The following is a 131,068-nucleotide window of genomic DNA, read 5'->3' on the forward strand; positions in this document are numbered from 1 at the left end:
GTAAAGTAAAACCTTTTTAAATGTATAAAACAACATCTTTCTGCCTAGTGATAGAAGCCTGTAGTCCCAACCAATCAACAGTCTGAGGCAGGAGGATTGCAAGTTCAAGACCTGACTGGATATCAGAATAAGTTCAGGACCAAACTGAGTAACTTAGAGAGACCTGGTTCGAAATAAATAAATAAAATAAAATAAAAAAAGAGGTTAGGGAAGTTCACAGTGGTAGAGCACTTGCTTTGTCTGCATGAGGTTCTGGGTCCAAACCCCCTTGCTACCAACATAATGCTTTTACATTTCTCCATAATTAGTTATGACTGAAACAGCCATGCTGAGGGCACGATACTAGCTGGGAAGAGAACTCTTAATACCAAATTCCATGCTAATGTTTGTAAGAATCAGGTCGCTCGTTCATCCAAATGGAAATGAAGGATGTAATCTTTTTTTCTATTAATCTCTTAACAGAATCTTGCTGCTGAGAAAACATATAATAACCTAGACATCACGGTGACCCAGGCCCTGCAGCACCGCTCACAGTATTTTGAGGGTGTGGTGAAGTGCAATAAGCTGGAAACACTGGAGACCATCGTGGACAGGATAGTAAGAGCCGAGGTGAGCGACCCCAGCCCAGCACACACATGGATGGCCTGGGAGGTCGAGAGACAGCCCTGGGGAGCAGGCCATGGCTTCTGCGGGATAAGAGTGGGCTCATGGCCATTCTGAACTCCAGCACAGTGCTTGGCACACGGTCACGAAGGCGTACTGAGTTGAGTTGAATTTGGTGAATTTTTGTGAGTGCAGATACTTTCAGAGTATAAAAAATGTGCACTTGAGAAAACAAAAGTGGCCCCAGACGCTTTCAGTAAATACATCCTGTCAGAGTATCTGAAGTCAAAGCAGAAATGAATAATGTTACTTTAACAAAGTGAATGATAATAAGGTGAAGTGAAACGTGTCTGTGTGTGTGCGTGTGTGTGTGCATGTGTGTGTGCATGCGTGTGTGTGTGTGTGCGTGTGTGTTTGCACGTGCACCCACATATGTGAGAGTCAGATCTCTCCTTCCCCCTTTATGTGGGTTCTGGGGACTGAACACCAATCATCCGGCTTACATGGCATACACTCTACCCCAAGCCATCTCACCAGCCACAGACAAAACTTTTCAAAGTTAAGTTCCTTTCTCTGTCCTCTCTGTCCTCTCTGTCCCTGAGTGAAGTGAGTAGTAAACTGTAGGGCCTCCCCAGCCCGAGCAGCCACCCCAACACTGCCTGGACTTCGATGCTTGTACAGTGTTCCCAGGAAGGAAAAGAGGTCACTGTGGTGTATCATCCACCTTCTCATTCCCACAACCATTCCTTTCTTCTCAGACAGGGCTAGGAGTGGCATCCAGTGTGCCCTTGTCCCCTCCTGTCCCTTGTCCTCCAATGTCATACTCAAGGACTGAAGGATACAGTTCTGTTACTTCCAGAACATTCCCTACTAAATAAAGTGCACTCCCAGTGACAAGGTCTTTTTCAATATTAAAAATGCAGGTGCGTGCACTAAGACAAAGCACCTAATTAGTTCAGAGGCAACCATGACTTCCACAGTGAAAGCTAGCTGCTGGTCGTGCACTGCATGTGTGCTGAAGTCATACACTGCATATGTGCTGCTGAAGTCGTGCACTGCATGTGTGCTGAAGTCGTTCACTGCATGTGTGCTGCTGAAGTCATGTACTGCATGTGTGCTGCTGAAGTCGTGCACTGCATGTGTGCTGCTGAAGTCGTGCACTGCATGTGTACTGAAGTCGTGCACTGCATGTGTGCTGAAGTCGTGCACTGCATGTGTGCTGAAGTCGTGCACTGCATGTGTGCTGAAGTCACGTACTGCATATTTGCTGCTGAAGTCGTGCACTACATGTGTGCTGCTGAAGTCACGTACTGCATGTGTGCTGAAGTCACGTACTGCATGTGTGCTGCTGAAGTCGTGCACTGCATGTTTGCTGAACGTGCACTGCATGTGTGCTGCTGAAGTCACGTACTGCATGTGTGCTGCTGAAGTCACGTACTGCATGTGTGCTGCTGAAGTCACGTACTGCATGTTTGCTGCTGAAGTCGCGTACTGCATGTGTGCTGCTGAAGTCGCGTACTGCATGTGTGCTGCTGAAGTCACACACTGCATGTGTGCTGCTGAAGTCGTGCACTGCATGTGTGCTGCTCTAGTCACATCTGCATGTGTGCTGCTGAAGTCACGTACTGGCATGTGCTGTGAAGTCGTACATTGCATCAAGAACCATTGCTGCCAGAACGAGCCCCATGTAGTCCAGCCTCTGTCCTATCGCGCCCAGTGTCTAGAGTCCAGCTGCCATCCCACAGAGGCCAGCCTCCATGTGGCATCTGAGTTCATCCCTCAGCGTCTCCCTCCCCAGCTGTTGTCATTGCTCTTTAGCACAGTATTTTAATGGTAAATCTTATTTTCTAGGAGGTTCTAACATACTTGGGAATGTACCCTGATGTCTCATGAATGTCCTTAGAATCATATGCCCTCCATAGGTCAGAAGCAGGACTAGGAAAGGTGTCGTCCCTCCCTGTGATGGCAGTGGAATGAGATCTGTGATGGAATCCATCATGAGAATTACAGATCGCTTTGTAGGAGAGTGTTCATGTTGAAAACCATTAGCGGTGTGTTGCCATGAGAAAAGGCCAATTGCTGGGTCCAGTAATACCAACACTCTTGTGTGCTGTGGTGGAGGACCATGGACATCTGTGGTTTGAAAGAAGCCGTGAAGGGAAATAAGGATGTAACTAAGTTGTTTTCTCACGTTACATGTCTCAACTCTGTCTGCCACTAAAATTCCTTTACCAGATGACTCCTCCCAGAGCCAGGGTGCGTGTGTCACTATCAGCCTGTTTGACAAGAAGATGACTTTTGTTTGTTTTGTTTTGCTTTTATCGAGACAGGGTTTCTCTGTAGCTTTGGAGCCTGTCCTGGAAACTAGCTCTTGTAGACCAGGCTGGCCTTGAACTCACAGAGAGCCTGTCTACAGAGTGAGTTCTAGGACAACCAAGGCTACACAGACAAACCCTGTGTCGGGGGATGGAAAAAAAGTTGGACAGTTTAAAAAAAAAAAAACTTGACATCAACCTCTGGCCTCCATGTATACCTGCATGGGCAAGTGTGACACACACACACACACACACACGGTAAGCTCACACCTGGGCTTTTCTCTCTGCAGGTCCATCGGCTGGTGGTAGTGAATGAAGCAGATAGTATTGTGGGTATTATCTCCCTGTCAGACATCCTGCAAGCCCTGATCCTCACACCAGCAGGTAAAAATGAAGATTTCGGGCCAGCACAGTATCCCATGAGTTTAATCCTGGTACTCTGGAAGCAGAGACAGGCGGATCTCTGAGCTCGAGGCCAGCTGGTCTACATAGTGAGCTCTAGGCCAACTAGGGTTACTAAAAAAACCCTGTCTCAGTAAGGTGGGTGGGTAGATAGGTAAGTAGGTAGATAGATTTTTCTTTTCTAAGACAAGGTTTCTCTGTGTAGCTTTGGAGCCTGTCCTGGAACTTGCTCTGTAGGTCAAGCTAGCCTTAAACTCACAGAGCTCCACCTGCCTCTGCCTCCCAAGTCCTGGAATTAAAGGCATGTGCCACGACTTCCTGGCAGATAGATTTATTTCTATCCAAGATTTCCAGGACAGGCGCTGAGGTGTTGAAGACACCCTGCCCCCATGTCCCACACAGCAGGGTTTTGTGTACAGACCGTTTTGGCTTTACTTTTCATGCTTGAAGTTAATGTTCTGCTTGGGTTAGCAAAGTTTCTAGAAAGCACACAGAGGTGCAGGGGTGGACGGCACAGAGCTGGCCATGTGTTTATGGTAAGAGGTGGCCTGATGAGACCTTAAAACACTGCCACATCCTTCCTTCACATTCTCTTTGCCTCCCCTACCCCACCTCTCCAGCCCCATCATGGAAACCAACTAGCTTTTTTCCCACAGGATCACAGACCCTGACAGACAGACAGACAGACAGACAGACAGACAGACAGACAGGACAATAGGTGGCACATAATTTGAACTCCAGCAGTTAATAATTTATGTGCCCACTGTGGTATTGCTTTTCTTTAAAAGCAGTTTTTTTTTTTTTCAGAAACCAATCTCAGCTAAAGCTAGCTTCTGTAATTAGTCTGTTCCCTAAAACTACCCACCATAAGAGTCCCCAGCAACTGTTGCAGTCCTGCCTGACTCTGCAGATGCAAAAGCCACAGAGCCAGCCACAGTAAAGAGTTACCTTTCAGGGATCTTGGCCAGCAGCATGCAGAACTTCTGAGAGATGTTTGTGTGGGGCCCCATCCCCCACCCCCACGTGCTGAATCCGGAACACACATCTGTAGACAGGCCTCTTGTAGTCATTTTTACACTGATTGGCTGAAGTTCACAGTGACATTCACAATCCTGAACAACCAGGCATCAGGTGTCTGTTTTCTGTTGATGCTATCAACCTGTCTTAGTTACCTTTCTATTACTGTGAAGATACCAGGACCGAAGCAACTTACAAGGAAGGAGTTTGGTGGGGCTTACAGTTTCAGAGGGCGAGTCTACGACCATCATGGTGTGGACCGTGAAGGCAGGCAAGCATGGGAACGGAAAGTGGTTGAGATCCCACATATGATCTACAAACGGGCAGAGAGAGTGCTAACTGGGGCGGTGGGGGAGGGAGGAAGAATGACATAGCATTTTGCCCACCCCAACTGACACACCTCCTTCAACAAGGCTACACCTCTTACTCCTTCCCAAACAGTTCCACCAACTGGGGTCCATTTTCATCCAAACCACCACAGCTCAAAGTTGGAAATAACCTAGTATCTTTCAAAAGATGGTAGGTAACGGTTCATTGGGGGAAATGTTCTAATGTCTAGAGCAGAGCTCCCATGGAACTCGGGATGCTCACTTTTGCAAGGTAACTAGCATGCTTACAGGTCAGGATAGTGGTGCTATACATGGAAACTGAGAGGCCAAGTCCCAGTCACCCCATCTATGTGCATGGGTGTCAGGGTGTCAGATCCCCTGGAACTGGAGTTACAGTCAGGAGCTGCCACGTGCTGGATCCTCTGAAAGAGCAGCCAGTGTTCTTAACCTCTGAACTGTCTCTACAGTCCGGTCTGCCTGTCTTTAGCTGTAGAATGAGCTGTCTCTACAGCCTGTCTCCCTCCTGATGTGCCAAGAGGTGCAACCACAACATACATGCAAATACAGGCATTCTGCCCACAGTGAGCAGCGCAGCTGGATGCTTACAGGATGCTCCTTCAGGGAAGGGCAGCCACTGTGACAAAAGCAACTTAGCAGACGTGGCCACAGCCACTCTAATATGGATACTTGCTCAATACAGTAACATATTCTCTTTCTCAAAGTCTTAGCAGCAGCAGTAGTGGAACTCACACTTCAGATGAGTCTTTGTTGCATTTGCACCCACCAGGAAGCAATCTGACAGTAAGAGCTACAGTTTGTAGCTTCTTCTTCTAATCTATTGTTAACCTCTTTCCAAAGTTACATATGTAGCCTGACACAGAAGGTACAGGTGGATCCCAGCCCTCTGAAGGCAGAGGCCAGACTGAGCTACATAGCAAGAGCCCTGCCTCAGAAAACCAAGACCTGGAGATGGTTCAGAGGTGAAGAGTACCGGCTGCTCTTCCAGAGAATCTGGGTTTGATTCCCAGCACCCACATGGCAGCTCACAGTTGTCTACAATGCTAGTCCCAGAGAATCTGACACCCTCTCTGGCCCCCTTGCACATTTCACAGACGTGGTATAGAGATATGCATTAGGCAAAGAGCCCATACACAAAAAATTTTTTAAACTTAATTTTGAAAAAGAGGCCAGATGTAAGCTAGGGAGGTGCTGTAGGTAGTGCGGTAGCTGTGCCTGCCATCCCGTGGGAAACCAGCAGGGGCCAGTAGCTGCTGTACACAGCTCTCCTAGATGCGTTATGTTTTTATATATAAGTATGGAGACTGAAATGACTGCCTATTTATTTTTAGTTTTTTAGCTAGGGAATGTGACATTTACAATGTCAAGATGTGATAAAGATCAGAGCCCACGTGATGGTGGGAGGGGGTGGGGCTCTTGTGGCTACCCAGTCCTCCCACCTCTGGCCGTCCTTAGCCACTGGGCGGGATCGACTCTGCAGAGAGCCCTGCCCAGAGCCTGAGCTTGGAACCTCCTCTTTCCATCTCCCAGCAGGTGCCAAACAGAAGGAGCCGGAGGCTGAATGACCGCTGCGAATGTAGGCACCCTCAAAGGAGAACTTGAACAAAGTCTCGGGGGCCCGTTTTGCCTCATGAACACTGGCTGCAATAGAAGAAAATAAATGGCTAAGAATGTATATCAGGGTTTGGCGATGGGTATTTTTCCAGGGATTTGTAAGCATAGGAAAAGATTCGGGCTTGGCGTTCAAAGGCTGTCCTCAGACCCCCGGCCGAGGGATTTCCAATGCTGTCTGTCATTAAAGTGCACTGTGTCCTGAAATTAGTACTACTTTTCATTTCAAAGAAGTCACTGGGATGGAACGGGTGACCGAAAGTGAGTGAACGGCACGTCCAGATCACGGTGCCTTATGTCCAAACACGCAATATGTCACTGCTGCTGCCGCAGGCCCCAAAGTGCTGCCGAAGAGACCCACAGCCCGAATGTGAACATCTTCAAACCGTTTACCCAACCTCTTGCTTTTCGCTCGGTTTGTGGAAAAGTTGTAATTTTAATATAGGCAACTGAAAACTCCAGTGATGGTTCTGAGTGCTTGTCCTGGCCTGGCCGCCGTGCCAGCGAGGCTGGCTTGGCAACACCGTCCTATTTAGTTTTACTTTCGTGCAGTTTTTTTACGCATCTCTTGGTGAATGGACTTCACCAAACCTACGAATAAAATCTCAATTGTTCTCTTAAATGGCAAATCTCTCATGACTTTAGTTTGGATCTGGAAAGGTTATGCCTTCCAAAACAGCCACTGTTGGGTTTTTAAATGTTTATGGAAACGGGCCGTGGTCACAGGAAGGAAGTGCTGGAAGACGTCTGTTTTTTTTATTGTGTGTTGAAATGTAAACTCATGATGTTTGTGTGACCGCAGACAAGATGCTTGTAACTTTTATTGTGACACATAAAACAGTATTGTCATGCAATTAAAGGGAAACAATGTTCCCTCATGTCAGTGCTCTGAAAATGTTGACTGTGTGTGTGTGTGTGTGTGTGTGTGTGTGTGTGTGTGTGTGTGCACGCATGTGCATATATGAGCAGAGTTTGGTGGTTTGCTTTTTGGGAGTTTTCTTTTTCCCAGATTGAAAATTAAAATAAATCCTACCTACCAGTTTGCTAAAGTTCTTTAAAATTCTATGTATTTGAGCATGTTCCAATTAAGATTCTACATGGAAAGCAAAAAAAGAAAAAAGAAAGAAAATATTTTACATGGAGTTTCCCACTTACATTTCTTCTCAAATAAGAAAAGTACGTGAATTGTCTTCTCCTTTTTAGCCACCACCAGAAAAGAACTTTAAAAGGTTTAGTTCATTAATGCCATTATTAAATATAAACATTTGTTTGAGTTTGTTTTTGAGGAAGAGTTTGTGTAGCCCTGGCTATCCTGGAACTCAGTAAACCAGGCTGGCCTCCAGCTCAGAGATCCACCTGCCCCTGCCTCCTGAGTGCTAGGATGAAAGACGCGTGGCCACACCCAGCTTTAAAAACATATTTTTAGTTAGGGGTTGTCACACCAGAAGCTGGAGAGGTGGCTCAGGTTAAGAACACTGTCCGTTCTTACAGAAAGCCTGGGTTCTGTTCCCAGAACAAACATGGTGGCTTGCGACCATTTGTAACTCGCGCTCCCAGGAATCCAACACCCTCTTCTGAGCTCTGCGGGTATTGCATATCTCTGGCACACATGTAGACCAAACACTCGTAAGATAAAAACAAGTCTCCTGTTACATAAGCCAGGAATGGCAGCAGACCCGTCTTAAAAAAGGATTGCCACGCAGGTGTGTGTGTGTGTGTGTGTGTGTGTGTACATATACATGGGTGCACTGTGTTGTACAGGAGGTGTCAATTTATTCCCTATTGGCCAAATAAATGACAAGCACACACATAGCCTCTCTGGAAACAGTGGTAGCTTAATACTTGAAAGAAGGCAACAAAGTGGCCAGGTGGTGGTAGCGCATACTTTTAATCCTAGCACTCAGGAGGCAGAGGCAGGCAGATCTCTGTGAGTTTGAGGCCAGCCTGGTCTACAAGAGCTAGTTTCAGGATAGGCTCTAAAGCTACAGAGAAACCCTGTCTCGAAAAACCAAAAAGAAAAAAAAAGGGAAAGAAAAGGAAAGAAAGCAACAAAGCATCATAGGCTACTAACCAGTCCTAAAACTCAAGTCTCTCCCTGAGCACACCTGCCATATGCTCACCCAATCCTTTCATGTGGTGCCCGGCCCTGGGCCCATCAGCAAACAAGCCCACTAGGTGGGGGCATCTGAGTGACACCACCCCACATCACTTTTCCTGAAGTGCTTTCACAGGGAATACGATAACCCACATTTGTCCCTACTTGCCAATGTCAAGAAGTCACCTGACCCCCTCCAGTAAGACACATCACAAAGCACCAGTTCCAACCATTTGTCACCTTCCCAGTTTCAGGGCCTTCCCCACCACCACCCCCTCCCCCACCCCACTACCCCGCCATGCTCAGTACATCTGCTCTGGAATGACTTGGACGTGAACGCGAGTCCTCAGGCATAAACACTCTTTTTCTGAGCACGCACTCATGTAGACCCCAGATGGGCTGGTTCATAGATTGTTTGCTAGAAGTTTTCTCCTAAGCCTCTAGCTTCTCTCTCCCTTGATACTTGCCAGGCTCTGCTGCCACCCCTGAGGTTGGCACGGGACTGTTCTTTCCCCTATGTCCAGCCCTGGGCTGGGCAACACAGGGCCAAGGACACTTCATAAGAGCAGCTTCCTCCCAGGCCTCTCCTGTGCTGTGGCCCCCAGGCCTCCATTGCTCTTGACACTTTGCTCAGGACTCGCCCCAGGAGCTGCTCCTGCAAAGGTACGTGAGAAGAGTTTCTAGAAGTGTCTCAGCCAGCAGAAAAGGGCAAGAGGCTAAGGGAGTGAGGCCTTCTCGGCCTCAGACCTCTGCTAGCTAATGGCTCTATGAATCCAACCTGGAAGCAATTTAAAGTTGTTTGAGACAGGCTAGTGGGTAGCCCAGGCTGACCTATAAAACTCATTACGTAGCTCAAGATAACTGAACTCCTGGTCCTCCAGGCTGTAACTCCTGAGTGCTGGGATAAGAGGCGGGTGCCACCACACCCAGTGCATGCAGAAGTGGGGACTGAACCCAGAGCTCGGTATGTTCTCTGCTACCACAAGCCAGCCTCTCTCTCCCCCCTCTCTCCCCCCTCTCCCTCTCCCTCTCTCTTTCTCTCTTTCAGTGCTGGGGCCAAGCCCAAGGCTTCACACACACTAGGCAGCCCCTCTCCCACCAAGCTACACCCCATCTTTGTATGAAGTCTGCCCTCGCATGACATCTTTCTTGCGCAGCATGTTAATGGCTTGGTCGAGTTCACAGCATCCTGTCCTACATGGCTGTAGAGGGTTGAACTGCCTCCCCAAAGGGACTCTCTGATATCCTTGTGCCTGACTTACCTGGCAACGTTGACCTGATTTAGAAACTGGGTCTTTGTGGAGGTATCGAGTTAAGATGATGTCATTAGGTTGGCACTAATCCAATAACACTGGTGTCCTTATTGTAAGAGGGAAATCTGGACACTGACAACACAGAGAAGGCTTGTGGTGACGTCAGCAGAGAACAGAGTGACGCAGCCATGTACCCAGAAAAGTCAGACTCTCGGCAGTGCCAGGAGCTTGGAAGACAGAATGAGCCATCCTCGGGAGTCTGCAGATGCTGGATTCAGATTGCAGCCTCTCTCTAGCCCGGCTTGTGGTACAGCATTCCAGCAGCCCAGTCTCCCTTTGCAGCCTAGCTAGCTGTTTTTCTGCAAAGTTGACATGTATGCTCACCTTTTCTTTAGGATGGGCGGCATTAAATAAAATTAAAACCCAAATCCTAGAAACATAGAAACACCTATGAGTCAGAAAAGGGCACTTTGACGCTGAATAACGGCCGGGGAATTCTTTTTCCTACTCCCGGGAGCCATCATCTCCATGGGAATGCATTCCATACTGGGTACCAGTGGAAACCATCATCTCCCTGGGAGTGCGTACCATTCTGGGTACTGGTGGATGCCATCATCTCCCTGGGAGTGTGTACCATTCTGGGTACCAGTGAATGCCATCATTTCCCTGGGAGTATGTACTATCCTGGGTACCAGTGGATGCCATCATCTCCCTGGGAGTGCTCACTATACTGGGTCTCTGTAGAGGAAAAAATATTCCATGTTGAGAGTAGAACTTAAGTATCCATTGAGTTTATTCATCATAAAGAATTTATCAAGAAAACAAGCCAATCTTTTGGGGGGTTGAGATAGGGTTTTTCTGAAGTTTTTGGAGCCCGCCTCCTGGAACTAGCTCTTGTAGACCAGGTTGGCCTTGAACTCACAGAGATCTGCCTGCCTCTGCCTCCCGAGTGCTGGAATTAAAGGCGTGCACCACCACCGCCCAGCTAAGCCAATTCCATCTTCAGGCAAAAACAACAAAAAAACGAATGATCCCACAGGGACGCTAGAGGTTTGTGCTGTCAAAACCTCTTTCTGCTTCCTGGGCTGACCTCAGAAGGTCACAGACACACAGTCCACACGCAACAACGCTCTGGCAGATTATTCCTCTGGGTTTGGTTTCCAGGTCTGTCCAATAGGCTTAATGAGGCCTCCTCCTAAGAGGAAGTAGGAAGTGTATATGAAACAAGGTAAGCAAAAAGTCCTATGGTGGGAGAAATGAAGAGACAGCCCCTGAATCCCATCCAACTTGGGCTTACAAGCCAGGAGAGCAGGTGAAACAGCTGCCATTCGTGGCTTTTCATGGCCAACTTTAATTTTTAAAGGAAAAGGAAGGAAGACCTCACTCAGGTCAAACATAGTCAAATCTGTCATGTTTTATGAACCATAAAATAAAAATCAAACTTGAATCTGCTCAAGCCACTAAGACATAATGCTAGAAAAAGCAGAAACAGAAGCCCAACCAAGGAGAGGGTGTGCTGGCTAGTTTTGTGTCAACTTGTTACAACCTGAAAGGAGGGAGCCTCAGTTGAGGAAATGCCTCTGTAGGATAGGGCTGTAAGGCATTTTCTCACTTAGTGATCAATGGCAGAGGGCCCAGCCCATTGTGAGTGATACCATCTCTGGGTTGCTGGTCCTGGGTTCTATAAGAAACCAGGCTGAGCAAGCCATGATGAGCAAGCCAGTAAACAGCACCCTCCATGGCCTCTGCATCAGCTCCTGCCTTCAGGGTCCTGCTCTGTTTAAGTTCCTGTCCTGACTTCTTCAGTGATGAACTGTGCTGTGGAAGTTTAAGCCAAATAAATGTGTTTTTGATCATAGCGTTTTATCACAGCAATGGTGACTCTTAGACAGAGGCGATAGGCCAACCTCCACACAACCCATACTCCTCGGCAAAGTAAAAGACAGCCAAAAGAGGGAGAGGGGATGATGAGACTCCATTAGTCAAATTCAATGTGGGACCATTAAAATGATTTGATAACTCAGAGATGCTGACTGGATGTTGACATTAAGGAAGTATATAGAGGATTCTCATAATCCTGATAATATGAATAAAGTTTGGTTCAAAAAATGAAAGTGTTAGCCGGGCGGTGGTGGCACACGCCTTTAATCCCAGCACTCGGGAGGCAGAGGCAGGAGGATCTCTGAGTTCGAGGCCAGCCTGGTCTACAAGAGCTAGTCCAGGACAGGCTCTAGAAACTACAGAGAAACCCTGTCTCGAAAAAAAGAAATGAAAGTGTTCATCTGCTAGGGCTATGAACAATAGCCCCCAACTTGTGAATTTTGTTTGTTTTTTACTTTCTTGTGGGACGAAACCTCCATGGTTCAGTAGGCAAAGGTACCTTCTGCAGCCTGACCACCTTAGTTTTTTTTGTTTGTTTGTTTGTTTTTTTGTTTTTCGAGACAGGGTTTCTCTGTGGCTTTGGAGATGACCACCTTAGTTTTGATCGCCAGGACCCAAATGGCAGAAGGAGAAAACTGGATCCTGCAAGTTGTCTCTTAACCTCCACCCAGGCACATGCAAAACACATACACGCACACACACACACACACACACACACACACACACACTAAATAATAAGATGTCATTTTGAAAAATACATTCAACAGGTGTTGGGGCACATGCCTTTAATCTCAGCGCTTGGGAGGCAGAGGAAAGTGGATCTCTATGAGTCCAAGGCCATCTGGATCTAATAGAGTTTCAAGCTAACCAGGGCTACACAGTGAGACTCTGTCTCAAAAGGAAAACAAGCTGTGGGGATTTGAACAAGAGTGCCCGCCTTAGGCTCATATATTTGAAATTGGGGAGTGGCACTACTTAAGAAAGATTGGGAGATGTGACCTTGTTGGAAGAAGTGTGTCGCTGGGGGTGGACTTTGAGGTTTCAAAAGCCCAAGCCAGGGACAGTGACTCCCTTCCTGTTACCTGCTGATCAGGATATAGAACTCTCATCTACTTTTCCCGTACCATGTCTGCCTGCATGCGGTCATGTTTCCCACGGTGATGATAATGGATTAACCCTCTGAAACTATAAGCAAGTCCCAATTAAATGCTTTCTTTTGTAAGAGTTGCCATGGTCAGAGGGTCTCTTCACAGCAATAAAACACAGACTAAGACACAAGTCATACCCTCGCAGTACAAATGAAGCTTACAGTTATGAATCTAGATCTTTCCCAGGCTAATGATCTGAGATGTGATTCTTTCTGGAAGATTCTTCCTAGGCAGCTCTAGTCAGCCACTCAATCGCCAGGGGAAACAGCCAACACCACAGCGTGCTACATGCTGAGCCAGGCTGTACTAGGAATATTTGATTGGATTTGTTCACTCACGGGCCCTTCCTTCACAACGAATTGGTTGTGAGTGTCTGTGCTGCAGTTTTTACCAAAGAAGAAACAAGATGCTTGGGCTGCTTTGTAGTCTCTCAAGAGGATGCACTGGCATGCAGCTAATGTCCTAGTTACTCAAGAGGCTGAGGCAGGAGAATTGTTTTTAAGCCTGGAGATGAGAGGCCAGCCCAGTGAACCTGTTTCAAAACAAAAAGAAAGTAAAAAGAGAACCCTAGAGGATTACGGAAAGGTAGGACTGAGGACACAGACTTCAAAAGGTCGCCTTGCCCTTGGTCCATCATTCTAGGTGCCAAGACTGCCTTTCCAAAAATATAATATTGCTATTTATTTATTCTTTAAGAATTTCAGCCTGGTGGTGGTGGCACACACCTTTAATCCTAGCACTCAGGAGGCAGAAACAAGCAGATCTCTGAGTTTGAGGCCAGCCTGGTCTACAGAGTGAGTTGCAGGATAGCCAGAGCTACACAGAGAAACCCTGTCTCAAAAAGCAAAAGAAAAAAGAATGTTGTGTTATGTATTTTGATCATATCTACCCCTTCGTTCATCCTCTTAACACCTCCAAGATCCTTCCTACTCCTTTCCAAATTTGTGTCCTTTTTTTAAGAACCTCCCAAGTCCAGTTTGTGCTGTCTGTATCCTGATGGATACTGAGTCAGCCGCTGGAGCACAGTGGGCCTACAAGGCCCACACCCTCTTAGGATGCCTTTAAAATGCTTCAACCCCCCCCCCCAATAAATTACAAAAATTAAAAACCTTACCAAAGTAAATGTTTTACTTTTCTTACAAAATGGGCTATATTTAAGATCTGTCTGATTTTAAAAGCATAGGTGAGAGCTAAAGATAGACACTTGCGGTTCTTCACGTGACAACAGAGATTTGTTAGCCAGTATCTGGAAATATATTTTTCACTAGAAATAGAGTATAGGGGAAGTTGGGCCTTCAAATATAACCACTATGTAGATTTCTGACTTTTTAAGATGTATCTATGTGATGTACGCATGCGTACCCACATAGGTGCTCCCTGTGCAGGTGTGTGTGGACACCGGAGGCTGACATTGGGGTGTCTTCCTCCATCACTTCTCCACCTTCCATTTGGCCCCCTGCCCACTATTTCAACTATTCTGGGGTTTCAAACACACACCACCACACCTGGCTTTTATGTGGGGATCCACACTTCCACAGCAAGCATTTTCCCAGCTGAGCCATCTTCTAAGTCCAGATTTCTAACACCTTGATGACTACTGATGAATGACGTCATAATAGCACTGATAAGTGTATACCAGAGAGTTCTGTTTAGTCTGCAGTAGCTGACTATGTTCTTAAGTGAACAAGCAGGCAAGCAAATCAAGGTAGTTTCCTGATGTGGGAAGGTCTTCTGTTTGAGTTGATTTCATTGGTTAATAAAGAAACTGCCTGGCTCATTTGATAGGCCGGCTCTTAGGTGGGTGGAGTAGACAGAACAGAATGCTGGGAAGTTAGTCAGACCTCCGTGCCTCTCCTGAGGGAGACAGACGCGATGAAGCTCCAGCCCAAGATGGACGTACACTAGAATCTTCCCGGTAAAGCACCACTTTGTGGTGCTACACAGATTATTAGATATGGGTTAATCAAGATGTGAGTAAGAGGCTGGAACTAATGGGCCAGGCAGTGTTTAAATGAATGCAGTTTGTGTGTTGTTATTTTGGGGCATAAGCTAGCCAGTGGCCGGGAGCAGGGCGGGATGAAAAGCAGGCCTGCCCGCAGCCCCTCACTACAGTTTCCTTTGGAGGGGTGAACTTGTTTCTAAAGAGCACAATGCACACTTTCTCCTCTTTGAAAATTATCTTAAAGAATGTTCCGTTCCTCTGTGAAATTAACACTGGGTCCAAGGATACTTTGTCAGAAAGTGGAGTGACCGCAGGGTGTGTCAGCAGCCTCCAACCCCTGCAGGCCTCGAACTTCAGGGACAGACATGGTCATGAGGGAAATCTCCAGCTATCATCTTATATGTCCCCAGGACCCTGCTCATGCCCCACTGACCCAGAGGAGATGCTTGTACACTGAAGAACAGAATACAAAATGCTACAACCACCAAGGAATTAAAAAGGAGAAAAAATAGTCTAAAAATTAAAAATTAAAAAAAAACAAATCCCCTCATACCAAGTTCAATATCAAACAACTGTCTCCTTTCTATAATGTGTATGTATGTATGTTGTGCATACATATGTGTGTGCCAATTCCCATGTGTATGTGGGTATGGGTGTGTGGAGACCCTGGACTGAATGAGGTCAGGAATTCTCTTCAGTGGTCCTCCACCTTATTCTTGACTGAGGCAGATTCTTGAAATTAAACCCACAGCTGAGGTCCACATCCAGCATTGTACATAACCCATAATCCAAATACTTGAGAGGTAAAGGCAGAAGGATCGGGTCAACATCAGCCTTGGTTCTACAGTAAGTTCTAGGCTAGCCTAGTCTTAATGAGACTCTGTTTCAAAACAAAACAAAAGCCAAATCTATCACTGTGTTTGACTATTAATACTAAAGCCAATATAGTGGCACACACCTATAATCCCAATACTCCGGAAACTGAGCCCAACCAAGGATCGCAAATTCAGGACAGACCTCAGCTTCAACCCCAGTGAGAGCCCGACTCAATGACAACAAACCCTGTACTATTGGCATTTTTTCTGCCTCTGTAATTTCAGCTCTCCCCCCCCCCACCCCTTCAACTTTCCTGGAGACTGTCCTATCCCCGCGTCTACTTCTTAAAAAGGTTGCCAAGCTCATTAACATTCAAACCCGAGGCTCGGAAGTTCCTTCTCAGTGTGCTGTCAACTTTGGCTTCCCGCAGTCATTTGTAGCTTCATTCAGATCTAAGTATCTTTAATTCCAATTCCCTTTATGATTTCGGCATGAATTATGTAGGAAGATAGTTCCTGTTTCCTACAAGCCAGGCCTACTCATCCTGTGTTTGTTATTGATTTCTGACTTAATTGCATATGGTGTAAGAGTGCGGTCAATGGCAGAAACTCTTGGCAATCTGTCGAAGCCTGCTTCCTAGCCCAGGATAATGTCAATTTTCATACATTTTTAATATCTACTTGGCTAAGCGCCATCACTTGTTGAGTATGGTGCTCTCTACATGGCCGTTAGACAAGTTTGGTTTTGTGTTGTCTTTACTGTCCAAGTCTTCTGTATCCCTATCAATTTTTTAAACACCATTCAATCAGTTACCATGAGAAAGAATTAGGATAGCCTATGTGGCTGCAATTTCTCTTTGAGGTCCTTTTGTTTAACTTATTTTGTATAAATAGGACCAATATAACCCTCATATATATGGCTTGGCTATTTAAAGTTCTTTTCTATCAACCAGAGGCTCCTAAAGATATGTGGTGCAGGTTGGGGGCATAGCTCAATGGCAAAGAGCTTGTCTGGCATTCACAAGACCCTGGGTTTGCTTCCCACAAAAGAGCATTGAGAATACCTGGAGAGAATTCTGTTCGGTTTTTTTTTCTGTTGTTGTTGTGGTTTTTTGTTTGTTTGTTTGTTTGTTTTTTGTTTGTTTATGAGGCAGAGTCTATCCCAGACTAACCTCAAACTTCATATACAATCAAGCGTAGTCACCTTTGACTTCTGTTTCCTGCCTCCACTTCTCAAATCAGCCATGACACTCAACTCATGAGGTCCTGGAGATGGAAGCCAGGACTTTCTCCTTGCCAGTCAAGCGCTCACCCATCCGGTGTTGTTCTGACAGTGTATCACAGCACGCTTTGTGCATAGTAGACTTTCCAATACTCTCAGCTTCGTGCTTGTGAAACTCTCCCTCAAAATAAAAAATCTGGTGACCAGATATGGAGTGGGGGAGTTTGTGAGCAGGCCTGCTCCCACCACCTCATTCTGATTCTGTATTCTGACTGTCTCAACTCAAGCCAACTGCCTCCCAACACCAGGCCTGAAGCTTACACAACCGTGGATGCGAGGGAGGGCAGAAAGGGAGAACCCAGAAATACTGGGGTCTGTTCAACTCCCATCAATCACATTTCCTGCTGGTGCCTGGAGTTTTCAACTCCCAGAACAAAAATGTAACTTTTGAGAGGATGCAGGGTTAGGTAGGAAGGAACCTGGCACATTCATAGACGGGCTCATCCGGGACTGAGTGAACAGGGGCAAGTAACCGGAAACACGGAAATGAATTCTTTCCATTATCCCTATCTTGGAATGCTTCTGCACACTCCCATGGGTCGCTGGGCTACTTTGGTTCTTTTTGGCATCTACGGATACCGCTAAGAAGTAGGCTCAGCTCAAGGCTTCCTGGGTTTCCACCCAGTGATTCACACAGCAGGCAGCATGTGTGCACCAAGAGCGGCACCCGGGGAATCAGGAGTAAACTGAGTATTCCTCAGAGATGATCTAATCACACTGGGAATATCTGTCTCACTCACAGAATCATCATAATCCAACAGTGTCGAAGGCCAGTCCCCTAGCAAGCTCACTCTCCCCAGGCCAGGCATGGTATCTGGCTCAAGTTTTCTAGAAATGGCCTTTATTAGGAAAGGGGCTGAACTCTTCAGCAAGTGGAAAGTGGCTGCAATTCTTGTGACAGAGTCTAGTGACTGGTTGTGTCATATGGAGGCATGTTCTTTAACTCTCAGCTTTCAAGCCCATGTGGGTAGGTGTTATGCAGTGGGCAGCGGGACCACAAGGAGCAGCAAGTCCCAGGCAGGGAGCCCTGTGTCAAGGGAAGAGACCTTGGCAAGGCAGACCCAGCAGGTAAGAGACAGGAGGATAGGCTCGTCATGCAGAGTGAGGTTGGATACTTCTTTAGCAGGTATGGAAGGGAAGGGAAAAGGGGAGGAGGGGAAAGGGGGAAGAGGGGAGGGAGGGAGGAGAGAGAGAGAGAGAGAGAGAGAGAGAGAGAGAGAGAGAGAGAGAGAGAGAGAGAGAGAGGGGGAGGCAGAAGCTGCCTCTTCAGGAAAGATGGAAAGGGAAGAACTCAGGCTAGAAGCTGAAGATCAGCTTGCCTCAGCAGACAGAGGAGGGAGGGAGTGGGGCTTGTCTCTTAAAGGGACAGGACAAACCATTACAGTCCCATCTCTCTTTTATAATAAAAAAGGCGGGAGTTTAGGCACAACAGGTTGAAGGAATTGGGACAGCTGATTCTCAAGACTGCTTCCTGCGTATTTGTGGGCATTTGGGGGGAATCTGAGAAAGCTGGGTGCTGGTCACATCCTGGGGTAGCTGGTCTCTTTGTTTCTGTCTGGTGTTTGTGGTATGGGAATGTCTGGTGTCTCTTACACCTGTTTAAGGTACTGGCAAAACAGAGGACAAAGTTAAGTTTAGGAAAAAAAATTTTAGGACCAGGGAATTGAGAGGGGTGTATCTGACCTGTTTAAGGTGGATCCTTTAATTCAGCTCCCTGAAACTCACAAGAATTTTTGGGTTTATGAAAACATAAGTTTTAAACAGTAGCATATTTATATCAGAATGACTGTGACAGATATTTTTGCACAATAAAAATTATTTTTAAGACTATGGAAGGCAGCGTGAGAGAGAAATTTGATAGCATACACTTGTCCTCACATCTTTATATCTGTATTTTGCTGAAATTTGTTTAGTGATGTTGTCCTTTTAAATGACAAAACCTCTCAGCTGTCAAACTGCATCAGAGATCTTTGAGAAGAATAAAATTTTACTTGAGTTACTGATTAAAAAACAACAGAGAACTGACTTGGTTGGCACCTAGAGCTAGCTACTCCTCAAGGTCCTCCATCGTCACTGAGGGTCCTATTTGCCTTTTGCTGTTTAGTGCAGGGCCTGCTAGGCTCCAGAAGATCGTGTGGGCTAAGAAATCTGTAGGAAGACAGGCCTACCTTGACCTGAGCAGCTAGGCTGTCGATTCCAGTGATTTTGGTCCACCTCTGGAGATCTTCAGTTTAGATAAAAGGCAGTTTTTCCCAGTGGTCAGCACTTGGCAGTTGAAGCAAATTGCAGATGGATGTTGTTTTGTGCCCATTTGTCTTCTGTCTTCTTTGGAGGAAATAGAGTCCTGCTGCTAGGAGCCAACCTGTCTCTTTTTGTTATGAAAAAGTCTTTTAATAATTAAATATTTAAAGGCCATACATATTCCCCAGATCTCTGAGCTGATGAGGGCTGTCTACCGGGTATAGATGAGTTATAACTGCAGTACAGAATCTGCCTGGAGAGCTGGGTCTGATCTTGACTGTACTGGCTCTCAACAGGTAAAACAGGTATGTTGGATTAAACATAAAGTATTTTTGTAAGAGACTTAAATGTACATACCAGTTTAAAACATGAAACTTATTTGCTTCGTTAGTCTGGAATGAGATACAATGAACAGGCAATTATAACATCTAACAGTAAACATAGGTGTATTTAAGTTATATGTATGCACACACACAGTGAACAGGAATTGGGCAAAGTGGATGCTTTTGGTGGGCCCTACCAAAGGCATGCCACTGTGCAAAACACACATGTAACAGAGTCAGCACCAGGGAATTTAGAGACAAAAACATAAGTAAACTAGGGACCAAGCAGGGTATACCTCAGTAAAGATGGCGGGACTTGGTCACCTGACCTGGCTCACAGTCAAGATGGCAGTGAAGTCACCTGTTGTATGGAAAAGCCACGGTTTTGTTTTGTTTTGTTTTTTGAGCTGTGGGAGTTTTAACAAGAGAGACCTAGAGGCATGATCCACCCTGTCGCCAGGCCACCACACCACCAGCCGTGGCAGGGAGCAAAAGCTGGAATTGAAAACAGCCGCCTTATGGATCCAACCAATCTTGTCTTTTTTACAGGCAGGTGGCTGATAGTTTGAGGGTTTATACCATAACTGAAAATGTGAAAACGCCATCAGAGGGCTTATAGAAGAGCATCCTCTCTCTACAGGCGGGGTGTTGAAGCCTGACCAGGCTCTGGTCTGGATGACTCAGAAGCCAGAGGCTAGAGACCGCCCCAAGCAGTCTCTCTCACAGCAGGGATCACTGATAAGTGGTCCAAAAGAAAAGAAAAAGAAAAATCTGAGGGACCCTGGGCCCCAAATCGAATGCTCCACGCAGCATGTGCAGTGCTAACACGGGAGGACCAACCCTGGGTTGTCCCGTTACATTTTTAGCTACAAAAAGCAACCAGAGATGAATGTCAGCAAAGGGCTTAACCGTAGCTGTGAAAACTGTGGTTGGGGGCTGGAAGGGGAAAACTCACCACTGAAGCCGCTGGTATGCATAGAGGTCAGCGTTCAGGCAGATAGAATGCAGAGCTGTTGTAAAGAAACCTATAGGGGGCTGGAGAGATTGCTCAGAGGTTAAGAGCACTGCCTGCTCTTCCAAAGGTCCTGAGTTCAATTCCCAGCAACCACATGGTGGCTCACAACCATCTGTAATGGGGTCTGGTGCCCTCTTCTGGCCTGCAGGTATACACACAGACAGAACATTGTATGCATAATAAATATTTTTTAAAAAAAGAAAGAAAAAAGAAACCTATAGGCTCAGATATTTCAAGGCTTAGTCACCAGGGAGTGGAACAGTTTGATAGGATCAGAAGGATTAGGAGGCGTAGCTTACTGAAAGAAGTGTGTCACTGGGGGTGGGTCTTGAGATTTCAAAGGCGCGTTCCCTCATGTGTTCCCCACCCACACATGCCCCCCCCCCGTCTCTGCCTGCAAATCATGTTATAAAGCTCTCAGCTACTTCTACAGCATTTGCCTGTATGCTACCATGTTCCCCACCATGATGACCATGAACTAACCCTCAAACTGTAAGCAAATCCCATTTAAATGCTTTCTTTTTTGTTTTGTTTTGTTTTGTTTTTCAAGATAGGGTTTTTCTGTAGCTTTGGAGCCTGTCCTACCTCTTTTTTTTTTTTTTTTTTTTTTTTTTTTTTTTTTTTTTTTTTGAGACAGAGTTTCTCTGTGGCTTTGGAGCCTGTCCTGGAACTAGCTCTTGTAGACCAGGCTGGTCTCGAACTCACAGAGATCCATCTGCCTCTGCCTCCCGAGTGCTGGGATTAAAGGTGTGCGCCACCACCGCCCGGCCCTGTCCTACCTCTTGTAGGCCAGGTTGGCCTCGAACTCACAGAGATCTGCCTGCCTCTGCCTCCTGAGTGCTGGGATTAAAGGTGTGCGCCACCACCGCCCAGAGTTACCTTGGCTATGGTGTCTCTTCACATCACTAGAAAAGTGACCAAGACACCTGCCACACGGACATAGCCTCTGAAAGGAAGAACCATCAATCACACAGCATGTCTGCCCTGTTCTGGGGTCTTCCTAGGACAGCAGCAGGTGGCCAGTATATCCCATAATTTCACTCCTCCTCAACCCATTGCATGGCCCCCATGGGCACTGTTTCTATGGCAGGGCCACTGCCACCTCCTGACTTCTGTGCTTCTGGGTGTCCCCCTCCCGCCCTGCCTCCACGGCTGACTGTTCCCACCCACCATTCCATTTCTCTGCAAGTCTGGACCGACTGAGCCAACACAGCTCACATGTTGGAGCGGAGCTGAGTAGGTCACAGGTCAGTTTAGAAATTGGCTGTCCTTATGGGGTGTGGTGACACAATGCTCAATTCCTAGCACTCTGGAAGCAGAGGCAGAAGGTCACCATAAATTCCAAACAAGCGTAGGCTACATAGTGAATACCAGACTTCCCCAGCCTATATAGGGAAGTCATTTCTCTCTCTCTCTCTCTCTCTCTCTATATATATATATATATATATATATATATATATATATATATGTGTGTGTGTGTGTGTGTGTGTGTGTGTGTGTGTGTGTGTGTGTGCATAAATATATATATGTATAAATATATATGTGCACACATACACATGTAAAGAAATTGACTGTTATTAGGTCAGAAACCATCTCTGATACAATCAGCTGTAGGACAGAACTACAGGGAGATAGTACACAGAACCAGACAAATTACAGAGAGAAGCCACCAGAAGGGACCCATGGACCTGAAAAAAATTAGTAATCAAAGGGCAGGGATGTAGATCAGTTGGTAGAATGCTTAGCTAACATACACAAATTCCTAGGTTGGATCCCAGCACCATATAAAACCAGCTGTGTGCTGAGGAAGTAAGACACTCAGAAGTTCAAGGACATTGAATTTGAGGCCACTTGAGATAAATAAGACCCTGTATAAAAAAACATAAAAAAGAAATTAAAAGCTAAAATTTCTTACACACACACATTATAACTGACTTGGCTTCTTTTTTGTAGTTTATCTGGACATATCACCACACACACACACACACACACACACATTTATATATGGATACATACATGGGTATATCTCCAGCCTGCTTTGCAAGTTCTTTGTCTGACCCTGGCCTTGGCCACGCTCGCATCCAGCTAACAATGCAGGCTTGTGAAGCGGCCGGCTCTCCCCAGATCCCAGCTAGACTTCAAGCGGCCTCTGCCATCACTCTACTTTCTTCCTGCAGCCAAGAACAGCTCTGGCCATTGCCACTGGGTCCCCTCCAGCTGGCTGTTCCTCCCTCAGCTCTTAACTACTATAGTTAGTTCCCTCTTCTTCTGAGCCTCTTCCCTGAAGGTCAAGCTTTGGAGGTGCCGTCTAGGATAGCATTTGCTCAGGGAAACTGACTCCTTTTAATGCCAGTGTTCCATTGCTTTCATTTTGGAAGACTGAGACAGCTAGTCTTCCCCCATTGCCACTGAAGGAAAGTTGCTCTTTACCTAGGAGTGAAAGTTTTAGCAGAAGCTAAAATTTTATTTATTTATGGAAAGTAAACACTCAGGGCAACTTGAAAGGCAAGTTGAGAAGAAACTCCATCTTCACATGCTATGTCATTTTGGGGACACAGTCAGCATTTAGTTCAGAAGGCAGAAAGGGAAGGAGAAGGAGCAAGGGAGACAGTCCTTACCGCTGCACCTTAGAGACGCAGAAAATTAAGTCCCTTGTGTAAGAGTGTACAGATTTTTAGTGTCCAAGCAGGAACTTAATTTTTTTCAGTTACTGTTATTGTATTGTGTGTATGGTGTGTGTGTGTGTGTGTGTGTGTGTGTGTGTGTATGGTGAGTGTATGTATGGTGTGTGTGTATGTGTGAGTGTGTGTATGGTGTGTGTATGGTATGTGTGTGTGTGTATGGTGTATGTGTATGTGTGTGTGAGTGTGTGTGTATTGTGTATGTATGAGTATGTTGTATGGTGTGTGTGTGAGTATGTATGAATGTGTGTGTATGTGAGTGTGTGTATGGTGTGTGTGGTGTGTATGTATGTGTGTGTATGGTGTGTGTGTGAGTGTGTGTATGGAGTGTGTGTGTGTGAGAGAGAGTATGTATGAATGTGTGTGTATGTGAGTGTGTGTATGGTGTGTGTGGTGTGTGTGAGTGTGTGTATGGGGTGTGTGTGTGTGTGTGTGTGTGTGTGTGTGTGTGTAGGTCAGACAACTTTCAGGAATTAGTTCTCCTGTCCTCTGTGGGTTCCAGGAATCAAGCTCATCAGGCTCGCACTACAAGTTCTTGCACCCACTGAGCCATCTCACTGGCCCAGCGCAGGAGAAGTTCAAACCCAGGAGTTCTTGTCCTACACCGACATGGGGAAACTGGCTTACCAGTCAACTTTGCATAATGGCTAAGGCGCAGCGCAGTCCTTCAAAGGTCTGAGACTAAGGGATTGTGTTTTATCCTGTGGCAAATAAAACCCTCTACCGGCTAGCCTGGAACTCACTAGATAGCCCAAGCTGCTTTTGAGTGAAAAGCAACCCTCCTGCCTCAGTCTCCAAGTGCTGGGGTCAAAGAAATGAGCTACCTCACCTGGCTAACAGTCTTTCCTGTGGGTTCAGGGGCAATGTGCTGCTCTCTCAGCCATAATTTCCGCATTCACACTCCAGCTTTGCTTCCAGCTTGTAGTTTTTCCAAGGATTGTTGCTGCTTGTCACTCTGCTAAATGTCAAGAGCATGCTGAGCTGAAGGGGGCAGGGAAAGGCCAGAAGCCTCACACAGTCTGTTGGGCTTCAGTGAGAAATGTCGCCCATGGACTTCTGTATTTGAATACTTGGGTGCCCAGGTGGTGGTCCCATATGGAGAGGTTACAGACCTTTAGGAGGTACAGCCTTCTACCCTGTCTCACTGGGGTGGGTTTTGAGGATTTATAGCCTCACCCTACGTGCTGTTGTTCCCTTGCTCTGCTTCCTGCACGTAGGTGAGAATGTGATCACCCAGCTTCCTGTTTCTGCTACTGTACTCTCCAGAAGCAGGCCAAAATAAATCCACTCTTCCTTAGGTTCTTTTGGCTGTGGTATTCTGTCACAGCAACAGAAAACAGCCTATCCACCCTTATGACCTGATTACTTCCCAAAGGTCCCACCTTCAAATACTATCCCACAGAGCTAGATTTCAATACATGAAGCAAGGAGATGTTCAATCTTAACAGATTAACAGACATTAAATTGTATTTGCTTGTTTGGGAACGTTGTTTTGGTTTAGTTGGTTGTTTAGTTTTGTCTATATGCTTCTTATTTTATTTTATTTTGTTTGGGATAAAGTTTTCACTATGTGACCCAAGCTAGACCAGAACACAGGATCCTCCTGCCTCAGCCTCTTGGATTCTTAGATTAGATTGTGCCTGACCATGCCCGGCCATATTTGTGTTCATGGTCACATCACTACACTGAGGCTAAAGGCCATATAACTTAACTTCACCTCTGTGTGACTTCTTTCAGAAAGAGTTACATTCGGTACCCATTCTTTAAACGACTTACTTGCTTCTAGTGCCTTATTAATTTCACTGGAAGCAAATTAAAAATATTGAACACTTTTTCCAAGACAAGGTCTCACGTGTTCCAGCCTGGCCCCAAACTCTACATAGCAGAGGATAACGAAATGCTCTCCCTGCTTCTGCCGCACTTGGTTTATATGGTGCAGGGGATAGACCCTGGGGCTTTGTCATGCTAGGCAAGCACTTTACCAAATGAACCACAGCCCCAGCACCTCACGACATTTAAAATAAATGTATGTGCTCAGGCTCCTTTTGAACACACAGCACATCAGCCCTAACTGAGACAAGGCTGTTCCAAGGCTCAGGGAAGAAGAGGGAGAAGGATTGGTGGAGCCAGAGGCTGGGAAGAAAAGCTGGAAGAGAGTCTTCTGGATGTGACAGGATGCTTCTCTCATGAACTCACAGCAGCTGTACTTGTTCAGGCACAAGACGGCCTGGAGAGATGGCTCAGTGCTTAAGAGCGCTAGCTGCTCTTCCAGGGGTCCTGAGTTCAATTCCCAGCACCCACATGGTGGCTCACCACCATCTATAATGAAGACTACTGGGGCAGAAGTCAGTTTTCTTCAGGGTGTGGTCTCTGGATGGTTGATGGCTCTACACCCATGCACATGGGAGCAGTACCTATTGAATTATGTGGGATTTAAGAAGAGGACACAAAGCTGGGAGGGGACCAGGAGGAAGAAGGATCTGGGAGGAGCTGGATCAGGAAGTGACAAATAGATATGATCAAAATGTGTGGAATTCTCAAAAACTTTTAAAGAATAGAAAAATGTATACTGATAATAAAAATCATATTTATATTCTTCAAGTACCTTTAATCTTCCATAAATCATACAAAAGGCTCACAGGGTATGGAAGCATCTGACTAGAGGAGCAAGAAAAATGTTAACTCGGAAATAAAGACCTTGGAGCTGCTCTCTGTAACTCTCCTGCCCTCCCTGGACACTAGGCATGAAGTCTGTGGTGCACGGAGTCACATACAGGCAACATCCATACATATAAGATAAAATGATATTATTGACAAATAAAATAATAATTTCAACTTTTTAAAAAGAAGAAACAAAAGCACGTTTGGCTTGCAGAGGACCCAAGTTTGGTTTCCGACACCCATATTGTGTGGATCACAACAAGTAAATAAGACACAGAAGCTAATGACAAGAACGGTGCAGACACCAATGACACAATGTTTCAAGGTAATCCCATAAGAGACCACCACATGGAAACTCTTAAAGCTGGAAAGAAAGTCTTTACTGATGGCCAGTGGCTGCACCGAGAGCGTACCCAAATCATGCAGCACCTCACCTTACAGCTCTTTGACTTCTTTGCACAAAAGCTGCATCCTGATTGTCACACTTCAGTTAGCAAGAAACAGAACTACAGAAGTCAGAAAGCAAGAGACTTCTTACTCAAACACCACCTGAGAACTATGGGCTAGATTTTTGCTTCCTGTTGTGGTAGATATTAGAGCCTATATGCTAGGTTTTAAGGTTATAGTGGTGCCTCTAACATGGCATCAGTTGTACTACGTCTGGGGCCTGTTATAGTCTCCACTGGTTCTATGGGCATGAGTCATCTTGGGGCAGGTTCTCCCTCAACATGAACAATTTAGCAGAATTTACTGTATTTTGCATAGTCAAGTAGGCATTTGTGCAAGCAAGGTCCTATAGTGAGGGCTAGAAACACAAGTATTAATTGTCCAGCAATAACCAGAAGTGCAGAGTAATTAACAGAGGGGACCAGGAGAACAAGGACTGATATCGCTGAGGCTGAGGAGGCTTGGGTTTCTTTGGGCAACCTGGCTGAACCAAGATGATTTGGGTTCCCAACAAGAGGTACAAGACTTAAGCCAGAGGGTTGGGTCTTGAAAAAGAAAAAGCCACTAGTCAAAATAGGGAAAATAATCACGGAGGCAGGTCTTTGGTCACTATGTTCCAGACAGCCTGGATCATCTGGGAGTCCAGAGATCCAGCACTGGTCCACCACACTCCAAAAGAGGGTCAAACGATTTCACAGAAGATTCAGAGTTTTCTGGGTGAGACACACACATTGTATCTGTCCTTGTTCACAAAACCCTTCTTGAGGTGGTGTCTTAGGACTGCCCGTTCCCATTTTAGATCTGTTGCCCCAGCCAACAGAATGACAGAAACACACAGAAAGATCTGCAGGAAAACAACAAAGACAACCAGAGATGACTACCACACAGACTTAAGCCAGGAGTTCCAGGGACATCTCACATGGGTTCCAGACATGAGAATTAGGACTGTGTTCAGGCTTTCCTAAGTGTCCTACTCAGAAGACGCATAAACAGACTTACTTCTGAAGGTGACAGATTCAGACAGCTTTCTGTAATTTCCTATTTTGGGTGGAAGGCATCTGGAGCCTCTGGGGAAGGAGGACTAGAGGCAGGAGAAATTCATGGGGCCCTGGAACAGCTCAGTGTGCACACCCCCAAGGAACTGTCTGTTTTCCACACTCATACACATGATACATAGGCATACATGTAGGCAAACACTCATATACATGTGGTACACAGGCACACATGTAGGCAAACACTCATACACATGTGGTACACAGGCATGCATATAGGCAAACACTCATACACATGTGGTACACCGGCATGCATATAGGCAAACACTCATACACATGTGGTACACAGGCACACATGTAGGCAAACACTCATACACATGTGGTACACAGGCATGCATATAGGCAAACACTCATACACATGTGGTACACCGGCATGCATATAGGCAAACACTCATACACATGTGGTACACAGGCACACAGGTAGGCAAACACTCATACACATGTGGTACACAGGCATGCATATAGGCAAACACTCATACACATGTGGTACACCGGCATGCATATAGGCAAACACTCATACACATGTGGTACACAGGCACACATGTAGGCAAACACTCATACACATGTGGTACACAGGCATGCATATAGGCAAACACTCATACACATGTGGTACACAGGCATGCATATAGGCAAACACTCATACACATGTGGTACACAGGCACACATGTAGGCAAACACTCATACACATGTGGTACACAGGCATGCATATAGGCAAACACTCATACACATGTGGTACACAGGCATGCATATAGGCAAACACTCATACACATGTGGTACACAGGCACACAGGTAGGCAAACACTCATACACATGTGGTACACAGGCATGCATATAGGCAAACACTCATACACATGTGGTACACAGGCATGCACGTAGGCAAACACTCATACACATAATCTGAAAAAATTAATTCCTGGCAAGATTCTTTTTCAAAGAAAATCCTAAAATTCATACAGAAATGTAAAGGACCTAGATGATGCATCAAAAACAATTCTCTGAGGGGAAAGGTTGGAGACACAAACTATCCGATGTGAGCCTGGGATATATCTCAGTGGGAAAAAGCACTTGCTTAGTGTCCTTGAGGCCCTGGATTGATCCCTGACACCACCAAACAAACAAAAACAGATAAAATTATGTCTCTGCTTTCAATGTTCATTATAAAGCTATATAATCTTGAGACTACAGCATGGATATGAAGACAGACAAATAATCAATGGGACAGAAGAGAGTACAGGAACAGACCTGTGTGTATATGAACAACTGAGTTTTTGAGGCAGAGTCTCCCTATGCAGCCCAGGCAGGCCCCGATTTAAGATCCTCCTGCTTCGCCCCCGCCCCAGAGAATTTCATGGGAAAGCAGTTTTGACAAATCACGCTAGAACATACGATATCATGGATATCGTATACAAAAACAAAACAAAACAAAAGCACCCTAACAAACTTTAACAGTGTTCAGAAAATACAAAATTCAGAGTTTCTACAACATGCTACCTATAATGTCTACTATACAATAAAAATTACTAGCTGCAAACAAAGTGAAAAATATATACTGTAGGGCAGGTGAGATTATTCAGGCTATAAGGGTGTCACCACGCCTGACCACCTGAGTTCAATTTCTGGGACCCAAATGAGAGGAGAGAAAGCACATGTCATCCTCTGACCTCTATCTGCATGCCAGGTGTTTGGTGTGGGAGGTCCTTCTGTCTATCTGTTGCTTTTATTGGTTAATGAATAAAGAACTGCTTTGGACCTATAGCAAGGCAGAACTTATAAAGGCAGGGAAAGCTAGGCTGAATGCTGGGAGAAAGAAGGGTGGAGTCAGAGAGATGTCATGGAGCCTACACCAGAGATAGACATGATGAATGAATCTTTGCTGGTAGGCAACAACAACTTTGTGGTGATATACAGATTAATAAAAATGGGTTAAATTAATATGTAAGAGTTAACCAATAAGAAGTTGGAGCTAATGGGCCATGCAGGGATTTAATTAATACAGTTTCTGTGTGATTATTTAGGGCTGAGCAGCCAGGAACTAGTGGTCTCCTCCAACAGGTGTGGCTAACACACATACATGTAAACACTGTTATTTAAAAGTTTATATACAATATATAGTTAACAGAAAAGTCATTCAACAGGAGCAGATCTACACTGACCCATACATTACAATGGACAAGGACTTTAATGCTGGTAAGTATGTTAAAGAACCTGTAGAAGCCAGACACAGTGGTGTGTCTTTAGAGAGACAGGTGGATCTCTGTGAGTTCAAGGTCAACCTGATCTACTAGCAAGCTCCAGGCCAGCTAAGACTAAACAGTGAGACCCTATCTGTTGGGAGCAGTGAGACCCCAGATCCTGAATTTCTTGTAACCCCCTGATCTGAGTGCCTACAGCTGCTCTGAACATGAGACCTTCAGGAGTTCCTGATGGCAGGAGAGTGGCTTCTGGTGGGTTTGGCTGGGGCATGGCTATCTCTATATAATCTGCCCCTGAACACAATAAAGGGGGCATTCTTGGGGAATTCAAGGATGACCCATGTCGCTGTTTGTCTGTCTGTGTACTTTAACCTCCAGCCCCTTGCCCGAAGCTCGCGAACTGGGTTTAAGCACACAGAGCGCAGACACGGGGGCGCGGCACCTATCTCAAGAAACAAAAAATCCCAGCACTCAGAAGGCAGAAGCAGGTGTATCTCTGTGAGTCTGAGGCCAACTTGGCCTACAAAGCAAGTTCCAGGACGAGAGTTGTTATACAGAGAAACCCTGTCTCAGAAAACCAAAAAACAGAGAGAGAAAGAGAGAGAGAGAGAGAGAGAGAGAGAGAGAGAGAGAGAGAGAGGCAAACAAACAAGCAAACAAAACAAAATAAGAACTTTTATTACACCAGGCTCTGAGTGTAGCTCTGTTGGTAGAGTGCCTACCTAGCATGTACAAAGCCCTGGGTTCAATCCCCCACTGTGCCTGAAATCCAAGCACACAGGAGTTAAAAGGAGTTAATTTAAAAGTTAAGAGGAGTAAGATCAGAAGTTCAAAGTCAACCTAGGCTACAAGAGTTCAAGGCCATACTGGGTTGGAGATTCTGTTTCAACTGTTTTCTCTCTATATCTCTGTCTGTCTTTCTCTCACTCTCTCTCTTTCTCTCCTCTTTCTCTAGAAAACCTGGGTATTTAGGGTAAACAACTTAGGAGAATTTCAAGAGAGGTATGTAAATCAATCAAAATAAAATCAAACTAAAATCCTAGGGCTGAAAAATACATTATCCAAATGTCTTAGTTAGGGTTTCTATTGCTGTGAAGAGACACCATGACCACGGCAGCTCTTATAAGGAAAACATTTAGTTGAAGAGGCTTGCTTACAGTTTCAGAGGATCAGTGCATTATCATCATAACAGGGAGTATAGAGGCAGATGTGGTGCTGGAGGAATTCCTGAGAGTCCTACATCTTGCAGGCAACAGGAAGTTAGTTGACTGACATAGGAAACCTCAAAGCCCACCCCCACAGTGACACACTTCCTCCAGCAAGGCCATGCCACACTCCAACAAAGCCACATTTCCCAATGGTGCCACTTCCTATGAGATTATGGGGGCCAATTACATTCAAATTACTACCCGGCTGTAAGACATTTTCTTAGTGACTGATGGAGGAGGGTCCCGCCCCCTGTGAGTGGTGTCATTCCTGGGCTGGTGGTCCTGGGTTCTATAATAAAGCAGGTTGAGCAAGCCATGAAGAGCAAGCCAGTAATCAGCAGCCCTACATGGCCTCTACATCAGCCCCTGCTCCCAGGTTCCTGTCCTGACCTCATCAATGATGAACAGTACTATAGAAGTTTAAGCCAAAAAAACCCTTTCCTCTCCAAGCCGGGTCCTATGGAGGCATTTTCTCAATTGAGGTTCCCTCCTTTCAGATAACTCTGGCTTATGTCAAGTCGACACAAAACTAGACAGCACAGTGCCCGACCAGACATCAGAGCTCTTCTCAGTATCTTCTCTGCCGGCTAATGACTTTAAAAAGTTGGCTTTCATTCATGGTGTTTCATCACAGCAATGTTAACCTCAACTAAGACAGACACTAATTGTTTAAGGTATGTATTTTGTGGTATATCTGAAAATACTGTGAGCCCCGAGTTTGCATTTTGGCTAATAAAATAAAGTAAACCTTGGATCAGGAGGCTGAGTGAGCAACCAGTTAACAGAAAGTAAACATAGAGAGTGTGTGATGATAGAGAAACACACAGGAAGTAGTAGGGAGGGACTTTGGTGCAGAAGGACCATCTCTTTTGAAGAGGTCAGCTAGTTGCTACTCATCCTCTCTGAGCTAGCAGGTTTTACCCCAGTCTTTGACTCCCAAGTCTTATAGCTAAATAGAACGATGCAGGTTTAATTAAAAGCTATACTGGGAAGCCTCGACGTAGCTGGTACCTGCAGAAACAGAATTCCTGCCAGGCTACTGCCTGAGCCACAGCCGTGCCACTGCCAGAGGAGCAGGCCAGCAGCTGCGGAGCTGCAATTGCTCGCCAAAACAGCAGCCTCTGTGCCAAGGAAAAACGACATGTACACCTCTCAAGTGATAGGAGAGGGCATGAGCAGAGAAAGCACTTGAAGAAATGGTGACTGGAGGGCCCAGCAGGCAAAGGCACTAGCAAACCAAGCCTGATGACCTGAGTTTGAGCCCCTAGCCCCACTTGGTAGAGAGGAGAGAACTGACTCCTTCAAGTTGTCTTCTGCCTCCACACACATCGTGATATCTCCATATGCAAATAAAATAAAATAAATGAACGTATCTCAGCTACTGTTCCTCTTCTTCTTCCTTTTTTTTTTTTTTTGATTTTTCGAGACAGGGTTTCTCTGTAGTTTTGGAGCCTGTCCTGGAACTAGCTCTTGTAGACCGGGCTGGCCTCAAAGTCACAGCAATCCTCTTGCCTCTGCCTCCCGAGTGCTAGGATTAAAGATGTGTGCTACCACCACCCTGCTCTCAGCTACTGTTCTATTGCCATGGAGAGACATTATGACCAAGACAATTCTTTCCCATCCACCCCCCACCTCCCAGACAGGGCTTTTCTGTGTAACTGGCTGTCCTAGAACTCTGTAGACCAGGCTGGCCTCGAACTCCCAGAGATCTGCTGCCTCTGCCTCCTGAGTGCTGGGATTAAAGGCATATGCCGCCACCACCTGTCTCTAAGACAACTCTTATAAAAGAAAGCATTTAATTAGTGATTTGTTTAAAGTTTTAGAGAGTTAGTCCATTATCGCCATGTCAGGAAGCAGATGGGCACGGCGCTGAAGCACTGAGAGCTTTACCTCCTGATCAGTAGGCAGCAGGCAGAAAGAGAGAGCCTGAACCTGACACCCACCTCAAAGCCTCAAGGCCCACCCCCATCAGCAGACCTAGTTCCACAGGACCACACCTCCTAATCCTTCCCAAACAGTTCATCACATGGAGACTAAGCACACAAATATATGAGCCTATTGGGCTCATTCTCATTTAAACCACAAGAGAATTTAACTAAGTTGCTTTTCCTTCAAATGGTGACTGGAAATTTTTCCAACTCACAATTTAGAAGTTAGTAAACTTTAAACAACTACACGCAGAAGGCAGAGGGAAATGGTGCAATGCCTTATTCCCTACCCCTTAAGTGAGGCTGAGCACTGAGACACCTACCCTACACTAGACAAGCTCCTGAACATCAGAGATAAAGAGACATGGTGAAAGTGCACAGAAACACACAGTGAGGAAGAAGCAATGAGGTGATGGGAGGAAATGGGACATCATAAAGACAAGGAAAGAAAACACACTGGGACTCTACCAAAAATTCAAGATTTCGTGACAACTATCTTCTTTCTTCCAAAGACCTACTTTTATCACTTTTCTGAGTGTGTGTCTGCATGAGGGTCTGTGAATGTGAGCCCGGGCACCTTCGTAGGTCATAGGTATTGGATCTCTTGAAGCTGGAGTTCCAGGTTGTGAGCTGCCCAGTGCGGGTGCTGAGAATCAAACAAGTACTCTGCAAGAGCAGCTCACACTCCTTCTGTTTCTTCATTGAAATACTAAGTTTAACTCCCATGTCTGTTTCTGGTGCCGCACAGTTTCCATGTCTGACCACTGTTCTCACTATGCCCTGTCGTAAGATCCCATACATACTTAAGACCAAGTGAAGAGTTAAATTCCATCCTGAAAACTAAACAGGCATTTAGACAGCACGTTCTTGGCTGTGGAACTTTGGACAACATTTAGTAAACACTGAGGTAAAGTTTCCACTTTGTATTACAGAAAGACAGCCTTGGAATAAGATGGAATCTTCCGCAGTGTTTAAAGTGTTCTCTTAAGGAGACTTCCTCTGCTGCCAGAGAACTTTAAACACCAGTGAGCAAATATCCAGCCAAACACCCACAAAAATCAAAGCAGAATGGAAAAGATTTAAAACCACCAACACTGGGGTCAGGTCAAAGGGTCAAGAATACTTCAAAAAAGAGGGGAAAGCTCCTAAAACACCAGATGGTTCTGTAGAAGTCATTAAAGCAAAAGCACAAACAAGCATAGAAAAAGGTGGTTCACTTCTCAGTGTGGAAGCCAAGTTCATCAGCTCTGTGAGCTGTTTCTGGAGGACTGACCAGGCTAGTCAAGATCTCTGCAAGCGTCCACTATTAACTCTGGTGCCAGCGCTGAGGAGAAGACCTTCTGAACAGGAATAAAAGGGCGGCACAAGGCAAGGCTCTGTGGTGACATAACTCTACATATCTGGACTGTGGGTTCTGTCATATGGTCTGCAGTAAGACTGAAAGAAGCATGGACACACACACACACACACACACACACACACACGACTGTAAAGCTGGTAAGTTCTCAATATGACATAAGGAACTCAATCTTAATATTACCTATACTTATGCAGTATGTTACATAATGCACATAAGGCCTTCCTGTGCTATTTCATTGACTATGTGTTAATCTATAACCTTCTAAATAAAAGACAAAGAAAAAGACATTTTCAGATAGAGAATTTGGGTACAGCAGACTACAAGAAATGCTAAAGGAGATTCTCAGGCAGAGGGAAATGGCATAACACATTACTTCCCATCCCTTAAGAGGGGCTGAACACAGGGGCTACCTCCCAAAGAGCACAGACTGAAGAGGAGAGAAATGGGTGCTGTAACACCTGGACAGTGGCACACCTATTCGGGTGGTCAAGGTCAGCCTCCACTGTGCTGGCAGTTAAGTAACCAAGAGGTGGGTAAAAAGGCCACACCCAACATTCTGAGCGCTTCACAGTGAAGGAACTGCCATGACTTCCCTGACGTGGCATCTCAGTACCTGTCATGACACGCCACTGCCACACAGACCAAGTGAGGGAATCATGACGAATCCATATATTACATATCAACAAAAATTGATTATTTTATGTTGAAATAAAAACATTTAGAGAAAAAAATTGTCCAATTTTTCCTTCTTGAATCCCCACAGAGGTTCCCAACAGCCTAATGGCGTGGATGAAATTCAATACTGAGCTAACCCTTCACTTAAGCTGAGCCCGTGTTGACTGTGCACCTCAAATGTTAATGATACATTTTAGTAACTTATGAATAACAGTGACTAAATTCTCCATCTAAGGCACATTTGAAGGACATATATAATCCTCACTGGACCATAAGCCATCACCCTCTGCAAGGAATCACCCTCCTGGGTTTTCCTGAACAGCTCCCAGGTTCATAGGACTGAGCCCTATGCCTTCTGCTCCAGTCACCTTTCCAGTCACCGAGCCAACAACCCTTTTGTGGGTGAAAACTAGCTTTAGACTGTGGGGAGACAAAGCAAACTTTATCTACATACAGTCCCTGGAAACCACATTCAAACTTGAATAAAATTGCTAGGAGATCTGAGGAGAGGTGATGTGGTTTCCGGGGGCTGTAGTGACAAAATATTGCCAATTAGGTTGCTTAAAACAATGGAAGGGCTGGAAAGATGGCTCAGCAGTTAAGAGCACTGGCTGCTCATCCAGAGGACGCAGGTTCAATTCCCAGCACCAACATGGCACCTCACAACTGTCTGTAACTCCAGTTCCAGGGAATCTGACACCCTCACACCAACACACGTGGAATAAAATTGAATAAAAACATTAGAAAAAATGGAAATTTCTTCTCGGGATTCTACAGGGTCAAAGTGTGAAACCTGGGCGTTCTCTCTGAAGGATCGTGAGGAGTACATTTCCTCCCTTCTTCCAGCTTCACACAATCCCAGGAAGACTTTAGTTTCTGCCACACTGACCATCGTCCCTCATACCTGTGTCTCCTGTCCTCCTAGGTCATTACCATACTGGCTTGGGAGTCACTATAGTATGACTTCATCTTTAAAAAAAAGTATAAATCCCATTTTATTTTCCAAGGTGTTTTCTTCTGTCTTTATGAAGCCACCTCTTTACATGGGCTTTGGTGGCAGTCGTGGGGTAGCACCAGCAGGTCTAGATCATGGTGAGGGTGTTCGGTCCTTCCGAGCTTCCCAAGATCGATTCCTGACTACCTTGCTATGAATAGCACAGCTCACACAGTAATGCAGCTTGACATAGAGTTTGGGGAGCACATAAGCGTCGAAGACACTTGCTTCGGATATGTCCCTGACAGCGGTGTTCCGAATGACGAACTTCTTAATGGCCTTGTCCTTGGGTACGCACCAGTACAGTCAGGGCTACATAGAGAAACCTGTCTAAAAAAGAAAAGACAAGAAAGAAAGAAAAAACAACAACACAAATTTATTCTCTTCTTCTGAAGGAAATGGGAATCTAGAATCATTTTCACTGGGCCCAGGCCAGTGAAGACAGAGTTGAGTCTGCTGCAATGCCCTGGAGAGGGTCTGTTTTCTTTACCTTCTCTTTGTGACCCTTTCTTCAACCCCTCCAGCTTCCCACTCCTATTTTCCATCTCTTACTTCCTTAGTCAAAGCTCCTCTTTCCTTGTGGGTGCAGTTAGTGCAGCGAATTGGCTGCACATGGCCCTGGCCCTTTTTGGCAAGACCGTTGTCTCTCCTGGAGCCAAGTCCCAAAAGAAGTATGACTTCATCTTAACGAATTATGCCCGCAGTAGCCCTATTTCAGCTAAGAGTGTTACAGGGATTGAGCTTCCACAGGCCATTTTGGAGGGGAGCAAAAGTCAAACCACAATGAAATGAGTTCACAGTGGCTGCATAGCCTAGACCTGTCCTCTTGGCTCCTTGATAAGAGTTCTCTGTGGCTTCCTCCAAGGGTTTGGAACTGGCCCACTTCACTTTTGCAGCTCTGTGAATTCCATGTCTCGGGAGGTACGCTGGGTGGAGCCTTTGCTCAGAGAGGGAAGATTCTCTTCCCAGTAAGGGTCAGAGGACTTACTTTCTCAAGATGACACTCATCCTCAAGACAGGACCATTCCAATCTGCTGAGGAAGCCTGTCTCTGTCCACAGGAGTAAGAGCCAGCCCTCTGGTTTTAACAAGTTGCCCACATAAATGGCTTGGCATGTTTCCCCAAATCTGCACTGTTAGTTAGATTTTGAACACCTTCTGTGAGACATAATAACTTAGTCTGGTGACTTTTGACAAGATTATGGTGAATCTAATTCATCTCCACTCTTTTTCTCTTCAAATATTTAAAATAAAAATGTTAAACTCTTAGATGTCTATTTCAATTAAGGTCAAGATTTCCTATAAAGAAACAATTATCACACATTTTCTTTTGTTCATTTGGTTTTTTTCAAGGCTGTGTAACAGTCCTGGCTGTCTTGGAACTTGCTTTGTAGACCAGGCTGGCTTTGAACTCACAGAGATCCGTCAACTTCTGCCTGCCTCCCAAGCTGGAATTAAAGGCATGTGCCACCTTAGCCCAGCTCCCTGAGCCATCTTTGTAAGTGAATTCAGTCCACTGTGGAATAACAGAATCATCTGAATTCTCGAATCTGACATCTAAGAGCTTTAGGACAGCAACTAGAAAATTCAATTCCTTCTTGATCAGATTACTAAAATTCCTAGGGTAAAACGGTATTTTAAAACTTTTTTTTGGTTTTCTTTTCTTTTTCTTTCTTTTTTTTTTTTTTTTTTTTTGGTTTTTCAAGACAGTGTTTCGCTGTAGTTTTGGAGTCTGTCCCGGAACTAGTTCTTGTAGACCAGGCTGGCCTCAAACTCATAGGGATTCACCTGCCTCTATCTCCCAAGTGCTGGGATTAAAGGCATGTGCCGCCACCATCCGGCTATTTTTAAACTTTTTGTGGGAACTCGAAGATATATTTTAGCAGCTCTCAGAACATAATACAATAGCATATATGTATAAATAAATACACACAACTCACATACAGACTGTCACTATGCATGTCATTTGTATAGTGTTCTATTTATTACTGTGAGTGTGTGTGTGTGTGTGTGTGTGTGTATGTGCAGATGTGGGCATACAACAGAACAGATATAGAAGCCAAAGGACAACTCTTGGGCATCATTCTTTTTCCAACTTGGGATCCATGAATCAAAGTCAGGTTGTGAGGCTTACACAGCATGTCCTTTTACTGACTGAGTCATCCTGCTGGATACTTTTTTGTTTTGTTTTTCGAGACAGGGTTTCTCTGTGTAACAGTCCTAGCTGTCCTGGAACTAGTTCTTGCAGGCCAAGCTGGTCTTGAACTCATAGAGATCCACCTGCCTCTGCCTCCCGAGTGCTGGGATTAAAGATGTGGACCACCACTGTCCAGCTGCTGGGCACTCTTTAAAAGGTAACCTTAAATGATGTTACATTCACCAAGGAGTTTAGTGTTATGGGTTCAAGAATACTGGTGGATCAGGGTATCTAATATCATCCATTGACCTGAATCTGTTTTGAAATACTTATGCTAGGGAGAATGCGGACGTAGTTCAGCAGTCTGGGTACTTGCCTAATGGACATCCTAGGTTCAAGCCCTAGCACCAAATAAGCATGGTTTGGTAGCCTGTATCCTAGCACTTGGGTAAAGATAGGAAAATCAGTTCAAGGTGGTGTGGCAACCTTTAATCCCAGCACTAGGGAGGCAGAGGCGTGTGGATCTCTAAGAATTCCAGGTGGGCTACATGAGACCCTAAAAATAAGTCTATCATGAAGGACAAAGCGTGCTGTTCTCTCTCTTGGTATCTTCTTCCAGGCCTATCTTTCAACTTGGGCTTCCATGAACTAAGCCTAAGGACTGTCTTTCCTTCCTGCTGCATGAGGATGTCCCAACTACTCTTCTCTAGTTCTCTGGAGGCAAGGGGCCTCTCTGCAAGTACGCCTTTTGTAGAAAATATGCCAACCTTCCGTTTTCAGGCGTGGCCCGCCCACATCAGAAAGCAAAGTCTTCTGCTTTCCCCTCTGTCTTCTTGACAATGGCTGACTTTCAAGTTTCTCCAGAAATAACCTCTGTGTGTTCCGTGTGAAAGACGCACTGATCTGGCAGCAGGGCTCCCACGCGTGCGCCTTTCCACGCGAGGTTCGCCCCGCGGGTCGCCTGGGTCCGAACCAGGACAGTTCGTGCTGCTTCTAATAGAATTTCTGACATTTGGAATCTGCACAGATTCCATTCTTCCCACAGTCCCTCAGCCACGAATAAAGATTAGTCACCACCCACATTAAGCCCAGACTAACGCTAACCTGGAAGGACGGTAATTTAAAGAATAAACAAGATTCAAGAGAGGTGGCAGCCAACGCACAGCTAGCCGGCTAGGGCCACGCGCCTCGCGCCTTTTAAGGGCCGGCAGACGCAAGTCGGCCAACGGCTCAGCACTTCACGAATCACCGCGCTCCTCGACGTTGGTTCCGCCCCAAGGCCCAAATTAGCCAATCATTGATGAGCTTCCCGCGGGCTCACCCACCCACCCACCCGCCGGTAGGGCCACGCTTTTGAACCACGCAGGCGCTCAGCGGCGCAAACGCAGCCAAATTTTATTTTTAGCTCCCCGCTGAGCAGCGCCTCTCCCTGGCTCCGCCCCCTCATAATCCCCAATGGTAGACGGAGTTTCCATTGCGTCATCGCGCGCTGTCTGGGAGCCGTCCAGTCAGAACGCGGGCAAGACTGTCGTAATTAAAAAGCGGCGGAAGTAGGTGGGAGGGTCATGACGCAGCGAGTTTCGGTCGTGACTTTTCCGGGGGCCTTGGGGCGTCTCCGCTTTCTTCCTTTAAAGTAAAACGTTCCCCCGACGCGCACCCCCCCCTCCGCGCGTTCCTGGCCGGGAGGCGGCGGCGGGAGGCGGCGCTGACGCGGCCGCGCGCGGTCACGTGGGTGTGTTGTGGGGGGGGAGGGCCCGCGCCGTCGGTTCCGGGCGGTTGAGCGAGCTAGAGACGAGCCAGCGACAGGCAGCCGCGCCCGCCGCCGCGCTCTGTATGCCGCGTTCTCCCGGCGCACCCGCCGCCGATAGTCTGAGCCGGAGGAGTCGCCGCCGCCGCGGTTGATGTGGTTGGGCCGGGGCTGAGCAGGCCGCCAAGATGCCGCAGTCCAAGTCCCGGAAGATCGCCATCCTGGGCTACCGGTCTGTGGGTGAGTGGCTGCCCGGCGGTGCCGGGGTCTGAGCCCCAGGACGCGGCCCGGCCATGTGGCGGGCGGGCGGGCTGGCGGGCGGCGCGCGTTTCATAACCTCCATTTTGAGTGGAGGTGGCGGCGCCTTCCCCTGCTCCCGGGCGCGGCGGACAGGTGGCGGGGGCCGCAGGCCTCGAGGCGGCCGGGGACAGCCTAGTCGGGTCCCCGCATCTGTCCCGCCTTCTCTGAGCACACTCTTTCCCCACCAGTTCAACTCATCCCGGCATTTCAACAAAGGAAATCACTCCTTGCGTCCTTTCCGTCTGTCTAGAGAAGTTAAACCTTTTAAAGAAAGCAGGGAAACTTCCAAGATGTTTAACTACCGAGGGCAAGTTTCCGCCTTGAAGAAACCTGTACTGAGCCCCTGAGAAGCCCGCTAGGTAGTTGTTGGCGGCTGCCAGAGCAGGAAAGGCGAGCAAGACATCTCCGAATTCTCGGTGCCCTATTTTTCTTTGGGGAGAAACAAGGCCAGGCACTCGGAACCAGGCTGTTAAAGTAATTCAGAAGTCCTTTTGTTTCCCCAACACCACCACCGAGCGATTGACACACATTTGAAGTTGCTCCTAGCGGTCACCTTTATTGCCGAATAGAGGTGGGCTTGGCTTGGGTGGGGAGTGATCTGGTGTCGAGACTAGTAGTATTCAGTCCATCTTGTGAAACAGGACGTTTGAACTTAACCGTGCTGCAGGGTGAGGCTTTATTGTCTTTGACCTGCCGGAACCTGGGACTATCACGTTCATCTTTAAGTGCTGTTTGAAAGGTGTTACTGTCTCCAGAAAATGCACTTGACGGAGGGACCGCCGAGGGGTGGAGAAGCAAGTGGGAGGTGGGGTAGAATGAAGTCTGATTAAGGAAAGAGGTGGCCGTAACTACCGTAGGAAAGCCTTCCCCATTGGACGGACTCCCTATGAGGCTTTCCATTCTGCTCTCTACTGCTGGTGCCAGGGTCTGTGCTCTTTGACCAAGATGTCTCGGCCTGCTTACTCATCCTTTCACCGTCTCTTAAGAGCTGGAGAAAATCCTTAGGGAGGGAATGGAAGATAGAGACAGTGTGAGAGGGGGTGCCCAGAGTGGAAAGGTAACACGGAACAGAGGAACAGAACTTAATGGGGTGGGGAAGAATCGGTGACTGCTTAACAATTGCAGCCTTAGATTAACACGTACAGCATTGTGGGTTTCCGTGTCTTGAGAGCATTTACTAAACATCAGTGTGGAACTCCTGATCTAACGTTGTTGGTTGCCTGGATCACCATACTGTTGCTTGTTTTCTGAATTCCCTCCAAATTTGGAGAATGGGATCGTAATAGAACCTGGCCCTTGATTGAGCACCCTCTAATCAGATAAATATACAGAGTGCTAACTCCTTGAAGATAAAAATCTTGAATGAGCAAGGCATAAGTCACAAGTAGCTGGGCTACCTGTTTTCAACCCAAGAGGAGGTTCTAAAAGTCTGTAATTTATCTCCTCTTGAAATGCTTGAAATAACAATAGGTTTAAATAAATTTAGTGTTTTGCCTCCTTTGCTAAAGAATTTATGTTCAATAGAAAGTCATTCTGATTTTTTAGGTACATTCTGATTTTTAGGTTCTTCTGTAACCAAGTGGTTTTGGACTCTGTAGCCCAGACTGGTCTTCCTGTGAAAGCCCACCAGGGCTGGGATAGGCGTGCCCTTAGCCTTTTCTCTATGCTGCTGTTTGTTAATGCAGTGCTAGCCTGCTGAGGGATGCAGAGCTGTAGACCTATTCTCAGTGCCCTCTGTGTGTCGTATTTCCACATCCTCCTGTTCTCAGTAGTTTTCAAGTGCAGTGATTAAAGTAAAAGATACTTTGGAGAGGCTGCCTTGCTTTCAGTGTTGCATTTGGCTTTCATGTGAAAGGAATATTTTATGGCTTCTGGATTCTATGCAGAGGAGTCGGGTTGGCCTTTTGACAGCATGATTGCACTCGCTAGCCACTCTTTCCGGGTATTGCCCACTATTCAGAAACGTGTTTGGTGCCAGAGTATAGAAATTTCAGTGTTTCGTGTGTGTGTGTGTGTGTGTGTGTGTGTGTGTGTGTGTGTGTGTGTGTGAGAGAGAGAGAATAAAGCATAGAAATAGGCTCATCTAGAATTATAATGTTCTCTTGACTAGACTGCTTGGCATTGTTACATGATCATGCTACAGACTTTTAAGTTTGCCTTCAGCAAAAACTGGAATGTGATTGTTTTATTATTAGACTTGCAAATTTTTCATTTGTTGAAACATTGATAAACCTACCAAAAGGTAAAATGTGCAGTTTTTCTCCTGTGTTTTTTCCTGGTGTTTGCAGTAGGGAAGGTTTGTAAGGACACATTACCTCAGTGTCACCTAGAATCCAGTCTAGCTTTTAGGGAGGTGGCCACATGCAACAGCTTCCTCATAGTGCAGTGTTGCTCCTACAACTTTGGAGTCCTTAACAGTGAGGAGCCAATCAAAACTGTTAAATTATCTTCAGTCTGGTAGTCTTTCTCTGGAATATCTTCCAGAGTGTTTGCTAATCTAGTTTGTCATTAGACCATCTTTCCAAAGGCTTATTTTGCCGTGTGTAATCTTGTATTACTAGGAGAAATGGGATCATAGGAATGTGGAAGTTTATAAAGTGAAGTGGTCGTGGTTTGGTGAATGGCAGTTCACTGAGAGTAGAAGGATTACCTTGTCAGAACACACCATGCTGTTGGATTCTTATAGGGAAAGGTATCGTGACATGTTTGGTAGTTCCCAATAGTACACAGTCACATTGGATTCTGTCCTGTTAAATTATCTTGTTCTTTTCTGACATAATCTGTTAAGAAATTGTGGTGAGGGCTGGGAGGATAACAAGTAAGGGTGCTTTCTGTGCAACTATGAGGACCTGAGTTGGAATCTCAGAACCTTTGTAAAAAACTGGGCAAGGCAGTGGTGAGTTTGTGGGCACAGACAGGAGGATAGCTAGCTGGGGCTAGCTGGCCACCTGCATATCTAAAAACAGAGCTCCAGTTTCAGTGAGAGACCCTGTCTGGAGGTGGAGAGTGATAGAAGAGAACACCTCACTTCTTTTCTTTAGTCTCTGTGCAAACACACACACACAAGTTTACAAAAAAAATGTTTCATGTATATGTAGTTTTGTTTTTTTTTTTCTTTTCTTTTTTTCTTTTCTTTTTTTTTTTTGGTTTTTCGAGACAGGGTTTCTCTGTAGCTTTTTTTTTTTTTAAGCCTTTCCTGGAACTAGCTCTTGTAGACCAGGCTGGCCTCGAACTCACAGAGATCCGCCTGCCTCTGCCTCCCGAGTGCTGGGATTAAAGGCGTGTGCCACCACCGCCCGGCTGTAGTTTTGTTTTTAAAGAAATATGGTACACAACGTACCAAGTATGTACTTGGTAGTGTGCGTTGTGTCTGAGCAGGGTAGTCCAATAGTGGCCACTTTTGTAAGGCTTTTATCAGTCCTATTCATTGTTCTGTATAAAGGAATAAGCAGAGCTCACACTTATGAGTATGATTTTGTATGGCCAGATGTTAAAACTTTTTTTTTTAATATGGAACACTTCATGAGTGTGTGTGTCATCCTTGTGCAGGGGCCATGTTGATCTTCTCTGTGTGGTTCCAATTTCAGTTTGTATGCTACCAAAGTGAGCATTTGCTATTTTATTAATTTGCTGGGCAAGCATGCTGCATCAGCATGTGGAGGTCATAGGACAGCTTGTGGGAGTTGTTTTTTCCTTCCACCACATGAGTTCTGGGGATCCAGTTTTGATGTCCATAAATACCAAAAAGTCCTGTGCTCATAGCAGGTAGTTTTCACCACTCAGCCCCTGGCAACTACTAATTTGCCTTCTGTTTTTATTTACTTACTTACTCTGGACATCTCATGTAAAAAGGCATAGTATACATATAGTACTTTGTGACTGACATCTTTCATTTAGCCTATTTCTAAGCTTCATCCATATTGCATTATATATCGATACTTTGTTACTGTTTGTGGCTGAATAATATTCCATTAATGTGAGCTTACCACATTTTTCTGTTAGAGATATGAATTGTTTCTATTTCTTGGCTACTTCAAATGATGGTGTTATAAACATTCCAGTAAAATATTCATGTTTTCATTTCCCTTGGTTGTTCCCTAAGAATGAAATTGCTGAGACCTGAGGTACCCCTGTTTGACATGTGAGGAACTGTCAAACTTTTCCTTAGCCTTTCACTTTCCATTCCTAGCAGCAGTGTATGAGGCTTGGTATTTGCCTCATCCTTACCTTTTGTCTGCTTGGCTTTAGCTGCTCAGAGTACGTATGATTTATAAACGATTTCTCCCATCTATGACAGTGAAATTGTGTTTCCAGTTTAACTGTTTCCTTTTACACTTTTTTTTTCCAATTTTTTTTTTGGGGGGGGGGGTTTCGAGACAGGGTTTCCCTGTAGTTTCTAGAGCCTGTCCTGGAACTAGCTCTTGTAGCCAGGCTGGCCTTGAACTCAGAGATCCGCCTGCCTCTGCCTCCCGAGTGCTGGGATTAAAGGCGTGCGCCACCACCGCCCGGCCGTTCCTTTTACACTTCTTGCTTTTGGTGTCATATCCAGGAAACGCACAGCAAACAGTGTAGCTTTAGTGCTGCCTCTTCTGAACATTTTATATTCAGCTCCTACATTGAGGCTTATGACCTGCTTGAGGTTAGTATGTGTGCTGTGAGAGAAGGGTATAGCTTGTTTCAGCCTGTTAGAAGACTCTTCATGGAAAATGAAATGTGCATGGACTTCAGGGCTTGTTCTGAGATCTTCCCTTCTGCTGAACTTTGCTGGTCTGTTTGTCCTTACATCAACCACAGTCTCCCTCACATTACTCTGCTGTCGGAATCTGGTTTTTGGTGGGTTTTTTTTTGGGGGGGGTGTTATTTTTTTCAAGATTGTTTTGCCTATTTTTAGCCCCTTGCATGTAGGACTAATTTGCCAGTTTCTACTCATAAAATCAACTAGATTTCCATAGGGTACTTTTTAGATTTGAAAGAATTTTTGTTTTGTTTTGGTTTTCAAGACAGGGTTTCTCAGTAGCTAAGGAGCAGGATCCAGGAACTCACTCTATAGACCAGGCTGGCCTTGAATTCCTAGAGATCCTCCTACCTCTGCCCCCTGAGTGCTGGGATAAAAGGAGTGCCACCATCGACAGGCAAGAATCTTTTCGTTTTTTTAAGATTGATTTATTTTGTGTGTATTTTGCATGCATGCATGCATGTAGGTGTTTTTAAGATAAGAGGGCATTCCTCTGGGACTGGAGTTTGCAGATGATTATGAGCTACTGTGTGAGTGCTGAGAATCAAACCTGCGTCCTCTGCAAGAGCAGCAAGTGCTCTCAACCACTGCACCACCTCTCCAGCCCCCATGAAAGAATCTTTTAAAAATTGATTTAAAAAAAAGTTTGCATCTGCTCCTGATTTTATTCCAGTATGAGGTGAAAATCAGCCTTTAACAGATGAATAGTTGGAAGGGATGAGTTTTTTAATAGCTCTTAGAGATGGTCGTGTATCTTTGGTATGCGCTAAACCTCTGTAAGTAGTAGCCAACAGTGTCTCTTACTAGTCTATTTATTTGAGACCATGCACATGGGATACATTTGGAGGTTAGAGGACAACTTAGAGAAGTTGGTTTTCTCTTATGCTCTGATCCATCTCACTGGCACCTGTCAGTGGTTAGTCTTGGCCTGGTACTGTGTGTAGTCTGCTATCTTATTGTTGAGTTGCCTTGTTCCCTTTGCATTAAACCACATTGTTATACTTGATGCTCTGGGTGGCTCTTATACCTGGCTGTGCTGTGGAACTTGGGCTACTGTTAGACAGAACTTCCGTGTTTGTTCATTTAATATGCAGATTCTTTAAAATTACATTTGCTAATACTTTTACCAGTTACAGAGAAGTCATCAATATTAAGGTGCTGTTAAAAGTTTTCCAGGGTCTGGAGAGATGGCTTAGTGCTTAAGAACACTGATCTAGGTTCGAGGTCCCAGCACCCACATGCAGCTCGCAACAGGCTATAACTAGTCCCAAGGGAATTCAATGCCTTCTTATGGCCTCCTTGGGCAGTATACACATGTAATATACAAATATTCATGCAGGCAAAACCACCCATATAACATAAAAAAAATTTTCTTTAACACTTTTTCAGGCTGGGACTGATGGTACAAGCCCATAATCCCAGCTACTTGGGAATGGAGGAGGGAGGATCACAAGTTTAAGGCTGGCCCTGGTAACTGCAGAATGAAGACAGGCCAGAAAAATTGGTAGAGCATCTATCTGCCTTGCATGTTCTAGGCCCTGTTAATTCTCAGTAACACTGAAAGGGGGTTAAAAAGGGCTTTTCAAAATTCTGATTTCTTCCTTAACAGTTGGAATTTTGACACTGCAGTACCAATTTTTATTTGACTTGGTGACCTTTCCCTTCCCAGAAGGGTGGGAAGACAGTAGGGAAATAGGGTCTTAGCTCGGGCTAGCCTACAACTTTCAGTAAACTTCCCTGCCTCCTCTTCCAAGTACTAAAATTACATGAAATGCTGTTGTGCCAAGATGAGTTCTTGTTTCCTTAATGTCTTTAAAAACAACAATGATAAAAACCCTCGTTGAATTGAACCAATGATTGCTGTTATTCTTCCAAATAAAAAAGATCTGATAGGTGGGGGGAGCGAGAGGGAACTGGGATTGGCATGTAAAGTGAAAAAAGATTGTTTGAAAAAATAAATTAAAAAAAAGATGATAAAGTGGCTGGTGCAGATGTCTCTCGGTTGCCCTGTTCTTGGAGACAGTCATAATCTGTGTGTAACAGAAGTGCTTACTCAGATAATTCGGTTTCATCATGCAGAATTATTATCACTACTACCGTGTGTGGCATTGCACCTGTTGCACGTGTGTTGAGTCAAAGGACAGCCTTCAGGAGTCTCGTCTCCTTTCACTTTCTCATGGCCCTCCAGACTTGCACAGCAAGCACCTTTACCTGTTGAGCCATCTTGTTGGCCCCCTTGGAGAACACTAAAAAGACGTGCAAGGGTCAAGACTCAATAAACTTAATCACTCTTTCTGTGTTCTCCAAAGACAATGGTTAAGTGAAAGTGGCCCCTTTTCCCTTTGTGAGAATGGGGATAGAGAATAAAGTAACTCATGGCTTGGTTTGTACCTGCTGTAAGGAATACCCACACAGGCATTACCATTGCATTTGCATCTTTTGTACATTTTGTGAACATAAGGCAGTGGCTGACTTAGTGATGTTTCCACCTTATGAATCCTGGAGATGGTTCCAGAAGTCCAGAGACCACACTTTTGATGTCATGGGACTGTAGTATGCTAGGATTTTGCTACTTTCTGTTGTATAAAGTTAAATCAAAAGTAGGTGCATTATACATAGGATTGGCAGCTGCCTAGGAGAGGTTCTCTAGTATTTCTTGTAAGAGCCAAGGAGGATTTAGTGAGGCAAGAAAGATTTTGGCATGGTTGAAAGGAAGGAAGCTGGGGGTGGTAAAGGCATAATGAGGTGAGAGTAAGAAATGAAGTTGGAGAGGCGAGCACAAGCTGCAGGGCCTCAAAGGAACTTTGGAAAGTCATTCGTGCTGAGTAGTGAGCTGTGAGTTGCAAAAGGAAATCTGTATGCATACACCTTCCTTGGCCTCTTATGATGCACTTTTGGATGTGCTGTTGTCTTTGTACTTGGTAATGCTGAAGTTTCCGAAGATTTAATAGAATTACCAGTGGCAGCATGCAATCAGTATATGAAAATGTGGTTTTATAAATACAGGCCTCACTGAAAGTTGAGGGAGCTACGTAAATAAAAATAGCAGCTGTATCACAAAATGAAAACCAGCTGCCTCTACCTGTCGTAGTAGAGGAAGTCATTAATGTGCAGTGTTTTTCTTTTTTCCCTTTTTTTTCTGAGACAGGGTTTCTCTGCAGCTTTTAGAGCCTGTCCTGGAACTAGCTCTTGTAGACCAGGCTGGTCTCAAACTCACAGAGATCCGCCTGCCTCTGCCTCCTGAGTGCTGGGATTAAAGGCATGCGCCACCACCACCCGGCTGCAGTGTTTTCTTAATTGAAGGTCCAAAATAATGAACTGTTGTTGACTTTTAGTGTTGCCTGTAAGTGGATTGTTACCTAGTTCACTATTGGAAAACCGAATTTGGTCATGCTTGTGGGAATGGGAAGCAATATGAAGTATCACATTAACTTTAACACTTGCTAAAGTGCGCTTAGGATAGGATTTCTTTTTTATTTCTTTCGAGACAGGATTTCTCTGTGTTTCCCTGGCTATCCTGGAATTCACTCTATAGACCGGGCTGGCCTTGAACTCACAGAGATCTGCCTGCCTCTGCCTCTCAAGTACTGGGACATGACCATCACTGCTGGCTCTCTCAGGATTTCTTAATCAAACTAACTGTAGCAAACCGCTGGGACTTTTATGTCACATGAATTGCTTCATTGATATCTCAAAACAGAAAGAGCTTTGAATATTGTTATTACATTTCAAAATTTCTTATTTTAGAGATAAGGTTTCTCTACATAGTCCTGATTGTCCTGGAACTCACTACAAGTCTGGCCTAGAACTCACAGAGATCTTCATACCTCTCCTTCCTCAGTGCTGGGTGCATCACTATACCTGACTGGGAGTTTTACATCTAAATAGGTATTAGGTCAGAATAGAAAGCTTCTAGCCTTTGTATTTTCCTGTAGATAGTTAGAGCAGAGTAATGGACTCTTGATGAAATAAACTGTGTCTTGATGGCTTTGTTTCTTAACTGTAATATCATTGAGCCCAGACTGTCATTTCTCTTTGTTGTACTTGTCTGCAGAAAGACTACTGATGGATTTTGAAACATAAATTAATATTTTAGCAATATTTTTAAACTAAGGTTTTTTTTTCAAAGTTAAGAATTGAATGTTAGCTACGTGATGGCATAATAAATCATTTGTAAACAGGATGCAAATAATTGGCTCTTACCTTGATATAGTTTTATAAGGTAGGTGCTGTTCTGAGATTTATGTCTTTTATTAAAATTTATGTAGCTGATATTTAGCAGGAGCGCACGCTCTGCGCATATGTGTGTGCATGTATACCTGCAGGCACCATGGTGTGCTTGGAGAGGTCAGAGGACAACCTAAGGAAATCAGTTTCTTTCCTTCCATCATGTGGGTCCCAGCGATGGAACTTGGGTTAGGTGTAGGCACCTTTGTCCTGTCTTGTTAACCCTATTTGGCTGTTTTTTAAATTTTATTTACTTGTATTTTATGTGAGTGTTCTGCGTGCATGCTTGCATGTCAGAAGAGATCATCAGAGCCTATTGTAGATTGTTGTGAGCCAAAATGTGGTTTCTGGGAATTGAACTAAGAACCTCTGTAAGAATAGTTAGTGCTCTGAACCCCTAAGCCAACCAGTACCCTGGTTGGTTTTAAGATCTAAATCACATATGAAACCTACTGTAAAGAGATTAAACTAGAGGTTCGCTTTGTTGGTCATAGGTTTTATAAGTGACTGAATGAAGATATACCCAGCAGTGCCAGGTGTGGTGGTGCACACTTTTAATCCTGGATTCTAGAGACAGAGGTAGGTGGAGCTTGTAAGTTGGAGGTCAGCCTGGTCTACGCAGTGACTCTTGAGCCAGAGCCACACAATACACATGTGCGCGCTCTCTCTCTCTCTCTCTCTCTCTCTCTCTCTCCCTCCCTCCCTCCCTCCCTCCCTCCCTTCCTCCCTCCCTCCCTTCCTCCCTCCCTCCAAAAGTTCACCATGATGATTAATCTCCATGACATGAGTGGGAGTGGGAAAATAATCTGCACTTTCCAGTCCCTCTGTTGAGAAGCTTATGTTTGATTTAGAAAATACTCTGGCCCTTATGATCCTGGATAGGAGTAGGAATGCCTAATGCTGCTGTTTGTGTGGTGGGCAAAGATTTGAATCAAATCATCAAGAAGGCTCTCAGAGAACTATTTAATAGAATTTGTGCCTTTTTGTCTGTGTGTGAATAAATGCTGTACTTTTGCAATGCCAAAAAAAAAAATTGCTCCCAGAGAGAAAAGGCCAACAAAATTCATCTGCAGCATAGTCTTTACGTTACAGGAAAACTTCTGGGAAAAAAAAATCACCTAAGCCATATAGGTTGAGAAACAGATTTTCCAGGAATCTTAGCAGGATGTGTTTCCCAAACTGATTCATGGGTAGAATTTTTTCCTCAGTCTTGAGTGTCAGTTGAACCCTATAGTAGAGGCTCTTCTCTGGGAGCTGTCCCTGAAATTGTGGGGTCCAGGCTTTATCAACTGTCCATCAAGTCACTCCACAGCTGAACACACTGCACTGTTGATTGCAGGGCAGTCTGTGGATTTAAAGTGTCTCGTGTTACTTACTCAAACAGATGTTGGTTAAATATCTGAATGTATCCTCTGTCCCTCTACCAAGCATATAACTAGTGTGTAATTGCTAGTCTAGTGAAATCCTCGAGAGAGACAGTCAGGGAGAGCTAATATGGCCAGAGAGGTGGAAGAGTGTCTCCTAAGAAAGGACAGTATGGTTCTACTAGAGGACAAGAATATAGATGAGCAAAATGTGAGTGGGGAGGAAGGTGGAGCTGAGCTATATGCTATCCTTAGAAAAAGTAGGTCAATGAAGGATTTTAAGCAATAAATATAATGATCTCTATGACTTTCTACAGCAGGCCAGGTAGTGAATTATCTAAGCTTTGCAGGCCACATGCCTCCTGTTGCAGCTATTCCCCTTTGCCCTTGTAGTGCAGAAGCAGACGAAGGCAGTGCATTGACAGATGGCTATAATTGTGTCCCAATGAAACTATATCATGAGTTTGAAATTGGGAATTTTATTTGATTTTCTCATACAAAATACTAGTTGTCCTGTCCCATCCCTGTCTGTCTCTCTGTCCCCCATCCCCTCCCACAGCTCCTGAAATATAGAAAAACATGCACACCTACTTTTAACTCATACATACTAAACAGATTGTGAGTCAGATTTGTCCCCTGGTCCATAATTCATTTTACATCTCCAGAAAAATCTCCTGTACTGTGGGAAGAAGGTGGGGAAGACAAGAGTAGAATTGGAAAGACTGAGTTGTGGGCCAGTTCAAGGTGTCGGAGGGGAACAGAGCAGATCGGCTTCTGGTGGGGACTGTTGCTGTCACCTGTATACTGCTAGTGTGAGCTGACAGCATTGCCTCTGACTGTAAGAAGACTTATGACAGGACCATGGCAAGAGGCTGGATAGGATTCACTTTTACATCTGCCTGACTTCTGGCTATAGAGACCCCAGCAGTGACCCACAGTTGTAGGGCAAGTGGCCATACTGGGAACTGTTTTCTACCCCCTGTTCCTTAATATCAACTAAGGGTTTTATCCAACATCCCTCTCACTTTAGGGTTGGTTGTTTCTTTGACATGCCAGGACAAGTGAAGATACAAAGCCCAAGTGGACATACTGCCGAGTTAGCCAAGCAAGGATGTTACGTGTCTATCTTCTGAGGCTTAATTTATTTTAATTTAGCCAAATTTATACAAATAGGATACTCCTGTTCCCTGAAGGCCTATATACAGAGCATCATTGCTCAAGAGCAATAAATTGTCAGCACAGATAATATTAGGTTTTCTAGTAGCCATTTTAAAAGGAAACCAGTGAAGTTTAATTTAGCACAATGCATCGTCTCAACATATGATTTAAAAATATTTTTTCATATTTAACCTTCGAATTCTTATGTACATATGTCAGAGCTATCTGCTGAGTTTCAGATAACTGATGTCCATGTATGGCTCCTGAGCAGTACTGAGCAAGGTTTGAGAAGTGTTGTTGGAATAAACTAGACACAAAATTTTAACATTTAAAGAATTTCTTTGTAAATATAATCGTTTAGCTGTCATATGTCTATTTTAGGCAATCCTAAATTTTATGTTCTTTAATTCATCAAAGCTGCTGTTTTAATACTGTCTTTTTTTTTTTTTTTTACCTGCACGATGTATTTGCCACAACACACATGTGGACAGTATGAAAGAGTTGGTTCTCCACCATGTGAGTAATAGGAATGGAACTCAGGTGGTCAAGCATGGTGGCAAGCACTTTTACATCCTGAGTTACCTTGCCAACCCCCGCTGCGCCCCTCCTCCCCCCCGCCCCGCCTTTGCCTTTTTTGTGTGTTTTTTTTTGTTTTTCGAGACAGGGTTTCCCTGTAGTTTCTAGAGCCTGTCCTGGAACTAGCTCTTGTAGACCAGGCTGGCCTCGAACTCAGAGATCCACCTGCCTCTGCCTCCCGAGTGCTGGGATTAAAGGTGTGCGCCACCACCGCCCGGCTCCGCCTTTGCCTTTTTAAAAAATTTTTTTTGGAGGAGGGGCTCTTTTTCCTGCCCACTCACATCCCAGCTTACCCACCAGTTTTGAACCAAATCTGGGAATTTTTTTCTTCATTGCCAGTTATTTAATTTTCTGTAATTTGTCTCCACCTTGGCTTTTTCTGTAAGTCATCCTAGAAGATGAATGTTCTATTTCAAGGGTCTTAAGGGAATCAGTTCGCTGGCCTCCCTAAGCACCACTTTTTCTCTTTTAGTTTAATAACTGATGACAGCTACTAAAATTCTTCATTTATGTAATTCAGTCATTCATGTGAGACACACTTGAATATATTCTTGTTTTACTTCTTAAGACAGTTTTACTTATTCTATCTTGTATTCATCACAAATAATAGCCATACCTTAACCTTCATATCCCCCCCCCCCTTTTTTTTTACCTTCTGCCAGCATCTGTTTTTAAAGTTTGGGGATGGTGTGAGAAAGAACAAGATGATGTCAACCCTGCTTAACTCATAGGAACAAGTGAGATGATTCATGCGAAAGTATTTTGCAAACTCTAATAAAACAGCGTCTCACATGAGTTTTCTGTTAAATAGTTGGGACTAAGGTATAGTTCAGTTGCTAGAGTACTTTCCTGAGCAGCATGAAGCCCTGGGCTCCAGCCCCTAGCATCACACAAAATCTGATGTGATGGTAAATGACTAATCCCAGGATTTGGGGGATAGGCAGAACAATTAGACATTCAAGACCCTCAACTACATAGCAAGTTTGAGGTAAGACTAACATGAAATCCTTGTCTTTATTTATTTGTTTTATTTTATTTTATTTTTTGCAACAAGGTTTCTCTGTGTACCCCTGGCTGTCTTGGAACTTGCTCTGTAGATCAGGCTGACATTGAACCAAAAGAGATCCACCACCTGCCTCCTCTTCCTGAGTGCTGGGATTAAAGGTGTGAACCACCACCACTAGGCCTGAGAGCCTGTCTTTAAAAAAGAAAAGAAAAAAAGGTATTTATTCAAGCCAAGCACGCTTGTAATCCCAGACTTGGAAGGCATTATGCCCATGAGTTTAAGAACAACCAGAGCTACATAGCAAAAAATCAGGAAAGTGTTTGCATTGTTGGTATCCATGCCCTCATCAGATTCTCTGCTGGCAGTGGCGCTCATGTTGAGAGTCATGGTGACCACTTTCCCAAAGTACACATTTATTCCTGTGTAGCTCCTGTAAAATGAGGATGCTGACATAGGTATATGTTTTCAGAATGTATCCTTGGTGACTGCATATATATGTACACCTTCAACTCAAGGTGACCACAAGACCAGCCAGATGGCTTAGTGGGTAAAGGTACTTGCCACAAACCTGGTAACCTGAGTTCAATCTCCAGAACCCATATAAAGAAGGACTCTACTGACGAATTTTGCTGACTTAGTAAAGTGGTGGTTTTAAGTTCTCCAAGATTCATGACTTCACTAACCAGTACCAGGCATGGTTCCCTCCTGTTGAACTGGTCTTAAATCCCATTACAGAGCTGTTGGTTACTGTCAAATAGTGCATGCCACTACTGCACTCTTTGGGTTATGGCGCCATCTTGGTCATTTTGTGGTTCATAGGCATCATAGCTGGGAAGGATTGTTAGTTCCCTTCTTGGAAACTTTCAAGGTGCCTTCTGATACCATGAAAGATAGTCTCAGGGAGGAGGCTTTCAGGTTAGATCTAGCTTGGGGCCTCTGGGCCTGTGCCTGAAGTACATGGTGTCTTTAGTAATAAGGACTGACCTACACCTCCAGAGGGCATCTCTGACTAACAACTTAGAAGGGGGCTTTGAAGTGTCTGGTGTTGGGGTTCTTATTAGATGCTCTATGAATCTTTGGGGCAGCGTTGTCAACACAGGTGGAAATTCTCATTTAGATTATATATGTATATTTATATACTGACTCACATATGCTATAAGCATTTTAGATACATAGTTAATAGTATGATTCCTTATGAATTTTTGAGACATCCTTATTGTTATTTTACCCTCTTTCCCCCTTCATTTATTTACCTCCACCTCCCATTTAGAGTGATGTCCTTCCTTCTCCCCCATTTTTGCCATATCCTCCTTCATATCACTTGTACCTTCTCTGACCCCCCCCACACACACACACACTATGGTCCCTTTTTACTTTGCTGGTTTCTGTGTTTACTCTGCATACAGTGTTTTGAATGTATTTCCCTGCAGATTCATAGATTATATTTTCATTGCCTTAATAAGAGTCTCAGAGTTCTCTCTCTCTCTCTCTCTCTCTCTCTCTCTCCTCTCTCTCTGTGTGTGTGGGGGGGGGGTGGTTTCAGTTGTGCAGGTGGAGACCAGAAGTAGATGTGGGGTGTCTTCCTTGATTGCCCTCAATCTCATTTTGCAACAGGGTGGAAGTTACAGCTGTGAGCTACTACATCCAACTTTTCTTTTTTCAAGACAGGGTTTCTCTGTGTAACAGCCCTAGCTGTCCTGGAACTAGCTCTTTTAGACCAGGCTGGCCTTGAACTCACAGAGCTCCTCCTGCCTCTGCCTTTCAAGTTCTGGGATTAAAGGCAGGTGCCACCACTGCCAGCCCACATCCAACTTATGTGGATGCCGAGTGTTGAGCTCATAATTAGGTCCTTAAGCCTGTGCATTATGCATTTTGCCAACTGAGCCACCTCCCTGGTCCCACAGTCCTTAATTTTGATGAATTAAAATAAATTTACTTTTTTATAATCTCTGGGCTGGTGGTGCTCAGGAGACAGGGGCAGGCAGATCTCTGAGTTCGAGGACAGCAAGGACTATACAGAGAAACCCTGTCTACAAAAACAAAACAAAAAGTTGTTTCATGGTTTTCATTTTATATTTAAGTTTATGATCTGCTTTTGATCTATGCTTTTTAAATAGGGTACTAGCTAGGTCTAGCTTGGGTTTCTGTGTTTCTCTCACTAATTTTGTGAGTGTGTCAATATGAAAGTCCAGTTGTTTGAGCACCATGTGTTGAAAATACTGTACTTTCTCCTTTGACTTGCCTTTGAACTTCTGCCAAAAATTAGTTGGTCATACTTGTGTATGGATCTTTTCCTGAACTATGTATCCTTTCATGCCTGTCTTATGCTAATACTACTCTTGGCTTGATAGCTGTTCCTGGAATAAAGACTTTTCCCCCCTCCCAAGTTGTATTGATCATAATTTGGGGAAAGCTAAGCTGATTCAGGGAATACTGTAATAGAATTTTATGACCATGTATTAAATATGTAGTAGTTACTATGCTTTATTCATGATATTTTGAGGATTTGAGGCCTTTGGAACTCATACCATAATCTTGAGCTTGAATCCTAAACCTTTTTTTCCCCTATTCTGTTTCCTTTAATTAAAATGTTTCTGAAATCAGGATGTTTTACAAACCTTATTCAACAGTGTTCTTTCTCTGCCTCCTGCCTCCCATCAAGCTGCCATTAGCCAATATTGTATGGTGAAGGGAATGAATTCCTAGAAATGGAGAATGGTGATTGTTATATAGGGTTGGTTTTTGTTTTACTCTGGAAATTGCCAGAATTATTCCATTTTTACTTGAAACGTAAGATCATATCTTTTAAATATTAAGTGCTAGGCAAAGACCTTGTTTCAGAAGATGCCTGTCTGCACACAAACCCCATAGGCCAGCCTCAGCTGTCCATGCCTTAGGCCCCATTCACCTTGCCCTTTGTTTAAGGGAGGGTCTCTCACTCACCTCGAGCTTGCCAGGTGGACTAACTAGCCAGCAGTCCCTGGCTGTCAGCTGTCTTTGCCTCGCCAGTATTGGACCACACATCATCCACCACACTTGTCTTTTCACATAGGCTCGTGGTGGGGCTGAGCTTAGGTCCTCACGCTCTTAGGGCACATACTTTACTGACTGAGTTGTCTTCCAGCCCTGAGACACCAGTTTTTAAATAACATTCAGTCATTTTTTTAAGATACATTTATTTTTATGTATTTGAGTGTTTTGCCTGCATGTATGTCTGTGTATCATGTGGGTGCTGGAAATAGAACCTGCGTCCTCTGGAAAAGCAGTCAGTGCTCTTGCCTGCTGAGCCATCTCTCCAGCCCCTCAATCATTATGAAAGGTCTTGTGTTTGTTTTGGTTTTTTTGTTCTTGTTCTTCACCCTGCCCCCAGGGTTTCTTTTTGTATCCCTGGCTGTCTTGGAACTCGCTCTGTAGATCAGGCTGTCCTGAACCTGATCAGAGGTCCACCTGCCTCTGCCTCCTGAAGGTGCTGGGATTAAAGGTGTGCAACACCACCTCCTGCCAGGTGTTTTGGGGGTTCTTTTGTTTTTTGTTTTGTTTTCCTTAATTCATATTTACTTGTGTTTCATCTCTGAGTTTGCTTTCCTCCCCTCTTCTCCCATAAGTTGTTTGTGTCTTAGGCCAGGATCTCTCAGTGTAACCCCGGCTGTCCTAGAACTTGTTGTGTAGATGGGCCTGGCCTTGAACTCAGAAATCTGCCTGCCTCTGCACAAAAGTGTGTGTCACTATGCCTGGCTGGGTTGTTTGTTTGTTTGTTTGTTTGTTTGTTTGTTTTCTTCATGAGTTTAAAAAAATAAAAGCAATACTTTGATAATTGTTTTGGAAACTCAAAAGGTTTTGGCTTTTTAAAAATTTTTTTTGTTTTGTTTGCTTTCATTTTTTGTTTTGTTTTTTGGCAGTTAATTTTGATGGCTGTTTGTATGAGTTATTTTTCTTACTGCTGTGACCAAACACCTTACCAGAAGCAACTTGAGGAAGGAAAGTTTTATCTTGGCTCACAATTTAAGGACGTAGTCTTTTGTGGAAGGGAGGGAGAGAATGTGAGACAGCTGGTCGTGTTATCTGTAGTCAAGAAGCAGAAAGAGGGGCTGGAGAGATGGCTTAGAGGTTAAGAGCATTGCCTGCTCTTCCAAAGGTCCTGAGTTCAATTCCCAGCAACCACATGGTGACTCACAACCATCTGTAAAGAGGTCAGGTGCCCTCTTCTGGCCTGCAGGCATACACACAGACAGAATATTGTATACATAATAAATAAATAAATATTTTTTTAAAGAGCAGAAAGAGATGAGTATGTTGCTAGCCTGACTTTGCCTTTTCCTCACCCAGGATGCCAGCCCATGAGATGACGCTGCACACATTCAGGGTGGATATTCCATTCTCAGTTACAAACCTCTCAAGTACACTCATGGACATCCAGAACTGTGTCTTCTAGGAGACTTAAATACCATAAAGTGACCATCACACTGTTTTGTCTTATTAATGGAATCTTGATTTGTCTAGGAATGTAGATTGAGATTCATCATGTTTGGGTTTTTTTTTTTTTTCTTGATTTCCTTCAGAATACCCCCATCTTACTTAGTTTATCATCAGCCTTTATCTCTCCCTAGTGGGGAACTCAGTTCCTGTTGGGGGTCTGTGACTTGTCCTATTCCATGTGCTATCCCTATCTCAAATACGCAAAGAAATGCCCCTTTGGGTATCTAACTGGCCTCTTCCTTTCAAGCCAGCTACTATCAGACAGTGCCAGTTCCTGTTTCTTTTACAAACACCTTACAGATTTATAGAAGGATGAAATGTTCCCAAGCAAATGGAAGAAAGATAGATGGCTTGTGAGCTGACCTTGGCTATAGAAACATTTCTGTATAACTGCTGAAATTAGGAGTGAAGGTTGAAGCGATGCAGTAACAGGAAAGAGCAAACGGGATTGCAGTTTTGTAGGAACACTGTCCCCACAGCCACATCTAGAAGTTCTAGCTTATCACCCACCAGCTGGGAGAGTGAGTTGAGGGTGTGTTTTCCAGTAGTTTTTCAGTTGCATCCTTTTTAAAAAAAAATAATTTGTTTTATGTGCATTGGTGTTTTTTCTACATGTATGTCTCTGTGAGGGTGCCAGATCCCCTGGAACTGAAGTTACAGACAGTTGTGAGTTGTCTTGTGGATGCTGGGAATTGAACCTGGGTCCTCTGAGAGAGCAGCCAAGTGCTCTTGACCTCTGAGCCATCTCTCCATCTCCCTTTTGATGTACAGGTTTTGTTTTGCTGATTTCTTTTTTTGAAGGTAGAAAACTAATTCTCCTTTATTTTTTCTATATCAGTTTTCAAGTCCTGAATAGTTTCTTTTATATGTTTGAATTCTTTTTCTTGGTTTTCTTTAAGTGATTTGCTTATATCTTCCAATTTTTTGTTTGTTTTTCCTCCATTTCTTTAAGGTAATTTCTCATTTCATCTTTAAGAATTTCAAACATTCTCTTGAGTTATTTTTTAGATCATTTTCTTCTGGTTCATCCATATTTGGTTGTTCAGGTCTTACTTTTAGGGTCTTAGGTTTTACTGGTATTGTGTTGCTCTTTGTGGAGTAGCATGTGATCTTACCTTTTCTACTCATCTTTTCCTCTAATAGGTATGGTTGGGGCTGTCTGAGATTCTGTTGGATAATCTTCTAGGTGCCAGTGAATCCAAAGCTCAGATGGTTGTTCCTTGTGGTACAGTCAGTGTCACAGTTCTAGTTATCCCGTTGGTTATTACTGTTCCTGTGCTTTTGTCTGCTCCCTTGGAGTTTGCTGTCTCAGGCCTACTTTGGCCTAGGCTGTGGCTTTGATCTGTTTCTGTACACTTAGCACTTAGAACTGCTAGTGTAGAAGAAAAGGAAGTTACAGAGGTGGCTAGAGGAGAAGACCTAGCTTATGAACCCTAAGGCCCAAAGATGCTGAACCACCTCACAGTAGCAGTTGACTAGATTAGGATCACAGGTTTGTCAGAAGGCTTAGAAAAAGGAAATTAGAGATTTCTGACCAAGGAGTGGAAGGAAGTGATTTATCTTGGGGCTAAAGGAAGCAAAGCCTGTAGAGGTTAGAAATTAAGAGTCAAGGTTACAGTAGTATATTTCTGAGTCAGAGTGCTGGCCATTACACTGTGGAACTCTACTCTATAGAAGTATATTTCTACCCTTTCAGCTGCAACCTATAATCATACATTTTATATCGTCACCTAGTTATAAGTGTTCCAAATTTGAAACAAAAATTTCCCAACACCTTTATTTGCATTAAGTCCAGTGTTTCTGTTTCTTAAGAAAACAGTGTGGGTCATGGCTCAGTGGTTCATTACCCTCACTTTGAAAACATTGCTTCAGAGTTGTTCTGGGTGGGGTGATGACTGCTGGAAAGAGAGTATGTTGGCTGAATGCCCAAGACTGATTGACTGGTCCTTAGCAGGTGCTAGGCACAGGAACAGTAGTTTGGGTCATTGTGACCAGCACTTGCTTCCTGGCATAGCAAGAAGACAGGTAACCAAAGTGCTGTAGAGGTGAGGTTACAAATGATGCCACTGTTAGGTTGTATAGGACATCACTATCTTGCAGGTTAAGAATTGGGGGTAGAATGAGATTGTCACTCAGTGTTAAGAGTTTGTCCTTAGTGTGTTTAAGTCCCTGGGTATAGTCTCCAGCACTTCAAAGAAGAGGAGTCATTGTGTTCCGGAATGATTGTGTTCTAGATTTAGTACAGTAGTGGTAATGGATAACCCTGTTACCTGATGACGTGATCATCTAGTTAGAAGAACCAAACAAAAAAACAAAACAAAGACCCTGTCCTGCCAGTCATAGCCAAGTGAACCAGTAACAGGTAAAGTGTTTTAGTAAAGAATGCTAGGTATGGGAATAGAGGTATTTGGGTAGTTTTTTAAGAGAAGAAACATAAAAACAAGTTCAAAATTAGTCCAAAAACAGTTAAGTGGTTATATAAGTGATATACAGTTTATGATAATCACAAAGCATGAGATTCAGTGACAACCTTGAACATACACCTTTAGAGAAAATAGAGTAGAATACTTACTTAAAATGCTTTTTTATTATGGCAAAACAAATGAACAAACCAACATAATGCCCTAATCTTGCCTAATGAAAGTTGAGAAATTTCAAAAATAAATAATAGTGTTCTCTGATTTTTAAAATTAAGACAGTTGAAAGTTGGGCACTGTTGCACATGCCTTCAGTCCCAGCACTGGGGGTGGGGACGGGACGCAGAGGCAGGCAGATCTCTGTGAGTTCAAGGTTAGCTTGGTCTACAAGGGCTAGTTCCAGGACAAGCTCCAAAGCTACAGAGAAATCCTCTCTCTCTATATGTGTGTGTGTGTGTGGTGTGTGTGTGTGTGTACACACACACCACACACACACACACACACACACACACATATATATATATATATATATATATATATATATATATATATATATGGGCAATTGTTCTATTGGAAAGAGAAGTATATTTTAGTCAACTGGATGAAGCTGGCTCTTCTTTAGACCCCTATAACGTGTACTGTTGGTTACTGAATGGATTGTCCCTTGCTTTGCAGATGTGTGCCTTTCCATACATGAACTTTTCAGTTATTTCAGGTCACTCTTGGGTTGTTTTCCTGTAGCATTCCTAAAAGAAAAAAAAAATGATAAATTTGGGTTTCTTCTCTCAGATCATACAAATTTAGAGCATGACCATGTCTGCTGGCAAGTAACTCGTGTTTTCAGAACCTACATTTGCTAGAAACAAAAGCCAAAGAAAATGCTGGGTATTGTGAGGGGGAATCATAAAAGGCGGTCTTTGTGAAGAATATAATTTGATGTTAGTAGCTGCTAACATGCACCACACGGAACTTGACTTTTCATAAGAGCTAAGCTGCTGAGGTGTCCCTGGGAGCTAGAGTACAGTAGCGGGGCTGAGAGCACTTGAACACAGGGTTCCGTGTGATTTATTGACAAAGATGATTGTTCTTGTTGACTCAGAAAGATTTCAGTGACAGTTGTCTAGTGTTCCACTTTCTACTGAAGACAGTAGTACAGCTAAGTGTAGCCTTCCTGTCTAGGTTTCAGTAATTAGTGATCTTCTCCCCCTTAGGAGGAAAGTCCAAGGGAGGAAGACCCAAGGGAGACCCTGCTGCTCACAGCCCCACTTCTGCTAATGAATAATACCTTTCCTCTAGGGGCCATTCAGAAGGAGAAATTCAATTAGCACCATAAAGAGTAAGGGTTTAAATTATGTTACCCAATTTACTGCTTAGGAAGACAATAATTTACTGGTCTTTGTTGAGATTTTTGGCTAGACTACCTCTTTTGCTTTTACCCAAATGACTTGTTGTATCAGGGGGACTTCTGTATGTGCAACAAGAATTGTAGTTTTTAAATAGAGTGTCTCTTCACACTGGTCAAGATGCAGAAAATGTGTTCTTAGAGCTTTCAGCCATAAATGGGATATTTGTATCACACTGTCCCACATGGCTCAAGAAACATCTGAAGGAGGGCGCAGAAAGATTTAAAGAGCCAGAGGTCAGAGAAATATGGGTATAAAACTGTCTCTAGACAGACAGGACCTCTGCATTCAGGAACTCACAGCAGCTGTGGTTGCCTGAACAAGACCTGGACAATATCAAGCCAGTCAACAGTCTACCGTGAAAAACACTAGCTCCCACCTCTAGCCCATGAGCTCTTGATAGCTGATGGTTGCTAGGGGAGGGAGAGTCAGGGGGGTTGTTGTTGTTAAATGAATGTTGTCCTTGGTAGGTTGACCATGCTCCTGTGAATAGCTTCACACCCTTGCGTATATGGGCAGCACTCATTTTTTTATTTTTTTTTTTTTAAACATGAGAGGAGAATGAAGGGAACCCAAGAGGAGTTAGAAGGTAGGAGGAGGTGAATATGATTGAAATACATTGTATACATGTATAAAACTCAGCAAATAAATTTCTAAGAGATATATAATGTGAACACACACCCCCCCACACGTTTCTTTAATGTATGCAGTGTTCTGCCTGCGAGTATGCCTGCATGCCAGAAGAGGGCATCAGTTCTCATGGTTGTGAACCACCACGTGGTTCCTGGGAATCGAAAATAGAACTCAGGACCTCTGAAAGAGTAGCCAGTACTCTTAATCTCTGAGCCATCTCTCCGTGTGTGTGTGTGTGTGTGTGTGTTCGTTCTCTTATCTATCCCCCCTCCCCCGTCATGTGTTCTAGCAGTTCATAGATGGGGTGGATTTTGAGGTGGTCCTGTTCTTCTGGGCCTGCAAATTAATTTTTTGGAAAAGAATTTGTTTTCTAACTACTCAGTTTTACTTACATAAGAAGTTTTTTTTTCTTTTGTTGTCTTTGCTACTTGAAAGAGTAGCTAAAATTTGCATTAGATTCTTGTTTATTGATGGCATTGGCATGTCTAACTTGGTCTCATTTAGACACAGTCCACTTAACTTTGTGTAGTTCCTAAGCTGCTGTTGTATCATGGACAGACCCATGATTAGTGCCAATAAATGCTAATGAATTGCACTGTTAAACTATCTGAATGGAAGAGATGAGGGCTGAGCTTTGATTTCATTCATTTCTAAATGAATGTCTGCAATGTATCAGGTCAGTCTCAGTAGACTAATGCTGATTGTTCCAGTGGTGAGAAGAGATGACTAATAGCTACTAGCAACAGGACTCTTAGGAACAGGTGCTACCTTAGGTAGGGTGGTTTGGGGGCTGGCTTCCATGTAGAACTGACATGTGTTCACAACAGAATGACAGGAATGAGTCATACACTCAGAAATCTGAGAGTGATGATGGTTGGAACAAAAAGGTCAAGGCAGCAGGAGGTTGGCAGAACCAGAGCAGTGGTGACTGGATCTGAGAAGGTGAGCTCAGAGACGTGGACTCAGCTGGCAGGTCTGGTCCTGTGGACCATGGTAGAGTTGGGAGTTGATGTTGATCGTAATGAGGATTGAGCTGCTGGTGAGGAGTAAATGAGTGCCAACTGTTTTCAGTGGGTAGAGTGGGTAGGTGCTATTTTTATGAATTAACTTCAGTTTTATGGCTTCTCAGTGTGAAGTCATTCCTCAGCCTGTGAGAGTTTGAATCGGGAGCACAAACTGTAGTTACACCCTGCCTGCAGTATAGGGCTGGAGTTGAAATACCTTCTGGAGCTGGAGTTAAACCTAGCAAGCCTGTAGAACACGTGTAATACTGTTCTGAGGACGTGAAAGAGGAGATTGGCAGTGACATGAACAAGACCACAGTTTGTCTTCACAAGTGGTGGGCCCTGTTCTAACCTGTTCCAGGAGGCATTAAGGAAGCATATAGAGGAGTAAGTCCTCAATGTTAACATACAGGCTCTGTACTGGTGATCCTGGGAAATTCAAAATAGTATTTGTTTGGGCATCCCTTCGTCCTATTTCAACCATTGTAAAAGAATTCTCTGGTATTTTAAATAAAATGCCTTCTTTCATATTACTCTTTAAAAATTGATAACCGTCAGAGCAGAGGTGGCACGTGCCTTTAATCCCAGCACTCAGGAGGCAGAGGCAGGCGGATCTCTGTGAGTTCAAGGCCTGCCTGGTCTACAGAGCTAGTTTCAGGTGAGCCAGGCTAAACAGAGAAACCCTGTCTTGAAAAACAAACAAACAAAGCTGATAACCTAGTAACACTTGTGGCAACCATCTTTAAAAAAAAAAAAAAAAACCACACATGAAGCTGCAGTAGAGCAGTCAGAATTCAAGGACAACACAGAAAATTATCTTGACTCAGAGCTTCCTTAAAGAATTCTTGGCTTGGATTGTGGCTCACACCTTTAATCCAGCACTTAGGAGGCCGAGACAGGCAGATCTCTGAGTTCAAGGCTATCCAGGTGTTCTACAAAGAACGTTCTAGGACAGCCAGCTCTGTTACATAGAGAAACCCTATCTCAACTTCCCCCAAAAGTAAGTAGCTAATTAAAATAATAGAAAAAGTAAATTCTTTAAAAATTTTATCTTCTCTTCGATGCAGATTGTAGATTTTAAAAATAGACATGAAAGGGGCTGGAGAGATGGCTCAGTGGTTAGGAGCACTGGCAGTATTTCCAGGGGTCCTGAGTTCAATTCCCAGCCACCACATGGTGAGCTCGCAAACATGTATAGTGGGATCTGATGCCCTCTTCTGGCATAAAGGCATACATGCAAATAGAGCACTTATATACATAAAATAAATAAATCTTTTTTTTTTTAAAAAAAAAAAAGGTAGACATGAAAATAGAAGGGGAATTATCTAAGAGGAAGGGAACCAGCAAGAGGTGGGGAGAAGAGATTGATAGGAAGTGTGAATATAATCTGATACATTATATACATACTAATATGGACATCACGATTTTGTTTAATTTTTGTGCATTTTTTTTTCAGTTTATGTGCACAAGTAAAAGCGCCAGCTCAGTTGATGAGGTACTTCCCTTGCAGTTTAGTCCATAGCACCCACACTTCTGGTTTGTTTGTTTGTTTGTTTTGTTTTTCAAGGTATCTATGATGGTAAGCATTTGTAATTCTGGACATAGGGAAGTGGAAGACTGGTAGAACTTTGGAGACCCGCGGCCCAGCCAATAAAAGCACCTATTATATTAAAAGGAAAGGTGGGCAGCACCTGAGGGACAACATCCAAGACTGTCTTTTCGCTTCCACAGGCCATGTGCGTGTACACATACTCAAAAAACTTATTAATTACTGAAATTGAGAAAAAAACTTGCAGGGATTGTACCTGCCCCTCCCTTCCTATTTTTGTTTGTTCATTTAGTTCTTTATTTAGGTTTACATTTTTAGGTGTATGAGTGTTATATGTTTTTTGTATGTATGTATGTGCACCATCTGTATGCCTGGTGCCCACCCGTAGAGGTCAGAGGAGGGTATCCAGTCCCCAGGATTGGACCTCCAGATACTTGTAAGCAACTAAGTGGGTGCTAGAAATCAAACGTAGGTCTTCTGGGAGAGCAACCAGAGCTCTTTAACACTGAGCCATCTCTTCAACCCCTGTTCCTTTGTTTTAAAGAATTTCCCTTAACTATCCTGTGGCTTGTTGGTAAGCTATGCTTGTGAATATCCAAAAATGTTTACATTGTTATAGTTTAATTGATTAATCTTGTCATTTAAAGCAAATTAATTAAATGTATTTCACCTTTGAAATTGCTCTGATAGCAATTAAACCTGATAACCTTCAGTTTCTTCATCTACTAGAGTAGCTATTTTTGCTATAGGTTTTGTCTTTAATTATTGACCTTTTATTTTATTTACTACTTGTATGGGAAGGAAGAGTAGTTAGAGGCAGTTGTGAGCCACCCAACATGTGTACAGGAAATCAGACTCGGCTTCTGTTAATCACTCAATTCGGTGGCTTTTAATCACTGAGCCACCCTCTAGTCCTAGAGTAGCTTTTTTGTAAAACAGTTATTTTTATCCCTATATGCAATAATCGTAAACTATTTGTTCTCTTTTACAGGGAAGTCCTCATTGACAATTCAGTTTGTTGAAGGCCAATTTGTTGACTCCTACGATCCAACCATAGAAAACAGTGAGTATTGTTTTCAACTACTTACAGACTTACATTATACTATTTTTGTATAGTCTTAAAGGTTTGGGTTGCAGTGGGTAATGCGTTAAATTTATATTTCTCCTACAGAGATTTTACTCAGGGTACCCTGAATCCTTTTTTATATAGTGCCCATTTTCTTCTGGCATGTAGAAAGTTATATCCCAATCAGTAGAAATCTGGTCCTGTACAGGAACCTTCATAAACAGTCAACTTCAAGAAAAAGGACTTGAGAGCAGTTTTATTTTTATCCCCACCCCCTCCATTCAGCAGGAGCCCTTTGTGTAGATGTCAAGTTTGAAAAGAATGAAAACAACTTCAACATCTTGTACCTCGAAGAGCACCCTGCTCTCTGAGTCTTGAAGACTAGAAAGAGGCTGCTGGGAAACATGCTGTTCTGGAGTCACAGCAGGTGCTGCAGCATCGGGAAGACTGTTGTGTTTCATATCACATGCAGGAACGGGCACATACAGCCAGAACCAGCGATGGCCTTTACTTTGTTGACTTTGAGAATCTTCAGTATACTCAGTCAGGGTCTATTCTGGTCATCAGCACATCCAGAGAATCTGCTTTGTTGGAAGCTCAGGCTGTTACTTTTCACTGTTAGAGCCCCTGGTAGACTCTGGAGCCAGGGTGTCAAGCACTTGAGACTAGACTTGCCACCAGAAGTATACAGATTTAAACGGGAGTATATTGTTGGCATTTTAGATGGAAGCAGATATAATAGCTAGGGTGTTGGCCTTCATCTTCTGAGCTTGCAGTAGAAACACTGAGGCACTCTGACTCTCAGTAAATAGGAGTCTGTAGGCCAAAAAGACTTAAAAGAGTATGAATTTAACGTTTTGCCATCTGGAAATATGGGAGTTTGGATGTATTTTTGGGATGGGGGTGTTAATTTGGGAGGAGAGAGAGAGAGTTGTGTGATGGGTCTCACAATGTTTGTTGCCTGGGCTCCAAGTTGTTCTCTCCCTCCTAATTAATTGCATTCTTCTGAGCAGTTAGGAATGTTGGCACATGGTTATCACTCCCAGCTTGACTGCTTTAAGAGTGTCACCATCACTTAATTGTCCGTTATCAATATAACTTAATTGTGCCTTTGGTGTTTTCCTATTTTGGTGTTCAGCAATAAAGACACATTATCATCATAAACCAAAAAGAAAAGAAAAAAAAGTACAAGATCTGGAAATAATCTAGTAACTATTTTATACTTATCTTTATCATACAGAATAGATTATTAACAGCAAATGTTCAGTGGTGGCACATTCTGTGTCATATTACTATAAAAGAAAAAAGTTCTGGTACTTTGTCATTTTCAGTAGTTAGGATAATAGAAGAATTCAGCAAAACTATGTGTTTTCTTGTTTTAGAGAACAGACCAGAAGTACTACTTGCACAGATATGGTTTCTTATCTCTTCTGTAGTATTAACCTAACCACCTGGTGTGTGCTAAACTTGGGGATATGGTTTACAGGTGAGAACAAGAGCAGTTTATAACCTGTGCCATCTCAGGGTCAATTGGCACTGTCATTTGTGGTTAGGTTGGTTTGTTTATTTGTTTGTTTGTGACAGGATTTCTATACGTAACAGCCCTAGCTTTCCTGGAACTTGCTTTGTAGATCAGGCTGGCCTCAAACCTACAGGAATCTGCCTGCCTCTGCCTCCCAAGTTCTGGGATTAAAGGCATGTGCCACCGCCTCCTGGCTATAGTTAGGAAATTCTTTGACAGATTTACCAAGCATGGCTTGCTGATAGTCCTCTATAGTATGAATTAAAGATGCTTAACATATCTTAGTAACATTGTTTTACTTTGCAAATGCCAAAATTTTAGAAAACTGTTACTTTTGTTAGCAGGAGACTTCACTAGTAAATAGCTATGTCCTACTTTCAGACTTTACCTAGTATTTTATATCTTTGTGGGAGGAGGGTAGGGGTGTGTGAGGCAGTCTAGTTGTGTAGCCCAGGTTGGTCTGGAGCTCTTGAGGTCATGTTGTCTCTGCTTTGAGTGCTTGGATAGGTGGGTGCCACCATGCACAGCTTCCTTGTGTTCAGTTTTACTTGTTATTCACAATATTGCTAGCATATTTTAGACTAATTGCCTTAATGGTCTTATTCTTCCCTTGATGATTCCATATATGTATAGAATGTATTGGTCATTTTCATATTCATTATCCTCTCTCCTCCCCCTTGACTTCTTTGATCATTTTGTTTTTTGCTTAATATAATTTCTGCCTGGTGCCATTTTCCTAGATACAATACTGGCTTCTGTGGTAGTTGCATGGGTCTCCCTTCTTCACTGAGACATCAGCTCATGGTCAGAGACTTGGAGCGTCCAAGGCACATGGAACAGTGCTGCTAGTACAGTAGTCCAGGAGGTGGTTGTGAATAAATGGACTTTTGTTTCAGTAATCTGAGCAAAACAGTTGTGTTATACCTCGTAACAGCTACAGCTCTGCAGTGCTAAGTAAGAGTAGCCGTTTTTTCTGCTCACCAGTGTTTCTTACATAATTTTCATCAAACCTGGGACATGACTTTTTAATTCTAGCTGAACGGTTTCTCATAAGGTGTATGTCACTGCCCCCTGGCTGACACTGATTGAAAATTCCTGCAGTGCTAGGTGACCCCAAGTCAGAGGCCAAAGTAGAACTCTTAAGTGAGGAGTAATAGTTGTAGTTGTTAGACAGAATCTCACTGAGTAGCTCCAGCTGACCTGGAACTTGTTATATAGACCAGGCTGATCTCTAATCTGCCTCTGCCTCCCAAACACTGGGGTTTTTTAAACATATGTGGCCCTTCACCCAGCTCTCAGTGAATTTATATTGGATATTATCCAACTTGAATTATTCTTGTTCAGTTTTCATCTGATTTACCAATTTTCTTAACATGACTGTTTCCAGAAAAGGGTCAATGGTATATACAGTCCTTGGGAAACTGCCCATCAGCTCTGCTTGCATTGAGGAGTGGATAATGCAGATTCCCTCCCTTGAGTACCTATGTTTCCATGGAATCCCCTGCCTTTCTCTTTGTCACTTAGTTTTCTGAATAATTTCCGTTTGTCTTTTGCTTTTCCTTTCGGCTGTGAGATATACTGGGGCCTCTTTCTGCTGTGGAGAGGGTAACTTCTGCTGCTGGGCCTGCAATGTACAGGACAGCCAGCCAGGAGAATGACTGGAGCCACCAACACAAAAGAAATCTGTTCCACTTCCTTATGGCTCCAGATGGTTACATGCTAAGGTTTGTTGCTGTGAGTAGTCCTGTGTCCCCTTGAAAGTCTGAACTGACTTTTCTCATCCTTACTGGAAAGAAGGTCCTGACAAATTGCTTAGATCTTTAAGCTGAGAAAGAGTGGTGGTTTCAGCCCAGAACATCAGTTCCATTGCTATATTACCTGTCAGTAAAATTGTTTTGTTTTTTAATGTACTAAATAAAGCTTCTTAGCATTTCAGTTAATACTAGGTTCTTTGTGCTCTGACACCAGACTTCCTATGAATTAATAGAAGATTTTTGTGGTTTCGGTTCATTCTAGACTCCAGGCTTTACATAGTGTATTTCACTTGTTCCCAAGAGGAAGTGCTCTCCTCAGAACAGTCAGATTGTTTTTATAGGATGTGAATTATTGCGCGACTGCAGTTCCTCTGGAACGGATTCAAGGTTTCCCTGAGCTTGATTTTCATCAGCAGTTCCTAGCAGGCCAGCGGATGAAGGAGACAGTTGGTACAGATCAAGGCTTGTTCGTTTCCATTAATGGAACTTCTAGCAAGATGATCAGCTGTCATTGTTCAAACTTACAAGTAATCCAGAGTTAATGTACTTAACTAGTATTTATTCTCTTTCCTTGTAGCTTTCACAAAGTTGATCACAGTAAATGGGCAAGAGTATCATCTCCAGCTTGTAGACACAGCGGGGCAGGTAAGTAACTCTGAGGGTCCCCTGCAGTCTGCAGCACCCTCACACACACTCTGGGGCCTCAGGCTGTGGGTGCAGCAGAATGTCAGTGTGCTGTCTGCCTGGGCTTTGTAAAGCCTTGTGGCACATCTCCGAGGAACTGTTTTATCTGCATTATCTATATTGTTAGCAGAGTGAGGTTGAAATTCACTACAGAAGAATGGTTTTCTGAACTTAAATTCTGCATTAAAGAATGATATCACTTCCCTCCTTCTGGCCTTCCATAATCTGTGTTTTCCTACATTAAGAGAAATATCAAGTATTTTTCTGGGAACTATTGAGTGAGGTAAAGCTTACTTCCTCTTGAGCCAGTACACACCAGATTGGTTAGATTGTGTAATGGTCAAATTTAACTGTTGATTTGGTTTGATGAATAGTTACCAAAAATCAATTCTTCCATTTCCTCCTGCACAGAAAAAAAAGGATATTCAGGTTAATCAGCACAGCAGTGATGTATGGAGTGCGTTGCTGGGGGTACTGACTGGGGACAAAGGAGAAAAAAGTAAGAGTGTTTAGGGAACAGAAAAGTCCTTTTACAGTTTAGCTGCCTTGTTTCCATGGCACCCAGTCATGCCTTTCCTAGAAACCATTTTGTTAGACTGAATTCATCCCTGTTCATTGGAGGATGGGGGAGTATTAAGAGGCTGGGCTTTCAGCTCTGACTCTTCCTGCCCTTGCAGTACAGAGTCACAAAGGGTCAGGCCAGCGGGTGGGTGAGTGGTCTAGTCTCTACAGTGTTGAATGAAAGCTTTTTTATGGGACCTAGGCATATTGAAATGAACCTAAAATAATGGTACATGTCCTGTGCTTAGAAATTAATTCCTTCTGCTTTGTTTTGAAGTAAGTATGGAAGGAGGGTGTGAAACAGGAAATAGCTGAGCTAAGTAGTGTTAGTATTGGAGAAACCTAGAGTTTTCTGTTCTGTAAGCAAATAAACCCTGAATGTGTGTGACTCTAAGCTTCTAGAGAGTGCTGTGGCACATACTTTCCTCCCCCACCTGTGCACCCAGAGCCTATGGTGGAGCATGCATAATCAGTCAGAAAGTAGCAGTTCTATTCCCACAGATCCATTCTAGTCTTTGAAAGATGTGCAGAACTAGTAGGGGAGATCCCTGAGTAGGGATTGGGTCCAGTTTGAGAGGCTTCTCTCTGTCCTTATGGTTGAATAGACAGCTTATTAAAATAGACAGTTTGTTCCCTGAATGAAGACACATTTAGTGTGAGGGATACAGCTGCTGATATTGGGAAAACAGCTTTAAACTTAGGGTCCTGGGCAAAGATGCTTAGAGTGGGACTCTGACATTACCTGGACTTCAGATTTGCTTTTGTATCTTTGGATCTTTTTAAAGCCCCTGGAAAGTGGGGCAAGGTTTATTGCCCCACTAAGAAGCTGTGAGTCAGGTGGGGCATGTGGCACATACCTTTAATTCTAACCCTCAAGGGGCAGAGGCAGATGTGAGTTTGAGACCAGTCTAGTCTAGGTGAGACCCTGTTTTTTGTTTGTTTGTTTTTTGAGTCCTGTGACTGTTCTTACTTATCCAGTGGCCCAAAGACAAAAGATGAATTTTGCTGTACCTACTGCCTTCCTGGTATCAGCCTACACAGGAGGTTAGGTTAAGGTTTCTGTAGACTTGATATTCCTTCAGACCAGAGGGTGCTTTGCTGGAACTCATTTGACAGGGGCAGCTAAGCAGAGGAAATGTCATCCTCTGGTTTTCCTCATCAACACAGGTGCATTCTTCTAAGGAACTGCTCTGCTCTAAACATGAATGTACAGTTGGGCGTCAAACAGTTGTAGTGGGGAGCAGTGGGCTGTGTTCCCACTGCCCCGCTCCTGGCCGCCTGCTAGCTTATGTCCCGAAATAACAACACACAAACTGTATTCATTTAAACACTGCTTGGCCCATTAGTTCCAGCCTCTTACTCACATCTTGATTAACCCATATCTAATAATCTGTGTAGCACCACGAAGTGGTGCCTTACCGGAAAGATTCTAGCTTACGTCCATCTTGGGCCGGAGCTTCATTGAGTCTCTCTCCCTGAGGAGAGGCATGGCAGTCTGGCTCAGAGAGCAGAGGCATGGCGATTTATTAACTTCCCTTCCCAGCATTCTGTTCTGTCTACTCCACCCACCTAAGGGCTGGCCAATCAAATGGGCCAGGCAGTTTCTTCATTAACCAATGAAATCAACTCAAACAGAAGACCCTCCCACATCAAACAGTCTTAAGTGATTTTAGTGGTCTGGTAATGCAGGTGATGAGACTGACAGGATCCTCAGCTCAGGGATGAGTGTGTTGTGTAGTTCACAGCAGTGAAGCATGGCGTCTCGCCCGCTGCTGCTCTGCTCTCACTCCGTAGAAGCTTAGAGATTAAGTCTCTGCCTTCAGGGTGATGATGTTCTGGGGGTGAGGCTGGTAGCAAATAGTAAGGACTGGTGCTCAAAAGATACTTTCTTTTCATTTTTCGTACTTATTTTTGTATTTTATTTTATGTGTATGGATGTTTTGCCTACTTAAATGTCTGTGTACCACATACATGCACAGAGGCCAGAAGAGGGCATAGAACTGGGGTTTTGGAGAGTTGTGAGCTGCCATTGGGTGCTGAGAATCGAACCTGGGTCCTCTGGAAGAACAGCCAGTGCTCTTAATCACTGAGCCATCCCTCCATCCTCCCAAAAGACACATTCTTTTAAAAATAATCTGTAGCCAGGCCTACTATTATTCATTTGTAGTCTCAGCTTCTTGAGAGGCTGAGGCAGGAGGATCACTAGAGTCAAGGACCAGCCTGAACAGTACAATGAGACCTTATTTCAAAATCATCATTATCTAGTAAACTTACACAGTAGTTTCATATTTTAAAAAAATATATACCATAAATATTCATAATAAATAGCAAGTACTTTTTACTTTGCTATTTATATCAATACAAACAAGACCATGTCAATAATAAGAACACATTCTGAACATTGGATGGTTCACAACTGCCTGTAACTCCAGTTGCAGGGGATCTGACACCTTCTGATCTCTGCAGGTACCTTTAAACTCACACAGGCACACAAACATACACACAAATAAGTCAGTGTTTACATTATTTTTTAAGGAATCGTGTATTGTATCTAGCAGAACGTAATGGTAAACACCACACCAATAATAATCCCAGTATTCTGGAGGCTGAAGCGGAATAGTGAACCTTGCCTCTAAATAAAATGTGCAGGTGTTACACATAGTTAGTTGTGCTGTACTTTTCGTACCACTAGAAGTACAGTTACTAAAACCTGCAACACTGCTACAGGCAGTGTGTAGTTCATTGTGCTGCTGCAGTAACGTCACTGGGCAGTTGGGAGTTTTCAGCTCAGTTATAATTGCTTTGTGGTTCATTATTGACCAGAATGTCATGATAGTACATGTGCACACTACATTACTGTCACTGTGGTTTAATTGTTCAACTAAAGAGAATGAGGAATGTGGCTAATTTATTTTGCTTAGTTTAAGTTTGCATGAAATATATGGCCTTGGTTTGATTTTGAGATGAGATGTTTTAGTAAACCTGAACTATAGGCCCTGCCTGGGACAAGCCTATAATCCTGATCCTAAAGAAATGGAGGCTGGAAAATCAGGAGTTCAAGTTAATCCTTGGCTACATAGCAGATTTGAGGCCAAACTTGGGCTACATTGAGACCCTGTTTCAAAACAAAGAATGTGAGCTATAGAAAAGTGTATTTAAAAACCTAGAGTAGCTATGGTGTGGTAGTGGTAGTGCACGCCTTTAATCCCAGCACTCAGGAGGCAGAGTCAGGCAGATCTCTGAGTTCCAGGACAGCCAGGATACACAGAGAAACAAAACAAACACACACAAACAAACAAAAAACTAGAATAGGTTCATTTGACAGTTTTATGACGTAACTAAATTTACCACTAAAAAATGTGTTTTGCTGGGCAGTGGTGGCGTACACCTTCAATCCTGGCATTCGGGAGGCAGGAGGATCTCTGTGAATTTGAGACCAGCCTGGTCTACAGAGCTAACTTCAGAACAGCTAGGGCTGTTAAACAGAGAAATCCTGTCTTGGGGGCAAAATGTGGTTTGCCAGATGGTGGTGGCACACACTTAATTCCAGCACTTGGGAGGAGGCAGAAGCAGGTAGATCTCTATGATATCAAAGCCATCCTGGTCTAAAGAATAAGGACAGCCACGGCTACACAGAGAAACCCTGTTTCAAGAAACAAAACAACAACAACAAAAATACTTATAGTTAAAAATTAAATTTCCCAAAAATAAAGTAATTAATAAAACTTAATTAAGGCACAACACTGTATTATATCATTATTATGATATACAATGAATATGCAAGTATACTATTTTTTTTTACCAAAAAGTGATAGATCTCCGTTATGAAGGTTATTCCATAAAACAGCTCCTGGTGATCACATGATATGCAGCTATCGTAATTATTGATCTGTTATGTTGTCAATATTGCTTCTACAGTAGTGCTGCGTGAATATTCCAGTTATTGTAGTAGCCGACAACTATTATGTATGGAAGGGAATTGTGTGTGTCAGTGTATGGGTGTTAGTGGGTGTGTGCACATGTAAAGACCACAGGTTGGTGTTGTGTGTCTTCCTCAATTGCCCTTGACTTTGTCTTTTTAGGCAAGGTCTCTTGCAAACTGGCCAGTGAGCCAGTGATCTGCATGTCTTTGCACACAGGCCAGCACTGGGTTACAGATGCACTCTACTGCCCTGGCTTTCTGTAGGTTCTGAGGATCAACTCAGCTCCTCATGCTTTACGAGGCAGGCACTTTTTATTTTTAAGCCTTTGATTCCTATATAGAGTACATGTTTGCTGAGTTGCAAATTAAGAAATCGAGCTTAATCCTCCAGAGAAGGCTCTATATGTGTATTTGCACATTTTGTGTTACTTTATCCTTGGTGATTTGAAGAGCACTATTATTATGTACCTAATTCCCATACATGATTGCATCTTTTTACATTTTTCCTGTCTATTCATTCATAAGTCAGTATGAGTTAGCTAATTACTGTAGCTTTATGGGTTCATTCACATGCCTGCAGAATTGTTACTTTCTCAAAAAATTCACTTTATTAGTTTATTCAAATGTTAATTTAGTGCTAATTATTGACTGTCCCATGATTCTGTATATTCTCTTAAGATCATGACATAAGTCTTGAGACTGCTAAAGTTCCTCCCCGCTCCCCCACTGTAGATTTTCTTCTTGAATTGAACACACTTTTTTTTTTTTTTTTGGCTAGGGTCATCTTATATAGCTCTGGCTGGTATATAGAACTTTGTTTTCTTTGATTTAATCTCTTTCAGTAATACATGAAAAGCTTGTAAAGATTGTTTACTCTGCTCTATGAAGACTACTCAAATGTAATTAATTTTTTTCCACAGGATGAATATTCCATTTTTCCTCAGACATACTCCATAGATATTAATGGTTATATTCTTGTGTATTCTGTTACATCAATCAAAAGGTAAGACTCTACTTGCTTGCTTGAGTTTATTTACTATGAATAGACCCTTTTAAAGGTTTATACTAGAATTAATAATAACAGAATTAGTTATTACATTGAATGTTTTCACTGATTTTTTTCTTATGAAGCAATCAGATTGTTATAGGGAGTAGAATCCTCAGTAAATTCCATTGCATTGATAGAATAAAAATTGTTTGCTTACCTGAGAGCACCTAGATGGTAACTGTATGTGAGCTGAGCTTTCCTGCTATTTGAATGGGAAATAGTGAGTTGGTTTTAAGTTTTGTATATTTTGATATATTAATATGAATTGACTTTACCAATACAAGGGCTTGAGTTTGTTTGAATACTTTGTCCTGTGGATTTATGAAGTGAGACCTTTGAGGAATAGGATTTTGCTGACTAAAAATGCAGCCACTGTTTTGATAGTGAGACTTGATTTTGGGTGCTGGAGAATGGCTCAGCTGTTAAAGGCTAGGCTCACAACCAAAAATATAAGAGACTTGATTTTGGTTTCTCTAAGCCATACATTTGTTGCCAGAGATGGCATCCATTGTCACAGAAAGGAGTGGTCTGTTGCAGTAAACAAAACTGATGTGGTTGGATATGTGAAGAGAACTCTTAGGACAATGAAACAGTTATATCTTTGCAGACTTCGTGGTAATACCAGTATTAGTAGAAGTTTGGTGGCTAGCTGACATCTTTACAATGTGCGTAATGTCAGTTTGTCATACTGTCTGCCTTTTAACTGATGTATTACCTATGCCAGGGAGATGACTCTATTGGTAAAGAATTTTTCACTGTCCGAATGTGAGGACTTGAGTTTGGATTCATAACCGCCATGTAAGAAGTTAGGCATGGTCACATGTGTCTGTAATCATAACACTGGGGCTTGATAGCCAGCCAGTCTAGCCAGTCAGCATGCTCCAGGTTCCATAGGATTCTGTCTCAAAAAAATCAATTAAGAGATTACAGAAGACACCTGAGGTCAGCCGTACTTCATACATACACATAAACACATAACGAAAATAATTTTTAAAATAAATCCATCACGTGAGTTCAAGGCCAGCCTGGTCTACAAGAGCTAGTTCCAGGACAGGCTCCAAAACTACAGAGAAACCCTGTCTCAAAAAACCAAAAATAAATAAATAATAAATAAGTAGATAGATAGATAGATAGATAGATAGATAGATAGATAGATAGATAGATCCATCACTAACTTATGAGTAGCCTTTCTTCAGATGTTTCATTTCTTGCCTTACCTAGAAAAAAACTTATAAAACATTAAACAACCAGCCCAGGCTTGCATAGGCTATGTGTGACACTGACTCGTGCCTGAGTCTTCTACTCCGACATCAAAGCCGGCTGTCCAGTAGAATTTGACTGCAGTGATGGAATTGTTCCTGTGGCTACTAAAATTAGCTCAAATTTAACAAAATTGAAAGTTCATTTCCTTACCCTAGCTACATTTCAGGTGCTCAGTTAACCTCCCAAGACTTATGTCTTATGGGGCAGTGTCTAGGGTCTTAACCACTGCACCCTGTTGCCAACAGAAATTAAGAGTCTTCCTTTCTGTGTGTGGGTGTTTCTGCATTTTTCTCCATGGCAGGGGCTCATACCTTGAGGTATTGATGTGTAACTGGAAACCAGGTACTGTGGCAGTTCTGTAAACAGACCCTTTACTGCTGGTCCCCACTTACACCTGAGTCAAAATAAACTTGGCCAGCTCCATATTTCTGAGAAACAATTGGAGAGATGTGGAAATAGCTCTGTGCTCTGGGTATACCCAAGAAGATACTATTAACACTACCCCATTCTGGATCTTGGTTTTTTTCCCCCCCTTTTGGTTTTTTTTGTTTTTTGTTTGTTTGGTTGTTTTTTGGGGGGGGGGGGCTGCCTCTGCCTTCCAAGTGCTGGGCTTAATTCTTTTTCTTTCTTTCACTGAACCATTTTTTTTCATGCACTGCTTACTAATCTTGGACCTGATTTATTTTATTTTTATTTTTATTTTATTTTATTTTATTTTATTTCTTAAGACAGGGTCTCACTGTGTTGCTCTGATAGTCCTGAAACTCACTATGTAGACCAGGCTGGCCTTGGACTTCCAGAGATCCATCTGCCTTTGCCTTGTGAATGCTAGTATTAAAGGTGTATGGCCCCATGCCCAGATGATGTTTTAATTTTCAAGAATACCCCAAATAGTTAAAGATTTGCTTCTGGGTTTTTTTTTTTTTTATAGTAATTACAAAAATTTTTGCAATTTTAGTTATATGGTTTTAGAATAACTTATTCTTAGCCCTCATCTGTTCAGTAGTGCATTTGTTTATTTTATACAGAGTTTCACTTTGTAGCCCGATTGTCCTGAAACTCGTACAGACCAGGCTGGCCTTGAGTGCTAAGAGTAAAGGTGAACTCTACCACAACCAGCAAGATAGGGTTTATTTTGGTTCACAGTTTAAGGGAATCCTTATCCAGTGGCAGCAGGAGCTTGTGGGAGCTGGTAACGTCATGTCTAGTCATGAATAGGAACAGTGAATGCTAGTTCTCAGCTATCATTTTTCTTTTTATGGAGTTATTACCTAACCTCAGGATCTGCTGTTGGTCTTCTCACATCAGTCTAACGAAGGTCATTCCCAAGAGTGTGCCTAGGGCATGCCTCCTAGGTGTTCCCACAATCAGTACTAACCAGCACATTTGGTATATTTTCACTAATTTTACTTGAAAAAGTACTATTATTTGTAAATTAATTTTATATGATTGTTAGGAAAATAGTTACTTTACAAAGTGTTACTTTGTAGAGTTAGTGTATTGGCGAGTAATTGGGGGGGGGGGGTGTGCCTTGGTTTTGGAGACAGTTTCACTGTTTAGCCCTGGCTCCTGGAACTCACTTTGTAGACCATGCTGGCCCTGAGTTAAGAGTCCTACCTCTGCCTCGGCATGTGTCACAACACCCTGCTGAGAAGTTTTTCTTAATGCATTTGTTGATTCCTTTTACTGGCATTATATGTATCAGGTGGATGATATTTCAGTTAGAAACAGCATTTGAAATTACATTTATTATTACCTTGAACTAATTTTAAAAATAAGGAAATTTGGGTTGGCAAGGTGCTTAGATAGAAGTACTTACTGCACAAGCTTGAGGGGTGCATGTGGTTCCATGAGCCATGGTAGAAGAGAACTAACTCCCAAAAATTGTGCTTTGGACTCCACACATATGCAGTGGCACACACACAATTTTATTTTAAAAAATAAAAATATGAGCCGGGCAGTGGTGGCGTACGCCTTTAATCCCAGCACTCAGGAGGCAGAGGCAGGTGGATCTCTGAGTTCGAGGCCAGCCTGGTCTACAAGAGCTAGTTCCAGGACAGGCTCTAGAAATTACAGGGAAACCTTGTCTCGCAAAATAAATAAATAAATAAATAAATAAATAAATAAATAAATAAATAAATAAATAAATAAATGGAAGCTTGTTCTTCAAAGATCGTAACTATTTAAGAAGACCATGGCTTCATGCAAAGCAAGAACAGAAAGTGGTGGTTTTTCAATTCGGGGTTTCTCTGCATAGCCTTGGTTGTCCTAGAACTAGCCCTGTAGGTTTTTTTTTTTTTAAGCCAATTTATTAACCACAGCTATAAGTTTTTAAGACATTTATTTTATGTGTGCATGTGTGTGTGTGTTGTGTGTATGTCTGTGCCTCACATGTGTGCGATGCCCATAGAGTTCAGCAAAGATTGTTGGACTCCTGGACTGGAACTACAGGCTTTGTTTACTGTTGTGTAGGTGCTCGGAAACCAGGTTCTCTACCTGAACAGTACATGTTCTTAAAGTGCTGAGCCATCTCTCCAGCCCCATCTCTGTTGTTTTCATACAGAATCTTACTCTGTATGAACCAGTTCTCCTTGACTCATCTTCCCAAGTGCTAGACTTACAAGAATGAGCATCCACCTGATGGAGGACTTTCATTGGTTAATTAATAAAGAAACTGCTTGGCCCAATAGGTCAGAACATAGGTGAGTGGAGTAGACAGAACAGGATGCTGGGATAGAGAAAGCAGATGCCTCAGACAGTTGCCATAGGCAGTCACCATGCTTCTCCTCTCCAAGACAGACGCAGGTTAAGATCTCTCCTGGTAAGCGACCACCTCGTGGTGCTACACAGATTACTAAATATGGGTTAAGGGAAGATGTGATAATTAACCAATAAGAGGCTGAAACTAATGGGCCAGGCAGTGTTTAAAAGAATACAGTTTCCGTGTAATTATTTCGGGTGTAAAGCTAGCCGGGTGGTGGGACGCAGACTTGCCGCTCCATCTACATCCACCACATGGGCAGACCCCCCCCATGTCTGTTTACCTATAAATCATAACCATTATTTTGGGAAGTAAAGCAGAAGTCTTACATTATTCCTTCATATCACAAAGTTTGCATTATTGTTTCTTGTAACAGCATAAAGCAAAATACCTTTTGTTCTCAGTTGCTAGAATACAGATTGGAGAGAGAATGAAAGCTTTGGGTTTTCATTTATTTCTTCTGACAACATAGGACACATCACAAAATGAACTAGAATCTGTAGCAAGATGGAAATAAAGACTGCTAGGCCCTAGGCTCCTTGGCACCCAGTACCATTGTTCAGGTCATTGTTAAGCAGTTACTAAGACCAGCTCTCACCAGGAGGTAGCAAGGAAGGTATAGTTATGGAGAGGAAGCTGGTTCCCACCCAGTCCCAGCCTTCCTACTGTTTCTCATGTGACTAGCTCCTATATCTCCTCATTCAGTGTAGGAAAATGCAACAAAGCTAAGGGAACTGTGGCTCCAAAGTGCACCTTGTAGAAATGGGGGTGCCCTGTCCTATTGGTGAGCTTCAGTGGGGTAAAGTTTAATTTTCATCAGTAACAGTATACGTGCTATGTTCAGCAGTGTTTGTTCAAAGCTTGAGCCATCTTGGAATTTCTTGTGTCTGTCCCTGGCAATGGTACTGTGATGGAAAAATCGAAAAGGGGGATGAGAGCTGTGGAAGTTTGTGGATTCATATAGACAGATAAGTCTAAGAAGAGCTATTGAAGGCTAGAGAGCATGCACTGCTCTTGCGAAGTACAGTTCCCAACACCCACATTGGCCTGTAACTCCAGCTCCTGGGGTTCCAGTACTCTGTTCTAGATTATGCAGACACCCACACACACGCACACATAACTCAAAAATAGATCTAAGAGGAAGAGCCATAGAGTAAAGATACGGAAATAAGTGAAGGAGCATGGTCAGGGATCTCAAGGGAGAGGACATTCAATGGGATGTTCTGGCAGTGCTGGAGGCCCAGCAGAGTGGAAAAAGGAGAGCGGGAGGAAAGGAAGCCAAGTTAGAGCTTGGGAGTCATCCAGGTGGAAGCCAGCCATAGGAAGAAGCACAGAGCTGGGCCAAGGGACCACAGAGAGGAGTGGAAGACTGTTAGGTTCTGGGCAGCGTCAAAAGTAATGCAACGTGTGCTGGCTGATGCTCACACCAGGTTTTCTGAGTGAGAGTGGCAATGGCTTGTGTCCATTAGCCAGTGATCAGAGGTGTGAATGATCCCACTTTGCAGATTTGAAGTCAATCATTTTGACATTCTTGAGGATCTTCAGCACATCACCCAGTTAATGATGGGGGGTCATATGCCTTTAATCCCAGCACTGGGGAGGCAGAGGCAGGCAGAACTGGCCAAGCCTGTCCTACATAGCAAATCCCAAGCCAGCTAGGGCTATACATCAAGACTACCTCAGAAATAAGAAAGGAAAGGGAACAGGGCTGATCACTAGGGAACATTACCTCAGAAAAGTTCTACAGGTTTCTATTTAATTGATACAGTTCGAAGATAAGGTCCATGTCCTTGTGACTTGTCAACTCAGTGCTAGACTTAAACGGCATGAACCCGTCTTACTTTGAGTAGTCTAAATAAGGATTACTGAGTGTCATATGTGAAAAGAGTTGACCTTTGTGTTGGCTCAAGTTAAAAATCTGTGGTATATTTTCCCCCACTACAAATGTAAGTTTTTAAATTTTTACCTTAAAATGACATCTGCTCCCGTGCTTTTTGTTTTGTAGTTTTGAAGTAATTAAAGTTATCCACGGCAAGTTGTTGGATATGGTGGGGAAAGTGCAGTAAGTAGCCCATCTCTTTTCTCCAGAAGTGTGTATTAGCATCTCTTGTGCTAGAAAGGCTGGATCTGACATACTTCTGCTTTTGTGTTTCTCCTAATAGGATACCTATTATGCTGGTTGGCAATAAGAAAGACCTGCATATGGAAAGGTATGTAGCTCTTAAGTCCAAGGAGATTTAGTCACCAAAATACCATTTTAAATTCTCTTCTTATGGCAAACTATGTACAGTAGAAGCAGTATGCAATGCAATGCCACACTTGTGTAGAGCTAAGCAAACTGGGAAACTCTTGGGGTTAGTTACCAAGACAGATATTACTCATTCACACAGACCTCTGAGTACTGGTTGTGATCACAGTGATGATCGTGAGCAGGGACACCAGGTCCAGGGAGCCCAGTGGCAGAGCACTGGGAGGACCCTAGAGTAGCCTGGGCTGGTGAACTGTGGTCCTATGGGATATTCCTGGGCTCTGAGTTACCTAAAGCCTCACTGTGGCATAGCTGTGGTGGTTGATACTGCAGTCCTGGAAAGCAGTCAACTTCCCTGAAGAGCTCGTTGGCACATAGATGACCCTTTAGACTTGCCTATTCTGGTCCCAGCCCAGGTAGAATTAAGTACTCCTGCATTGCTTCCTGATGCTGGAAAGCACATGGTTCTGCTTCATAACAAAATGGGGGCCTAATTGATAAATTCATTGTAGCTGTTTTAACTGTCAAAGATTCAGAGTATCCTTTTCCCTTTAGAGTGATCAGTTATGAAGAAGGAAAAGCTTTGGCAGAATCTTGGAATGCAGCATTTTTGGAATCTTCTGCTAAAGAAAATCAGGTATATCGTTTCTAAAATTAATTTTGTGTCAGTCTCATTAGTTATAAGCATACATTCCTCCAGTTGGCATTTTACCTGCCAGTTTCTGTGTTTTGCTTTGCTTTTTAGCATTATCTATTTATATACAGTGTTCTGCCTATATGTACGCCTGCAGGCCAGAAGAGAGCACCAGATCTCATTTCAGATGGTTGTGAGCCACCATGTGGGTGCTAGGAATTGAACCCTGGTCCTCAGGAAAAGCAGCCAGTGCTATTAACCACTGAGCTATCTCTCTGGTCTTTACCTGTCGTTTTTAATCTTGTTTATTTAATTTTTAGCCTTCTGCCATTTATTACACCAACTTTGGGATGTTTTAGGAAGATACTGATATTTTTGTTTGATAAATATTCTGCTTGTAGTAGGCCTAAAATGGTTACAACCATTCTACAGAGAAGGACATAGTGTACTATTGCTACTGTGGCTGTGTCTATAGACTGGAACAGGGGAAAAAGGTACACACAAGGCTTAACTGTGTGTGTCCCTTTTCAGTAGAAAGCGAGTCAGGTGTGTGGTTATTGTAATCACAAATTATGCGGAGTCCTGGTGATAGTTTGAGCCCTGCAGCTGTCCCATGCAGGGGAGTGTCATTCTGTACTAGAAGGCATCACAGATCTGCTGCTGCTCCAGTTTAAGCCTGACCCTTTCCCAGACCTAGGGTGTCCCTCCTGCACTGCTGCCTCCTTCCCTCCCTCTTCTTCCCCTGAACTGCCTGATCTTCCAGCTGCAAACCACACGTGCCAGCCTCCTCTAGTGCATGCCCAAGGCCTTAGCATGGAAAGCTGTGCTTTCCAGTCACCCAACAGGGTCTTGTCTCCATTGTCTCCTTGCATTCTCTGGGAGTTCATAGTGTTTGATCCACCACTAAGATGAGTAGGCGTTACCATTCTGAGGGAACCCAGGGCATAATTCTTGTCAAGAATGTCTAGGGAGGCAAGAGTCAGCCTGCACGCTTTCTGCCCTGCTCTTCTCTCCGAGGAGGAAATTCCTCAATCTTGAGGTATGCTCGGGTTTTATTCCTTCTGAGCCCCTCCTTGATGCATCCAACTAAATTGAATAGTCGGTCTTCTCGCTTAACCATTAATTCATTGAGCTCTGAGATGGGCTCATTTAACCTTTATGCCCTCCTATTGGATCTGATCATTTCTGTGTTAAAATGTCAGTGTTGAGTCTGTCTGAATCAGCTCAGTTGTGGAACAGTGAAATCCAGATAGCAGGAGTAGAGGTTAGTCACTAATGATGCCTGCAGTTTTATTTGAATTAAATATTTACTGCTTGCCTACTCTGTCCTCAGAATTATCTGTTGAACTCTCATTTTTAAAAAGGGAAAATTAGGGGGCTGGAGAGATAGCTCAACGGTTAAGAGCATTGCCTGCTATACCAAAGGTCCTGAGTTCAATTCCCAGCAACCACATTGTGGCTCACAACCATCTGTAATGAGGTCTGGCCCCCTCTGCTGGCCTTCAGGCATACACACAGACAGAATATTGTATACATAATAATAAATAAATTTTTTTAAAGGGGGGGGGAAATTATCCAGGTGGTGGCGGCAATGGCGCACGCCTTTAATCTCAGCACTTGGGAGGCAGAGGCAGGCGTATCTCAGTGAGGTCGAGGCCAGGCTAGTTTCAGGACAGCCAGGACTTTTACACAGAGAAATGCTGTCTGAATAAACGGGTGGGGATGAAAATCCAAAGAAGTTAAAGAACTTGAGGTCACTGTATATTTATTTGTAGCATAGGCAGTAGAACCAGTTTCAGACCCATCCAGAGCATGCCCCTTTTCCTCAGCGTTGCGTTCTTATATTTTCAAGAGAGATGACCCTCTGGGATTGACTTGAACAGTCAGATGCGCAGACTTAATCCAATCACTGAGCAGGATTGAAGCAGGGGGTGTGAGTAGGTGTGGTGGAGAATGTGGTGTTCAATTGTGGAAGCAGCTTCTGTTTCCCAGGGAATTATAGAGCAAGGGGATTAGCCATCAGCCAGGGTCAGGGAGGAAAGATGGGAGAGGGCCAAGGCTCAAAGTCCTCTCTGGTAAGATAAGCTGAGGGACTGTAGCTGGGTCACCTGATAACAGGATCAAAGGTGTCCGGTCCGTGTTCCTGCCTCCTCGTCCCACATGTTCCCCATGGCTGATCAGTGTTGACATTCTAGTAGACACTTACTGAGTAAAGGGGTTCAGTACAGTAAGACCAATGCTAAACCAGAGAATAGAACAGAAGTGGTTAGCCACAGGACAGGAAGAATATCAAAGGATAAGATACCAGGTCTGCAAGATTGTGCATTGTGGACTCTGAGCTAGGAGGTTAGGGTGGTGGGACACATAAAACAGAGTTTGACTTCAGAACAAGATTGGGGTGACAGTCACTACAGAAGATGGGGAGAGTGGAACTCGGCTGCACAGGTTTGTAATGGGTGGCGTGATGCCGAGGAGGAATAGACATGGGTGATTGAGGGCTTGCAGGTAGCTGTAGAAGAGCCCAGGGAGGTAGAGTGAGAAAAGAGGCAAGGCTGGAAGTTCGGGGGAGCCGGGAAAAGGGTGGAACTGCAGGAGCAGGAAGGGCAAGAAGTAAAGGACCCCTTGGGAGAGCTGCAGATCCATCTACAAAGGAAAATGAAGCCAGGGTAGAGCAGAGTGGAAGGTGGTGCTAGTTTCTGTAAAGAAGGCCTTGGGGTTGTAGGCTTTGGGAACCCTCCAGCTTCCATTGGGACCTCCATGTGGACCCGAGGACAGGTCAGTGACTGCCTGTCAGTCATGAACAGCAACTGTTAGAATCCACTGAGAACTAAGCCTGTCGTTGTTTTTGCCTTCTCTTCAGACTGCTGTTGATGTTTTTAAGAGGATAATTTTGGAAGCAGAAAAGATTGATGGGGCAGCCTCACAAGGAAAATCTTCATGCTCGGTGATGTGACAATTGTGCGGTAGAACCCGAGGACACTGGGAATTTATTCCACCTGAAGAAGCAAACTGCCCGTCATCCTTGAAGATAAAACTATGCTTCTGTTTTCTTCTGTTAACCTGAAAGATGTCATTTGGGTCAGAGGTCCTCCCCTTTCAGATTATGTTAACGTCTGACTCTGTCCAAATGAGTTCACTTCCATTTTCAAATTTTAAACAATCATATTTTCAATTTATATATTGTATTTCTTAATATTATGACCAAGAATTTTATCGGCATTAATTTTTCAGTGTAGTTTGTTGTTTAAAATAATGTAATCATCAAAATGATAGACATGTTACACTACTATTAACTAGACTTCAATATATCAGTGTTTATTTCATTGTGTTAAATGTATACTTGTAAATAAAATAGCTACAAACCTTAATCCTTTGTGCTATGTGATATGGCTTTTAAAGCAGAAACCATGGTGAGGTGGAACACACCTTTAGTCCATGTACTCAGGAGGCAGGGGTAGGTTAGTCTCTGAGTTCAAAGCCAGCCTGGTCTTTATAGGGAGTTACAGACTAGCCAGAGCTATGTGGAAAAACAAAACAACAAAAAACATCCCTTTGGGAGTTTCTCTCCTGGCACTCAAGAGGCTCTGACTCCTCAGGGGGGATGAGGCTACTCGGGTGGGTACCTGCGGATTGTGTGACCTTCGGCCAGCAGTCTAGCAGGTCAGGGCTGCACTTAGGTTGCCAGTAGATGCTAGGGATGAATTCTAGCAGACCAGACAGGCCGAGTGGCCTGGGAGTCTGAGCAGAATTGTTCTTCAATGGTGTCTGCTCTGTCCTTTTACATGCAGATCCTAAACTGTCAGGAGCTGGTGGCAGGGAGAACTGACCATTACTTGACAGCATTGTCTATGCTTTCTCTTCCTAATTGTTGAAGACACATTTCGCCAATTCTAGTGCTTAGCTTGGTGTCCCATTGGACAAGGCAGGATTTAGAAAACATTCCTAAACTGGGTGATGTTGGTGCACACCTTTAATCCCAGCACTCAGGAGACAGAGGCAAGTGGATCCCTGTGAGTTCAAGGCCAGTCTGTTCTGCAAAGCAAATTCTAGGACAGTCGGGGCTACACAGAGAAACCCTGTCTCAAAAAACAAAGAAGGAACAAACAAAAGAAAAAATATGCCTGCTGTCATTCCAGCACACCTGTCTGTTTAGATGATAGGGCACTTAGCAGGTGCCTACATATGGGCTCTGTAGGCCTCATCTTCCCGCCCTGTGAGGATGAGGCTTGAAGAAGGGGATTCTTGGAATTCTAATAGCATGCCCATTTCCACCCAGTCGGTGAGTCAGAACTGGGTGTGCTTATTTCTTGTTCTTCTTCTTATTATCATTATTATTATCTTTTTTTATTCCTTGGCAGTTTTATATTTATATATAGTGTTTCTTGATTCTCTCCATACCCAACTCTTTTTCTCGCTCCACCCTAGACTCCCCCCCCCCAACACATCCCTCTTACATCATGGTCTCTCCTGATCCAATTACTTCTGCTTGTTGGAATGATAGCTAATCTTGTTGCCTTGAGCTTGTTGGTAACTTGAGTGCCTGGGTGCAGTGGCCATGCCCGGAGGACAGCATCGCACAGAGCTCCTCCCGTCCTATGTGCCTTCTGCCCCCTTCCCCACAGTTGACCCTAAGTCTTTGCAGAGAAATGAGCTTGCTTTGTAAATGGAGCCCCTTCCCAGGTAAAGTGTCCAAGGACCATGTCTAGTACCAAGCAAATGCTACAGCCAACTTAATGAAATACTTATCTCCTGGAGAGTGGTAGCCAGGTCTGTGGGCCACTACCCAAGGTGTGAGAGCTGATGGGTTCCCTCCTCTTCCGTTTACCATTGTAGCCAGTACATACGGTTAGAAATGAGATATCTTGCAGGAGCTAGAGAGATGGTTCAGTTGGTAAAATACTTAAGCAAACACGAGGACCAAAGATCAGTAAACAAAAGCCCAAACCCCACAGTAATCGCTGTGCTGGGGAGGCAGAGACATGAGGCTTCCTGGGCTTGCTGCCCGCCACTCCAGCTAAAGTCCTGGGGAGCTGAATGTGGTGTCACCAAAGGTAATGTTTATCTTGGTGGCACATGAAAGTAATCTTAGATTCATTGAGCTACAGGAAGCACAAATGTAAAACTAGGTTCATGTTTAAAAATATTTTACAGCTTAAAATTGAATTTCAAAATACAAGTAAAATCACATAACAAGATTTACAGATGGCTAAAGCAGCCATCTGCTGCATTCTCCCTGTTCTGACATCTCATCTCCAGCTCCTTGCATATGCTTCCCTAAAAGATGCTTACCGTCTCAGAGCCCCCAGACTGCCTGTGTTTTCTGCTGTCTTTCTGGCCTCATGGTGACATGGCACGCATTTGGCTGCTGTGTTTGAGTCTGTTTGGTCCATGGTGCTGTTTCCTGGTGTCCTCCAATGACTTTTTGGTCCACTGGTCTTGTTGGCTGTCCTGTAAAAGCCTCTCCCTGTGCCTTTCCTGCCTCCCCGCTTTTGCCTTACTTTTCCTTGTGTATAGTTTTAACTGAGGCCAGCCAGGACTACATAGTTCCAAAAAAGAGGAGGAGAAGACGATCCTGTTTCAAGAAAAAAAAAATCATCTTGGGCCTGATGAGTTTTCTGTCCCCACCTCTCATCCCTGTGCTCTCAAGTTTATCTACTTGGATTTTCTCATGGCCATTTCTAGTGGAGTTTTTGTTGTTGTTTTCCTTTTGGGGGTATATTGCTATGCAGCCCTGCCTGGTCTCGAACTCAGACATCGTACCACAGTCTCTTGAGTGCTGGTACTGCAGATGTGTCACCATGCCCAGCAATCTAAATTGTAATTACTGATTGTACTCAAAAATGTGGTCTGCCTCTAGGGTTTTAGGAAGTGATGATTATCACAGGTACTCAACTAGCGAGGTTTCCAGCCTCTGTTTCCGGTTCTCCCCACCCAGCCCACCACAGTAACGGCCACCTGTGTTCTTCCCTCTTGGTCTCATCCCATCCAGACCTGCATTCACACACCCTCCAACAGCCAGTGTCGTCATGGAGAAAACAAACTTCCTCCACCACTCAAGACCCTTCATCAGTAATTACGCCAAATGTAGACTAACCTGCTTCTGCAGCCTAAGCTAACCCATCACTAATGTCTGTCCCAGAATCAGGAGGCTCGGGCTTGTAACCTGCGTGTGCCCTTCCCCCTGCTGCTAGGCCACAGTGTCATCTCTCCTGGAGGCTTCCATTTTCACCTGAAGCACCCTTGACATCCTCAAGCCCTGGTGCTTCATCCAGAACAGCAGATGTCAGAGCTGGTCGTTGTCAGGATCCTCACAAGTATGCTGTCAGGATCCTTGCTAGACCACAGCGCATGTGCGTGCGTGCGTGCGTGCCTCCGCCTCCTTTCCTCTCCGTATGCCACACACTTGAAGCTGTTGAATAGACGCTTTCTACTGAGCTGCTTCAAGTTCTAGGTCGCCTCTTTGTTGTTCCACTTACCCTGAAAATCACAAATAGCGTGTTAACTCTAACACTCCAACTCAGATTAATACCAACTTGATCTGAGTAGCTCTCAAAAGCCAGCGGTTTGTGTAGCTCCGTCTGCTAACCCTTGTTTCTGCTGCTACTGCCATAAAATGACACTTTCATGTACTGAATGCATTTACCAGACATCTAGTTGCTTATTAGAAATAGGAGAGACAAAAACCAGATGTGTTGGCACATTTAATCCCAGCACTCAGGAGGCAGAGATAGGCAGATCTCTGAGTTCAAGACCAGCCTGCTCTGTAGAGTGATTTCCAGGACAACAAGGACTCCCAGAGAAACCCTATCTCACAGAGGAAAAAAGAAGAAGAAAGGAAGCAAAAAACTGGGAGCGCTGGGTGGTGGTGGCGCACACCTTTAATCCCAGCACTCGGGAGGCAGAGAGGCAGGCAGATCTCTGTGAGTTTGAGGCCAGCCTGGTCTGCAAGAGCTAGTTCCAGAATAGGCTCCAAAGCTACAGAGAAACCCTGTCTCGAAAAAAAAACAAAAACAAAACCCAAAAAACTGGGAGTGGGACAAAGCTCTCCTGTGCAGGCCATAGGTTCAGTCCCTGCATAAATAAATAAATAAATAAATAAATAAATAAATAAATAATAAGGGGGGCCCATTTGTCATTTTTTTACCTGTTTCCTAGTTTTATTATTTCTAGTTATGTGTCTGAGTATGTGCATATGTGTATGATTACCCACAGAGGCCAGAAGCGTCAGATACCTCTTAAGCTATAGTTTACAGAAGGTTGTGAGCTGCCCAGCTTGGGTTCTGGGAATCAGACTTGTGACCTTGCAAACACATTATATGTTCTTAACTGCTGGGCTGTCTCTTCCGCCCCTTTCTACCCCTGTCTCACACTTTACAGATGTGCTTGGTTTTTTGTGTAGGTTGTCTAGGGCGCCTTTGTCTCAGCCTGAAGGGTGCCTTAGTATATTCTGCAGAGCAGGACCCTTAACGTCTTAAGGGGACACTTGTTAGCTCAGACCCTGGGGCAGGGGGTTCTGTGTTTCGCGTTTGACCAGCTTTTTTAATGCTCTGCACATGCCTGGGAGACATTTCGTCCATTTCAGAGATCTAGGAAGGTTACTTTGGGAACAGTTCTTGCCAGCCTTCTCGTTGAGACGAGTCATGGCCTATGGTGACCCACCTGTGTGATACACGCACACCTCTCTGTGGCCTGTCTCCTACACGGGGGTCTAGGAATTCCACCAACTGCTACAGTTAGAAGCCCTGCTGTTTGTCCACTGTGTGGCAGCAGCGTTTGGCCTTCAGCCCCTCTCCTATCTCCTCACACGGAAAGGCTTCTTCACACGTGGTACTCACTACTGTGGGTGATGCCGACTCAGAATGCAGCACCGTCCAGTGATCTGGAAGCTATGCATGCGGGGCACCCAGAGTATCTTGTTGCTGCTTATGTGGGCCTGAGAAATGAGTACCTCCACCCAAGTCATTTCCAGAGGAGCAGGCTGGTGGCAGGCCAACTCTGTTCTGCACCTTTGAGGCTGAAAGCCTTCCAAAGCATTCCTCGGAACATTCCGGAACTGCCTTTAGCTCCTTTTCATCTCCCAAAGGAAAAGTTTGACATGAGGCAAAATGCTGTTCTTGCCCTTCCTGCCGTCTCCCACTTTGACAACCTGCTGGAAGGCGACAGCTTGGCTGACTTAACCGGAAAGACTCGCAGGGCTCAGGGAACCTCCCTATGTACAGAAGGGAGACCCGTGGGCAGAGAGCTCCCTGCTTAGCCTGTTGCTTTCACCGTACCACGTTTGAACACAGCTGAGCCTGACACCCAGTAGCTGGACTATGAAAGACTCAGAGTACCCCAGTCCTGTACCTGGTGTGTGCCTTTGGGCAACCCCTTTAGACTCAGATCTTTCTCCATAAAACTGCCGGGGGCTATATCAATCAGAAGTGCAGGCTTGGATGTTTTCAGAGGCTTTGACTATTGATGTCCACCCTGAGATCTCATCAGAATTCTGTCCTCACTAGTTTGCAAAGCATGATGGGTGACTCCAGACTTCCTGCAGCAAATGTGAGCTTATTCCCAAGTTCCACAGCCACAAATGGCACCAAACTCGGCTGCCATGGTAACAGAAACACAAGTCTGCCATTATTCACTCTTCAAGTGGCCTGCTGGCCTTCAGAGCTCAGTTCCCAACTGCTACTGCAGTAGAATGTGTCCCAGCCACTGACCACCGACTTAGGCAAGCTGTGGTGACATCATCAGGGGAGCAGGCAGTTGCTGGAGGGCGTGTCAGCTGAAGGTGCTGAAGGTCCGGTCAGCTCCCATAGGTATGGTTGGTTGGTAGGTTGGTTTATCTGGAGGCTAGCCTGAAACTCAGCCTTCTGCCTAGCTGGGAGCGTGTCAGTGCACACCACGGATCCCCTTGTGTTTACTGTAATTTTGTGTTACATTGTTACTTACCTTGAGTGTGTGGAGGTCAGAGGGCAACTTTTCCAGACTCAGCTCACTCTTCCACTGTGAGGCGTCTGAGGATCAAGCCCTGGTCACCGGGTTTGTCAGTGAATGCCTTTCGACCCACTGAGTAGTCTATGATCTTTACAGTCTTTCACAAGAGATAGCAGAGATTTCAAGCTGCGGTCTCAGTAAGCAAGGCCTTTCACACAGCTCTTTCTGCTGCCCAAAGGCCTGGGCAGGAAGAGCCTTTTCCAGCAGGGAAGGGCTACCTGGTGTCTTTGTCTTTCCAGCCCTACTGCCTATGAACTGGCAGAGTCCGTAGGACAGAACCACAGTCTGCAGGCTTTCTCTGTGACCTAGATGGTGAGGCAAGCCCCCGACCGGCCACCCTAAAATGATGCTCCAGCAGCCTGCTGTGGAGGCCGGAGCAGCTGGCTGGCTACCTTCCCATGCACGTGTCCCCATCTCTAGACCGTGGAGGAGCGCGTCTGCATCTCTGAGGCCATGAAAGAGTGTGTCCGGACAACTGCCCTGTCTTACCTCTCTAGAGCACCTGGTGCGGAGCCGGGAGTGAAGAGCAGCCTTGCTGCCGGCTGCCAACTGCACAGTCTGCTCTGCTTTGTGTCCCCGTCTGTGAGAACGTAGCCTTAAACTGGATTAAAGTAGCCCCTGAAGAAGTTAAATGTAAGTCCTCAATTTTTAGTGAAAACCTTTTTTCTCTTTAAATTTTTTTCTTTTTTTTAATAAATCTTTTTATCTTTAAATTTTTTTCGTTAAATTTCAAAGGGATTTCCTCTGAGTTATTCTTGACATGTGGCGTCTATAGCCTCTTGCCCATCTGGTGGCTCTGCTGCCAAGCTGGCATGGCAGTGTGTACTCTATTCCCTACTGTTAGAGAAAGGCGCGGGACCCCGATTTCCTTTTCTGCATCTCTGAATCCCTGCACGTGTGTTATCTGCAACTACCCAGCACCCTGATTTTGCCACAGAAACTGTGGATCCACCTCCCAGGAAAGAGAGGAGATAAACACACTTTGAACTTTCCTTCCGCTACCAAACTTGAAACAATGAACCGTTTAAAAAATTAACATTTCTAGCTAGTCTTTTCATCCCAGCACTGGGAGTGACAGAGGCAAGCAGATTCATGGGTTCAAGGCTAACCTGGTCTAGGATAATGAGTTCCAGGCCAGCCAAGTCATTTCCCCTAAGTAAAATATTCTCCAGAAGCCTCATCTGGGTAAAGGAAAGGCTGGGAGCTGGGTGCAGCCAGAGAAGGAACTCGCCTCCCAAGAAAAGATACCAACAGTTTCAACAACTGTGGAACCACCGTGCATGAGAGCCCAGAGGAAGACAATGATGGTTTGGTGATTGGCAACTGACGGGACCATACTGGACCAGGACTGCACAGTGATGCACACCCATGTAACTCTCCATTTCAGCCTGTTGAACCACACATCTGTACCCAGAGATGGGCTCATGGAAGTCACTGGACTCTTTGTGTCTCCTCAGAGTCTCCTTTCTCTCTGCTTTATTACTATTTGTCTCTTTAACTGGCAGGCTGGAGACAGGGCAGCCAAGCCCAATGGGGCTGCCAGAGGCTCAGCCGCCACCCTGAATTCTCCAGTGGCAGCTGCTGACTGGCACTGGGTTCTGTTTCATGTTCTTCTCCTTCCTAGTTCCTTCTCCAGGTTTGGGATAGAAGGTGATCTGAAGAGAGGTCCCTCTGGGGGATAGTGGTGCACACCTTTAATCCCAGCACTTGGAGGCAGTGGCAGGAGGATCTGTGAGTTTGAGGCTAGTAGCCTGGTCTACAAAGTGAGTTCCAGGACAGCCAGGACTGTTACACAGAGAAAAAAAAAGAAAGAAGGAAAGAAGGAAGAAGGAAGAGAAGAAGAAAAGAAAGAAGGAGGAAGAAGAAGAAGAAAAAGAAGGAAGAAGGAGGAGGAGGAAGAAGAGGAAGAGGAGGAAGAGGAAGAGGAGGAGGAGGAGGAGGAGGAGGAGAAAAGGGGTACCAGGAACTGGAAGAGACCCAAGACCCAGCATTCACTGTAGGGCGATCCCTCTGCTGTCATTCCGTCATTCCATGTACAAACAAACCATCCCCTCCACAGAGACAGGTTGTGCCCTCAACCACCCTGTAGCAGAAGGGAGCCAGGGGCTGGGATGGCCAGCCCAGGGTGCTCTGCTGCCTTCCCTGAGGCATTGAGGCTAGGGAGGGGAGGGGCAGCTCTCTGTCTGAAGATGCCAGTTCTGAGAGGACCGTGGGCTGCATCTTGTTCTCATGCTTCCCTGCTTGCATCCCAGCCCCAAAGCTCTCTCTCTCCTCTCTCTCTCTCTCTCTCTCTCTCTCTCTCTCTCTCTCTCTCTCTCTCTCTCTCTCTCTCTCTCTCTCTCTCTCTCTCTCTCTCCTTCCTCTCTCTCTCATATGCCTCTTTCTGTGGGCTCATATAGCCCTGGCAAAAGAGTTCAGGCCAGTGTTCCTCTTGCCTCCCACCAGTCTGCTCTGATCAGGTGGACTCTCTGGCCTAGCAAGTGTCTTCCATGTTCAGTGGGGGAGCATTTGCTGTAACCTAGATTTGATTAAAAATCCCATATTCTTCCCCAATGCCAAGACCACAGAGGAACGTGGTCAGGCCCAGCTGGGCATAACAACTCTCCTGGTACCTTCTCCTACCTAGTGTCAGTGCCCCAAGGACACCTTGGTCAGCTCTGCTGCCTGCCATGATCCTGCAGCCTGGCTTTGCCCCTTCTGGGACCCGGCTCTGCTGCATTTTGACTTTAGAGTGAGTTTTGCCTAGGGCCAGGTACCGTGCCTGTGCCGCAGGAACCAGCACCTTACCTCCACACACTGATCAATCCCCCCAACACTGGGCAACTTCTACATTCCCCTCTGTTGGATGGGCTGGGGCAGGTGGTGCTCCTGGGTGGGCGCCCTGAGCTGAACTGGGTTCTTGTGAGCATTCTCTGATCCTCACCCACACATGGCCTGGATGGTGAGCACTGAGTACCCGGGGAGTATGGGTACTTGTACCTCCCACAGGATTCAGTGGGCCCTTCAGCTCATTCACGGAGGATGCGCTGGCAAACCAGCCCACCCATTGACCAGGATCTAGGTTATCCAAGACTGAACCACCAAGGTGATGCTGTTACACTGGCTCAAATTGTTCATACAGATTGTGGTCCTGCAAGAAAATCATTTGCAGCCGGGCGGTGGTGGCGCACGCCTTTAATCCCAGCACTCGGGAGGCAGAGGCAGGCGGATCTCTGTGAGTTCGAGACCAGCCTGGTCTACAAGAGCTAGTTCCAGGATAGGCTTCAAAGCTACAGAGAAACCCTGTCTCGAAAAACCAAAAAAAAAAAAAAAGAAAAAGAAAATCATTTGCTCAGGCTGTACACACCCTGGGGGTGACCCCACATGGAATCCTTGACATCACAGTCACTCGTGGGCCTAAAGCATCTTTATGATAAATTCAAGGGGTACTCTCAGAGGCTCCGGCTCCCATTCACAAACACCAAAGGGACAGTCAACCTGTTGGGTACAGACCCTCTTGCTTTCTAGGCTTCTTGCTGCCCCGTTTGGGGAACTACAGAGAAACATAAACAAGCCCTCCAGCTCTTCTTGTTCCCAGTTGACCCTGAGTTTCACCCTTGGGAGGTCACACAGTAAATGATACCTGTCAGTCTCCCACTGGCTTGGCTTAGATGATACCTGGAGCTTGAGGCCCATGATGACAATGGCCACCTGGGTTGCTTTTCAGAAACTTGCTGGCAGCTTTTATTATAAACTCAACTCTTTATTTGGGACTTCACAGACCCCAAGGGTGGCTTTGTGACAGCAGGGGCCAAAACCCCACTCTCAGAGTATGTGACCACGACTATGTTCTGAGTCTGCTTCCATGGTGAAGTAGGCAGATGATGCAGGCCTGCATCACCCATGCTGGTCCCCTTCTCCCCCCCCCCAACTCTGGCACCTTCCCCAGGCCTGACAGTTTCCTACTTCTTCATCCTGGACCTGCAGCTAAGTCCTGAGCCTGGGGAGGCAGAGCCGAGGGTTGCTTTCCCAGATGCACAGAGCTATGCTGAATAGCACTGAATAGCACTCCTGTAAAACTCATCGTTCCTGGGCTTTCCCGGGGCGGATTGAACGGTGCCTGCACCTGTGGTGCCCCAATCCTACACGTTTCCAGTGCACATAATCCCCGCTGGGCCATACTCCTTCCTGCGGACCCATGGGTGAGCATTCTTTTTTTTTTTTTTTTTTTTTTTTTTTTTGGTTTTTCAAGACAGGGTTTCCCTGTAGTTTCTAGAGCCTATCCTGGAACTAGCTCTTGTAGACCAGGCTGGCCTTGAACTCAGAGATCTGCCTGCCTCTGCCTCCCGAGTGCTGGGATTAAAGGTGTGCGCCACCACCGCCCAACTGGGTGAGCATTCTTAAGCCCCTTCCCAGGCAGCTGAGCCTGGGACTGGGTGACTCCCAGTAGGACAGGAATCCCGACAGTCAGGATGACCCCAGATCCCTTTCCAGGGGTCAGTGGCTCTGGAGACACTGCAAGGACAAACACAGGGTGTGGCTCAGAGCTGTCTGACACTAACCCTGCCCCTGAGTGGCCAGAGGAATCCCTTGGGTCAACAAATCTGCCAACCAGCAAGAAGGTGGCCAAAGCTTCCCTCTTGGGAAGGATGGAGTGAAGAAGCCATACAGTGAATTCTCACTGTATGTATCCCCCATACTCCCTGGCTGGTGCTGAGAGAGAAAGAGTGGGAGAAGGAAGGGAGGAGAGATGGGGCAAGGAAGAAGGGAAGAGGAAGATGTCAGGTGTGGGGAGAGTCCTCAGTCTGGGAAACAGATTGCAGACCCCATCTCTGGCTGTGCACCCGCTCACTATCCACCCCACCCCACCCCTGTCTGGTGGCCAAAAGCCTTCCAAAGTTTCTCATCTTTCTCTGCCAGCCTTAGTGATGTGCACCTCTAGTCTCAGCACTTGGGAGGCAGAGGCAAGCATCTCTAGGAGTTGGAGGCCAGTCTGGGCTACGTAGTAAATCCCGGGTTAGCCCAGGCTACAGTGAGACTCCGTCTCAGATTGATGTGGGATGTCTCCTGTATATGTGCTGCTTTTATTGGTTGATGAATAAAATCGTTTTGGCCAATGGCTTAGTAGAGTAAAGCCAGGTAGGAAATGTGAACAGAGATAGAGAGAGAGTAGGCAGAGTCAAGAAGATGCCATGTGGCCACCAAAAGAGAAAGATACCAGAAATTACCAGTAAGATACAGCCTCATGGCAATACATAGATTAATAAAAATGGGTTAATTTAAGATGTAAGAGTTAGTAAGAAGCCTGAACTAATAGGCCAAAGAGTATATAATTAATAATTAAGCCTCAGAGTAGTTATTTTATAAGCAGTTTTGGGAACAGGCAGGCTAAGAAAACCCAGTCCAGGGGGACCAGCGGGATGGAAAATATTTGTAGCTACATCAATTAACATGTTTCATTTATCTTTTTATTATATCTTCATTTGCTTGTTTTGTGTGTTTAGGGGATTATGCATGCTACAGTGCCCCTGTGGAGGTTAGAGGACCCAGAGCTGGTTCTCCCCTTCCACCATGTACGTCCCAGAGATCAAATTCAGGTGCTGTCTTAGTTACTTTTCCATTGCTGTGATAAGACACCATGACCAAGGAAATTTGTGAAAGAAGGTGTTTCTTTGGGGCTTACAGTTTCAGAGGCATAGCTAGAGTCCATGACCATCATGCTGGGGAGCATGGCCATGGCACGCAGGCGTGACGCTGGAGCAGTGGCTGAGAACTTAACTCCTTGATCCACAACCACGAGGCAGAGCTAACTGGGACTGGTGTGGGCTTTTGAAACTTCAAAACCCCCAGTGGCCTCCTTCAACAAGGCCACACCCCTAATCCCTCCCAAACAGTTCTAACACCTGGGAACCAAGCATTCAAACCTATGAACTGTGGGGACCCCCTCTCGTTCCATCCGCCTCAAATGGCTGGGCCTGGTGGCAGGCTCCTTTCCCCGTGGTGCTGTTCATGGGCCCTGATCTTTCTGTTTGCTTGTTTTGTTTCAGTTTCCTCTCCCTAACTTTCCATTTAACTGAGGAAGACGTCGATAAAGTCTCCTCCTTTCCCACGAACTTTTGGAATCCAGTCCTTGCTGTGGTAACCCTCAGATTTCTGTCCTCCACATTTAACTGTGCATTTAGAAATGGAGTTACCTCAGAGGCTGGGGATGTAGCCCAGTGGGGAACATTAGCACACACAAAGCCTTGAGTTGGATACCTCCACGACACCACATACTAAAGAAGACCTTTCCCTGATGTTTATTAGACTCCATAGTTTTAATTTTTCTTTTTATAAGAACACACTTTTTTTTTTTAAGACTGTCACCAGCCAGTTGTAAGCAGCATATTTTATCACTGTCTGAGCTATTGTCTCTCAAATCCCACTCCTTCCATCTGGCCTCGTTCCGTGCATTTCTTTCTCTGATGCATTTAGTGACAGTCTGGGGGTACCAAATGCGAGTGGTCTTGCAATCTCAAATAGTTCTGTTTTGCTCTTACTCTGGTTGGATGCTCAACAGATGGGGGTTCCTGAGATGATTCACACATGCATGTTCATACAGCACCCAGTTTCACAGGCGCTCAGACCTGGGCACCAGCAGTGGCTCCTCGTAGTTGTCAACTTGATGCCCCTGGGAAGAGGGACCTTCACCTGAGGAACTGTTCCCGGCCCATAGCCATGTGGATGGAACATTTTCTTGATTGCTAATAGAGTGGTAAGGCGCAGCCCACCATGGGCGGTACTACTCCTAGGCAGATGGACAGAGCCATATGAAGGGTGGCTGAAGGGGAGCAAGTGTACGAACAAGCCAGTAAGTAGCATTCCTCTGTGGCTCTTCTGCTGCAAGCTCCTGCCTTGGCTTTCCTCAATGACATGAAAGAAGAATGTGATATCTATATATGTGGAATACTGATCTTCTTCAAAAAGAAGAAAATTGACATCTATAAGTCTGGAAGATGCTGTGCTCTCTGAAATAAACCAGTCTCAAGCCAAGTGGTGGTGGTGCACACATCTTTAATCCCAGCACTGGAGAGGCAGAGGCAAACTGATCTCTGAGTTTGAGGCCAGTCTGGTCTACAGAGAGAGTTCCAGGATAGCCAGGGCTCCACAGAGGAAACCCTATCTCAAAAAGAAAAAAAAGAGAGGTGTGTGTGTGTGTGTGTGTGTGTTAATGGGAGGGGTTAATGGGAAGTTCTCGTTGAATGGTACAATTTCAGTTTTGGTGTAGGTGCTAGTGAAAGTTGCACATCGTGTGTGTGTGTGTGTGTGTGTGTGTGTGTGTGTGTGTGTGTGTATGTGCCTGCACATCTGTGTTTACCTGTGTGTCCCTGTGCAGAGACCAGGGTTGACATCAAGTGTCTTCCTTCATGGTTCTTATTTTTTGAGACCAAGTCTTTCTTTCAGTGAAGCTGGAGCCCGTGGAAAGCCTCTGCCTCTCAAGTGCTGAGTTAAAGGCGTGGGCCACCACCTCAGGTCCTATGGTGTTCCCTGCAGCAGCCAGGCATCAACCAGGACTTAAAGCACACTTAGTGATTTGCTCACCGGTCCTGTGAGCTGTGGACTGTGATCTCCATGCTACAGATGTGGAGAATGAGGCACAGACTACCACCCTGACCAGGGTCACGAGGCAAGCAAGCAGGGGAGTGAGGGTTTGGATACAAACCTCTGCCTCTCTGCCTCTGCCTCTCTGCCTCTCCCTCCTCTGCCTCCTCTGCCTCCTCTGCCTCCTCTGCCTCTGCTGTTAATTATTGCTCTCGCCACTCCAGCGTGTTGCTGTGTTAGGCAGACACACGCTTTCTCCATTCATGCTCTTGTTTTAGATCCTGCCTCTTCAGTTCTCTCTGTTTCATCTAAGCTTACACTTCCTCATCTGATAATAACTCACAGGTTGACCTCCAAATCTGTGCCTTACATGTAAATTAAAGCCCAAGATGTCTGCATGTGTTCATTAGAGAAACAGAAATGAGAAGTAATCAACAAGGAACCCCCCACACACACACATTGAGCAGTTCTTAACCTGGGGGTCACGACCCTTTGGGAAACGAACAGCCCTTTCACAGGGCTAAGACCATCGGAAAACAGAGGTATTTACATTACAATTAATAACAGTAGCAAAATACAGTTATGAAGTAGCAACAAAAATAAGTTTATGGTTGGGGGTCACCACAACATGAGGAATTGTATCAGAGTCTCAGCATTAGGAAGGTTGAGAACCACTGTCTTAGGCTGACTAAGTTTGTTCTACGTAGGGAGTTCCAGCCAGCCAGGACTACATGGTGAGACCTTGTTTTGAGGGAAAGACAGAGAGGGAGGGAAGGGCAAGGAAAGGAGGGAAAGACTCCATTGGACACAGGCTGTGGCCAATAATTATTGTGCTCAATAATTTCCCTAAGACGTAGTTACTGAGATCACCACGAGGGGGCAGGCTTCAGCACCTGTCATTTCCAAACCCTGCCGTATATGAAGGATAACTCTGGTCCTCCAACATCGTAGTCCAGACTTTCCTCCCCTGATAGAGCCTATGTCCATTTCTGCAGATCCCTGACTCCTAACCTTGGAGAAAGACTTGAGCTCATCTTCCTGTCTTAGAATAGGGCAGAGCAAGAATTGCAGGACTCTCGGCTGACTGTGGAGGGGAGTCAGCAGCACCACTCCCAGCTAGCTCAAACAGGCTGGCCTTCTAGAGCGCGGTCCTGGAGGCAGGGCTTGTAAGAGTCTGCCTGTGTTTGTTCCTTCGTTCATTCATGCACCCACGCCCAGACTGCCCTTCTGCCCGGAGCCTGCTGGGAGCCTCCAGAACTCCAACACAAATCTCTGCTCTTTATTTTAGTAGATTACCCAGACTGGGGGATCATATTACAGCAGTACAGGCTGCACTCAGAAGCAAGACACAGACAAATAATGGAATGTTGTTCGTGCTAAAGGGAAACGCACCACTAAAGCCCAAAGACACGATAATCTTCTTAAGCCATTTTATTTTTTAATTTTAATCCTTATTACTTGTTGGCAGGGTCAGAGGGGTATCAGATCATCTGGAGCTGAAGTTACAGGCAGTTGTGAGCTTCCTGATGTGGGCACTGGGGACAGTACGTGCTCTTAACCACTGAGCCATCTCTCCAGCCCCTCACATGACAATTGTTGTGGAATAATCTTTTTGTATACTGTGAAGATATATCAGTGGTTTAATAAAAAGCTGAATGGCCAATAGCTAGCCAGGATTTTCAGGGCAGAGAGGATGCTGGGAAGAAGAAGGTAGAGTCACCAGCCAGATACGGAGGAAGCATAACATGTAGGGTATAAGGTAACAAGCCATGAGCCACATGGCAGCACATAATTAATAGAAATAAGTTAGTTTAAGTTATAAGAGCTAGTTAGAGCCAGGTGGTGGTGGTGGCACAGGTCTTTAATCCCAGCACCTGGGAGGCAGAGGCAGGAGGATCTCTGTGAGTTCGAGGCCAGACTGGTTTACAAGAGCTCGTTCCAGGACAGGCACCAAAACTACAGAGAAACCCTGTCTCGAAAAAAAATATATAGTTAGAAACAAGCCTAAGCTATCAACTGAGCTTTCATACTTTTTAGTAAAAAGTCTCCAAGTTGTTATCTGGGAGCTGGCTAGCAGGACAGGGAAAGGCTTGCTACAAATGGCATCCAATATCCAGGCACGTATTTCTTCTACACAAGACCTAAGAAAGCTTTACAAAGCTTCTAAACACAAAAGCAGAGCCAAACATAGCTTCCTATTCCCACAGTCGTCTCTCATGCATGCAGCAGTACAGAGACATGTCTCTCGGCAGCAGCCCGCAGGCTTCACCCACCAGTGCACCATGAGCTAAGCTGTGCTTCAGACAGAAAAGGTTACAGATATGCTTTAAAGCAGGTTCAGATGGCAAAAACAAACAAACCTCTAAACAGGTTACAGTGTGTTTAACAGTGTGCATAAGCTTAAGAAAAAGAAAGAAAAATATAGGCAGTGACTGCTTGTTCATTTCCCAGTCACCCAGACCCGATTAACCACACAGAAACTGTATTATTACAACACTGCTTGGCCAAGAGCTTAGGCGTATTTCTAGCTAGCTCTTACATCTTAAATGGACCCATTTCTATTAATCTGTGTATCACTATGAGGCTGTGGCCCACTGGTAAGTTCTCACATCTGTCTTCTTCGGCAGCTACATGGCGTCTCTTTGAACCTGCCTATTCTCTCTATATATCTCCATTCAGATCTCCTGCCTGGCTTTACTTTACTAAGCCATTGGCTGAAACAGCTTCTTTATTAACCGATGGTAATAAAACATATTCACAGCATACAGAGGGAAATCTCCCCTTTTCTTTTTAAATAAAAAGGAAGGTTTTAACTTTAACATAGTAAAATTACATATAACAAAACAGTTATCAAGCAAGAATTATAGTTACAATATTTAGTCCATTTACATTTGGCAAATTAAGGAAAATACTCTATCATCTATCCTATCTTTGTGAGTCTAAAGTTTCATATTTAATTTATCCTTTATTATAACTAAGAAAAACTATAACTGTCTTCAACGCCATAAAAGACCTCAGAAGGATATAATATTACCTAAGTAAACAGGAAGTTCAGGGCTGGAAAGATGGCTCAGAGGTTAAGAGAACTGGCTGCTCTTCCAGAGGTCCTGAGTTCAATTCCCAGTAACCAATGGTGGCTCACAACCATCTAGAATGAGATCTGGTTCTCTCTTCTGGCCTGCAACATACATGCAGGCAAAACACTGTATACATAATAAATAAATAAACCTTAAAAATAATAAAAGACAGGGTCTCATCATCATTATTTAAAAAAAAACAGGAAGTTTATTGTAAGCAACTTTCAAAACCCTGGAGTTGATAGAGACATCTCACTGTTATTCCAGGACAAAAATATACAGAGAACCTGTCTCAAAAAAAATAAAAATAAAAAAATAAAAGTAAAAACAAATGAAATAGAGGTTAAAATAAAGCCGCACAAAGATGGAAAATACACAGAGAATCTTGATACTGTATGCTATTATGCTCTCTTTGAATTGTTTGAATGCTGAGGAAGGAGCAACAGATGCTAAAAGATATTTGTTTATAAAAGCTGCTGAACAAATCCAAGATAGATATTTTGAAAGTACCATGACTTTAAAATTTGGATCTAAGGTTATGATGCTTTGGAAAAGGTCTTCTTTTGTTTTCACAGAGAATGAGACCCTGTGGATTGCTTCTATCCCAATATGGTATGATAGCCAATCAGGGCTACATGAGATCCTGTCTCAGAAAAAATAAAAATAGCCAGCCTGAATTGCAAGTTATCTACAAAAGCTTAACTATCCGAACTGCAGAAAGAGCAAACTGTGAAGACGGGAGAACCATCAATAATTCTGGGGGCTGTCGTGCAGCATCAGTGAACAGATGGAGCCCCGGGGAAATGAGGAAGAGGAGAACGCGATTACAGCATCAGGTGGGTGCCATTATTCATGAGCAGGAGCAAAGCCCTGCTTTCCTCTCAGAGGCTGCTTGGGCCTGCAGGAGGATGTGTTTACACAAGAGGATACCAGGAGGCCTGTGGAGATGGTCCAATGCTTATGAGCTTTGAGAGCATTTCAGTTCTATTCCCAGTACCCACATGGTGGCTCACAACCCTCTGTAACTCTAGCCCCAGGGGATTCCAAAGCCTTCCTCTTTCTGACTTCAGAGGGCATTGGGTGTTCATACATATATATATAGGCAAATATTAAACAAGTTTTACTGACATGGGAGACTCATAGAAACACAGTCAACACTTCTAACTTAACTGGCATCTTAGCAAGGTCTGTACAGAGTTCTCCATCCCAACTCTGTCCTTTGTTGAGATAGCTTTGCTTTGTAGCCCTGTGTTTACTGTATATAGCCCAGCCTGGCTGTGAATTCTCATCTTCCTGCCTCAGCCCTTAAGTGTGGGCTCTTCTTGCCCTTTAGGTAAGTGTGCTGCTGTTTGCCACACAAGGGTCTCATGCCTCAGGGGGCATGAAGCAGGAAGATGAGCATCTGAGGCTGGCCTGGTACACACATCCAGAGCCAGTGTTCTCAAAAAGAACGCTGCACTGCCCATGTGGAAACTGCTTTCTGCTTTTAAGAAACAGAATCCAGTGATCCCCCAGGTCCCTGGTGGGCTTGTTTTAATGTGTCTTTAATTTACGATAGCATTAGGCAAGATAGAAAGGGAAAATGGTGTGGTTATGGGAGGGAGAGGCACTGTTAGGACTGGAGTCGGGTGGAAGTCTCTCACCAGCTGAGAAGCAAGAATTCCAGCACCATTTTTTTATTTACTGAAGGTTGCTACAATAGAAACAACATTCCTTTCCTAGAGAGATGTTTCAGATGAGAAGGCTAAGACAGCGGTGAGCCTGCCTGTCTATCAAGGCCTGAGGAGGCATGATGAGTATCTTTCTCTTTCCCCAGCTATAATCCTACACTTTTCCAGAAATTTCACAAGAACAGCCTTTTACAATAAAAGACGCATCTTAACACCTTGTCCAACTTTTCTGATTCCTGGTTGTCCTAATAGATTGCAAATGTATGCCAAGCATCTAGGAGAGGAGCTGCCCTAGATTCTCACCTATTGTAAAAGGGGGAAGGGAGGTGGTGGGAAGCATCCCTTAGAAACCTTTCAACTGCCACTGAACAGACCTCTGTTTGTTTGTTTGTTTGTTTGTTTGTTTTTGTTTGTTTTTGAGACAGGATTTCACTGGTGGTCCTGAAACTCGTTTTGTATACCAAGCTGACCTCGAACTCACAGAGATCCGCCTGCCTCTGCCTCCTGAGTGTTGAGATTAAAAGCATGCCCCTCCACCGCCCAGCTCTGTACAAATCTCTTCCCCACTAAGACTATGTGCTGCTCTCGCAGAGGAGTTGGGTTCCTAGCATCCACATAAGGCATCTCACAACCACCTGTACTTCTAGCTCCAGAGGCTCTGACACCCTCTTCTAGCTCGCTTGACTCTCACTGCTGCACAAGCCTACACACAGATGCACATACATACATAATTAAAATCTTTTAAAAGAAATCCTGCCGGGCGGTGGTGGCGCACGCCTTTAATCCCAGCACTCGGGAGGCAGAGGCAGGCGGATCTCTGTGAGTTCGAGGCCAGCCTGGTCTACAAGAGCTAGCTCCAGGACAGGCTTTAAAAAAAAAAAAAAAGCTACAGAGAAACCCTGTCTCGAAAAACCAAAAAAAAAAAAAAAAAGAAATCCTTTCAATGGTTTAAATCCAAAAGCCTTCAAGAACCTATATACCTGGGACTGGAGAGATGGCTCCGTGGTTAAGAGTGCTGACTGTTCTTACAGAGGACCTGGGTTCAATTCCCAGCACCCACGTAGTGGCTCACAACTGCCTGTGACTCCCAGTTCCAGAAGAGTTACCCAACGTTCTCTTCTGACCTCCTCGGGCTCCTACATGCATGTGGTGAACACACATCCTGCCTTAGTTAGGTCTCATCTTCTGCTGCGAAGAGACATCATGACCTCAGTCACTCTTTTTTTTTTTTTTGTTTTTTGTTTTTTGTTTTTTTTGTTTTTCAAGACAGGGTTTCTCTGCAGCTTTTTTAGAGCCTGTCCTGGACCTAGCTCTTGTAGACAAGGCTGGCCTCGAACTCACAGAGATCCGCCTGCCTCTGCCTCCCGAGTGCTGGGATTAAAGGCGTGCGCCACCACCGCCCGGCGACCTCAGTCACTCTTAAAAAGGAAAACGTTTAATAGGGGCTAGCTGACAGTTCAGAAGTTTGGTTCATTATCATTGTGGGAAGCATGGTGGCATGCCAGCAGGCATGGTGCTGGAGAGGCAGCTGAGAGTTCTACATCTGAATCGGCAGACAGCAGGAAGAGAGAGACTGAACCTAAGGCCTTGTGCATGGGAAGCTAGTTTTCCGCCACTGAGCAAGCTATAGCCTAGGCTGCAAATGTTTTTAACAGGTTAAATAAGTCTCTTGCTAGTCTACCCTGGCCAGGATCCTTCTCTCGCTGACCAGGCCCATCTTTAAACATGAAGAAGGTACCAACCCACTCTCTGGTGTCACAGGAAAATGGTCTAAACTTTGCTGTCACCCTACTCCCAATTGCAAATGCCAGATTCATGTATAGGAGAAGAAAAATAGTAATTTTACCATCTGGATTAATGCTTAGTATAAAACTTCTGGGCTAGGGATATGGTTCAGGACAAAGCTCTTTCTGTGTGTGGTAGTTAATGGTTGATATTGACTGTCAATTTGATAGGATCCAGAGCCACCTAGGACACCAGCCTCTGGTAAGACCTGTGAGGGAGTTTCTTGATTTATTAAGTGAAATGGGAAGACCCACCCAAATGTGGGTGGTACCTTCCAGTGGTTGTGGGCGGGTATCTTTCAGAGTGGCTTGGCTGTAAGGAAGCCCAAGGGACAGGCTTTGCTTGCCTGTCTTTGTCTCAGACTCTTAAATGAGTTAATCTTCCCTGTTTTGGGGACTCATCTACCCTGTTGCTGCCATGGCTGCCAACATTGGAACTGGGCTTCCTTGGCTTCCCAGTGTGTACTGAAGGTAAGGTCAGTGTCTTCCTGGGAATCCTCCAGGCCTTCAGTCCTAGGTCAGGACTTCTGAGCATTAGTCTCATGAACTCAGACTCTCCGGTGTGAAGACAGCCATTGTTGAACTACCCGAACAGTCTGAGAAATCCTTTATCTGTCTGTCTGTTTGTCTGTCTGTCTGTCTATACTCTGTCTTCTAGAGACCCCTGCCTAATTACCATGAAGGCATGAGGATCTGACGGGTTAGACCATTTTCCTGTGCTATCAGGGAGTGGGGTGATATCCTCCTCAATGTTCAAATCCACACTAAGCCAGTGGAGCGTCTGTAACCCCAGCCCTCCCACAGCCAGAGAGGAGGCCGAGTCAGGAGAGTTCCCAAAAGTTGTTGAGCCAGCAGCAAGGGACTCTATTTAACAAGGTGGAAGGCAAGAGAGTACCCCTCACACACACACACACACACACACACACACACACACACGCACGCACACACACACTCCCAAACACTTACTCCCCCCCCCCCCCCCCCCGCCCGCCCGGCCGCCACACACAAACTCACACATTACTTTTTCTAGATTGAAAGAATACTGTTATAATTTTATGTCTTCAAGACCAGAAGTGAGAAACAGACACAGTGAGGTGTGCTTCCAGGTGTGGGTGCTGGTGAAGGCACTAGGCTCTTCCTGATAGGGGTCCTGGGAAGTGTGAGCTGGTCTCAGGGGCTCCCTGTCTGCCTTGAGTAACTTCCCAGGGCAAAGCAAGAGACCTTCTCTGCCCTAGGATTCCCCTGTTGTTACAGTAATAGAGAAAGTGCCCATTACCGTCCTGGGAGCAGAGCAGCCCACAAGTGTTCCCAGAGTCCCCTTAGGCTCATTAGGACCTCTTCAGACCCCTGGAGCTTCTCTCCCCTTTGATCTCAACCTGTCCCCAGGGCCACCAGTTCAGTTCCTCAGCAGTTTGTGTGTTTACTCAAGGCTTCAATATACTCCAAATACCTGTGGGCCTGTCAGTGGGAGTGTGTATCCCTCTGTAAATAGATCCTCGGCATCCTGGGTGGTCTATAGCTAGGGCTCGGGTTACTGACCACTTGGACGCAAAGTACTGTAGGTCCCCTATTGCAGGCAGCAGGGGTCAAGGCAGGTGTCACCTGGGATCTTCAGGGGGAGAAAACAAAAGGAGTAGGCGCAGGAGGGAGCAGTCTGGAAGCCCACAGCCCAGCACCAGGCAAAGAGGTCCACATGGCTATTGTTTCCCACCCCCACTCTCCCAGCTGAGCTTGGGAAGCTAGGACTCCGTCCATTACCCAGAAAAATTAAATAAAATAAAACAAATAAATAAGTAAATAAATAGAAATAAAAAGGCGATACCGTTAGCCTGCAACCAGGTGAGAAAGGCAAGCGCTGCAGGTCAGGGGCACAAGACGCAGCTCTGGGAGGCAGAACAAGGGGTTGAGGGGACCCTCCCAAACCCGAGTGCTGAGACCCTGACTCATCGGGGCGCGGTGGACTGGGCAGGAGGAGTCGGATCCAGAGGCGTTGCGGACTAGGTCACTTGTGTGTGACACTGGCTCGCGGGTGGGTCGTGGCGCCGGCTTAGCACGCCCGACAGCACTAACGCGCGCGTGCCGGGCCAAGCAAATCTTTTGTTCCGGGCGGCGCTGAGCCAGCAGGCGCCACAGAGTATATACCGGGTCCCGCTGTGGCCAGTCACACACCATGGCGCAGCGCTCCGGGAAGGTGAGTGCGACCGGCGGCCTCGGGGACCCCCGAGCGTGGGGAGGGTGCAGACTGATCCCAGATCTCTTTGGGTCTGACAAAGTCAAGCAAAGCTGGCTTTATTTCTTAATGAGATGGAGTGACCTGCCCTGTTGACTGAGGGCTTGTGGAGTAGGAAGGTCTCCCTCTCCCCGCCCCTCTTTTACGGAATGCCCCAAGTCACAAGCAGCATGGTCAGGCCGGACGCTGCTGACTTGGAGTGGTGAATCCCGGATGGCCCCTGTGTTCGAGGATCTCCTGGATGGAGTATTTTCTTCACTACGGGGAGGCCAAAATGTGACCTTCGCCCCTCGGGAGTTTCTCTCCCCCACGTGACTTGGGGGAGTTCGGGGGGGCTCCGCTCCCCACTTGACTTGAGGCTGGTTCTCTGAGTGTGTGGAGATTGAAGGGAACCTCCAAATCCTTTGAATGCTGAGATCTCCCGGAATGTCCCAGAGGCTCTAACCAGTCCTACCCACCACTGTGGTTATCCCTTGCCCTCTAATGTCCAGGTCCTTGCTGACCCAGGAACCCTTTGACCTCCAGAGGCGCCCAGCAGGCATGTCAGTGGTGGACGCCCTTAATCTGTCGGCATGGACTGGGGCGTGCTTCAGTAACAAACAACACCAGCTTGGCAGAGCAGGAAAGGAAGAAACCCCAAAACAGTGTTCCCCCAGCTCACCAACATCCATTCCCACAAACACCTTAACTCCAGTGGCAGGGACTTTCTGTAGTCCTTTGGAAAAGGTGGAAACAGTGAGAGTGGAGTGCCCACAGTTTCTGGGTGATGTGACTATATTTCTACAGAGTCCTTCTGAGACCATAGTTCTTGAGTCCCAAAGATTTATTGAGTGATTGAATTTCCTATGGTGGGAATTGAGTTTGCAGGTTATGGTTGCTGCACCTGTTTAGTTTGGGACAATGACATCCTGGCAGCATTATTAGCTGGTTGTTTGTTATTATGAGACACACTGGGTCTGAACTGCCAAGAGGTTGGTTCATAAAATTCCAAGTCTGACACCTGCCTATTACTCAGAGGAGGGTCCCCGAGAAAGAGAAAGCTCTGAGGCCCCAGCTGAGTTTGTTGAGCACTTGTCTAACACACAAAGCCCTGGGTTCCATCCCAACCCTGCACAAACCAGGCATGGGTGAGTTGGCTGTACTCTCAGCACTCAGGAAGTGGAGGCAGAAGGATCCGAAGGTGTGGGTTGTCAAGGCTAGTCTGGGATAATTAAGACCCTGTCTCAAAAACAAAACCAAACAAAAGCAAAGACAGTGGGGTGGGGGGGGATGCGTGACATTTAGCCCTCTCCTGAAAACCCGCTCTGGCCTCCACAAATCCCCTCTCCAGCATTAGAAACTTTACTCTGAAAAATAAATGGTGAGTTATGGTGACTTCTTTTGCATACCATGCAAGCTTTTAGAAAGCACTTCCTTTAATGCTATCGTGGGAATTCTGCATAACGACAAGCGAGTGCTGAGGGCAGCAAATACAACCACAGCCTAATTTCAACTGGGCTCCTAGACAAACGGGAAACCCCTGTCCCCAGACAGCCGGGCAATGTGTCTGGCATCAGCTGCTGGCGACTGATCACTCGCTCTGCCCCATCAGCAATAGCGCCAGGCATCTGCTGCAATGAGAAGGGCTGCACGCCTGGCTTCCACTGAGGCTGTGGGGCCTGGATTCAGAGAAGCCCCTGCCCAGAGACTTTCTGAGATCACAGTTCTTCAGACCCAAAGAGTAAATGGCTGGAATTTCAGTAGTAGGAACTGCACTTAAAAAAGAAATCAGTGATGAGTTATGATGACTGTTTCTCCATGACGTCATGCCGTAAAACATGTCCTCTAATGCTCTTGTGAGTGTTACTGTTTCTACATGACGTTATGCTGTAAGACATGTCCTCTAATGCTCTTGTGAGTGTTATGTATAACAACAAATGCTGAGTACATATGCGTGTGTGTGTGTGTGTGTGTGTGTGTGTGTCTGTGTAGATCAGATGTTGTGTGATATTTTACTTGTTTTTGGCTTGGGGGGGCAGCCACCCTGTTCCCAAATAAATCACAACAGAGGTTTATTCCTTAGTTATGAATGCCCAGCTTGGCTTGTTTCTGTCTTATCTTATTTCTTATGTTCTTGTCTTAAATTATTCTGTCTACCTTTTGCCTCTAGGCTTTTTTGTCTTTGTCTATTTCTGTATACATTTCTTTACTTTTAGCCCGTGACTGGCTGGGTGGCTGACCCCTGATGTCCCATGTCCCGTCCCCCACCCCCCGCGCTGCTTCTATTTATACTGTCTGCCTGCTAGCCACCCCCACCCCGCCTATCCTTGCTCTCGCCTTGCTATTGGCCATTCATCTCTTCTTAAGAGGTGTTTTAGACAGGCACAGTAACACAGCTTCACAGCGTTAAAGAAATGCAGCGTAAACAAAGTCACACAGCTGAAAATAACATTCGCCAACAGTCAGATGGGACCCTGACCCCTAGGTCTCAACTGGCTGTTCCAGATCACTTTCTATGAGGGCAAGCACTTCACAGGGCGGAAGCTGGAGGTCTTTGGGGACTGTGACAACTTCCAGGACCGAGGCTTTATGAACCGAGTGAACTCCATCCGTGTGGAGAGTGGAGCCTGGGTCTGCTTTGATCATCCTGACTTCCGAGGCCAACAGTTCATCCTAGAGCATGGCGACTACCCTGAGTTCTTCCGCTGGAATGGGCACAATGACCACATGGGCTCCTGTCGTCCTGTGGGCATGGTGAGTGAGCTACTCTACCTAGGGGCTGGGAACTTCCAGCTCAAGCAGTGGAAGGTCAGCCTGGCATTTAATCAGAAGCATGGGCACCTCCCGACAATAAAACCTTAAACATTGAGAGAACCCTGTCCAAACTGACGTGAGCATGAGATGCTGTGAGGACCAAGAGGGCAGGAGACAGAACACAAGAGCCCCTTGGTGCTGTCAGGGAATCCTTTTAAACTTTTGAGTCAACCATGCAGCTAAACTTCAAAGGCTGGGAATACGTTTGGATTGTCACTGAGCAGTGCTGCACTCATCAAAAGTGAAATAAAAGGTTGGGGAGATGGCTCAGCTTGTAAAGTGTCTGCTGCACAGAACGCGTAAAAGGCCAGATGTGATGGTTCGCTTGTAACCCCAGCACTGGGAGGTGCAACCAGTCGAATCACTGAGGTTTGCTGATCAATTAGTCTATCCAAATTTAGAAGCTTCCGGTTCAGTGAAGACTCTTTCTTAATTAAATAATTAATTGAAGGACATAATGAATAAGATGTCCCCCAAACCCATGTAAGGGCAGAGGAGAGCACAAACTCTACAATATCGCCTGATATCCACACACGCTTGTACACATACACACACAACACAGTAACAAAAGTTCTTAGTGAGGTGGCGACTCATTGAGGAAGATACCCAATCTTGCCCTCTGACTTCCATACACACATGCTCACACATGTGCCTGTGTGTACTCCGGTGTGCATGAACACACACATACACAAGGCTGCTCTGAGCGTGATCACCTACCCACGCTGGTTTCCTTGTAGTGTTATGCCAGCCTTCAACGCTTCGAACTTGGAATGAATAACGGCAGCCAAAGTGCCAGAGGGAGCAGTAAGAAATGTGAGGGGACAGGGCTCTTGAGCTTCACAGATGGTTGCTTTGCACAGTTGTGGCCTGAAGTGTGTGGGCAGAGCAAACGAGGGGCATTGCTCCCCCTAGAGGGAATAAAACCCTTTCTGTCTAGTGTCTCTGAAGTCTCCTTCAGAGAGGGATTTGAGGAGGGAGGGCCCTCGGGTCACAGGTATGAGGCCTGCTCCAACTGTTGTCCTTTGGGTGGGAAACGGATGATTTTGGGGACCAATGTGGGGAGCTCTCACCAGAGTGTCTGTCTGCCAGGGCATCCTGGATGCCTCACCAGGGCTCTAGCCAACATCTGAGGAATCTGGATAGGTGCCACTCAGCATGGGGCCCCTTTTCTTTTCTACATCAGTTCCAGAATCAGCTGGGCTCTGGCACGTTCTATTGAAAGAATGCTTTCCTAGTGTCTCTGCCAGGATGTGGGCATTTGGAAAGAAGCATTAGAATGGTTGGCTCTGGATCCTGCATAATGCTGTTTATATGAAAAATACACAAGACGTTGTCCGAAGGCTGTTCTTGTTAGAGTCGTCCCAGTGGGGTGGGGGATCACACAGGGAGATGTATGTATTGGTGCTAGTGAATTATGAAGCCAGCAGGGACCTCCGCGAATGGGAGTCATTGTTTTAGAAGTCTTGCCTAAGTGTTTTCATAAAGGGTTCTATTACACTTCTAAAATATTATTGTTTGGAGGCCTGCCTGTGGCCTGAAACCGAGGGTGGCTAAGCCAAAGCTGGGACATGAATCCCCCAAGTGGAATGCCCGCAGGGAGCCAGTGACCCACAGCCCTGCTCTCAATGTGCTGGCATCTAGACAGCCTTTCCCTCACTAGATCTTGGGTCCTCAGTTGTAAAAGGTGGGGACTGGACCAGTTCAGTACTTAGGTTTTTAGAGTAATAGAACCCTTCCTCCCATCTCATGGAAGAACACCAGTGTGTGCGTGTGTGTGTGTGCGTGTGTGTGTGTGCGTGTGTGTGTGCGTGTGTGCGTGCGTGTGTGTGTGCGTGTGTGTGTGCGTGTGTGCGCGTGTGTGCGTGTGTGTGTTTGTATGTGTGCGTGTGCGTGCGTGTGCGTGCGTGTGCGTGTGTGTGTGATGGGGAGTACTCACTGGATCCCCAGTCCAGCTAGGGCTGGGAGCCATTCCATATTCCTTCCCGCCCGTGCACGGGAAGGAGAGACTTGGAGTATTCCTTTTTCCTTCCCCACCTGCCTGGGTCCTGGAGCATGGAGAACATTTCCGCATAGACATCTTCGAGGGCTGCAGCTTCACAGGCCAGTGCCTGGAGTTTGTGGAAGACTGCCCCTTCCTGCAGAGCCGGGGCTGGGCCAAGAGCTGTGTCAACGCCATCAAGGTGTATGGGGATGGAGCGTGAGTACAGCCGGGGCTGCCAGACAGGCGTGATAGGGTGGGTAGGCATCAGACTTCATGGGTGGGCATGGTGCCCCTGATTCACAAGCCTTCATCTGCCTCACCTGCTCCAGGCAAGCAATGAATAGCTGCTGTCACCTCTGGCTTTCGGGACGGTCCCAGGGCCTTAGAGGCTCCCTGAGACCATCCATCTGATGTGCCAGACCTGAGCAGGGAAAAAGAGCACATAGGAAACTATGGCCATCTCTGCTACAAGACTGAACGTCTTGACCGCCTGACTTCCTTGAGTCACTGGACTCAAGAGAACCCCACTTAGGGGATACAAAGCCACATAGCAGTCTCACCTGCTGAGAGGGGACATCTGCCCAGCTCAGATGACCCCAGACCTAGGCATCTCTGCCTGGTGGCAACCCCACACCAACTGGCTGGAGACGTGGGCTTCAGGAAATCCATAGGATGGCTAAGAGCAGCTGGGAATTCTGCCTGTCTTCTCCAGTCCAAACTAGCTGTCAGAGTCCTGGGTTTGCCATGCGGGGCAGCTCGCTGTGCATCTGGACACACGCAGGCACACCGCACTGGCTTTCCTTCTGCCCTGGCCTGAGCGATCTACCTGTATCACACACAGATGGGGATGAACATTGAACACCCTCTTCCGCTGTCCCCACCCATTCTGGAGATGTCATTACCGTTTTATAGAAGTACAAACTGAGATTGCGGTTAGCTCTAGATCCTTCCCACAGCAGAGGTCCTGCTGGGACTGTAGCCTGGTGGAGCCCCTTCCACTCCAGAGCTAGTTCCCCCAGCTTCTCCCCCAGCAGAGGAGCCCCACCTGAGAGCATCCCTGTGCAGGGCTGTTGGTAGAGGAATTTGATCCCTGTGGAAGGCTCAGGATCAGGGAGGACCGAGAGATCAAGAGAGAGACTGAGGGAGACGAAGTGCATCCAATGAGCTGTCATTTCTTCCACATGCCTGACCTTGGGAGTCCAGGGCTAGGAGTCCAAAACAACTTGTCTTGGGAAATTTGCAGGCTAAATTGTGACTTCTGCAGCCAGAGGCATACTTCTGTGTGCAGGATGTCCTAGGACCCAAAACATAACCCGCCTACCGACCCTGGGAGAGGGGAGGCAGGCGTGAACTCTGGTTGTGATTGGAGTAGAACTTTTTTTTTCCAAGACAGGATTTCTCTGTGTAGCCCTGGATGTCCTGGAACTCGCTCTTTTGGCCTCAAACTCAAGAGGTCTTCCTGCCTTTGCCTTCCAAGTCCTGGGGTTAAAGGCGAGTGCCACCAGAGCCAGGTCTGGGGCATATAATCTTTAATCTTCAGCTCAATGGTCAGGAGATGGAGGCCAAGACAGTGGGCCTCTGTGTTGGGATCCAAGGTGTGCCTGTCTTTTGTCTTCATTGACCTTAACTCTTCTATAACAAACCTTGGGTCCCTGGAGCCCTCTCTGGGATCTGGCAGTCAGTGAGGCAGGGCTCCTTTACCACTTCCCGTGTGCCAAGAGCACTCCTTCTGGGTTTCATGCCAGTTTAGGAGTGACCCATCCCTCATATCTGTGTCCTAGAACGCATGTGAGGGGAGAGTGGGGACATTCTCCCAACATTCTAACAGACTGAGCAGGCATGAACTCCCCCTTTTTAAATTTTAAAAATTAATTTCAACCACATGTATGCCCGGTGACCACAGAGGTCTGAAGGAGACATTGAATTCCCTGGACCTGGAGTTAACAGTTGTAAACTATGGGAGCTGAGACTTGGACCTGGGTCCTCTGGAAGAAAAGCCACTGCTCTTAACTACTGAGCCACCTCTCCAGAGAACCCTTTCACTGGGGGCTTTCCCCTAGGAGCTGCTGAAGAACCAGAGGATAAGCTGTCATGTCCAGCCAGGTCCCGCTTCTTTTTGGAGTGTCCACAAGAACTCCAAGGTGGCTCGGGATAATACAGAACAGGGCAGGACTAGCTGCTTCTCTCTCTCTCTCTCTCTCTCTCTCTCTCTCTCTCTCTCTCTCTCTCTCTCTCTCTCTCTCTGTCTGTCTCTCTCTGTCTCTCTCTCCCTACTATCAGATTGTGTCCCTTATCAGCTGAGGGTCAGGATGAGGAAGGAAAGAGGCTAGGGTGACTTGGGAGTGGCAAGCTGGGGAAGCAGGCTGTGTGACCGTTAGTGATCTCTCTCCTCTGAGTTCATCTGCGAGCAAAACCTTGGGCTAAAGGGCTCACAGATTCCCAGTCTGTTCCCTGGCAAGAAAACTCCATGAATGGCGGAGTGCTTTGGGAGCAGGGAGCAAGAACTGCCAAGACAAACTGGGGGAGGTTCCTGCAAAGAGAGGTCAAGAGTAGTCCTGTGCCCTGGGTCTCAAGAATCTCAAAGACTGAGCAGCCCTGGGGGAGCCCTGCTTCAGAAAACCACCGCGGCCCAGAGAAAAGCTGTTTTCCACAGCGGTGGAAGAGGGGGCGGGAGAGCCCGAGCTAAGACTGAAGTGAAATGCAGAGCCAGCCCTTGACGCGGTGATTCCAGTTCTCCCAGTTCTCTGTGCAGTCAGGCCTGGAGGCCCCTCCCCGACTTCTAAAGCTCTCCAGCCCCTCCTCTCAACCTGACCCCCGAGTGGAAGGATACGCATGGCGTCTTGTCCTGGGTCCCACACGCACAGCCCTACACTTATCCCTGGGACGATGGGTGACAGGATGGGCAGGGCTGGTCCAGGCTCTGATGAGAAACTCCTCCTTACACTTGCTCTCAGGTAGGGACCACCCTCCTGATCTTCTCCATCAATCTTCCTGATTACCTGACCCATGGTGCACCTTCATCTTCACCACAGCCCCCTGGACTGTAAACGACCAGGGTCTGGTGCACACACGGTCAACGGAAAGGTGCCCTTGCCAGACCTCACGTCCTGGCGGTTACAGTTCCTCTGTACCATGCAAGCAGCACGGCTCACTTGCACTGGAGCATTGACCCCACTAAGGCTGTTGTCCGAGTGGATACACAGTAGGAATGGTTCCCAGTTTATGTCAGTAGCCCTGTCGGGCTGGGTACTGTGTGCAAAAGGCCCTTTGGAGGGTGGCTGGGCAGAGGGCATCCCCGAGTCACTCCCACCCTTGTCAGTTACTGGGCAAGGCTCCTTGTCCCACTCCAGCATGAAGCCCGAATCAGCCACTGATGCTTACTGCAGCGAGGAGCTAGGACAGAGGGGCGGGACCGGGGAGACTTGCCCGAGTGGCTCCCGCCCGCTGACCCGCCCTTCCCTGCTGGCCTTCAGGTGGGTCCTCTACGAGGAGCCCAACTACCGCGGCCGCATGTACGTGGTGGAGAGGGGCGACTTCCGCAGCTTCTCCGACTGGGAGGCCCAGAGCGCGCGTGTGCAGTCGCTCCGCAGGGTGCTCAACTTCTTCTAGTCCCAGCTGGGGACATGCGGTCTACGGAGGCAATAAAGATCCTGAAAGTGGAATGCTGGCCGGCCTCGGAGTGCTTTCTGGGTCACTCACCGGCTGGGGACCCCAATTCGGCAGGTGGAAGCCTGGTGGAGCAAGGAGGCCAAGCCATTCGGCTCCCAAAATCTAGCCAGAGGGCCTCAGGGTCCGGGGCCACAAGAGGGCGCCGGAGAGCAAGACGCAGCCAGGGTGTTTTTTCCAGCCTTGGGACCCCACCCGAGAGGAGGGGCGGACAGTTGGGGGGCTTGGAAGCGGGGGGTTGCTAGCAAGGGAGGGGCGGGGCCTGGCGGTGGGGGGGATGGGTAGGAGGAGGTGGGTAAGGGGAGAAGAGTAGGGGAGGGGTAAAGAGGAGGCCAGGGAAAGAGCGGGGCGTGGCTGCTAAGGGGGAAGAGCGACCGGGCTGATGTAGGAAGGGGAGGGGGGTTCAAGTGACAGAGGGGCGGGGCCAGGTGAAAGGTGGGGCGAAATCAGGCCCCAGTAATGCAAGGAACCGGTACCAGAAAGAAGTTATCAGGGTTCAGAGGCATTAGACGACGTCTCTCATTGCAAGGTATCTCTCCACCTTCTCCTTCGCGAGGCTCCAGGTGCCAGTGTATCGAGCTTCCCTGTAGAAAGAGCCCCTCCAAGACATTAGTTCCTCCTTTGGGGCTAGTCGGAAATTTGGAGAGCATGTTTCTAGGCAGTGGGGTTTCTGGTAAGAAAGTCCATACACTCGACGGCCAACGTCGTTCAACCTAGCTTCCCAGTGAAAACGGAAAGGCTCCTGGAGGGGAATTTTCCAGACATGGTGATATTTCCCTGCCCCTGACAGCAGACCCAGGCCATGATCCCCACCTCTCCGGCCCCATCTCCATCTCTACCTCCCAACACTGAAAGAAATGGAAAAAGGGATGCCATTAAAGATTACTCAGTTCACCCAGGATGAGGCTGTCACCAGGAGCTGGGCAGGGGGCAAAGATGAGTGACCTCCAGAAATGTTTGGGGGTGGGGGTGGGGGCAGAGTCACCACGGGACAATAAAGGATTGTTGTTAATGTTTCTCTAGAGCTGAGTGAACTGAGAGCCCAGGCGCACCCTCCATCCCCATGAGACTCAGGTCAATGACCTGAAGAAACTACCAGAAAACAAGCAACAGGCCAGATACCTTCTCCGCTGTCACTGCTTCCCCTTGGGAAGGGGGTTGGTTTAGAGTCCAGCCTGAGTGTTTCTCTGTCACAGCAGTGGGCCTGTCTGTAGGAGAGAGTTCCAGCCAGCTTGTCTCCTTGGGCAAGCACATCTGCCAGTAAGGCCTTCCTGGAGGAGGCCAGGGCTCTGTCCTTGCGAGCCAGCTTCTCCGGCCACAACTGTCCACCCCCACCAACATCTCTGGAGGAGCGCAGAGCCAGCTGGCCCTGGTCAAGGGCCTCACAGTCCTTTGTTCACCGTGGATAACACTGTTATGGGCATTTATTGAGCAGTGATTTCACAGCAGGCTCGGAGGCAGAATTGATTCATGCAGCTTTATTTAATATATACAGTAAAACCAGTGCTTATTATCACCACTGGACAAATGAAGTGGTTAGATTCAGGTTACACGGCAGGCAACATTCAAACCCTTTGGCCCTACACTGAACCATACATACATTTCCATCTACTGACACATTTGACAAAAACTGGGAGAAAAACCAAAAGCCTCTGCTGGTCTGTTCTCCCTGTGAAACAGATGCAGTCTCATCTGTCATATACACCGAATATACATAAATGCAATAAACAAGTGTGCTGTTGCAGGCCCATAATCCTAAACAGAGGCAGGGGGATCACTGCAAGTTCAAGGCCAACTTGATCTATGTAGCAAGTTTGAGGCCAGCCAGAAGTGAGGCCCTGCCTATAAAAGAACAAAAGCTACTCACAGCCAGATAAACCAAACAACCTATGAGGACAGGACGAAGTCGGATGGCAGAATGCATGTGCCTGCTCCATGGAGCTGTGCGCCCAGACCAGGTGAAATGGTGCATTTTATGGTGTGTGGTTAGTGGCTGTGCACTTGAGAGATGCAGAGAGAAGTGCTGGGTCCCCACAGGAGTCCGAACTCTCTCACAAATGCTCCGTGCCTCAGTGTCCACAGGCACACAGTGCAATAATAGCCCACCCCTGTGGGGGAAGGGCTTCCTCCTGGGAGCCAGATGGAAGCCACTGGCCTGCCAGCCTAAGCCAGTCAGCCACAGGGGTTCCTCCCCAACTAGCCTCCCTCCCAGCTCTCAGGAACGGAGGCACCTCATTAGGGTGATTCCACACAGCTTTGCACTCCTGGGTGACCTTCCTGTCACCCCAGCCCCTTGCTCGCTAATCTGTCAGCAAATCTACTTTTGGTCAGAAAGAAGAAAAACAAGCTTCCCACTACAGAGCCTGTGGGCAGCTGTGAAATGTATCTGAAGTCCATCCAGGGGGTCGATGGTCTGAGGATGAGAGCCCTTGGTGCCGTTCATGCTTCTCAGATTTCTGTCTCCACTCTCGTGGTTTGGAAAACTGGGGCCTTTTAGAGCCACCTCCTTGTGTCCTCAGCCCCGAGTCTTCACCATCCCTCAGACCCCTTGCTGATCAGAAATCTGCAGGCGTTGTTTATCCCAGGGAAATCCTTTCCTTTGAAGCCCACAGTGATGTCTAGCCATCTCGGTGGTATGCCTCTCTGCTCCTCAGCCCATACCAGGACTATGTTATAGTCCCTGTCCCCCCACCCCTTCTCTGCCCCATCTCCAACTATGCCCTACTTGGCCACTTCTTGTTTGGAAAGCCTTCTGAGCAGAGCAAGGCCCTAACTGTCCTTGATTCCCTCTAGAAGCCTCAGCAGGGTTTCCAACTAAAACCTGTGGGACAAGACAGTTATTCAAATGCAGCTTCATGGCTGAGGGTGTAGCTAATGACAGAGCACTTGCCTGTCATTATGAGGCTCTGAGTTCTAGCCCCACCTCTGTCAAATAAATAATAACCCCCCACCGAGTCCCTTTGATGTGTTAATCACTTTTCTCACTGCTGTGTCAAGGTTTCAGAGGCTGTGGTCCATCACAGTGGCCAGACTGTAGCAGCTAATACACTACACGGTATTAGCTGATGGAGGAGGAAGCTGGAAGCCCTGCTCTGGAGACCTATATCTGAGAGCTGGGCAATATGCTCCAAAGGTTCTAAATCTCCCCAAAACAGTGCCACCAGCTGGAGACCGAATGTGAAAACAGACGACCCTATGGGGGCATTACACTCAAATCATACCGGCTGGAGCAATACAGTGCTGGAGTTGGGTGGTGGCAATGTGCGCACAGCGGCGGGAAGAGCTCCACTACCACCGAGCAGGGCGCCGAGCCACAGTGGTCTTAGTGGAGTTGATGCTATGTGGATTTTGCCCAGGACAAAAGCATCACTCTTCTCTCTGAAGGACTCAGGGCCTCAGAGTCACTGGTAGGTAACTGAGGTGCTGAAGACCCTTCACTACCCTGACAATACACTGGGTCTTACTTGCCCCAGCAAACCTCAGACAGCTCTTATCCCTTCCCTCACCCTTTCGTTGATCTCAGTGATTCCCCTTGATCATAGTGTGGGAAAGGGTGTGACTGCCGAGGAACCTCAATGGGAGACCCAGTAAGGCCACTGCAGAGTAAGGTGGGGGTACCTGAGCCCAATTCAACTTTCCCAAGCCCTGCTCAGCCAACACCTCCAAGGTCTGATGTCAGCAAAGATACAGAAAGGAGTGAATTTCCATCCTCGCTAAGCCTGTCTGTATGATGAATGTTTTTATAAAGAGGCTGTTTGCTTCCCTGCTGCCTGTGGACCTGCGGCACAGTCTGTGATGTAAACAATTCCTGTAGGGATCAGCTGCAACCTTTCCTTGTGACTTCTCTGCGTGTTGTACGGGACAGGTGGACAAGGTCAGCAGCCTGCAAGTACGGGGCTTCTTTCTTGGAATGTGTGTGTGGGGGGATCACCACTGGAGCCAGCTGACAGATGTTTTGCTGGGTATGGCAGTGGATCCAGGGAGTTAAGCCTGAGTCGAGCCCCTGGGTATGCAGCCCTTTGCTGAAAGTGTAGTTCAGTCTGAGTGATCAATGCTACTAAGTCAGCTGTGGTTAAGTGTTCTAACCCATGACACCCCATGCATATACTCCCTGGATAGAGATGGAGACCCTGGGTGGGATGGGGCCAGCCATTGTCAAAAGAAAGAAGATTTACAATTAGGTAGGACTAGGCCAGGCAGTATGATGCACACCTTTAATCCTAGCACCTGGGAGGTAGAGGCAGGCAAATCTCTGAGTTCAAGACCAACCTGGTCTAGAGAGCGAGTTCCAGGATGGCCAGTGCTACACACACACACACACACACACACACACACACAAAACCCCTGTTTCGAGAACAAACAAGCAAACAAACAAACAAAACAGGAAAAGTAAGATATGAGAGTCTAGGTTGATGGACAATCATAATTCAAGGACTCGGGAAGCTAAGGCAGATCTTGAGTTTGAGGACAGCCTGGAAATGCATCATGAAACCCTATCTATAAACAACATACAGCAAAATAATCTTTGAAGAGATCTCTGGAACAGAAAAAGTTCAAAGCTGTAACAGAAAAGGTCAGGGTTAGGGTGAGCCCAGCAGTATGAAGCTCTGCTCAGAACCCCCACAGGGAGCAAGCCACAGCTTTGCTCTGTGGGCAGTGAGAGCTTCTGGAATGAGCCAAAACAGATGCAGTGCGCAGGGCTCCCTCCTAGGCTCTCCCGCTCAGACACATATGACTTTGCACACACACGTGCTCACACGCCCACATAAACATACACTGATATTCAGATACACATGTGCATGCTTTCACACTCTCAGGAAGCATGCACATGTCCACACATGCGTTTACTCATGCCCTCACAGAAGCGCCCGCAGCATTCATTCATGCATTCAAGCATACAAGCACATTCTCACTTTGCATGAGCAAGCATGAACACTCACACGCTAGCAGCGTCACATGTGCACACTGGCACATGATCTCTCACACATATCCCTTCTAACCAGAAGCCCTACTGTATGTGGTGAGGATTGTATGAAGAGGGTATGACAACTTTGCCTGGGATGGAATTTGGTACACACTTAGGAAACCATCACCACAATTGAGATAGTGAGCTAGTAACTTTTAAGTTGTTCCTTCTGAGTTTTTGTTTCTTCGTGTGTTGCCTTCTCTTACTGAGACAGGATCTCGGTATGTAGCCCCAGCAGGCCTGGAACTGTGTACATCGGGCTGCTCAAACTCAGAAGAGATCTCCCTGCCTCTGTCTCTCCAGCGCCAGGATTGCAGGCGTGCATCACTAATCTGCTCTGTGTCGTGTAAAAACATTTTAAAAGACTGTATTTAAAATTTAAAACATCTTATTTTTGCTAAGCAGCAGTGCCACATGCCTTTAATTCCAGCACTTGGCAGACAGAAATAGATGGATCTCTGCGTTCGAGACCAGCTTGGCCTACAAAGCGAGTTCCAGGACAGCCAGGGCTACACAAAGAAACCCTGTCTCTTGGAAAACCAGAACAAAATAACCACCAACAACAAAAAACCTCATTCATTTTGAAGGTGGATATGCGCATGCCACAATGTGTGTAAAGGTCTGGGGAAACACGGCACGGTTCTCTCCTTCTGCCATGTAAGTCTAGACATTGGACTCAAGTCTTCAGGCTTGGTGGCAAGTGCCTTTACCTGCTGAACTATCTTGCAAGTCTAATATTATTTATGCATTTATTTTATTTTATCTGTATGAATATCTTACCTGCATGAATGTATGTGTGCTGTATGCATGCCTGATGTCCACGGAGGTCAGAAGAGGACATCGGATCCTCTGGAACAAGAGTTATAATAGTTGTGAGCCATCTCATGGGTGCTGGGACCTGACCCTGGGTCCTCTGCAGGAGCAGTGCATGCTCTGCTCGCTGATCCGTCTCTCCGGCTGCACGGTCTTATTTGTGTTGTTCTTACTTATCTGTATGTGTCTGTGTGAGTGACTATCAGTCAGTTCTCTCCTTCTGTCACGCGAGTCCCAGGGACTGAATTCATGTCATCAGGCTGGGCCATTTTGCTGGTCCATTTTCCTTGCTTCTTGTGCTTGAGGTTCATTGAGATCTTCGGATCTCTGGATTTTCGTCATCCAGTGTGGTAGCTTTGCCGCCACTGAGTCCTCTATCAGGTTCCTCCCTCTGCTCTCTTTCCTAAGATTCTGACAGACAGTTCACACTGGAGGGAGTTGTTCCAGGTCACTGGCTTTCTTTTCATTTACTTTATTTTTAATGCCCCTCCTTTTTCCCAATGATGTCTTATTTCCTGAAATCTGCACTGCACTGTCTTTGAGTTCACGTTCTTCTCTAACTTCTAATCAGGTGTCAATCCCATCCAGGGTTGATGCTTAATTTCAAACATCTTTGTTTGTTTTTCAAGACAGGGTTTCTCTGTGTGACCCTGGCTGGCCTGGAACTTTCTCTGTAGACCAGGCTGGCCTCGAACTCAGAGACTGACCTGCCTCTGCCTCCTTAGTGGTGGGATTAAAGGACTACACCATCTCTAGCCCAGTTGGGGACTGTAATATTTTCAATGTTTTTAGGAGGGAAGGAGGATGGGGTTTCTGGTGTTTGAACCTGGAGCCTCGAGTGTTCTGAGCACATCCCCCCACACACACTGAGCTGCACCCTGGCCCTGCATAACTTTTTAAACATATGGAATGTAATTAATAATAACTGCTGAAGAGGGATCATCGGGCCTGAGACACGCACTTGGGGGTTCTCTCTTCACTGGTCTGTCCTACTAACAGCGGCTACCTTGCTGCCTCAAATCCTGCTTCCCCCACTCAGGAAGCCCACTGGACTGTGCAGGGTCCCCCTTCCTGCTCTGTGGTCTGGAAGTCTCTCAAGGCAGAGAGCCAGCCCAGTGGTAGCCTGGACCTCATTTCCCCCATCCCTCAGGATTACTAGCCTCCCTTGCCTGATGTCTTCGGTCTCAAAAACAATTGCTCTGTGTGTTTTTAGCGTCTGGTTTTGGTTGCTTTGGGAGAGAGGCAGGAGGGCGAATAGGTCCTTGTCAGTCTCTCTTGGCCGGAAATGGGAGCAAAGCTTATGTTTTGCAGCCCTCTGTGGAGTTAGCTCTGCATTCTCGGAAGTCCCTGGGAAGAGGCTGCAGAAGATAAAGGGGGATTCTGGGGTGGGGGGGTTGGAGGGTTGCCAGCTGGCTTGCTTTCTACAGAACATGGCCCCGGTCAGGGACCCAGAAAGCTGACATTCCAGGGCCGGATGTGGGGGCGACCACAGAGTCCTGCGCATGTGGAGACTAGACCTCCAACCCTTGTGACTATAAGGTCTCCCGCCCGGGAGGGCATCAGTGGCCATAGGAAGGAGACTAAACTTTCGTTGTTCTTGTTTTGAGACAGGGTTTCTCCGTATAGCCCTGGCTGCCAGGCATTCGCTCTGTAAACTAAACTACCCTCTCAATCAGGGATCCGCCTGCCTCTGCCTCCTGAGCGCTGGGATTAGAGGCGTGCACAACCACCATCTGGCTTTTTTTTCAAGGAAAGGAAGTGATGCCTTCTCACTGAGAACACTGGAGCGGATGGGGCTAATAAACTGGCAATGTTTTTGCTATTCTATGCAGCCTGCCTTCATCTGAATACCAGAAATCCTGCGCATTTTTTGGCCCTAATCTTGAGCGTTGTCTCTCGGTGAATAGAACCCTTCCTTATGGAAGTGTCCCAGGTCCTCTGCATCCTCCATCAATTGACTCCATCTTTACACTTATCACAAATCCTTCCTCCCTAGGCCCTTGCCCTGAGCATGGTTATTAGTCAACAGGACTCATCCTTATGGTGACATCACAGGTGCCTTGAGACGTCCTTTGCAAGGACAGGATGTAGCCATCCCTGAAGTGGGGGGGTGTCGAGACAGAGTTTCTCTGTAGCTTTGGAACCTGTCTTGGAACTAACTCTTGTAGACCAGGTTGGCCTTGAACTCACAGAGATCCGCCTACCTCTGCCTCCCGAGTGCTGGGATTAAAAGCGTGCACCACCACCGCCCAGCTGAAGTTTTATTATAGTAATTGTCTCGTGGAAACTTTTCCCCAAAGTTGTTCTATGTTTAAATATTTAAGAAAAATAAACTGCTTGGTCAGAAGTTTGGACCCAGCACCCGCGAAGGTGGTGCTGACCCTAGTTTCATTCTTTGCCTCACACGGATCGCTTCCATGCCAACCGTGACACTTGCAAGGACCCCAACACGTGTGTGCAGAGGGTTATGCAGGTGACTATGCACATGTGCACATGCATGTGGGAGGCAGAGGCTGACACTGAGGATTTTGCTTTATTTTTTGAGACAGGGCCTCCCATTGAACCTGGAGCTCACTGATTTGGCTGGCTGGACTGTCTGGTCAGCGGGCCTAGGGATCCGCCTGTCTCCACCTCCAGTTCCTAGCATTACAGGTGCACAACAAATTCAACTACACTGTCTTTCCAGCCCCTCAAACATTTGTTTAATAGGCTGATGACTATGCGGTAGTAGTGATAATACAGCAGGCTCACTGAATATCTTTAAAGAAATTGGCGAGTACACACGGCTGGGCCAGAGATATATCTCAATTGGTAGAGTCCTTGCTTAGCATTCAGGAAGCCCAGGTTCTGCTCCCAGCACCACATAAACAGGGTATGAAGGTGCACCTGTAATCCCTGTGCTTGGCAGGTAATGACACGAGGAGGACCAGGAGTTCAAAGTCATCTAAAGCTACTCAGTGAGTTTGAGGCTAGCCTGGGCTAAGTAAAATACACACAAGTCAATTTGCTATTGTAACCATTTTTCTGTGTGCTTATTCAGTGGTTTTAAGCCTACTCACCATGTATCACAGCCTTCCCCACTGTTTGTACAGAACTCACCCGAATGGGATACCCACTGTACATGACACAGCCGAGCCCCAGGTCCTCCTTCACGCTCCCAGCAACTACTAACCTGCTATCTGTCTGTCTGTCTGCATTCGACATTGCCTCTGGATGGGATCAGGTAATACTTATCCTTTTGCCTACGGCTTTTATCACACAACAGGATGCTTTCTGGCTCAGTCCTTCATTTCTTCCCTAGCTGAGTAAAACCTCATGGTGTGGAAATGGCATCTGTCTACCTGTCCATCTGCTGATGGGCACATGAGCTGTTTCTACCCTCTGCCATTGGGAACATTGGACACATACGTCCAGTTTTCCAAGGTGACTCCTGGGGACAGAGTCTTGCTCTTGGCCTCAGGGAGGGAACAAGACAGGTTTCTAAAGTGGATGCACTAGTTCATGTTACCAGCACAGGACCTCCAGTTCTTCCACATTCTTGACAACACTTGGGATTCTCCATTTTTAAACTGTAGCCATCATAGTGGAGGCAAAGAGGCATCTCATGTGTCTGAAAAGCAACTTTATTGAGATGTGGTAGCGTGATCATTTCAGCAGTGTGCGGCTCATTTGCAGCTGTATGTACCATCACCACGGCTGTTTTAGAACTTTTTATCACCCCAAAGATAACCCTGTATGTTCTATCCATTGCTTTTGTCATGGTTTGTCTTTTGTTGGTTTGCTTTGTTTTTGTCCAACAGGACAGAAGCCAGAGTCATCTGGGAAGAGAAACCTCAATTGAAAAGTACCTCCATGTCGTAGGACTTTCTTTGAACTATCAGTTCCCAAAAGATGACACAGAGACATTTTTATTAATGATGAAAGCTTGGTCTTGGCTTAGGCTTGTTCCCAACTAGCTCTTAAAACATAAATTAACCTATTTATATTACTTTACGTTCTGCCTCTACATTCTGGTGCATTACCTTTCTTCCATACTGTACATTCAACTTCCTCCCTGTCTCTCTCTGATTCCCTTTCTCTCCCCAGAAGTCCTGCCTGTTGTCTCCTGCCTAGCTATTGGCTATTCAGCTCTTTATTAAACCAATCAGAAAGTATACAAAAAGATTATCCCACAGCACCTCCATACCTGTGGAAAAGTCTGTGGGGCATTTTCTTTTCTTTTCTTTTTCTTTCCTCTTTTTTTTTTTTTTTAAGACAGAGTTTCTCTGTGTAGCTTTGACTGTCCTGGGACTTCCTCCATATAGCAGACTGACCTTAAACTCAGACACCCACCTACCTCTGCCTCTTGAGTGCTGGGATTAAAGAAACCCCAGGGTAGAACAACTCCCTACCCTTTCAAACCCCCTCCAGCTCTAGGTGACCAATACTATTTGGACAGAGCCTCTGTCATGGCAGTCATGTAAACACAATTACATAACATTTGGTCTTTTGTGATTGGCTTTTCTGCCTTAACATTTTTGGGATAAGGGTACAGCTCAGAGGATGAACACTTGCCTAGCATGCATGAAGTCTTGGGTTTGAGCCCCCAAACCATAAAGGAAAACATTCAGGGCTCACCATGTTGTAGCATCGTACTCCACTGTGTGCCAGCGCATTCTGATGATCCGCTCAGGAGCTGAAGGAGCTTGGGGTTGTTTCCATCCCTTGGCTATTTATTACACCGTTCCACCTATCTTCCTACCTACAGGTGGGGTATAATGTACCACAGTCTAAGCGTGGAGGTCAGAGCGCAGCATGTGGGAGCCAGTTCTCTCTACCACCTGGGTCCTGCAGATACAGATCAAACTTAGGTTAGGTCATCAGGTTTGGTGGTGAGTGTTTACCCTCTGAGCCATCCCACCCTCTTTGGTTTATTTCCCTCAATTATATATGAGATGTGCTTATTAGTCATCAGTATATTTTATTCGGGAAAGTGTCTATATAAATTGTGTGTGCATATGAGCTCATGCGGTTCACACGCATGTGTACGGGTGTGCATTCAGGGCTTTGAGTGTCCTGTCCCAGTCACTCTCCACCTCATTGTTTGATGCAAGCTCCCATGTGTTTTCCCGTGAGGCTGGAAGCCAGCACGCCCCATTATCCCCCTGTCTGGACACGTAGGTGCTGGAAAACAGACTGGTCTTCCTATGTGAGCAGCAAGCACTCTTAGCCACTGAGCCATTTCTCCAGCCCCACCAGTCCTTTCGTGAAGCTGTGTGTTGACTGAGGAATTCCTCATGTAGTCTGCACTCAGACTTTGATCGGTTCTTTGATAATTCTTCCATTACAAAGGTCCTTTCCAGGTTCAACCATTTCTCGCCTTATCTTTATTATACTTTGCTTCTGAGGAATGGTCTCCCTGAGTTGCCCAAGTTGGCCTAGAAATCACAATCCGCCTGTCTCAGCCTACTGAAGGCTAAGATTACAGCTATGTGCTCTGAAATTGCCTTTTTGTGGACTAAAGTTTGAATTCTGAATATTCTCTCTGTATGTTAAGGGTTGGCCCCCAAGGCCATGCTACTGGATGCAGGGCAGGCAGAGAGTCTTGAGGCTGTAGAACGGTGTCCTGGAGACTCGGGGTCCTAAGCCTCTCCTCTTCCCCTTGTGTTCTCTGGCTCACGGTGAAGTGTGGGATTCAGCTTCTCCACATACTTCCACCATTGCTCTGCTGCCTGACCAAGTCGATCACAGATCAGGGTGCAGAGCCTCCAACCCTGGGGCCCCCTTCTCTTCATAAGCTGGCCTCAGGTATTTTGTAATAGCCACAGAAAGCTGACTGTGCGTAGTTTTTAAATGTTTACAATTCAGCAGGGCGGTGGCGGCCCACACCTTTAATCCCAGCATTTGGGAGGCAGAGGCAGGTGGATCTCTGTGAGCTCAAGGCCAGCCTGGTCTACGGTGTGTTCCGTGACAGCCAGGACACAGAGAAACCCTGTATCGAAAAGCCAAACCCAAACAACTGTTTACATTTCAAATACAGACAGTAAAGAGCAACATCAGGAAGCTGTGTGTGCCTGCAGCCAGGGTTTCACCTGCCACTCTGAGCTTCGACTGAGCAGAAGACAGCCCTGCCTCCCTCACCCTTACCCTGGGTGTTCTTACCCAAGGCCACCCTCGCCTTCTGCTCCTCTCCCTCCTCTTTTCCAGGGTTCTCTGCTCTCTTCTGCCCGTTCAACTTTCGCTCTACTAGTCCATGTCAGCACGATTTAACTCCACCCTCCACCCTTCCACTAGCCCCTCTAGATCCAGCCTGCCTTTCTCCAGCCGACCTCTGTGCTGCAATGAGCTTGTGCTCTTTCTGCCTGGTGGGAATCATACAACGACTTCCAGTTTCCTTCGGGAGGCCCTGAGCTCTCCTGCTGGGGATAACTCACAAGCAGGAAAAAGCTTCCATCTTCTTGAGGAAGCAAGTACTTGGCAGAGAACCTGGAACTCAGTTCGTACTCAAGAGATGGTGTTGACTGGTCCCTTTCACCCGCAGCAAGGCCACAAGGGTAAGGACAATTGTCACAAGGCTACTAGGTGACAATACCCTGCGGTACTGTTGAGATTCAGCTGGGCTCTGCTCTAACATTAATTCATATTATTTAAAACAGTGGCTTTTCAGACTTGCCTTGCCCTGAGAGATTCATTCCATTTTGCAAGCAGTTCGGGCTCCGTTTTGAGGACGGAGGATGATTGTGTATCTTTCTGGCACAACTCATGAGATACCGACTGAAAAAAATCACACTCTGGGAGTAGAGAGGGGGCCACTGACTCCAGTCGGGTGGTGTAGCACTGTTGGGCACCTGAGCATATTAAGACCTTGTCAGTAAAATCAGGCACTAGAATGTATTGGACACACCAGAAAGAGGTGAAACTCTCTCCCTGGGGTGTGGTAACAACCCCTTACTGGCCTGTCATCTGGCCACCTGATGTGTACATCAAAGGGCAGACAGGCAGAGAACTCCCTGCTGCTCCCTGCAAGGGATTTCAGCTGAGCTCCTCCCCCCCCCCCCAGCCTACTCAGATTCTTCTGTATTGTTCATCCTAGATCTGCTGTCCCAGAGACCTGTACCCGTTAGTAACTCCGTGCCCAGTCCTGCCCTGTCTCCATCTACAGCTGGACCATGCACTACAGCTCAGCTCTAACATTGCAGCTGGAGGCGACAACAGCTGCAGGCCCTCGCCTCTCTGGAGAATGCCAGCTGGTTTGATATCTCAGCTCCACACAGTCAATATCAGGTTCCAAACTTTGGCATCTCGGCCTCTCTGGAACTCCTTGCCTCTTTAACCCTTCTGTATCCATTCTATATGCTATGTATATGCGCACACACAAACACACATTTACCATGTGTATTATATAATCTGAACATTGATATTAATAATTAAGACTGGAACAAAAGCCAGTGTTTGCCTCATTCAACACACTCCAGGAGGGTGTGGTGGGAGGGGTAGTTGACAACCTGCTCTGCTGAAACTGCGGCCTTGTGACCGGATTGTGACTCAATGAATTCTGACATTGCGGGAGGACACAATGTATCATTTATGTTTCTGACAGTATGTGTTCATGACAGGGAGGCCAAAAGGTGGTTCCCTCTGCTACCTCCCATCTTGAGATTATCTAGATGTTTCTCATAGAGTCCCCAGAGGGCCAGTCAGTCTTCCTAACAGGTGCCATTGATGCTATCTATGTGGCCTCGGGGATGGGTACTCCGTGGCACCAAAGGGTTACTTTCACCGATGTTGGGGTTCTTCTGAACAGTCTGCCTTTTCATGTGACTATCCCCTCCTCAGCCCCTCCCCATTCCTCTGTTTATGGTGTTTTACATTCTGCATTCGGAGCCCACAGTATTTCAGGCTCCTGCAGGGGCTTGGTGGCTTGGGACCACACACACACCAGTGTTGGCTCATGTCAGCTGATCTGCAGTGCTACCTGGTTTCTGGAGCTCAAACTTTGCTGCCTCTAGGTGGAGAAGACTCTAGGCTCAGAGGAACTGGATGCTGCTTTCAAACTTGCGCTGGGCTTTCCAGCTACTCTGTAAAGGAAGAGGGCAGAGGCACAACCCGAGCCAACACAGTAACTACACAACCACACAGCCCTACACAACCACACAGCCAGTGGGGACAAAGTCTCCCTGAGAAAGCAAGTTCATGGTGCTCAGCTCCACTGGAAGGATGGTCAAATAGGAGTCTTTTCTATCAAATACTATATATATATATATATATTTTATATATATTATATATATATATAATATAAAATATATAATATATATTTATATATATTTATATATATATTTTATATATATATATAAAATCTTTTTACCTCCCCCACCTTGTTAGACTTTTAAGCAAATGCTCTAATCCTCTCCACCCAGGAAAACCTTTGTTTACCCAAAGACTGCTCTGAATTTGATGGCTTGGAGCACTGACCCTTTTCTCCTTTGAGCAGTGACCTCTTTCCCTTCTCCCTCCATCCCCCTCCCATCAGTTGAATAACATCAGACCTGAGCCAGTGGGAAAAAACACAGTACCCACCTGAGTTAGAATAAAAACCAAATGCCTTCCTGTCTCTGTGTGTTCTGCACACCCTGCTATTAAGAGTCAAGTCTGCCTTGTCCAGACACCTCATTTGGAATGGTGGTCTTGTTCTTTGTGATGTTGAACTTATTTCTAACATCCACAGTTGCTCTCAACCATGAGAATTCGAGAGAGCAAGGATAAGGACTCTTCATCTTGGATGGAATCAGCAGGCAGAGCTCAGCAGACTGTCATCTGTGGGCTGTGGAATAGACGATAGCATTTGGTTCCTCTGCAGGCTACGGGCTCCTCTGCAGGCTACGGGCTGTGGAAGCAAACAGATATTTTCCTGGGGACTGCTGAACAAACCAGAAGTGAAGGAGTTCTATTTTGTTTATGTCATGTGACCGCCTTGGAAGTGCTGCTTTTCCACCACAGTGGCTATCCTGCCTGATCCACTGCTGGACAAGCTATTTGAGGCTGTGAATATGGTCATACCACCTAGCCCCGGCTGTTCCCCAACTCCTTTATAGTGTCCCCTGACCTCACCTGTGCAGGTACCCACCAGTCTTCACAACCGGATGATGCAAAGACCCTCCAAAGGTCAAGGTACCAGATGAATTCAGGATGCGCCCTTAGAGGCACCTTGGCTCCTGAGAACTTTACTCTTTCTATGGTCACCAGCAGCCTCCTGCCTCCACACTCAAGATCCCATCAAAGCACTCCTTAACACCCTCTGCTGGCTCTTCAGCGTCTGCAAAGGTCTCCTAAGCTGACTGGAAAGTTTCAGAGGAGGAAAAAGACGTTTATTTGATTTCGCCACTCGGGGAATAAACCCGGCTGTTCCATGGAGCCTATTCTGAGGTTTTCTTGGAACTGAACAGGGTCAGCCAGAGTGGTCAGGGCAGGTCATCACTTTACCCAGAGGGCTGGCTCCCCCAAACCATCGCTTTCCTGCCTTTCTCCCTGGACTTCAAAAAGAGCCCTGGAGGGTTCAAGAAATACTGCTACCTTTAGGACCTTGAGGATCCGAGTTGGGGGGGGGGGGTCACCCTCTCCGCCCCCCAGCAAAGTCGACACCCGGAACTGCTCTAATAGGAACCAGCCGACTGAGCTCCGGGAGGGCTGCGGGCCGGGTGTAGGATTCCTCCAGACCTCAGTGGGACCTCAGAGGCGCGCGCCCAGCTGAGGGCGTAGGGGGTGGGGTGGTGATGGGTGTGGGCGGGCAAATATGACTTTCCCCCATCTGGGTTTGCCCCCTACCCCCAAGGGCCGGGATCCAGTCCTCATCTGCCCAACCCGAGTAGAATTCAGTGTGTGTTCGTGC

At 45.7% G+C, this 131,068-nt stretch overlaps 3 protein-coding genes, 1 non-coding gene and 1 pseudogene across 10 annotated transcripts in view; 3 read left to right on the forward strand and 2 right to left on the reverse strand.

Annotated features, from left to right (window-relative positions):
• The window catches only part of Prkag2 (protein kinase AMP-activated non-catalytic subunit gamma 2), a 267,184-nt gene extending 260,011 nt beyond the window's left edge, over positions 1-7,173 (forward strand). For 5 of the 7 annotated variants that reach the window (XM_038318269.1, XM_038318270.1, XM_038318273.1 and 2 more), the window contains 3 exons: positions 463-609; positions 3,209-3,302; positions 6,215-7,173. In XM_038318269.1, coding sequence (XP_038174197.1) covers positions 463-609; positions 3,209-3,302; positions 6,215-6,249 — 276 coding nt within the window. In that variant the 3' untranslated portion in view covers positions 6,250-7,173. The remainder of the gene's footprint in view (positions 1-462; positions 610-3,208; positions 3,303-6,214) is intronic. The other 2 variants (XM_038318272.1, XM_038318271.1) reach the window with 1 other exon arrangement.
• Positions 7,174-35,532: 28,359 nt separating this feature from the next.
• On the reverse strand, positions 35,533-36,495 carry LOC119807347 (annotated as a pseudogene).
• A 2,752-nt stretch (positions 36,496-39,247) lies between these two features.
• Positions 39,248-85,049, forward strand: Rheb (Ras homolog, mTORC1 binding). Its single transcript, XM_038320105.1, has 8 exons — positions 39,248-39,610; positions 65,210-65,281; positions 69,138-69,205; positions 74,648-74,730; positions 80,805-80,861; positions 80,962-81,009; positions 81,603-81,684; positions 84,542-85,049. Exons 1-8 carry the CDS (start codon positions 39,559-39,561, stop codon positions 84,632-84,634), a joined length of 555 nt encoding a protein of 184 aa, XP_038176033.1. The 5' UTR covers positions 39,248-39,558; the 3' UTR covers positions 84,635-85,049.
• LOC119808632 lies at positions 43,175-43,281 on the reverse strand. The gene has a single exon (XR_005284540.1). It is a non-coding gene; the product is annotated as a U6 spliceosomal RNA (small nuclear RNA).
• A 21,873-nt stretch (positions 85,050-106,922) lies between the features above and the next one.
• Crygn (crystallin gamma N) lies at positions 106,923-115,367 on the forward strand. Its single transcript, XM_038320967.1, has 4 exons — positions 106,923-106,945; positions 109,469-109,717; positions 111,829-111,974; positions 115,232-115,367. The coding sequence occupies exons 1-4, from the start codon at positions 106,925-106,927 to the stop codon at positions 115,365-115,367; spliced, it is 552 nt and encodes a 183-aa protein (XP_038176895.1). The 5' UTR covers positions 106,923-106,924.
• Positions 115,368-131,068: the final 15,701 nt, after the last annotated feature.

This window comes from Arvicola amphibius, chromosome 2 (genome assembly GCF_903992535.2).
Source record: "Arvicola amphibius chromosome 2, mArvAmp1.2, whole genome shotgun sequence".
NCBI classification, from domain to species: Eukaryota; Metazoa; Chordata; class Mammalia; order Rodentia; family Cricetidae; genus Arvicola; species Arvicola amphibius.

Bases quoted from the DNA above. Each gene is read 5' to 3' on its own strand.
- Crygn (XM_038320967.1), top strand. From the start codon at position 106,925: ATGGCGCAGCGCTCCGGGAAG. The intron at 106,946-109,468 runs GTGAGTGCGACC...TGGCTGTTCCAG, and splicing joins TGGCGCAGCGCTCCGGGAAG to ATCACTTTCTATGAGGGCAA. The intron at 109,718-111,828 runs GTGAGTGAGCTA...TGGGTCCTGGAG, and splicing joins CCTGTCGTCCTGTGGGCATG to CATGGAGAACATTTCCGCAT.
- Rheb (XM_038320105.1), top strand. From the start codon at position 39,559: ATGCCGCAGTCCAAGTCCCGGAAGATCGCCATCCTGGGCTACCGGTCT. The intron at 39,611-65,209 runs GTGAGTGGCTGC...TCTCTTTTACAG, and splicing joins CCTGGGCTACCGGTCTGTGG to GGAAGTCCTCATTGACAATT. The intron at 81,010-81,602 runs GTATGTAGCTCT...TTTTCCCTTTAG, and splicing joins AAAGACCTGCATATGGAAAG to AGTGATCAGTTATGAAGAAG.